Source organism: Hypanus sabinus, chromosome 10, assembly GCF_030144855.1.
Source record: "Hypanus sabinus isolate sHypSab1 chromosome 10, sHypSab1.hap1, whole genome shotgun sequence".
Classification (NCBI taxonomy): domain Eukaryota; kingdom Metazoa; phylum Chordata; class Chondrichthyes; order Myliobatiformes; family Dasyatidae; genus Hypanus; species Hypanus sabinus.
Window position 1 is genome coordinate 88,040,176 of NC_082715.1, and position 144,179 is coordinate 88,184,354.

The following is a 144,179-nucleotide window of genomic DNA, read 5'->3' on the forward strand; positions in this document are numbered from 1 at the left end:
TGCTGCACCTGTAAACCAACCTTTTGTGATCCATGCACAAGCACTCCTAAATCCCTCTGTACAGCAGCAAGCTGCAATTTTTTACCATTTAAATAATAATCTTCTCTTTCATTTTCCTTCCAAGTAGATGACCTTGCATTTACCATCATTGTACTCCATCTGCCAGTCTTTTGCCCACGCACTTAACCTATCTATATCTCTCTGCAGAATCTCGTATCTCCCTCACAATCTGCTTTTCCACTCAATTTAGTATCATAAGCAAACATCTTCCGATCCTATGTCATATCTTTCTAATGATTTGTTGCCATTTTTTCCAACTAAGCCATGCCATCCCCTTTGCCTGGCTTCCTATCTCTCCGATACAATGCGTGACCTTGGACATTCAGCTCCCAACTACAACCATCAATCAACCACGATTCAGTAATGGCCACTACATCATATGGGACAATCTGTGAAAGTGCAACAAGATCATCCACCTGATTTCTAACAATCCATGCATTGAGATATATCACTTAGAGTAATTTATTTGCTACCTTTTTTGATTCTACATCCCTAATGCTCTGATACTGATCCTGCTGGCTGCAGACTTGTCCGATCATCTGCCTGCGTTTCCTGACAGTTTGACTGCATGCTATTTTTGCTTATTAGACTATTCGTCCTATCCTGAGTCCCTTCATTCCAGCTCCCATCCTTCTGTCAAATTAGTATAAATCATCTCCAACAGCTCTAACAAATTTGCGCGAGATAATATTGGTTCCCCTTGGGTTCAGATGCAAACCATCTCTTGTGTACAGGCTATACCACCCCCAGAAGAGATCCCAATGATCTGAGAACCTGAAGCCCTTCTCCCTGCAGCAACTTCTCAGCCACACATTTATTTGCCAAATCATCCTGTTTCTACCTTCACTGGTGCATGGCACAGGTATCAATCCAGAAACTATTACCCTGGAGGTCCTGCTTCTCAGCTTTCTTCCTAGCTCTCTAAATTCTCTCTTCAGGGCTTTTTTGTTTCCTTCCTATGTCCACCTTTCCTACAATATTGTTTGCATTGTAAGATACACAGTTCAGGACACTAGTCACACCATGCTCAACTTTTTGATTCCTAACTTTGTCTACGGTCTTTCCAACACCTACCTCTACTGTCTCCCCCACTAACTGTTCTATCAATCTGGTTCCCATTCCACTACAACTCTCATTTAAACTCTGGTGTGCAGCATTAACAAACCTTTCCACAAGGATATCAGTCCCCCTCAGTTCAGGTGCAAACTGTCCCTTCTGTACAGGTCCCACCTTTCCTAGAAGGCAGCCTTAATAATCTAAAAATCTTACGCTCTCCCTCCTACACCAACTCCTTAGACATATATTAAACTGTACAATCTTCCTAGTTCTGACCTCACTAGCATGTAGCACAAGTAGCAATCCTAAAATCACAATCCTGGAGGTCCTGCCATTTAACTTAGCACCTAACTCCCTGAACTCCCTATGTAGGATCTTGTTACTCATCCTATCCAAGTTATTTATACCTGCATAGACTATGACTTCTGGCTATTCACTCTAACCACTTAAGAATGCTGAGGACTGAATCCAAGATATCTTGGACCCTGGCACCTAGGAGGCAACATACCATCCAGGAATCTTGTTCTTGTCCACAGAAGCTTCTGTCCATTCCCCTAACTAATGAGTCCCCTATCACGCAGGGTGCTCCTTCTCCCCCTTCCATCTGAGTCAGAGGCAGATCTCTGTTCGGACACCCCCTCACCTGACCCCTCCAGTATCCAAAATGATGTGCCTTTTGTTGAGGTGGATGGCCACAGGGGTACTCTGCACTGGCTCCTTAATCCCTTTCCCCTTCTTGACTGTCACCCAGTCTCCTGTGTCCTGCACCTTGGGTGTAACTACCTCTGTATATGTTCTACCTATCACCTTCTCAGCCTTGTGAATGATCTGGAGTTCATCCAGTTCCACCTCTAACTCCTTAACAAGGAGTGTTAGAAGCTGCAGCTGGATGCACTTCTCACAGTTGTAGTCATCTGGACTGGAGGTCTTCCTGCCTTCCCATCTCCTACATTCCTTTGATTTTCTTCCAAAATTAAAAAAAAAGATATGTATTGGGGTGGGGTCAAGCTGGTCATTTCCATAATTTCTCCAGCTCAATCAACCAGGCAGTTGTGGAAGGAATGGGAGAATCCATCAGCAGTCAGGATTCATTCTGAATCTCACCAATGGAACCTACACGTTCATGTTACAACGTTCAGCATTTTCTTTTCAATGCAAAAGTAATTCAGACCATAAGACTCAATTATTCCCAAAGCAGATTGTCCGATCCCTCAGTTATAATTAAACAGCATTCCTCCAGTGCTCCAACCACCTCTGAGCTGTGCAACCAAACAATTAGGTTTTCTAGTCCCTGATATTGAGGTTGAATCTTCTCCTTCTCTCCCATAAATAATGATGGGATCTGACCATGTGAAGGTCCCTAATGGTCAGGATGGCTCAGAAGTTCTGCTTGATAGCTCTGGATTGTCACTGTGAAACAATCCACAGTGACACAGCCTTTGTCATGAGAAAGGAATACCAAGTGGACAAAAGATGAATTAATCATTGATGTGCACTCCTGAAGAAAAGCAACATTAACAAGGTACATTAACTCCAAGGAAGCCCTAGCCCGTGATCAGGCGAAGTTGAAAGGGTCACTTGAGAGGAAATTGAAAAGAAGAGAGCGTGTAACAGAAGCAGACAGATGTGCAACATGAAAGGCAGAAGGAGCATCCTCATTTGCGAAGTGTGCATTCTCCCATCCCATTGGCTACATTCTGTACCATCTCAAAGGTTCAAGGTACATTTGTTATTATCAAAGTCTGTATGCAGTATACAACCCTGAGATTCGTCCTCGTCCTTAGGCAGCCATGAAAGAAGGAAACAACATGAAACCCGTTCAAAGAAAACATCAGACAGCCAACATACAAAAAAAGAACAAATTGTGCAAGTGGCAAAAGGAGAGCAACTAGCACACAGAATATTAAAAATCAAAATGCAGAATTCTCAAAATGGTCTAGGTTTGTCCAACTTAGATCAGTTCATTTTAGTATAGATCTGTGTTGTCTGTTGACTACAGGGCACAGATCAAAGTGTTTGATCAAATTGTACAAAATAACAAAAAAAAAGAGTAACCAGAATCCAGAAGCATATGTGACATGAATTGTAGAATCCTCCAAAATTGGTCCACAACCACAAGCCACACTGAACAAACCTATCAGTGTGAGTTCCAAGATTCCTGCACCTTCCTCCAGCAGCAGTAAGAAAGAGATCAAGACCAGTCAAACGCAGGCAGATGGCACTGACCACCCACTCATCTTCAGCTGTCATCCTCTTTGCTTTCTATCTTGCTTGACACTTTAATCAGCGAGAAGTAATTGAGCTGGTCCTGGGTTCATGTTCTGCCTTTAGACTGCACAATCCACTCTCAACATAGACAAATTTACCCTGGAGACAACAAAATCATCAGATCATACAGTCAGCTCAAAAACACAAAATCAAAATGTAAGTTTGTACATGCTCCAATCACACCCAGTTTCATAGTAGAAGCACTTTTAAAAGAAAATGATTAAGTATTTTTGTGAACATTTTGCAGGACATTGCCATTGGTTGTATTGGTTGCTGGCAACATCATGTCAACATCTGCAGAATACTTTCCATTTTGGTCTTGTCAGAAACACGACAACTCACAAAACTGGAGTGGAAAACATGTCATCCCTGATCCTCAAGGGACATCTAAAAATTGAGGAATGATTTCAATGGGCACAAAGTTGCTATAAGATACCTCAAGCTATCTGAGTAATAGTTCCATATGTTATTGTAAAGAATTCCTTTCCTTTAAAACTCAGATTGGCATTGACCCCATGAACTAAAATGCTATTTTTTTACTATAAACTCATTTCCTACTTTCTAATTAAACTATGCCAAAATGCCACTTAAATTTATCAAATAATATATCACTTAAATGTATTATTTAGTGTTTTGATACAATGCCAAATTACATTTTTATCACAGTCGATTATTCATTTGATAAAATGCACAAGACTTTCAGCATTTTTTTCAATACAGATGTAATCCAGACCATAACACCCAATTATTCTCAAAGCAGATTTTTCGACCCCTCAAATTTTTTGTAAAACGTCACTTGTAGTTGAACAGCATTCCCTCAGTACTCCAAATGTGGGCTGTTCGGAATTAGATGGACATTTTCTTTAAACGTAACTAAAACAGAACCTGCGCACTATTCAGCAGTTTTGATATCAATGTAATCCTTATGCTTGATGGTTTTTAGCAAGAGTTGAAGTATTTAGTTCAAGTTGTGACCGCAAAAGCCTTAAGTCCCCATGCATAACAATGTCCAAGCAGTTTTTGTTTTTCATGAATATGTTGTTCACTGCACTGAAGTCTCTTTCAACAAGTAGGAAGATGGGAATGCAATGAAGATGCAGCTTGGATCTTCTCAAAAGACGTGGAAACTTTGTATGACAGCATAGCCACATCAAACAAAAGCTGACATTTTTGAAAAGCATTTTTGCTTCTTCATCATTCTGAAGTTTGATAATATCATCTTGCAGGCCCTTTTCCTGTTCTTCCACCTTACAAAGAAATAGGTTAGTTACCCAGTCTGGAATTTCCAGATAATTCAAATCCTTTAATCGATTCTGAAAATCCTTCTTCGGTGACTGCAGGTATAAGCAGTACTCTTGCAAATGACCATCTATGAAAGGGAGTGGAATACCTTCCATGAAGGAAAACTGTGAAAAACATTCTTCTCCCAATGATTTGCTTATATAGTTACAATTTTCCAAAAAAAGTGGACACTGCATTTTTCCTGGATTAAATTGAAATTTTCACCCTGCAGTTTCATATTAGAATGTTCAGATTTGCCAGATATGCCACATACCAACATAGAAGTTCAATTTTGTTTCCCAAGCTCTTGCCAACTTGGAGCAAATATTCAGTATTAAAAAAAGATCAATGAAACATTTCAGCAGCAGCCTTTTGACAGCCAATGCACTTCAGCGTGAAGAAGCCAGCATTCAAATTCTCCGTCGTTATCTTGGCATAACTGGCAAAATATTCTGCTATTTAACGGATGAGCTTTAATTTTGTTGATAGCATATATTACAAGAGTTATACTTGAAAAATGTCGCTGGCTGACGTTCTGGCTGCAAGATGTTGATGACGAATTACACAATGAATTGCAAACAGACTTTGAATTTCTTTCTTCATAAATGCCACTAAACCAGCATAGTGACCTGTCATATATTATCAATGATGACCTCCATCTGTTGCATGAGAAATCATGTTCCTTAACCAGAATCCTTTCATCTTCAATGTACATTTTGAGCTCGTTGTAGATTGACTCTCCATTGATATTTATTTTTAACTTTTTACAAAAGGGAGCCTTTTCATAAACTTAGCCATTTTTGATAAAACATACATATGCCATTAGCAATGCCTCATTGTCTCGCACAGTTGACTCATACAGTTGTATCCAAAATTCTGTTTTTTGCTGCTCTGTGCTCATTTTGTCATTCCCCAAGCTACAGAGTTGTTACTCAGAGTAATTGATCTTAAAACACTGATATCCATTTTCAGAACATTGGTGAACATTTCTGAAACAGCAAGCATTGTTAATATTTCACCAATTGTATGAAAATTTCCACACTTTACTATCATGTTGGAAATGTTATAAGATGCAATGAGACTAGGTTGTTTTTAGCTTACTTGGCAAATGATTTGAGTGTGCAACACTTTTCAAATGCTTCTTTCATCTTCTGGAACTGAGTAATACCATAAGTAACCTTTTCGGGGTGTCATTTACAGAAGTGTTCCTGCAATCTTGATGGTTTCAAGCTTCATTAGACAGTACAATATTACAAATAAGACGCATGGGGTGTCGCTGATCTGATGGGAATGGAATAAAACCACACTCCAGCTACATAACATTGTACTGATACACTTTCTCTAGTTTCTGTTTCTTAGCAGGATTAGAATTCAAGGCTTCACCACCTTCAGACTCATAAAAATCATGCTATATGTATTATCCATCATTAACAGGGCTAAATTAAAATCAAAATTTAATACAAACTAGGAATGCCTATCGGATGCTGATGATGGCAGTGAGTCGACACGGGTGGAATGACAGTAGTAGCATGCAAAGGAATGGTGAGGTGAAGGTGAAGATGATCACAACAGCAAAACTTACATTGACAAGGATTCAGGTTGTCATCTGTATGTTTGTCATGATACAGCTGGGGTTCAGCAAGCTGCCTTTATGCTATTCAAGACAGTACGATTGACCAATCATGTGAAGTCTTACAATCCCTAAAGATGGTTCTTGACCACACATATGAAGCCGAGGTCATTTTGAACACTCCAAGAGGAGTCCTTGAGGTCCGCAGGCTCTAACTCTCTGCTTGGTTCTGGCCAGCTTTGTATCACCATGTGACCTCTTTTCCTTAGATCTGTACAGAAAGTTGAGAGGGTGTATTTGACCTACTAATTGTGAAATTGCATGAACTCATTCCATGCTGTGAGTCAAGGGGAACTGCTGGGCACCCCGGTTACTTGTTTATGCATCCCCAATATGCCTGATTGGTACAGTCGGATGAGATTGCGAAGTTTCAGAAAAGTCACGAGGATGAGCACTCACTGCCTGCACAGCTATGGTTCTTTCTGTATTCCAGTGCCTCATGCTTTTTTTTGTAAGTGCCTGCTCTACTAATGGTCAGTCAGGTCTCTTGCCTCAAGTTAGGGTGCTGCTTACTACCACCACCAAGAATCTTGAATGTACCTCCAATGTTTTCTATTTCCCCTAACACTCCTTTCGGACACATAACCACCCCTGTTGGGAATCACTGATTTAAAGATACTGACCATCTCCACCTCTGTTTCCCTCATGAGGAATGGCTCATAGACCTCTAGCTTCTTCCACATTTACTCGGTAATCAGCTCTTTGGTTTTGCTGATGTCGAGTGAGAGATTGTTGCTGTGGCACCACTCAATGAGATATTCAATCTCCTTCCTATACACTGATTCATCACCGCCTTTGATTCAGCCAGGAACCTAAACTATTCAGCAAAATAAAAAAAACTTTGTGTCAGATTCTGAGAGCTTAATACTGCCAGAAGCCTGAAGGAATGCAGAAAATGTAAGACTGAAATGAGAAGTGGACACAACAAAGATACTGGTAAGTAAATCGAAGAAAATACAGGTATGTCTTATTAATACCTATTGAGCAAATGAATAACTATTAAATTGTAAGGCCTGCTAAGGGCTAAGAGAGCACCCTGCATGTAGAGGAAAGATGCTGATAAAGATCTTAATGAAGTTGATAAGTCACTAAGACCAAATAAAATCTATCCCAAACTTAAAAGCAGCAAAGGAGTGTAGAAAGCGTTCATCAACCTTAAACCTACTGGAGTGATGCAGGAGACTTGACCAACAGCCAACATGATTACCAATGTCTAAAGAGGGAAGGAAAGTATTAATCAAGTCATTACAGACCACTTGGTTTAATGACGGCAGCGAGAAGATGACTGGAATCAATTCCAAGGTAAGGAATAAACCTCCATTTAGAAAGGTCCAGATTATTCAAGGACAGATTGTGTAGATTTATATAGACTGATCAATTCCATTGAGTTTTTGTTTTGAGAAGCCAATAGAACATTCAATGAAACAGTGTTCAATGTGTTCTCCAGTGACTTTGTCAAGGTCTTTGGCAAAGTTGCACATGATCATGTATATGTGCTCTCTTCTTATTATAACCATCAGAGGGGAGGTACAGGAGCCTGAAGACACACACTCAATGCATTAAGAACATCTTCAGCTGTCAGATTTCTGAATGGACAATGAAGCAATCCATGAACACTACCTCACTATCTTTGATCTCTTTTTGCACTACTTATTTAATTTAATTTATACACAGTCGGTGCCAACTTTATTAGATATTTTCTGCATGTAATAAAAGGCAATTGAATATATATACAGTTAATTGCAATTTAAAGTATTTTATGTATTGTACTGTACTGTTGCAGCTGCTGCAAAAAAAGACTGATTTCACAATATATAGTATGTCAGTGATATTAAACCTGATTCTGATTCACATGGTAGAGCAGAGCTGAGTGGTGTTTGCTTTCTTTAAGGTATGCCTACTCTGTCTCCCTCATCTATCTCTCTGTGACTCCCTTGTCCACTCATCCCTCCTCACTGATCTCCCACCTGGCACTTATCCCTGCATGCAGGACAAGTGCTACACTTGCCCCTACACCTCTTCTGTCAGCACCATTCAGGGCCCAATAGTCCTCCAGGTGAGGCAACCTCTCACCTGTGAGTCTGTCTGGGTCACCTACTGTAATAGATGCCTCCTTCTCTACTTCGGTGAGACGCAACATATATTTTGGGACCACTTCAGTGAGCACCTTCGCTCAGTCTGCGACAAAAGCTGGGTTTTCCTGGTAGCTACCCATTTTAATTCTTATTCCAACATGGCCACCTCTATACCATTCAGTTTGGGGGAGCAACACCTAATATTCTGTCTGGGTAACCTTCACCATGATGACATTCACATTGATTTCCCTAACCTCCAGTCATCTCTCCCACCTCCCTCTTCACTCTTTTTCATTCCGCATTCTGGCTCTTCTCTTACCGCTTCTTTTCCCCTCACCTGCCTATCTCCTCCCTCTGGTGCCCCTCCTCTTTCCCTTTCTCCCATGGTCCACTCTCCTTCTCTGTCCGATTCCAACTTCTTCAGCTCTTTGTCTTTTCTACCTTTCACCTCCCAGCTTCTCACTTCATTTCACCCCCCCCCCCACCCCCACACAAACACACCTTCTCCTTCACCTGATTTCTCCTATCACCTGCCAGGTTGTACTCTTTCCCCTCCCCCACTTCATCTTCTAATCTCTTCCCTCTTCCATTGCTTTCCTGATAAAGACTGCAGCCTGAAACCTCTCCAACGATGCTGCCTGACTTATTGAGTCCCTCCAACATTTTGTGTGCATTGCGTTAGAGTACCAACATCTGCAGAGTCTCTTGTGTTTACAGTCTATAGATATTGTACAGAAAACATCATTACACAACTGATTATTTGCCAAAGGGCAACGGAAGCAGAATCTTTTGAATTTTATTAAGACAGATGTAGGTAGATTCTGGACAAACAAGGGTATGAAAGTAAATTGAGGTAGGTGAGCTGAAGTTACAAAGTTCAAAATAAACTTATTATTGAAGTAGGTCACAAAGTACATGTACATCACCATACACAACCCTGTGATTTATTTCCCTGCAGGCATTCAAAGTAAATACAAGAAACACAATAGAATCAATGAAAGACCGCAACCAACAGGATAGGCATACAACCTATGTGTAAAAGACTTAACTGTACAATACGAAAAGAATTGAATATGAAAAGAAATAATAATAATAATAATAATAATAATAATAATAATAATAATAACAACAAATATCTGTACTCAGATTGGGCAGCTCTCCTTGAGTGTCTGTTCTCCATGTTAGGGCTGGCTGAAACTAAAACCTGATTCTAGGTATAAAAATTAATATAATACCTTTTCACTTTAGACATGGAGAGATGTCTACAGAACAGAGTGATATGGCCACTACCTGCAGAATGCCAGGGCATGCCTGGAATTTGCACTGGGCATGACAGTAAGTGAACTACTAGTTATGCACTGCTGAATAGGCGGGCAGGCACTGGGAAACCCGAGAAAGAAACAGCCAGCATTCAAAGTTGCCCACCAACATCTCACGCTGTGATTGCTGTAAGTGTTTCTCAGGAGAGCCGTCCACTTACAACTGAGAACACTCAAGTAGTTAAGAGAAGAAAGGCACACATGAAATGGTCATTACAAGTAACCCACATTCTTAATGCATGTATATTTTGAGTAACAGAGCTTGAGACTGACATGGCAGCATCGAGGGACAAACTTCATCAACAGTTTATCACAAATATCCCTCCATGCAGGTCAATGCACAATAAAGAGCAGGTCAACATTGAGTGATAGTAAAAAAAATAACTTAATCCCTTTCCACTGGTTAAACTAAATAACAGGGTATACATTGCCCCAATAGTAATATCTACAACTGGCATTATCCCAAAGGCATTAAACAATTTGGGTTATACAGCAATATCTATGTAAATCTTCAGAAGACTAAACACCACTAGAATAGTCTGAAAGTTCCCAGCAACTGAGAAATGAATGTGCTTGGCTATGCCTGTACTTCAGGTTTTACCAGCTTGAGCTGAGAAAAAAAATAATAACAATAACAGAGCAGCAGGATCCAATGCAACTGATGAATAAATATGAAACATATGTGTACTTGGGATATCAACAAGCAAAGAAAATAGATCACAGTGTGATAAAGGTAAAACTTTTGACAGAATTTACTTGAAGGCTTAAGAAAATCTACCAAACAGAGCTCAAAAGTAAAAATATAACAAAGGCAATGAACATTTTTGCTTTACCCATATTAACATATTCTCTTGGCATAATATTTTGGTCTGAAACTGATCTGAAAAATTTACAAAGAAAAATAAGAACTGAAATGGCAAAATTTGGAAAACACGATGTTCTTACACTTGAATGCATGTAGATTAACACTATCTATGACAGAAAGAGGCAGAGGAATAAAAGACATTAAAAATGTACACAACAATCAGATGAAACTTCTAAGGATGCACTCTCATCAACAAAAACTGGATGCAGCTCTCCATGAGAGCAAATGCAATTCTGATAAGAAGTACGCACCACTAAACTTCAATGAAAGCACACTACAGAAAAATTAAGACGCAATCTCTATAGAAGAAAACTCTATAGAAGAAAAAGTGAAAAAGTTAACCAATGGAAGAGTTGACCCTCCAATGGAAGGCATTCTCTTGACCAGAGCAGAATAGATATCAACAAGGAAGTGTCAAGCATCTGACTCAGGGTTGGAGACCAGTTCCCAGCAACTCAAAGGTTCCTTGAGACACTACAAGACCGGGTGGTTAGTGCAAAAAAAAATCAAAGATATGTAATAAAAACAAAATCAAGATGATAAATGCAGAAAATGCCATGAGCAACCAGAAACAATCCAAAACATTACAAGATCCTGCAGCAGTTTAACTCAATTACACAGGCACAAACAATTGGCAAACAAGACTATGGAACATGAACTGGGTATACATCGTCCCATGGGTAATACCTAGAACTGGTATCATCCCAAAGTCACTGCACAATAACATTAAACAATTCGGCCTATAGAGCAATGCAAATGTAAATCTTCAGAAAGGCACAATACTAAACATAACTAAAATATCTGTGTTTCTAGCAATTGAAAAATGAGTGTGTTTGGCTTTGCTGAATATGTGCTGAGTAATAATAATAATAATAAACAAATAAATAAATACATACTTTTCAAAAACATGAGACAAAGAGTTCTTGGAAGTGAAAACCAAATAAGCCATGATCTTATTACATGACAGGACAAGTTTCAAATGCTGAGTGGCCTACTCCTGGTCCCAGTTCATAGGATTGGTAACTGGTTTTGACTATGTTTCCCAACTCAAGTTCACTGTTAAGGAATTGAAAAACTCTATGTTTATCCTAGTGTTCAAAGCAATTATAGAGTCATAGTCATGGAACACTACTGCACAGAATCAGGCCCTTCAACCCATCTAGTCCATGCCGAACTATTAATCTGCCCAGTTCTATTGACCTACACTCCAATGTTAGACTCCCATATCCCTCCCATTGACGCACCTATCTAAACTTCTCTTAAATGTCAAAATTGAACCTGCAGCACATTCTACACTCTCACATTCCTCTGTGAAGAATTTCCCCCTCATGCCCCCATGTCCAAAGTTACCACCCAATTGAAGTGACTTGATTGTGATATTATAAATAAAATAATATTTAAATAAGCACAGAGATTGTTAAGGTAAATGTTGCTAATTGATTTGTATGAAAGTAATTCTAATGTTGCATTTAACTTTTAATCAGATCAATTATTAAAGTGAACAGGGTAGAATGAGATGTAAGAGCATATATTATTGCATATCATTCACAATATCAGGGCATGGTAAAGTGCTTTGAGCAACTAAGGCATATGGAAGCATGATCATTGTGAACTGCACAAATGGTCCAGCATTCTCAATAGTAGATTTGTGAAATAAATTCTATTTTGAAGATGGGTTCTGGTAGCCTACAAACTAAAAAAACAACGTGGCTGTCAGCAAAGAACCTGAGTCATGTGATTGTGTGTACAACGATCACCTCCAACTCAGATCACAGTGATCTGTTTCTGATTACATTTAAGTTCACTGTCACAGAACGCACAGCTCCCTTGTGTAATGCAGTGCAATGCTCCTTAATCACATAATTAAAGTTGGGATATGTATCATGGGTCACTTGTGAAAACAGTGAAGCTCTGGTGCATAAAGTGAACTGTGCGTGTTGCTTTGATTTGCATTTTAACATGGGATAAACATCACTCTAAAGCTGCACCAGAAGTCTATTGATTTTAAGGAACACTGATGTTATTAAAAGAAGCAAGGCAAGGCAAGGACATTGTACATCCCTGGAAATCAATAGGTAAATTGCTATACAACCAAAGTGACTATTTCTTCAAATTAAACTCAATGTTTGGTGCACTGCACTATACACTCGGTGGGCACTTTATTAAATACAGGAGTGGAACCTTCTCTGGCTTCTGCTGCTATAGTCTATCTACTTCAAGCTTCAACGTGTTATGCATTCAGAGATGACCTTCTGCACAGCACCGTTGTAATGAGTGATCATTTGAGTTACTGTCACCTTCCTGTCAGCTCGAAACATTCTGGCCATTATCCTCTAACCTCTATCATCAACAATGCATTTCTTCCCACAGTACTGCCACTCATTTGATGTTTTGTTTTTGTTTTTCACAACACTCTCTGTAAACTCTGAAGATTGTTATGCATGAAGATCCCAGAAGGACAGCAATCACTGAGATACTCAAACCACCCTATCTAGCACCAACTTTGATTCCACAATCAAAGTCTCTGAGATGACCTTTCTTACCCAGTCTGATGCTTGGTATGAACAACAGCTGAACTCCTTGACCATGTCTGCGTGTTCTTATGCACTGAGTTGCTGCCGTGTGACTGGCTGTTTAGATAGTTGTATGAATGTGCAGATGCACAGGTGTCTCTAATAAAGTGGCCACTGACTGTACGTTTCTACCTTATCATATGCACCATATTTTGATGATTAAGTGTGACATTGTTAGTGCATTAGTTAAGACAAATTCAAAATAAGCATTCACAGAAACATTCAACTGCACAAGAAAAATTTGTTAGGTAATCTTTTAACTGACATGTTCCCATGATAACTGGAGTACTTAAAACTTGCAGTTATTGAAGCAAATGTTATGATCCAGCATGCCATTTGAAGTCTTCACACCTCAGTCCCTAATACATGTTGCTGTAGTACAAGTTCCTCTTGGAAGCACTTAATTGTTCCATATTCCTTGCCGTGCACACCTTGGATGATCCTGCAGGGTTTTTGGGAATCACTGGACAGGGATTCTGGGGGTGCCAGACAGAGGACCATTCCATTCTGGGGAACAGTCAATGAAAGAAATACATCTGCTGCCCAAGGTGCCGAGCTTGAGAACCCCACAAAGAACAGCAGCCACAAGGGAACGTAAATCTGGATAAATAACTTACTGGAGAAACTCAGCAGGTCAAGCAGCATTGGTGGGGGGATTGTCAACATTTCAGGTCAAAACCCTGCATCAGGGCTGGTCATTTATTGCGCAAAGCAGAGGATATGTGTGGCAAAGTTCTTTATAAATTGCAAAGGGATAAGTTGTTTGTAACATTTGATGCTTTATGAGTCGTCAAGATTTGGGTGGTCTCTCAAAGAAAAGATGACATAAAATAGGGGCTTTTAACTTATGAAAGTATGTACAAAAGGGTACAAGAGCTTATGCCAATTCAACGGCAAAGCCAGATACATTATAAAACTCTGATAACTTTGCATCCAATTGACAATCCTGATTTTGCAGCCCACTCATTAGTCCAGAATGTGAGCCAGGGTCCAGACTTTGAAAGGGGTGAGCACCTTCACCTGGTAGTGTGGAGTGGAACAGGATGGGGGTTCTGTCCATGCATCGGCTCTGCGACTGGACTTGGGGTCCAAACTGTTTGTATAATTGACTCAGCAGGTTCACTGGTACTGCTCTGTAAACATGTAATAAAAACCTAAAGTATGCATAGCAGGGTGTCATTAGGAATGACATCTAATAATCTGGAAATCTCCATCTGAGTGAAGAACACATGAATAACTGTGGTGAATAGCATGGATAGATATAAAAGGAAGCTGGAGAAAAGAACAGTTGTGGACAAGCAGTAGACTCGTTGGAAGTAGTGGCACCAATATGGAAGTAATACTCTATTCCTGTGGAATAAATCTATGCACTGAAACCACCTGAACAAAGCCTGCCTAGAAACTATTTTAGCTACTTGTGTTTTATGAGCTATCTTCAACACCCAAGTAACTACATGTTCTGTAAAATTTTTCAATCTGAAAACCACTGCGGAAAAGTTTATAAAAATCTGACAACTTTTCCGATCATAGTAGAATCAAAATCAGAATTGGGTTTATTATCTCCGGCACACAATATGTCCAGGAATTTGCTGTTTAGTGGCAGCAATACAGTGCAATACATAAAATATACTATAAATCATAATAAGAAATACATATAAAATTAAATAAATAGAGCAAAAAGAGCAAAAACAGTGAGGTAGTATTCATGAGTTTATTGGTCATTCAGAAATTTGATGGCAGATGAGATGATTTTATTCCTAAGATGTTGAGTGTGTGTCTTTAGGCTTAAGTAACATTGCTATTGCCAAAAAATTGAGTCCAAATGACATATTATGCTGTTTGCTGTTGAAATTATTCACAACACAGTTGTAGCATAAATTAAGTCAGCAAATGAAAGACTATCTGTTTTAGAATGTGTGCAGACAGTTTAAATCTTAAATCTAGCTTTATAAAGCAAATAAAGTATAATGACCATAATACCTGAAACTTAGTATACAGACACAAGAATAAGGGTTTATCGTTGCCAACAGATTTTGGCAGCTCAGACTCAGTAAGTGTCAGCATCAGAGGCCTAAACTCAGCAAGTAAAGAGAGAGCAGGGACAAGTGGAGTGCCTATTTCCAGAGTGTGCCAGTGATAAAGTGGAAAGGCTTTGGCTTCAATGGGGTCAGGAGGAGGCACAGACGAGAAGACATAAGTGTTCTCTTTTTTATAAGTACAGATTAGTTAGGATGGAGTGCTCCTCTCTTCAGATGTGGGAATTCAGGATACCTGACGGTATCGCTGATGACGACATCTGTGGGAAGAGCACCCGACTTCTGCTCCTGACTGACCAGGTCAAGGAGGCAGAGCTGGAGTTGGAAATACTCAGTATCATTAGGAATCTGAAGACAGGTGAGATATTTGAAAAGGTGATCACACCCAGAGTGCAGGCTTCAGACAGTAGATTAGTGAGGGGAGTAAACAGACAGTGCAGAGTTCCCCTGTGGCCATTGCCCTCAGCAACAAGCATATTGCTCAGGGGGAATAACTCATCAGGCCACAGCCACAGCAGCCAGGCTAGTAGAACTGTGGCCAACTCTGAGGCTCAGCAGTCTGGCAGTCATTTCGTGATTGAGGACTTGATAGATAGGGAGACAAACAGGTGAATCTGAGGCTACACTCAGTTTGGAGGAGCAACACTATATATATTCCTGTTGGGTAACCTCCAACCTCATGGAGGTTTTTTTCCAGTGCTGATGAAGGATCTTGGCCCAAAATGTCAACTGTTCTCTTTTCCATAGATGCTGCCTGACTTGCTGAGTTTCTCCAGCACTCTATGGATGTCGCTTGGAATTCCAGTATCTGAAGATTTTCTCTTGTCCGTGATTGAACTTTGAGCATGGATCAGTACATGGAACTATGATGTTGTGGCCATTACAGAGATTTGAGAGAGATGCAGGAATGGATGACTAATATACCAGAATTTTGAAGTTTTAGAAAAGTCAGAGTAGGAGGTAAAAGGGTTGTGGTGGGGATGGTAGTTGCACAACTGATCAGGAACAATATCACAGCTGTACTCAGGTGAAACGTAATGGAGGCTTTAGACATCAGGTCCATTTGGGTAGAACTCAAGAACATGAAGGGTGAAATCACATTGATGGGATTGTACTATTGCCCCCCAATAGCCACTGGGATATTGAGGAATGGATATATAATCATATTAAGGAAATGTGTAAAAATAATTGGGTTGTTGTCATGGGGTACTCCAACTTCCCTTATAAAATCCAGGACCTCTTAGTGAAAGAGGTTTACATGGGGCAGAATATGTATGCAGGAGGGTTTCTTAAATCAATATGCAAAAGGTCCAATGAGAGGAGTGGCTGTGCTGGACCTGATGTTTGGTAATGAGCCTGGTGAGATGACTGACCTTTCAGTGGATGAGCAGCTAGGGAACAGTGACCACAACTCTTTAATTTTCGGGATAGCTATAGTAGGTACAGAACTATAAACCTGTGAGTCTCATGACAGCTGCAGGGAAATTGTTGGATAAAATTCTTTGGGATAGGATATATGGGCTTTTGGAAACTCATGGCCTAACTGGAAAAAGCCAGCATAGCTTTATGTGGGCAAGTAGTGTCTTGCCAACTTGATTGAGCTTTTCGACAAGGTGTCTAGAGAGACTGATAAAGGTAGAGCAGTGGATGTTGTCTACATAGATTTTAGTAAGGCATTTGACAAAGTCCCTCATGGGAGCACAGTCTAGAAGGTTGATGCATGGTGTCCACAGTGAATCGGCTGTTTGGATTCAGAACTGGCTTGTGCATTGAAGACAGGGAGGTGGGGGGGGGGGTTAGTGTTCAAAGGGACTTATTTGAGCTGGAGTTCTGTAATTGGTGATGTTTCTCGGGAATCTGTTCAGACACTTCTGTCATTAGTGATTAATATAAATAACCAGGATGAAAATGTAGATGTGTGGGTTAGTAAGTTTGAGGATGATGCCAAGACTGATGGAGTTGTGGACACTATAGAAGACTGGCAAAGATGCAGTGCAAAATAGAACAGTTGCAGATATGGGCAGAGAAATGGCAGATGGAGTTTAACCCATATAAATGTTGCACTTTGATAGGGCAAATGCAAGGAGACAGTACACTGTTAAGGCAAGACCGCATCTGGAGTATTGCACACAGTTCTGGTCACCCCACTATAGGAAGGATGTTGAGGCTTTGGAGAGAGTGCAGAAGAGATTTACCAGGATGCTGCCTGGTTTAGAGGACGTGTGCTATCATGAGAGGGTGGACAAACTTGGGTTGTTTATTTGGAGCAGCAGAGGCTGAGCAAAGATCTGATAGATGTTTATAAGATTGCAACAGGCATAGAGTAGACATGGAGTATCTTTTTCCCAGGGTAGAACTATCTAATGCCAGAGGGAATGCACTGAAGGTGAGAGTGGGTAGATTCAAAGAGAATGTGAGAGAGGTATTTTTTCTCAGAGTGGTAGATGTCTGGAATGCCCTGCCTGGTATGGTGGTACAAGCAAATACAATAGAGGCTTTTAAGAGATGTTTAAATAGGCACATGGATATGAGAAAGATGGAGGGATATGGACATTATGTAGGTAAGAGAGATTAGTTTTTGGAGGTTTTATGATTTAGATTTTAGCTGGTTTGGCAGAACATTGTGGGGCAAAGGGCCTGTTCCTGTACTGTACTCTTCGATGTTCTATTTTAGAGGAAACATTTTGTGAATCCAAGCTAACATGTGGCTCAGGTTTCAGGTACAGAAAGGTGAGGATTTCAAAGTGCAAATGTTCAAAGTTCAAGGTAAAGTTCAAAATAAAGTTTAAGATAAATATTTGTTGTACTCAGTAGCATTCTCCTCTAAGGGTCTGCTCCCTCCTGTTGTTCCATTAAACCAGTAAACCAACTGCATCTTGCCAACCGCATTACATCAACTTCTTTATGCTAGTCATCACGTTAGTCCAAAAATGTGATTCCTCTAAGACAACGAAAAAGAATATTGAAGCCAATCTGTACTCCTTGGAGGACTTTTTCCAAAAATCATGCCTGAAACAAATAGCAGCTAAACCAGCTGCTCATAAACACAAGAGATTCTGCAGCTGCTGGAAATCCAAAGTAACACACATATTATGCTGGAGGAGCTCAGCAGGTCATACAGCATCCATGGAGAGGAATAAGCAGTCAACATTTCAGGCCAAGATCCTTCATCAGGACTTAAAGAGACTAATTCAAGTACCTATTTCATTTATTAGTCTTAAAGACTGTCAGGTCAGTAAAGCTGAAGTGGTACACAAAATTCTTCCATGGTATCTTAGAGTCACCCTGAATTACTGTCAGCTCCTCAAAACTACTGTGAAACACACAGTAAAGACAGCAAACATTATGGGGGAAGCTTTCTGGAACATTCTGGGGAAATGATGCTCCAATTTTTCACTAATCCTCATATTCTCTACAACCGTCCTTCATTCTGATGCCAAATAGCTTTCCACCCACCACTTTTATGGGATGCCACCATACAACTGAGAAAAAATGCTTTAAAGTCACATTGCTTCTATGGCTTCTGTGTCTGTAGTGCCATTGCTTATCATTGCCTACACACTGGGAAAGGATCTAGTAACACCTCAGGAGTCCAAGAAAATTGTGGATGTATGAAAGCTAATGGGACCTAATGCAAGGAAACCCATCTGGTCACAAGCACTTGAACTTTCACTAAATCTGATGCCAAAAACCAAAAGTGTGAAATCTGGTCTGTAGTACTAGTAGCCATCAAGCATTTGGTCAAAGATCAGCCTTGGGGTTTCCAAATGTAAATATCAAACAGTGTGAGTTATGTGCATTTGAGACATTCAGGATTTGTCAAGTAATTGAAAAATTGGGCCATTATGGATTTCCTCTATGTGTATATGGTGCAGTGCAACCTGGGGCACATTACAAACTCCTGTCCTGAACTTGCAGGGACTTAACCAATCCACAGAGCGGGTCTTTAAATTTCAACAGGCTTAACGTGTTCTTGCTTCAACCTCAAGATAATAATCAGAATCAGTTTTAATATCACGGATGTATGTCATGAAATGTGTTATTTTGTGGCAATAGCAGAGTGCAATACATAAAAAATTATTCTAAATTACATATTAAGAATAAATAGTACAAAAAGGGAGGAAAATAGTGAGGTACTGTTCATGCTTTAAAGGATCTTGCACACAAAAGCAGAAGATGGAATAAATTCTGGATTTCTACACTTAAGGTATGCCAAAGGCCTTGGAGAGGAGACAGAAGTGATTTACTAGAATGGCACTGGACCAAGAACCTGAGAAACTAGGATGGAGTTCCTCAGTAAATATAGTGGGAAAAAAGCGCAGATGTGGGATTTGTGGTTTATAGTAGATATAAGTCACAAATCAAGATGGCACTGAGCTGTGGTCTGTTGGGATTGTGGCTCAGAGTTAGCATTTTTTTAAATTCATAGTGATGGTTTTGGGCACAGAGAGATGAGGTAAAGGTCAGGTTAGGATTTATGGACAGTGATGTGGGGAGTTAGATTCGGGTTTAGGGACAAGGATGTGGAGGAGTAAGTGGTCGAGTCTTTACTCCACATTTGAAGTTCATTGAAGTGGATGGGTGATGAAGGACATCCAGAGTTGGGCTTCCACTCTGCACTCAAAGTGGACGGATGATGAAGGAAACAGATGAATGTCAATCTATCCCACCTCAGTAGGTCCTGGGATTGGATATCTGTGCAACCATGAGAAAGTGAGAGATAGCAAGAAACTGACAGCAAGTTCTTGATAAACTGTTGTTGTTCATGGAAAGAGAACAACAAACTTTCCACTTCTCCACCCCAAAAAGTCCACAAATCTCTCCCTACATCCTCCCTGCCATCACATGCACAACTCACGCCCTTGACCTCTAACCTTTCTCAGATGTTTGACTTGAAGGTTTAACTGTTTTCCTCTTTCCTCTTTGCTGCCTGACCTGCAGAGTGTTTCCACCACCCTGGCATTATTTCAGATTTATTGTATCTACAACAATTTGCTTTTTCATGCTTTTTCACAAACTTACTTCTGAGCTGAATTGCTAACTTGGTTATTATCTATCCCCCAGCAAACTCTGCCACTAAGAAAGGGAATGGCAGTGATGCCAGAATGAACTCCTTGTAACTGTCACACCATCCCAACATAAACTGCCATTGTCAAATCAACATCCTGGAATTTCCTGAATTGTAATGTTATGTGAGCAATACCAGCACAAAGCCAGAAGCAATTTAATTTAAATTTTGGTATTTTTACCTCCCCATCCCCTCTCTTTCCAAACACCATTCTGGCTTTCCTCTTACCACATGTCTTCTCATCACCTACCTATCAATTCCCTCTGGAACCCCTCCTCCTTCCCTTTCTTCCATGGTTCACTCACCTTTCCTATCACATTCCTTCTTCTTCAGACCTTTATCTTTTCCACCTATCACCTCCCAGCTTCTCACTTTACCCCCCCCCCAACCTACTTACCTCCACCTTCACCTGGCATCACCAATCACATTCCAGTTTGTACTCCTTCCTCTTTCCTCACCCCCCACTTTCTTATTCAAGCTTCTTCTCCCTTCCTTTCTAGTCCTGGTGAAGAAACTTGACCTGGAACATCAACTGCTTATTCCACTCCATAGATGTTGCCTGACCTGATGAGTTCCTCCAGCATTTGATGTGTGTTACTAGCAATTTAATGAGGCCCACCTCAATTTGCTGGGGATGAGTACTAAAACCTGGTTTACATAGTCGGGCTCATGTTACAATCATCCCATGACATTACTATTTCCTCAGATTTTACTTCTGTCAATACATGCTGTTTTCTGTAGTGTCGCTATGGGTCCATGGTAGGAAAATGGAGCTGGAGAGTCAATGTGAGAGACAGGAGAAATCAAAAGGAAGAGGGGAATGATTGGATTACTTTGGGAGCTGATCTAGACTCAATGGACTGACCATAAGACATAGGAGTAGAATTAGACCATCAGGAGCATCAAGTCTGCTCTACCAATCAATCACGGCTGATCTTTTTTTTCTCCTCCTCAATCCCAGATCCCAGCCTTCTCCCCGTAATCTGTGATGCCATGTTCTATCAAGAACCTATCAATCTCTGCCTTAAATACACCCAATGATCAGGCCTCCACAGCTGCATGTGGCAAAAAATTCCACAAATTCACCACCCTTTGGCTAAAGAAATTTCTCCAATCTCTGTTTTGAAAGGGCACTCCTCTATCCTGAGGCTGTGCCCTCTTGTCGTAGACTCTCCCACCATGGGAAACATCCTTTCCATATCCACTCTTTCTAGGCCTTTCAACATTTGAAAGGTTTCAATGAGATACCTCCCCCGCCCCCCCCCCCCCCAATCTTTCTGAATTCCAGTGAGTACTGACCTAGAGCCATTGAATGTTCCATGTATGAAAACCCTTTCATTGCTGGAATTATCCTTATGAACCTCCTCTGGAAACCTCTCCAATGCCAGCTCATCTTTTCCAAGATGAGGGGCCCAACACTGTTCACAATACTCAAGGTGAGGCCTCACTAGTGCCTTATAAAGCCTCAGCATCACATCTTTGCTCTTGTAATCTAGACCTCTTGAAATGAATGCTAACATGGCATTTGCCTTCCTCATCACTGACTCAACCTGCAAGTTAACCTTTACAATGTTCTACACAAAGACTCCCAAGTACTTCTGCATCTCAAATTTTTGGATTTTCTCCCCATTTAAAAAATAGTGCACACATTTATTTCTACTACCAAAGTGCATGACCGTGCATTTTCCAACATTATATTTCATTTGCCACTTTCTCACCCATTCTCCTAATCTATCTAAGTCCTTCTGCATCCTACCTGTTTCCTCAGCACTACCGCCCCTCCACCAATCTTCATACCATCTGCAAACTTGGCACAAAGCCATCTATTCCATCATCTAAATCATTTATATACAGCATAAAAAGAAGTGGTCCCAACACCGACCACTGCGGAACACCACTGGTCACTGGCAGCCAACCAGAAAAGGATCCTTTTATTCCCTCTCACTGCCTCTACCAACCAGCCAATGCTCTAACCACGTTAATAACTTTCCTGTAATAAAATGGGCTATTGGTAAGCAGCCTCATGTGTGGCACCCGTCAAAGGCCTTCTAAAAGTCCAAATATACAACATCAACTGTATCCCTTTTATCTATCCTACTTGTAATCTCCTCATAGAATTCCAACAGGTTCATCAGGCAGGATTTTCCCTGAAGGAAACCATGCTGACTTTGTACTACCATGTCCTGTGTCACCAAGTACTGCATCAATTTTCTAACATCTTCCCAACTACTGAGGTCAGGCTAACTGGTCTATAATTTCCTTTCCTTTCTGCTCCCTTCCTTCTTTCTTAAAGAGTTGAGTGACATTTGCAATTTTCCAGTCTTCTGGCACCATGCCAGAGCCCAAAGCCTATCAGAGGCTGACTGGCCTCCTTCCACGAAAATGGAAAAAATCTGAGAAAATGGGGCTTGCTATTTGATTAGACTGTAGTGTATGGATCAACCTAAAGCATGGTGCTCACGATTGCAATATCTTATAAATGGCATTTGATCCTCCATGTCAATGAAGTAAACTGAGTACACCAAAGGTCCATTATTGCTGAAGATCAGAAATGATGCATCACTTTCTAATTTGAAAATGATCATGGGATGTGAGATTTTTAATGCTATTTTACAAGAAACCTCTGCTTAGAGTTCATTTCCTATATATTCTTGAAAACCCCAAAAGCTTATGGTGAACCAGGAAAACATGTTAACTGCCCCACCAGGGATAGTAACACTCTGGACCACTGTTATACTATCCTAAATAATGCTTACCGTTCTATTCCCCATGCAGCCTTAGGACTCTCTGACCACTGTCTGATCTACCTCATCCCAGTCTATAGGCAGAGACTTAAATCTGCTAAGCCTGTGGTGAGGACAGTGAAGAAGTGGACCAGTGAGGCGAAACAGTAACTTCAGGACTGTTTTGACACCACTGACTGGGGTGTCTTTGAAGCTGCAGCCACCAATATACATGAACTGACAGACACTGTGACATCCTACATCAGTTTTTCTGAGGATGCATGTGTACCCACAAAAACTTTCCAGACTTTCGCCAACAATAAGCCATGGTTTACCCCCATACTCAGGCATCTTCGCCAAGCTAAGGAGGACGCCCACAGGAGTGGGAATAGGGCCCTGTACAGGCTGGCCAGAAATGCATTGACCAGAGAAATCAGAGTGGCCAAGCGGCTCTACTCCAAAAAGTTGAGGAATAACTTCTCAGCTAACGACTCATTGTCGGTGTGGAGAGGCCTGCAGGAGGTCACTGGCTACAGGAGACGCACTGCCCCCCCTGCTGAGGTTAATGAAGCTTTGGCTGACAACCTTAATACCTTTTACTGTAGATTTGAGAGGGCCCATCTTACACCTGTCCCTCCCCCTTCTTCGGTCTCTCTTCCTGCCTTCCCTCGACCATCACTCACTGGTACTCATCCCCCAATCACTGCAATCACCTCCCCACCATCTCTGCCCAGCCCCCCTAGATCACAGCTTAGAATCAGCGAAGGAGGAGTATGTCGACTGTTCCAGCGACTTAAGACCCGAAAATCTCCAGGCCCAGATGGGGTCTCCCCCTCCTGTCTACGAGCCTGTGCTGATCAGCTGGCTCCCATCTTTACTCAGCTCTCTAATAGATCTCTGGAGCCGAGTGAGGTTCCGACTTGCTTCAAGCGCTCTACCATCATCCCGGTCCCCAAGAAACCCACCATCACAGGACTGAACGACTACAGACCTGTCGCACTGACATCTGTGGTCATGAAATCCTTTGAACGCTTGGTGTTGAACCACCTGAAGACCCTCACCAGCAGCCTGCTGGATCCCCTGCAGTTTGCCTACCAGGCAAATAGGTCAGTAGACGATGCAGTCAACCTGGGACTGCACTATATCCTGCAACATCTGGATCATCCTGGGACCTATGCTCGGATGCTGTTTGTGGATTTCAGTTCGGCGTTTAACACCATCGTCCCTCATACCCTCTGCTCAGAATTGTCTCACCTCACTGTGCCACCTGACCTCTGCGATTGGATTTACAGCTTCCTGACCAACAGAAGTCAGCAGGTAAGGATGGGACAGGTCACCTCGGATACTCGAATCACCAACACCGGCGCCCCCCAGGGGTATATCCTCTCTCCACTGCTGTTCTCCCTCTGCACCAATGACTGCACCTCCTCCAACTCCTATGTGAAGCTTTTGAAGTTTGCAGACGACACCACCGTCATCGGACTCATCCAGAACAGTGATGAGTCTGCATATCGACAGCAGGTGGACCAACTGGCGCTCTGGTGCAGTCGGAACAATCTGGAGCTGAACACGCTCAAGACAAAGGAGATGATAGTGGATTTCAGGAGACATCCCCCCGTTATGTCCCCCCCTCACAGTCCTCGGCAGCCCTGTGTCCACCGTGGAGAACTTCAGGTTCCTGGGAACCACCATCTCTCAGGATCTGAAGTGGGAGCAGAACTTCAGCTCCATCCTGAAGAAGGCCCAGCAGCGGATGTACTTCCTGCGGCTCTTGAGGAAATATGGTCTGCCTCAGGAATTGCTGCTGCAGTTCTACACTGCAGTCATTGAGCCTGTCCTGTGCACCTCCATCACTGTGTGGTTTGGAGCCGCCACCAAGCAGGATAGAACCAGACTACAGCGCACAGTGAGGACTGCCGAGCGCATCATTGGAGCCTCCCTTCCCTCTATTGTGGACCTGTACTCTTCCAGGTTGAAGAGGAGGGCAGGGAACATCATAAAGGACTCCTTCCATCCTGCGCACGGACTGTTTGAACTGCTTCCGTCTGGTAGGCGCTTCAGATCCCTCCAGACTAAAACAAATAGGCACTGGAGAAGTTTTTTCCCTACTGCGGTCACTTTGCTGAACAGTTAACTGCCGGTTAACTGTTGGCTAACTATTACTTGGATTGCACTACTTGTATGTATAATCTATATTTTCATTTATATTTATCATTATTATTGTTATGAGCAGAGAGACAACATCTGCCAGAAGTAAATTCCTTGTATGTGTACAGGTACTTGGCGATTAAAGTCTGATTCTGATTCTGAATATAGGAAAAGATGCTTATGATATTCAAAAGCACAATGTCAGCCTGTTGTTGGTAGTCTGAGTTATGTCTCAGGTCTGTGCATTATTCCTGTTATTTTGTGATATGCCATGGTAACAGGTCCAACAGGTCCTGCAGGTCCTACAAGCCTGCACCACCCAATTACACCCATTTGGCCAATTAACACCAATGTCTTTGGAATGTGGGAGGAAACTGGAGAACACAGAGGAAATGCACACAGGCATGAGTAAAGCATACAAACTGCTTACAGATAGAGGCAGAACTGAACTTGAATTGCTGGCACTGTAATATCATTGCACTCACCACTATGCTACCATGCTGTCTAATACTTCAGTATAAACAGTACACACCACAGCACCCATGTCTTTGCTGAAGTAAGATGCCACCTGACCTCTTGATGAAAACAAGATAACCCTGCAAGAATGGCAGACGCTGTTCACAGACTCTTGAATTGACCTCTTGTACTCTGGACCTCACTATCCACCTTGTTATGATGTTGCTCTTTATAGTGTACCTGCACTGCACTTTATTTGGTAGCTTTTACACTTTATTCTGTATTGCTGTTATGTTATCTTATTTCAGCACAATACACTGTGCAATGTGATGATTTGATCTGTGTGAGCAGTACACCGACAAACTTTTCAGTGAGGATTCGTACATGTGAAAATAATAAACCAATACAAATACCAACTGAATTACACAGAGGAAAGGAACAGCATAAAGAGACCATGACACAAGAAGGGGTTCATTCTTGGTTCTGAAAAAAAAAGTATCTTATTGCAGGTAGCTGACATTTGACTAAATGGTAAAACAGCTTCCTTGCATTGAAGAGAATCAGCTTAAAGGTGTAACTGTAGTTAAGGCTGTGGATCAGACAGCTCAAACATCTTCACCTGAGAGCACACCACCTTTGTGATAAGTGAGTGTAAAGTTCTGGAAATGGACAGAAAGTGGATCTGTTCTTAATTGTTCTCTGCCTGTGTGTCACTCTCACAGTCTTCCCACACCCAAGTGTTTTGATGTTGGATTAAAGCATTTCCCATAGAGCTGTGCACAAATGTCAGAGCCAGGTTCTTTAAGTATCCCTTCTGCCATGTCAGGCTGCCAGAGTGCATGACAATGATTATCAAGGACATGCTTCATCAAATTAGCCAAGTGTGAGCTAGCAGACCTCGCTCTCTGGCTTCCCTTGAAATGACAAAGTTAAGTAAAGCTTACACTGAAAGCTGGGGTTGACCTTTAGTTTAATAATAACATTATCCAACTGGTGGTGGAGGATCTTAAGCAAAGTTGCCTTCCACATATACCTGCTGGAGGATAAGATAAAATACTCACAGAGGATATGCATCTGCCCATACCTGCAACAAGGACAAACTGATAGATTTAAGACCCCAAAATAGGCAGCCCTGGGATGAGGGGTATTGAAATATTTTCAGTGAGCAAAGCAACACTAATCTTCGCACTTCTGTTAGAAGAAAGCCAAAAGCAAAGTAGTTTCCACATCCCAAGTGCTCACCAGATAACAGGCAATCCAGCTGTTAAATCAGACTGATTTCCAAGCAGGAATAGCTTCAAAATAAATACAGAATCAGGTTTATTATCACAGACATATGTCATGAAATTTATTCTTTTTAAGGCAGCTGTTCAGTGCAGTATAACCATATAACATATAACCATATAACAATCACAGCACGGAAACAGGCCATCTCGGCCCTCCTAGTCCGTGCCGAACTCTTAATCTCACCTAGTCCCACCTACCCGCACTCAGCCCATAACCCTCCACTCCTTTCCTGTCCATATACCTATCCAATTTTACCTTAAATGACACAACTGAACTGGCCTCTACTGCTTCTACAGGAAGCTCATTCCACACTGCTATCACTCCCTGAGTAAAGAAATACCCCCTCGTGTTTCCCTTAAACTTCTGCCCCCTAACTCTCAAATCATGTCCTCTCGTTTGAATAGTTTCAATAGATATCAAAATTACATTCAATTACATTAGGAATAAATAAATAGTACAAAAAAAGCAATATTGAGGTTGTGTTCATGGGTTCATGGACTGTATAGAATTAGAAATATGATAGAGGAGGGAAAGAAGGTGTTCCTGAATCATTGTGTCTGGGTCTTCTGGCTCCTGTACCTCCTCCATTACGAGAAGAGGGCATGCCCTGGATAGTGAGGGTCATTAATGACGGATGCCTCCTTCTTGAGGTACAACCTTTTGGGTTAAGCAAAATCTTTGATAAGCTCATAGTTAAGATAGATACAGACCCTTATGCTCCTGTCAGCTCCTTAGCTCGAATTGAACCCAATCTGCAGCAGTTTTGCCATGGTCATGTGTTCTTTTTTCTTCTTCGCGTTTTAAATAAAACGTTTAATGCAGCAGAGTAGTGTGCACTGAGAGGCACTGGTTGGATGGTAATTGTCATTGGTATATTGATGCAGTGAAAGGATTTGCTTGCATGGCATCCAGATCATTTGATACATAGGTACATGACTGTAGTACAATGGAATAAAAAAACTGCAGAATACAGAACATAGTGTGACAGGTACAGAGAAAGTGCAGGGCCGGTAGACAAAGTGTAGTGGTCATGATGAGGTCGAGAGGTCAAGAAGTCCATTTATGAGTTTTATATCAGTGGGTTAGAAGGTGTCCTTGAGCATGGTGGTACGTGTCCTCAGGCCTTTGTATCTGGGAAACTCTGCTGCCTTTACCCATCCAGGCAGTGTGACATGTAGTTGTTTGTTTCATAATTCATACAATGTTCTTCATTCCACCATAGCATTGTGGTTGTTTTACGAAAATTGTGTTCAACAAATATTACATCAGCAAGCCAAGATCAGGGGTGCCATGCTAGTGTAATAGTTAACGTGACACCATTACAGCTTGGACCGTTGACGTTCGGAGTTCAATTCCAATGTCCTCGATAAGGAAGTGTGTATATTTGGGGCGGGGCAGGGCGGGGCGGGGCGGGGCGGTGCGTGTGTGTGTGTGTGTGTGTGTGTGTGTGTGTGTGTGTGTGTGTGTGTGTGTTTTTTGCACTTTCACACATGTATCCATGTGCTGTATCTCTAAATAAAATAAACTGATATTCAAAGACAGTCCTGAGCAAGTTGGCAATCAAGATTTAAGTCACCAAGAAACTCTCTGAAGATCATGTGGGAGAAAAGAGAATGCTTCCATCAGGTGCACTCATGCACTAAAACAAAATACATTTGTTACGGGTATTTATCCATTATCACCACAGTGCATTAAATCTTTTGAACATGTTTTTTCGGAAGCTTGATGTCAAGAAAATACTGTTGTTCTCCGGCTAAGTGATCACACACTGTAAAATCAGAAAAAGCTGTAGAGGGTTGCAAACTCAACCAGCTCCATGTGGGCATTAACCTCCACTTCATCAAGGATATCTTCAAAAGGCAATGTCTCCGAAAGGCAGCATCTACCAATAAGCACCCCTATCAGCCAGGAAATGCCCTCTTCTCATTGCTACCATCAGCGAAGAGATGCAGGAGTCTGAAGACACGCACTTGACATTTTAAGAACAGCTTCGTCCTCTCCACCATCAGATTTCTGAATGGACAATGAACCCATGAACACTACTTCACTATTATTTTTGGCTCTCTTTTGCACTACTCAGTTAATTTATGTTTTTTATATATGCTGTATATTTGTTATTGTAATTGATAGGTTTTTATCTTTTGCACTGTACTGCTGCTGCAAGCCAAAAGATTTCATGACATATGCCAGTGATATTAAACCGGATTCTGATGACCACCCAAAGATTTGTTCCATTCATCACATTGGTAATCATGGACACAACGAAAGGAGACATTATGTATAAATCTGACAACCCATTCAGATTATGGGTCTAGCTTTTGGGGAGACTTTAAATGTTAGATTGCCATATCTTTTCCTGAATATTGGCAGCAGAAATATCCAACACATCGATAATCAGGAGCAAGGCATGAAAGACAAATCCTTATAACATTTGAAAAGCCAATGCATTCAGTGAATCTTTCACAGCTCCGGGAAGGTGATACACAAGGCTAAAATACTATGTGGAGAACAATGGGAAGTCTTTCAAGTTCTTGTCTATCTTAAGCACGAAGACAACAAACCCTTTGAAAACAACCAATCAATAGATACACTCGCTTACAACATTTTTACAATGGTTTTGCTGACCTCTGTAAAGATTACAGGTTGAGATGGGGCAGGGCTCTATTTTCTCAATGTGTTTCTAACTCATGTGAGGAACAATATATGGAAGTTTGGAATTACAGAAGCACACAATAGAAATCATCCATTCAATCACTCTGATTCTGCCACCTTACTGAAGAGCAATTTAAGTAGACCCATTCCCTTGTTTTCTGCCTGTTGCCAACACATTCATTTATTTACAGAGTCTTAGAGAGTTACGGTGTGGAAACACACCTTTCAACCCATAGAGTCCATGTCTACCATCAATCACCAATTTACAATAAATCTATAATTATCCTTTTATTTCTGCTCCCAACGTCTCTCAAATTCTACCACTCAGCTGAATGCAAGAGGCAATTTACAGTGGCCAATTATTCTGCAATTCTTTTGAATGCATACACAAAGGAAGCCTGTCTAACTACAGAGAAAAAAAACATAGAAACTCCAAACAGACTGTACCAAGGGTCAGAATTAAACCACGGCCACCAGAACTTAGCTTCAGTGAGCTGTGCCGCTCTGCCACTCAGCACACTCTGTAGGTCAGGCCACAACTTAAGAAGGGAAACTACTTATGCTTTACTTTATTGTCACCAAACAATTGATACTAGAGTGTACAATCATCACAGTGATATTTGTTTCTGCGCTTTGCCCTCCTTGAAGTACAAATCCAAGTAAATATAATAAAAATTTAAATTATAAACTGTAGCGGTGTGCTACACACAGCGCTGAAATAACGACATGCAGTTGCAAAACAGCTTTATTCGAACTTTGCGGCCTCGCTTTAAAGCCTTCCTGATCCCGCCCTCCTCGGGCGGGAATGGATATTCACAGTTCTTTCCCGCATGCGGGCTTTTCCCCTTGCTGGTGAAGCAGGCTTGGCGCCCTCTTTGGGACTGGCCTCAATGCCGGCGCGCGCCACTTTGTGAGCCGGTTCGAGTGCGCTGGGAAGTGGGTCGCCACATAACCCCCCCCCCCCCCCACAGAACTGGTGATAAACCCCGCAATGTTCTCAGGCTGGCCCGGACTCTGTTTGGGAGGTCTGCTTCTGCGCCGCGGTGCTGGAATCTCGACCGGCTGCGCCACGTCCACATGGGCTGATTTGAGTTAGTCCACTGTGAAAACCTCCTCTTTCCCCTCAATGTCCAGCACGAATGTGGACCCGTTGTTTCTGATCACCGTAAACGGCCCCTCGCATGGCTGCCGTAACGGTGCCCGATGTCCGCCCCGTCGTACAAAAATGAACTTACAGTTTAGCAGGTCTTTGGGTACACAGGTCGGGTTCTGCCCATGCTGCGAAGTGGGTATGGGGTCCAGGTTACTAAGCCTCTCGCGTAGTCTGCCCAGGACTGCTGAGGGTTCTTCCTCTTGCCCCCTTGGGGCTGGTATGAACTCTCCTGGGATGACCAGGGGTGCGCCGTACACCAACTCGGCCGACGAGGTGTGCAAATCCTCCTTGGGCGCTGTGCGGATTCCGACCAGGACCCAGGGAAGCTCGTCCACCCAGGCAGGTCCTCTCAGGCGGGCCATGAGAGCCGACTTCAGGTGTCGATGGAAACTCTCCACCAGGCCGTTCGACTGTGGGTGGTAGGCAGTTGTGTGGTGCAGCTGTGTCCCCAAAAGGCTGGCCATAGCTGACCACAGGCTGGAGGTGAACTGGACACCTCTGTCGGAGGTAATGTGGGCCGATACACCAAAGCGAGATACCCAGGCGATCAGTGCCCGGGCGCAAGATTCGGAGGTGGTGTCAGTGAGCGGGACCGCCTCTGGCCATCTTGTGAACCGGTCCACGATAGTCAGGAGGTAACGTGCTCCACGCAACACTGGCAAGGGGCCCATGACATCCACATGAATGTGGTCGAAACGCCAATGGGCGGGGTGGAACTGCTGCAGCAGAGCTTTGGTGTGCCACTGCACCTTGACTGTTTGGTAGTGCATGCACGTTCTGGCCCATTCACTGACCTGCTTGCGGAGTTCGTGCCAAACGAACCTGTTGGAGACCATCCGGACAGTTGTCCTGATGGAGGGGTGAGCTAAGTTATGAATGGAGTCAAAAATGCGCCGCCGCCAATCTGCCGGAACGACGGGGCGGGGTTGGCCGGTGGTGACATCACAGAGTAGGGTCCTCTCACCTGGGCCTACGGGGAGGTCCTGGAGCTGCAAACCGGAGACTGCAGTTCTGTAACTTGGGATCTCCTCGTCTGCCTGCTCTGCCTCCGCCGTGAATGGTATGGCGAGAGAGAGAGTCCACCATGACATTGTCCTTTCCCAAGACATGCCGGACATCCGTCATGTATTCAGAGATGTAGGACAGATGCCGCTGCTGGTGGGACGACCAGGGATCGGACACCTTCGTGAACGCAAAGGTAAGCGGTTTGTGGTCCGTGAACGCGGTGAAGGGCCTACCTTCTACGAAGTACCTGAAATGCCGGATTGCCAGGTATAGCGCCAACAGTTCCCGGTCGAAAGCACTGTACTTGAGCTCGGGGTGGTCGCAGGTGTTTGCTGAAAAAAGCCAGGGGTTGCCAGCGACCCTCGGTGAGTTGTTCCAGCACCCCCCGACTGCTGTGTTACAGGTGTCCACTGTGAGGGCGGTAGGGACGTCCGTTCTGGGGTGCACTAGCATTGCAGCGTTTGCCAAGGCTTCTTTCGTTTTAATGAAGCGGCGGCGGACTCCTCGTCCCAGGTGATGTCCTTGCTCGGACCCGACATCAGGGCGAACAGGGGGCGCATGATCCGGGCAGCTGAAGGGAGTAAGTGGTGGTAGAAATTTACCATACCCACGAATTCCTGAAGGCCTTTGATTGTGTTGGGTCGGGGGAAATGGCGGACTGCGTCTACCTTAGCAGGCAGAGGGGTCGCCCCGTCTTTAGTAATCCCGTGGCCCAGGAAGTCGATGGTATCGAGCCCGAACTGGCATTTGGCCGGGTTGATTGTTAGACCGTACTCACTCAATCGGGCGTAGAGTTGACAGAGGTGGGACAGATGCTCCTGACGACTGCTGCTGGCTATGAGGATGTCGTCCAAATAGATGAAAGCGAAGTCCAGGTCCAGTCCCACTGCGTCCATTAACCACTGAAACGTCTGTGCGGCATTCTTCAGGCCGAACGGCATGCGGAGGAACTCGAAAAGGCCGAACGGGGTGATGAGAGCCGTTTTGGGGACGTCATCCGGAAGCATCGGGATTTGATGGTATTCCCGGACGAGGTCCACCTTGGAGGTTTGCTGCAAAATCCTGTATGTGCGGCACAGGGTAGCGGTCCGGTGTTGTAGCCTCGTTCAGCCTGCGGTGGTCGCCGTATGGTCTCCAGCCCCCTGTTGCTTTGGGCACCATGTGCAGGGGGGAGGCCCATGGGCTGCTGGACCACCGTATGATTCCCAATTCCTCCATCCCCTTGAAATCCTTCGCCAGTTGGAGCTTGTCCGGGGGAAGCCTTCAAGCACGGGCGTGGAGGGGTGGTCCCTGTGTCGGGATGTTGTGCTGTACGCTATGTCTCGGCATGGCTGCCGTGAACTGAGGTGCCAGAACCGATGGGAAATCCGCCAGGACTCTGGTGATGTCATTGTCGGACAGGGTGATGGAGTCTAGGTGTGGGGCTGGCAACTGGGCTTCACCCAGGGAGAACGTTTTAAAGGTCTCAGCGTGGACCAGTCTCTTCCTTGGCATGTAGACCAGTAGGCTGTGAGCCGGCAAAACATCCGCGTCCAGGAGCGGTTGGGCTACGGCAGCCAGTGTGAAGTCCCACGTGAACTGGCTGGAGCCGAACTGTAGCCGCACCGTTCAGGTGCCGTAGACTGTGCTGCCGTTCGCGGCCCTCAGGGTGGGACCCGGTGCCCTGTTGCGGGTGTAGTAACTTGTCGGAGGTAAGATGCTGATCTCGGCTCCAGTGTCAACTAAAAAGTGGCGTCCCGACCACTTGTCCCACATATACAGGAGGCTATCCCAATGGCCAGCCGCCGTAGCCATCAGCGGCGGCTGGCCCTGGCGTTTCCCGGGAACTTGCAGGGCGGGCTACAGCGGTGGGCTTCTGCTCCCCACCGCTGGTGGTAGAAGCACCATTGTTCATTGGCATCCTCACCCCTCCCTCTGGGGTTAGTGGGCTCTGCTGCCGGGCCTGGGCTGGTCTGCTGCTGGGAGTGTGGCCTGGTGATCTGTGCGGCCACTCTCCTTCCTGGTTTTCCACAGCACGTCCGCCCGGGCTGCCAGCTTCCGGGGGTCACTGAAATCCGCGTCGGACAGCAGCAGGTGTATGTCCTCGGGCAGCTGCTCCAGGATTGCCTGCTCAAACATGAGGCAGGGCTTGTGAGCTCCGGCCAGGGACAGCATCTCATTCATCGAAGCCGATGGCGGTCTGTCTCCCAAACCATACAGGTGCAGTAAGCGGGCAGCTCACTCGCGCCGTGAGAGTCCGAAAGTCCTTATGAGCAGGGCTTTGAATTCCGTGTATTTGCCGTCCGCTGGGGGAGACTGTATGAACTCCTCAACGTGGGCCGTTGTTTCCTGGTTGAAGGAGCTCACCACGTAGTAGTAACATGTGGAATCCGAGGTTATCTGCTGAATGTGGAATTGGGCATCTGCTTGCTGGAACCATAGGTGAGGTCGCAGCGTCCAGAAGCTTGGCATTTTTAACGAAACTGCATGGATAGATGCAGCGTCGTTCATCTTTGGCTCAAATATCGTTTGGGCCGTCGGGGTCACCAATTGCAGCGTTGTGCTACACGCAGCGCTGAAATAACGACAAGTAGTCAATGAGCTGCAGTTGCAAAACAGCTTTATTCGAACTTTGCAGCCTCGCTTTAAAGCCTTCCTGATCCCGCCCTCCCCGAGCGGGAATTCATGGTCCTGTCCCGCCCACGGGCTTTCCCCCTTGCTGGTGAAGCAGGCTTGCCGCCCTTTTTGGGACCGGCCTCAATGTCGGCGCGGGCCGATTTCTGAGCCGGTTTGAGTGCGCTGGGAAGTGGGTCGCCGCAAAACCATAATTAGAAAATAGAAAAGGGAAAGTAAGGTAGTGCAAGTCAGGTCCAGATATTTGGAAGGTACGGCCCAGATCCGGGTCAGTATCTGTTCAGCAGTCTTATCACAGTTGGAAAGAAGCTGTTCCCAAATCTGGCCGTACGAATCTTCATGCTCCTGAACCGTCTCCCAGAGGGAAGAGGGACAAAAAGTGTGTTGGCTGGGTGGATCGTGTCCTTGATTATCCTGGCAGCACTGCTCCGACAGCGTGTGATATAAAGTGAGTCCAAGGATGGAAGATTGGTTTGTGTGATGTGCTGGGCTGTGTTCACGATCTTCTGCAGCTTCTTCTGGTCTTGAACAGGACAACTTCCATACCAGGTTGTGATGCACCCCAGAAGAATGCTTTCTATGGTGCATCTATAAAAATTAGTGAGGGTTTTAGGGGACTGGCCAAATTTCTTCAGCTTTCTCAGGAAGTAAGGGCACTGGTGGACCTTCTTGGCAGTGGTTAAACCAAGTTAGCTCATTTGTGATATTCACCCCGAGGAACTTAAAGCTTTTGACCTGTTCCACCTGCGCACCATCGATGTAGATGGGGTTGTGCAGTCCGCTACTCCTTCTGAAGTCAACAACCAATTCCTTCGTCTTGGTGATATTGAGGGATAGATTATTGTCTTCGCACCATGCCACCAGGTTCTTAATTTCCTCTCTGTACTCAGACTCATCATTACCCAAAAAACGGCCTACAATTGTGGTGTCATCAGCAAACTTATATATTGAGTTTGATGGAAACTTGGCTACACAATCATGGGTGTACAGTGAGTACAGCAGGGGGCTTAGTACACAGCCTTGCGGGGCACTGGTACTCAGAGTGATTATAGAGGAGGGCTTATCCCCTATTTTTACAGCCTGGGTCCTGTCTGTGAGGAAGTTGAAGATCCAGGTTCAGGAGCTTAGGTATCAGTTTATTTGGAATGATGCTATTAAAGGCAGAGCTGTAGTCAATGAAAAGGAGACTTACATATTAAGGTTTTGGGTTGGAGACACTTTGAGAAAACTGGGAAGGAAGCAAAAGAAGCTCATTAATCTGCAGAGAAGATGGGGTGGAGGATATCTGTGACAGGGTGACCACGGGGAAAAGACGTAACAGAAAAGTATGCAGGGGATGTGACATGCAGAGCAAGAAGACGTGCTCAGAAGGCTGGGCTAAGCATTTCCTCCACTAACAGAGAAAAAATTAAGAAGGGATTAGATTGGAGGGGGATACTGGCCAGGATGACTGCAAAGGCAGAGATGGCTGAAGTTCTTTAAAACAGTTCACAAGGCGCCCCACAGAGGAAGAAGTTCTCTAATGGCAGAGGTGGGCAAATGTGGCTGACAAAGGAAGTTGGGGACAGCATAAAAGCCAAGGGAAGGACATATAACGTAGCAAAACTGAGTGGGAAGATGGATGATTGGGAAGCTTTTAAAATCCAACAAAAGGCTACTGAAATGCTAAAAGAAGGGAAAGGATGAAATATGAAGATAGACAAACCAATAATATAAAGCAAGATATCAGAAGATTTTTTCACTTAATGGGGCAAAGGAATGGCAGATGACCTTAATGGGTACTTTGCATCTGCCTTCACTGTGGAAGACACTAGCAGTGTACCAGTGGTCTGTGAGTGTCAGGGAGCAGGAGTGAGTGCCACTGCTATTACAAAGGAAAAAGTACTAGGCAACCTCAAAGGTCAGGACCAGATGGGCTATATCCCAGAGTCCTGACAGAGGTTGCTGAAGAGATAACGGATGCATTGGTCATGATCTTTCAAGAATTACTTGATTCTGGTATGGTTCCAGAGGAATGGAAGATTACAAATGTCACCCCACACTTTAAGAAGGGATGAAGGCAAAAGAAAGGAAATTATAGGCCAGTTAGCCTAACCTCAGTGTTTGAGAAAGTGTTGGATGAGGTTTCAAGGTACATGGAGGTTAATGATAAAATAAATCAGAGTCAGCATGGTTTCCATGAAGGGAAATCTTGCCTGACAAATCTGTAAGAGTTCTTCGCAGAAGTAACAAGCAGGATGGTCAAAGGAGAGGCAGTGGATATAATTTACTTGGATTTTCAGAAGGCATTTGATAAGGTGCCGCACAAGTGGCTGCTTGACAAGATAAAATCCTGTAACATCACGGGAAAAATACTGGCAAGGATGGCAGAATGGCTGACAGGCAGGAGACAGTGAATGGAAATAAAAGAGATCTTTTCTGGTTGGATGCCAGTGTTTCTCAGAGGTCAGTATTGAGACCACTGCTTTTCACATTGTTTATCAATAATTTAGATAATGGAATTGATGGCTTTGTGGCAAAGTTTATGGATGATACGAAGATAGGTACAGAGGTAAATACTGCTGAGGAAGCAATGTGATTGCAGCAGGACTTAGACAAATTGGAAGAATAGGCAAAAAAATGGCAGATGGAATACAATGTTGAGAAGTGTATGATAATGTATTTTGGTAAAAGGAATAACAGTGCAAACAAACTATTATCGAGTCCTGATGAGGATCACAGCCTGAAGCATTGGCTCTTTATTCCTCTGCATTGTTCCTGCTTGACCTGCTGAATTCCTCCAGCATTTTATATTGTTGTTAAGATGTAGATAGGGTATGGCGTGGGGTACTAGGATAAAACTGCTGTGACCATATGCTATCCTTTTGTGGGATATGTGGAATAGTTTTCATTTAAATCCTACCTGGCCCACTTTCTAAACTTTTTTCTGGTTTATCACTGACTGCATTGGTACTGCCTCCTGTATAGAACTTGACAATTCATCAGTTTTGCAGCTGATTTCCATCCTACCCTCATTCAGTATCTAATTTTTCCCTTCCTTTCTCAGATCTATCCTTTCTCCATCTCAGGAGATAGGTGAATGATTCCATACATTAGAAACTTACTGATTCCCAGATCTGTTTTGCCTGCTCTTTGCCCCACTTTCCTCTGGTAATGACTATCCAATCCTTCAGTTCATCCATTGAGGACAAGCATTATGAAGAGAGGTTGGGCAAGCTTAATTACCATATTTTCTTTGGAGTGTCAGACACTGAGATATGACATTACAGAGGTGTACAAAATCAGAAGAGGCATAGATCGCATGAATGCACACAGACTTTCTTCCCTAATGTTGGAAAGTCCAGAATTAGAGAGCGCAGGTTTAAAGTGTGAGGGGAAAAAAATTAACTGGAACCCAAGGGCAACATTTTCACACAGAAGGTAACATGCACAAAACATTTGAAGAACTCAGCCCAACAGGCAGCATCGATGGAAAAGAGTAAACAGTGGACATCACCACCCAAACCATTGACTATTTATAATGTATGTTGATTTTCTTTAAATCTTACATCCATTCCACAACGTGAAGCAGTAAAACTCTTTGCGTTATGACCCCATTGCAATGTAGAGACAGGTGAATTTATAAATCTAATGGCTTGTAGAAAGAAGCTGTCCTTTCTATAAAAGCCTGTTGGCCCTGGCTTTTATGCTGTGGCACCATTTGCCAGATGAAAGCAGTTGAAACAGTTTATGGTTGGGGTGACTGGTGTCTCCAATGATCTTCCAGGCCTTCCTTCAGCACCTATCACTCTAAATGTCCTCAATGGAGGGAAAACTCATGTCCACAAATGCTCTGGGCTTCCATACCTTTCTCTGTAGAGCCCAGCGATCAAGGTTAGTGCAGTTCCCATACCAGGTGGTGATACAGCCAGTTAGGATGCTCGCAATAGTGCCCCTGTTGAAGGCCTTGAGGATTTGGGGACTCATGCCAAACTTCTTCATTCACCTGAGGGGGAAGAGACGCTGTTCTGCTTTTTCTGTCACACACTTAGTGTGTACAGTCCAGGAGAGACTTTCAGGGATGTGTATATACTGAGGAATTTGAAACTACACACCCTCTCAACTGCAGACCCATTGATGCTGTTTGGGGTGATCCTGTCTCCATTCCTCTGTAATCTAAAATCAGCTCTTCTGTTTTTTTGAAAATTGAGGGTGAGATTGTTATTTTGGCACCAGTGTGTTAGGGTGTCAACCTCTCCTCTGTAGGCTGCCTCATCACTGCTAGAAATAAGGCCAATCACTGTTGTGTCCTCTGCAAATTTGATCAGCAGATTGGAGCTTTGTGTGGCAGCACAGAGTGGGTGTAAAGGGAGTAGTGCAGGGGACTTAGGACACAACCCTGGGGGGCACGTGTGTTGAGGGTCAGAGGGGCAGAGGTGAGGGAGCCCATCATTATCACCTGTCAGCAATCTGATAAGAAGTCTAGGATCCAGCTGCATAAAGCAGGGTGCAGGCTGAGGTCTCTGAGCTCCCTGTCAAGTCCGGAGGGAATTATTATTTGGAGGGTTTACACTTTTCCATAGATGCTGCCTGACCATTTTGAGTTCTTCCAGCATTGTGCATGTGTTGCTTTGGATTTCCAGCATCTACAGACTTTCTGCATAAGGCCATAAGACATAGGAACAGAGTTAGGCCATTCAGTCCATCAAGATGCTCCACCATTCCACAATGACTGACCCTGGATCCCACTTAACCCCATACACCTGCCTTCTCGTCATATCCTGACCAAGCAGGAAATGATCAACTTCTGCCTTAAATATATGCAAGGACTTGTCTGTCACAGTGCTTTCCACAGATTTCCTACTCTCTGACTAAAAAAATTCCTCCTTACCTCTGTTCTAAAATGTCACCCTCAATTTTGAGGCTGTGCCTTCTCGTTCTGGATACCCCTACAATAGGAAACACCCTCGCCACATCCACCCTGTCTAGTCCTTTCAACATTTGATAGGTTTCAATGAGATCCCCACGCATTTTTCTAAAGTCCAGTCATGATAAAATGTTGCCTTTTCCTTCCCATCCATTGGTCAACAATCTTAAATGTTTATTCCTTCATAGCAAGAGATACTGTTTTGCCCTGCCAATGCCCTTTATAATTTTGAACACCTTTATTAAATCTCTCTTACATTTTCTGCTCTAGACTAAACAATTAGAATTTATTTTGTCTGTCCAGCACACGATCCTTTATTTATGGTACCATTCAATAAATACTCTCTGTACCTTCTCTCGGAATGGACCTCTTGGACGATGTTTATCCAACTATTGCAATGCTTCCCCACAATGTCTGTTAGAGCAGCCCTTTGAGGTGCTGACACAACACATCTAAAGTCTTGGTCATTCTGGAGGAGAGCTGTGATCCTGAGTCATTCTTAAGCAATACCAATAGTTTGGTTAAACCAGACTATTTTCTGCAGAAGAAAATTGCAGCAGAAGAGAGAGAGAGGGGACATCCTATTTATTTCTGGCCAGATTAAGTGTGAATAGCTCATCTGAATACATAGCTAGTAAGAGCTACCTTGGTGTCCCAACCTTTCCCCACTTACCATCACAATGTCTGCTTAGTCATAACAAAATAAGAGCTAATACACCACATTTACCTTAAGCTAGAATTATCGATCAGTGTGCCAAACCGCATCAAAATGCCAAAAAAATGCTCCTTTCACATTCTCTGCATGTCTGACTTCTGAGTTTCTTTATATTTCCCAGTGTTCTGCTGCAATGTGACCTCAGTGATTACAGAATTGCTGATAGAATAAAGTTGAGCTTCAAGAATAGTGACTGCAGATATCATTTGGAGGACAAACATCTATAGCTCTGATTTATGGCTGAATATTCACTTCAGAGGTTGGATTAGCCTGAACTGACCACTTGAATTGAGTATAGTTATTGGAAGAGCCATTCAGCACAGAGAATTATGCCATTCCTTCGGAAGAATAAATATCCTCACTGATGTCACAGACTCAGTGTGGTGAATATTACTGGCCAGAACTGTCAACAAGGTTTTGTTGTGGCAGTATTTACCTTGTCCAGATTTAGCAGAATCATCTTACTGACTTTTTTTAAATCATTAAAAATAAAGTAGATAATAATTTATTTTAATTATGTTTTCAGAAATGAACACAATAATATGTTGTATTGAGATACTTAAACAAATTTAAAATTTAAAAAAAAACTGAAAAGGAACTTACCTTCTCCATTGTTTGATATTCTTGGGCCTACACTTCCCACTCAGGATAACAGAGACCAGGTCAAATACAATGCTGGTTCCAGGAAGAGACACTGAACAGAATGTCAACAGTCTTACCAAAATGAAATTCTTTAGCTGAACACCAGCTTTGAGGTACATTGATGGATGCAGCTTTGTAAATTCACAATTTGTGTCTTTGACAACTCATACATGGAAGATCTGGAATTTACTACCAGTTAATTGTCTGATTAAACCGCACCAGAAGTACATTTTCGAAGGCATTTGATAAGGTGCCACACATGAGGCTGCTTAACAAGATAAAGTCCTATAGTGTTACAAAAAAGCTACTGGCATGGATAGTGGAATGGCTGATGGGCAGGAGGTAGCGAGTGGGAATAAAAGGAGCCTTTTCTGGTTGGCTGCCAGTGACTAATGGTGTTCCTCAGGGGTCAGTATTGGGACCGCTACTTTTCACATTGTTTCTCAATGGTTTGGATAATGGAATTGAAGTCTTTGTGGCCAAGTTTTCAGATGATATGAAGATAGGTGGAGGGGTAGGTCGTGCTGAGGAAGCAATGCGATTGCAACAGGACTTTGACAAATTGGAAGAATGGGCAAGAAGTGGCAGATGGAATACAGCTTTGGGAAATGTATGATAATACATTTTGGTAAATGGGACAATACTGGGAGCTATTATCTAAATGGGGAGAAGGTTCAAACAACAGAGATGCAAAGGGACTTAAGAGTCCTTGTGCAAGACTCCCAGAAGTTTAATTTACAGGTTGAGTCTGGTAAAGAAAGCAAAGGCAGTGTTGGAATTCATTTCAAGGGGAATAGAATAGAAAAGCAAGGAGATAATGCTGAGCCTTTATAAGACACTAGTCAGGATGCACTTGGAATATTGTCAACAGTTTTGGGCCCCATATCTCAGAAAGGATGCGTTATCAATGAAGAGAGTCCAGAAGAGGCACACGAGGATGATTCCAGGAATGAAGGGGTGAAAGTATGAGGAGCTTTTGGCAGATTTGGGCCTGTACTAAATGTAATTTAGAAGAATGCCAGGGGATCTCATTGAAATCTACCAAATCTTGAAAGGACTAGATAGGATGGATGTGGAGAGGATGTTTCCTATGGTGGAGGTATCCAGAACTAAAGGGCACAGCCTCAAAATTGAGCAGTGAACTTTTAGAACAGAGGTTAGGAAGAACTTTTTTAGTCAGAGAGTAGTGAATCTGTGGAATGCTCTGCCACAGACCGCAGTGGAGGCCAAGTCCATGTGTATATTTAAAGTGGAAGTTGATAGTTTCCTGATCAGTCAGGGCATGAAAGGACAGAGTGAGAAGGCAGGTGTATGGGGTTGAGGGGGATCTGGGATCAGCCATGATGCAATGGTGCAGCAGACTCAATGGGCTGAGTGCTCTGATTCTGCTCCTATGTTTTATGGTCTAAGTATTGTGAGCAGTTATGGACACTTATGTCCACAAATAATGTGCAGGAGGTCCAGAAGAGGTTCACCAGAATGATCTCAGGAATAAAAGGGTTAATAAATGAGGAGTGTTTGATGGTTCTGGGCTTTTACTTGCTGGAGTTTCTTCATTTGGAAGAATGAAGGGGGAAATCTTTGAAGCCTATATAATATTGAAAGACCTAAACAGAGTGGATACAGAGATGATGTTCCTGTTGTGTGGGAGTCTCAGACCAGAATAGATGGACATCCCTTTAGAATAGGGATGAGGATGAATTTATTTAGCCAGAATGTGGTGAATCTTCAGAATGCATTGCATCAGATGGCTGTGGAGGCCTGGTCATTCATTATATTTAAAGCCTACGTTGATAGGTTCTTGATTAGTAAGGGTATTAAAGGTTATGGGGAGAAGGCAAGAGAATGTAGTTGACAAGGATAATAAATCAGCCATGATGGAATGGCAGAGTAGACTTGTTGGGCCAAATAGCCTAACTCTGTTCTTATGGTTTAATGGTCTTAAAGGAGTGACTGCCAGTACAACTTGGATCAACCTGCAGGGTCAAGCCCATACATTTCTCTCCTTGAGTATTTATCCAATTCTCTTTTGAATGTGTTATATTTGTGGCACTGTGAAGCGAGGTGGCTGTGAATAGCACACATGAGAGACAGAGAGTTGAAGAGTAAACGTGCAGCGGTTTATTTTGCTTGCAAGTCATCTACCCAGAATGCCCTCTCACTTTACTTTCAGTACATAACACGCAGAGAACCTTGACAGCAACCATAAGGGTCAAAATATACATCAGTACACAACAGAAATGTATGACTGAATCTGCTTTTATCACATTTTTGTACTTTTGAGATCTTACTGCAAGAAATCATTTTCCTTATCTCACCTATGGCATTCTTGCCAATTACTTTAAATCTATGTCCTCTGTCTATTGATTCCTTTGTCAGAGAAAACTATTCCTCTTTATATATTTTGTTGAAACTCTAGTAATGGTTAGGACAGATGCTTTTGTTAAATCCTCGAGAAATCTTCTGTGTTGTAAGGAGAACAGTCCCAGCTACCTCAGGCGCTCTGCCTACCTCAACTACAAGTACAACAGTCCAGTTAATCTCCTCTGTGTTCCCTAGACAACACTGAGATCCTTCAGAACATGTGGTGCATAGAACCAGATATTTAAAAGTGACAGGACCCAAGAAGCTGGACCCTTTGTTGCACTACAGGGGAAATTTTTGGGAACAGTGAAAAATATCGGTAAAGTGACACCATTCTTAAAAATAGAAGAATTCTATCACCAGTGGAGGTGTACAGGTGCATGAAGACCCACAGTCAATGATTCAGAAATAGCTTTCTCCCCTCCACCATCGGATATCTGAAAAGTCCATGAACTCATGAACTCAAGGAACCTCATTCCTTCCAATGCGCTCTCATGCAGGATTTCCTAAAGGTTAATTTGCAGGTTGAGTCAGTGGTGAGGAAGGCAACTGCAATGTTCGGATTCATTTCAGGATGACTAAACTATAAAAACTAGGATGTAATGCTAAAGCTTTATGAAGCACTGGTCAGACCAGACATACAGTACTGTGAGCAGTTTTGGACCCCTTATCTTACAAAAGATATGCTGGCTTGCATTGGAGAGGGTGAGGTGGTTCAGAAGAAAGATTCTGGGAATTAAAGGGTTAACATTTGAGAAGTGTTTCGTGGTTCTAGGCCTGTACTCAATGGAGTTTAGAAGAATGAGTGGGGATCTCATTGAAACTTATCGAATATTGGAAAGCTTAGACAGAGTAGATGTAGAGCGGATGATTCCTATATTATAGGAGTCTGGGCACAGCCTCAACATAGAGAGATGTCTATTTAGAACAGAGATGAGGTGAGATTTCTTTAGCCAAATGGTGGTAACTCTGTGGAATTCATTGCCACAGATGATTATGGAGGCAATATCATTGAGTATATTTAAAGCAGAGGTTGATAGTTTCTTGATTAGAAAGAGCTTGAAAGGTTATGTAGAGAAGGCTGTTGAGAGGAATAATAAATCAGTCATGAAGGAGTGGCGGAGCAGACTCAATGGGTCAAATGGTCTAATTCTCCTACGTCTCATGGTCTTATTTAGTTGTGTAATTTATCGTAATTTTATGTCTTTGCACTACAAAACAGCAAAATTTCATGTCATCTAAATTAATAAGAATAAATCTGATTCTAAGTCTAATAGCATTTCATGTTCAGTTTAATCAGAGTGCTACAGAAAAGATCCACTTACTATATCAGATTGGTGGATTAATACACATCATTACAGTGAAACAGATCAATGAATTATGCCTGCATTTATGCTTTTTCCTAACCCTCTTCAGTAAACCTTAACCCATACGTTTCTATTCCTTTTTGGGTCAGGTAGACGTGGAACTTAAGTCTATGTGCTTGAGAGCGTCACACTATCGGCACTCTCTGGGTTAGGAAGCCCTCCCTGATTCCCTGCTGGGATTAATGGGTAGTCCAACTTCATCTTTAAACACACCGTATCTATGACTTCCTCACAAAACTACTTTACAGTTTTAAAATCCTTTACATTTATTACATCAAGCTTCCCTTTCCTGGAATAATACACCACAAAAGTTTGGTATTTTCTGAGAGATTTAATTTCCAATTCTGGGAGTATCCATTCTGAACTTTATTCATTATTTCTGGATCCTTTTTGTATTAAAGAGACCAGAATTGAGCCCTCCATACCTTCCATCCATGTACCTAAGCACATTTCTTTAAAATGCTGAAATGAAACCCACATCCAGCTCTTGTGCTGGCAGCTCATTCCACACTCTCATGACCTTCTGGTTGAAGCAGTTCCCCCTCATGGTCCCCTTAAATATTTCAGTTTTCACCAATAGCCCATGATATCAGGTTGCAGTCAGGTTGAAGTTCCTCGGCATACACATCACTGAGGACCTCACTTAGTCTGAACCTACCAGATGTGTGGTGAAATAAGCACAACAACACCTCTTACTCCTCAGACATTTGAAAAGGTTTGGCATGAGTCCCCAAATCCTAATGTCTTTTTACAGGAGCACAACTGAGACCATCCTGACTGACAGTGTCACCGCCTGGTTTGGCAACCGTACTTCCCTCAGTCGAGGATTGGGCAGAGAGTGGTGCAAACAGCCCAGCACATCTGTAGTTATGAACTTTCCACTATTCAGGACATTTACAGTGACAAGTACATAAAAAGGACCCAAAGGATCATTGGGGACCCGAGTCACCCCAACCATAAACTGATCCGGCTGCTACCATCTGGGAAATGGTACCGCAGCATAAGAGCCAGGACCAACAGACTCTGGGACAGCTTCATCTGTAAAAATGTTTTCAGGCATTTTAAATCTCTCCCTCTACCAGTGTGGAGTGTCCTCCTGCTTCAAATTATCCACCATTGTTCCTGTACGTAAAAAAAAACAAGGTAACATGTCCGAATGACTGGCGTCCTGTGGCACTCACTTCAATAATAAGCAAATGCTTTGAGAAGCTGATCAAAGACGACATCTGCAGCATGCTACCACCCACACTGGACTCCTACAATTCACCTACCGACACAACCGATCGACAGATAGTCACAGCTCTACACACCATCCTTACACATCTGGAGAAGAAGAATACTTATGTGAGAATGCTGTTCTTGGAATACAGTACAGCATTCAACACCATAATTCCCTCCAAACTTGACAAGAAGTTCAAAGACCTCAGTCATCACCCTGCTTTGTACAGCTGGATCCTGGACTTCCTGTCAGATTGCTAGCTGGTAGTAAGAGTGGGCTCCCTCACCTCTACCCTCTGAGCCCTAACCTCCTCCTTTACTCTCCGTATACCCATGACTGTGTCACCACTCACAGCTCCAATCTGCTAATTAAATTTGCTGACAAAACTACATTGATGTGCCTAATCTCAAATAATAATGAGGCAACTTACAGAGAAGAAGTTATCACACTGACACAGTGTTAAGAAAACAACCTCTCCCTCAATGTCACAAAAACAAAGAAGATAGTTGTGGACTACAGGAGGAATGGAGACAGGCTATCCCCTATTGACATCAAATGATCTGGGGTTGAGAGGGTGAATAGCTTTAAGTTCCTCAACATCCCCATCACCGAGGATTTCACGTGGTCTGTACATACTAGCTGTGTGGAGAAAAAGGCACACAGCACCTCTTTCACCTCAGACAGCTGAAGAAGTTTGGTATGGGCCCCCAAATCCTAAAGACTTTCTACAGGGGAACAACTGAGAGCATCCTGACAGGCTGCAACACTGCCTGGCATGGGAACTATACCTCCCTCGATTGCAGGACTCTGCAGAGTGGTGCTGACTGCCCAGCAACATCTGTAGATGTGAATTTCCCACTATTCAGGACATTTACAAAAGACAGGTGTGTAAAAAGGGCCCGAAGAATCACTGGGGTCCTGAGTCACCCCAACCACAACTACAGTAACTACCATCTGGAAAATGGTAAAGCAGCATAAAAGCCAAAACCAACAGGCTCCGGGACAGCTTCTTCCACCAGGCCATCAGACTGATAAATTCACACTGATACAATTGTATTTCAATGCTATATTGACTATCTTGTTGTACATTCCATTTACTACAAATTACTATAAATTGCACATTGCCCATTTAGATGGAAATGTAACATAAAGATTTTTACTCAAGTATATGAAGGATGTAAGTAATAAAGTCAATTCAATTCAATTCAATTCAATTCAATTCTTCCACCAGGCCATCAGACTGATTAATTCACAATGGTATTTCTAAGCTGTATTGACTGTTCCATTGTATATCTTACTGTACATACTGTTTCTTACAAATTACTATAATTTGCACATTGCACATTCAGACGGAAATGTAACAAAGCTTTTACTCCTCATAACTAAAAAGGAAGTAAGAAATAAAGTCAATTGAATTCACCCAATCTCAGTGGAAAAAGCCTACTTGCAATTACCCTATCTATACCCCTCATCATTTTATATACCTCTATCATATCTCCCTTCAATCTCTGTACTAGGGAATAAAGTCCTAACTTATTCAGCCTTTCCCTATAACTCAGGTTCTCAGATCCTGGCAACATCCTTGTAAATTTTCTCTGCACATTTTTGATCATATTTACATCTTCCCTGTAAGTAGGTGACCAAAACTGGACATAATACTCTAAATTAATCCTCACCAATGTTTTATACTGTACTCGATACATTGATTTATGAAGGCCAATGTACCAAACCTTTCTCTACAACCCTATCTACCTATAACACAATTTTCAAGGAATTGTGGATTTGAATTCCCAGATCCTTCTGTTCTAACACACTCCTTGGTACCCTATGTTGGTTGGCCCTCCCAAAGTGCATTAAATTCCATCTACCGGTTTTCAGTCCATTTTCCCAGCTGGTCTACATCTCCCTGTAAGCTTTAATAGGTTACCTTGCTGTCTACTACACCACCAAACTGGGTGTCATCCATAAATTTGCTGATCCAATTTACCGCTTTATAATCCAGATCATTGACATAGAGGACGAACAACAGTGGACTCAGTACTGATCCCTGTGGCTCACAACTAGTCACAGGCCTCCACTCAGAGAGACAACTATCTACAACCACTCCCTGGTTTCTTCTGTGAAGCCAATGTTTAATCCAATTTACTACTTCATCTTGAATGCCAAGTGATTGAACCTTTGATGCACCATCAATAACTCTTGGAGACAGGAGATGAGTGATACGCTTTTATTAGCAGCAAAAGGAGCACAGCATCTCGGAGACTGAGGGAGGAGCAGTGCCTCCAATCACCTTTATACAGGAGTCTGTGGGAGGAGCCACAGGAGCAGTCAGAGAGGGGCATGTCCAGACAGGTATACATAGTTTACCACAATCTTATTGACCAAGTTCCCATGCAGGACCTTGTCAAATGCCTTGCTAAAGTCCATGTAGACAACATCTACTGCCTTGTGTCACGCAGGTGAGAAACTGCAGGAAAATTCAGCAGTCTAATGAACAAGGAGGCAATTAAAAGAGAGAGAGAACTCTGATTTGGTTTTGATAACACTTTCAATTGTGACCTTCAGAGAGTGAGTACGGCGCCAGCTGAGACACGAGCTGGGAAGTCACCATGGTAACAGCTCAGAGCAGTTGAGATAATGGACGGCTGGTATTTCGAATGGATTATATAAAGTTGAGGCTGTTGGTCTGATAACGACAGAGGAGACACGACAAGGGAGAAGTGCAGAAGCTACCCAAGAAACCATTGGTGGAGTTTAAGACCACCACGAGGGTGGAGGCCACGGACCAATTAATTTCGACCTGTGATTACCAGTGCGGGTAAAAGCTTGCCTGTATATAGTAAACCAGACTCCAGGTGTGTTCCATTTCTGTTGGTCCTTTTCAACTTGTCACAGGATTCATGATACTCGCCCTCATCAACTTTCCTGGTAACTTCCTCAAAAAATTCTATAAATTTGTTTAGATATAACTTGCCACACATAAGGCCATGTTGACTATCCTGGATCAGTCCCTTTTAATCCAAATACTTATATATCTGGTCCCTCAGAATACCTTCCAATAACTTTCCCACTACTGGTGGTAGACTCGCTGGCCTATAACTTCCTGACTTACTCTTAGAGTATTTCTTAAACAACAGAACCATATTAGCTATCTTCCAATCTTCTGGCACCACTGCTGTGGCTGAGGATGTTTTAAAAATCTCTACCCCTTCAATTTCTGCACTGGCCTCCACGGGGCCCAAAGGAACACCATGTCAGGCCCTGGGGATTTTTCCACCTTAACTTGTCTTAAGTCAGCACACACTTTTCCCTCTGTAATCTGTATAGGGTCCATGACCTTGCTGCTGCATTGCCTCACATCTATAGAATCAGCATCTGTCTTCCAAGTAAATATAGATGCAGAAAATCCATTTACGAGCACCGCCATCTTCTCCATGGATAGGTCACCATTCTGATCTTCCAGAGGATCAATTGTCACTTTCTATCCTTCTTAATATATCTGTAGAAGCTCTTAGGATCCTCCTTCGCCTTGTCTGCTAAATTAGTTAATTTAGCCCTCCTCATTTAAAAATGCTATCCCTTTCTCTCAATTCCTCTGCCTCCACCTCATCTGCTCTCAGGATGAGGCCTTTCATTCTAGGACAAAGGAGATGTCTTCCTTTTTTAAAGAAAGGGGCTTCCCTTCGTCTACTATCAACTCTGCCCTCCATCGTATTTCACACACCTCTCCCCTCACCCCATCCCCCCGCTAGCCCACCAGGGTTAGAGTCCCCCTGGCCCTCACATATCATCCTACCAGCCTTACAGATCCAACACATAATCCTCCATAACTTCCGCCACCTTCTATGTGATCCCACCACCAGCCACATCTTCCCCTCCCCCCACTCTCGGCTTTCCGCAGGAATCACTCCCTACGCGACCCTTGTCTAGTCATCCCCCCCATCCCTCCCCATGGACCTCTCTCCGGGCACTCATCCCTGCAAACGGAAGAAGTGCTACACCTGCCCCCACACTTCTTCCCTCACCACCATCCCAGGCCCCAGACAGTCCTTTCAGGTGAGGCACCACTTCACCTGTGAGTCAACTGAGGTGATATACTGTATCCGGTGCTCCTGATGTGGCCATTTATACGTTGGGGAGATCCGCTGCAGACTGGGAGACCATTTTGCCGAACACCGGCGCTCGGTCCTCCAGCAGTGGCGGGATCTCCCTGTGGCCACACACTTCAATTCCACAGACCACTCCCACTCCAACATGTCTGTCTATGGCCTCCTCTACCGTCAAGATGAGGCCACACGCAGGTCGATGGAGCAATAACTTATCTCCCGCCTAGGTAGCCTCCTTCCTGCCGGCATGAACATCCAACTCACTGACCTCTGTTGATACCCCTGCCCCCTACCCTTAACCCCATCCCTATCTATTATTTTAGTCTGGTTCTCTTTCTCTCTCTTTCTCCCCCCTCACTATAATCTCTCCCCCCAGCCCTACCTTTCTTTCTCTTTTATTTCCCATAATTCTCCACCTTCCCCTAGCCCATTTTCCTCCAGCCTATCACTTCCCAGCTCTCTACTTTATCCCTCCCCCACTTCTTATCCCCCCTCGACCATCCCATGTTACTTCACTCTTGATGAATGGTTTCAGCCTGAAACATCGTCACTACCTCCTCCCATAGATGCTGTCTGGCCTGCTGAGTTCTGCCAGCATCTTGTGTTTTTATTTATTTCCAGCATCTGCATATTTACTCCTGTTTCCTTCTTTAGTGTTTTCTTTCATTTCTTATACTCCTGAAGCATTTCTTCTTGCCTAGCATACCTGCTTTTTCTTAACCAAGGCCTCAATATCTCTTGAAAAACAAGGCTCCCTAAACCTGTTATCCTGACAGGATCATACTAACTCTGTACTCTCAAAATTTCACTTTTGAAGTCCTCCCACTTACCAAGTACACCTTTGCCAAATAACAACCTATCCCAATCCACACTTCCTAGATCCTTTCTGATACCATCATATTTGGCGTTTCTCTAATTTAAAATCTCAACCCGAGCACCAGATTGATCCTTTTCCATAATTAGCTTCAAACTAATAGCATTAAGATTACTAGGTTGAAAGTGTTCCCCAACACAAACTTCTGTTACCTCCCCTGTCTTATTCCCTAATATGAGGTCTAGGTTTGCACTTTCTCTAGTTGGGACTTCTATGTACTAATTAAGCAAACTTTTCTGAACACATTTGACAAACTCTTTCCCATCCAGCCCTCTTACAGTGTGGGAATTCCAATCAGTATGTGGAAAGTTAAAATTACCTGCTATCACTGTCCTATGTTTCTTGCAACAGCCTGTAATCTCTCTATAAATTTGTTCCTCTAATTCCCACGGATTGCTGTATTGTCCATGTATAATCCTGGTAAGAGTTATTCCTTAGCTCTCCCCGTAAAAACTCACTAGACAAGCTCTCCATTCTGTCCTGACTGAGTACTGCTGTGACATTTTCCCTGACTAGTAATGTCACCTCTCCCCCATTGTATTCAGTCTAATGGAATATAGATTTTAAACCTGTGACTGATTGGTATTAAGACTGGCTTGATATAACTGCCCAAATATCTGAAGTAATGCTTCTAGAAGTTAAACAAAATTGGAGTTCTCTTAATGTGTTACATAATTATCAGCTGCATGGTGATGTCATAGAAACATAGAAACATAGAAAATAGGTGCAGGTGTAGGCCATTCGGCCCTTCGAGCCTGCACCGCCATTCAGTATGATCATGGCTGATCATCCAACTCAGAACCCTGTACCTGCTTTCTCTCCATACCCCCTGATCCCTTTAGCCACAAGGGCCATATCTAACTTCCTCTTAAATATAGCCAATGAACTGGCCTCAACTATTTCCTGTGGCAGAGAATTCCACAGATTCACCACTCTCTGTGTGAAGACGTTTTTCCTCAACTCTGTCCTAAAAGGCTTCCCCTTTATCCTTTAACTGTGACCCCTCGTTCTGAACTTCCCCAACATCGGAAACAATCTTCCTGCATCTAGCCTGTCCAATCTCTTTAGAATTTTATACGTTTCAATAAGATCCTCCCTCAATCTTCTAAATTCCAGTGAGCTTAAGCCTAGTCGATCCAATCTTTCTTCATATGAAAGTCCTGCCATTTCTGGAATCCATCTGGTGAACCTTCTCTGTACTCCCTCTATGGCAAGAATGTCTTTCCTCAGATTAGGGGACCAAAACTGCACACAATATTCTAGGTGCAGTCTCACCAAGGCCTTGTACAACTGCAGTAGAACCTCCCTGCTCCTGTACTCAAATCCTTTTGCTATGAATGCCAACATACCATTTGCCTTTTTCACCACCTGCTGTACCTGCATGCCCACCTTCAATGACTGGTGTACAATGACAACCAGGTCCCTTTGCACCTCCCCTTTTCCTAATCGGCCACCATTCAGATAATAATCTGTTTTCCTGTTCTTGCAACCAAAGTGGATAACCTCACATTTATCCACATTAAATTGCATCTGCCATGAATTTGCCCACTCACCTAACATATCCAAGTCACCCTGCATCCTTTTGGCATCCTCTTCACAGCTAACACCGCTGCCCAGCTTCATGTCATCCGCAAACTTGGAGATGCTGCATTTAATTCCCTTGTCTAAATGTCAACCGAGAGTCATGGGACACCACCTTCAATCTCACAACAGATCAATATATGTCACTGAAAATGACTTCATTAAAGGAAGATGATAAGTGGGAGAGGAATGAATGAGAAATGGTGCAGCAGTGTCTGTTTGTGCTTAAGTCATGAATTTAGTCCTATAGCTTGAACCAGCATTAAATCTGTGGAATTACTGAGTGATCACAATGTTTTAAATATGTTTTTAAAATATTGAACCAGTTGAATGGGAAGATTAAAAATGGACAGCACTTTTGTCACTAAGTTGGAAACGTTGGGTTCCCTCCAGAGAACCTGAGACCATGATGTCGGAACAGTTCAGAGATAAGGTGGCAGTTTCACATTCATTATGAAGTTTCACTTTGACAAGGTGAAAAATGATATCTGATTGCAGAAGTTAAATTATAACGGGAGGTTACATATGTAATAATCATTCTCCTTTCAATTTAGACTGCTGGGTAATGATTTAATCAAAGTTTTCGAAACCTTAAGGAGAGCAGTTATGAAAAGTAGGCTCCACCACTGGGGTACCTAGAAGTAATGGACAAGACTAAAAAGTGGTGAGGAAACACTTGCACATAAATAGTGGTAGAAATTTCGCACTCTCTTCTGCAAACTATAATTGGTGCTAAAGTTAATAACTAAATTTAAATATAAGATAGATAGATTTTTTTTTCTAAACTAAGGGATTATGGGACACGGGGAAGGGTTGTTGCATGGGATTAGGTAACAGATCATATCAGCCTCAGTTTCAATTCAATTCAAACATTTCATTCTATTCCCAGCTCTAGACCCAACCTCCTGAATACATCCAGATTGAACACAGCAGAGCACATTGACTGCACACAAGGCTTCTAACACTCCCACCCATCAGTCACCTAGTGTTTTTGATTCAAAGGCTGAAGCAGTCTCCCTTGCTCACCCAGTGATAAAAGAGTTCAAACTACATCTCATAGCAAGTTAATACAAACGGAACACACTGAAGAAACTCAACTTTGGAAATAAACACAAAATGCTAGGAATGCTAGGGAGGAAAAGAGAGAAAAGGGAGAGAGAGAGAGAGAGAGAATGGAAGAATTATTATCTGAATGACGTGACTTTGTTAGAACCAGCTGGAAGCTGTGATGTTTGTATTGGATTCTCCATTGGAAGAATAGGCTGAAGACAAAGAGGTGGCTAGGAGAGAACGAAGTTCAAGCTGCAGGCAGCAGGAAGTTCATGATCACACTTGTAAAGTGAATGGAAGCATTCTGCTAAACACTCAAAATCTGCATTTGTCTCTTCATTATGGACAGAACCACATCCTGATTATCCTAAGCCAAATTAAAATGTACTGAAATTGCCATTTACCTGGAAAGGTTTGAATGCTTGGATCCTGGGAGAGTCGGAATAATCTCCTACATCTGAAAGAGGTGCGAAGAGAGAAGGAGGGAGAGAGAGAGGGGAGAAGGGAGGTAAAGGAGGAGAGAGGGGAAGGGAGAATTAGAGGAGAAGGAGAGAGAAGACGAGAGATGGAAAGGAAAGAGGGGAAAGGGGACAAGAGAGGCAGACAGACAGAGGGAATATAGTTTTGAGATAGAGGATAAGACATTGCCTCACAGAAAGGAGAAGCAGTCTCTAAGGGCCAAATGTTCTATTCCTGCTCCTATTCTTCTCTGTTTCACACAAAGCATTTGAATCAAATTCAGAATCCACTTTATTACCTCTGGTATAAGTCACTAAATTTATTGTTTTGTAGCAGCCTCACAGTGCCAGAGATAAATATTACTATAAGTTTCAGAAATAAATAATACAAAATACCATGTAATTTGCGCATATCATGCACAAACTTGATCTAATTAGATTTTGTTTCGGACTTTCCAATTGATGAATTCTACTTTATAGTTGCCCCTAACAAGGAGTGTGACGAGCTTTACAACGCTCTGGTGTGAGGTACGTTAAGGAACACATATCACACAGAGTTAAACTGCAGCATGTGAGGAGCATCAGATGGCAACAATGACTGGACTCTGTTTGCAGAGACCTTTGCACTGCTGCGAGGCTCCAGCAAGCACTGGAGACAGCTGTCTCTTCTGTACTACAAGCTGGCCAACACTGCCCTTTATTGTGTTCTAGCTCTGTGGATCTCCAAGTGGCAGTCTCAGTGAGAAGACATTGAGTAATCCTACATCTGTGCACGAGGCCTGTCTGCTTCAATTGCACTTGATCTTGTACAATGTTTATTGGCAGTGGTTGGAGCAGAAAACGTTTGGTATGAAGCAACGAACTGCAAAGGACAAAATGGGCATTAATAGGTGAGAGGAAAGGATTTTCACAGCTTCAGGGTGTCACAAAATACTTCACAGCCAATGAAATAGCACTCTACACAGCACCTTATTATTTCTGCATGTTTCACTCACTTATTCTCTTATAAATCTAACAAAACTTGTTTTTTTTTGTAATTTATTTTTTTATTGAAGTCAATCAAGCAAACATTTCCATCAGATGTATTTCAGACATTGTACATATATATCATTTAATCATATATATCACAAAATCTCCACAAAGTATTTATCTGGGGTATACACTTATAGAAAAGAGTGGAAAGAAAAATCAAGCAAAAGGAAAGAACTATGTACAAATAGGGAGTGATCATTTTTTTTTACAGCAAATTCATTGATTTGTGAGAATAAAATCAGGCCTATGAGGCATTATGTAGTTAAACCATTTTTCCCAGTATGAATCAAATTGCTCCAGCTTATGATTAACAAATGCTGTTATCTTCTCCATTTTGTAAATGTCCATTGTAATTTCCATCCATGTATTTAAATTTGGGCTCTCCTGTGATAACCATTTCCTAGTAAGAGTCTTTTTATCAGCCACCAACAGTATATTCATTAAATATTTATCTCTTTTCAAGCATTCTTGAGGTATATATCCAAAATATATGGTCTTACTCTCGAAGGGTATTTCACATTTAAAGATGTCTTGTAGGGCATTGTGTATCCCCCTCCAATAGATTTGATAACAGGGCAGTCCCAAAATATATGATAATAATTTGCATTTTGATTTCCACAATTTCTCCAACAAACCGGGAGGTTACCATCATAATGGGATTTCTGAGAGGGTGTAATAAAACATCTTATCAAGTTTTTCCATCCAAACTCCCTCCATTTCTGTGAATTGGTACACTTCCATTGATATCTCCATATTGTTGTCCATTCTTCCTCAGATATAATTATCCCTCCTTCCTTCTCCCATTTTGTTTTAATGTATGAAGTCGAATGTGTTTTAAGATTTGACAACCTCTTATACATGCTTGAAATGATTCTACTACCGTTATCTGAATTATATGCTTTTCTAAAGAGCTCTATCAAGCATGTATTTGCCTTGGTTACATTTTTAAGCGTCTTATTAACATATTGTCACATCTGTAAATACCGATAAAAATCTTGTTTTTCTAATAAGTGTTTCTCTTTAAGCATTTCAAAACTGAACAGTGTTCCTTCTTTCATTATGTTGCAAAGAATTGTTATTCCTTTAGCTGTCCAGTCCTTAAATCTGGCATCCAATTTACTTGGTGTAAAATCAGAGTCATGCGCACACCATTTAAGAATTGTAATATCTCCCTCTAGATTATATTCTTTTATAGTAGTTTTCCATATTTTAAGAGTCAATTTCACCCATGGGTTATCAATAGTATTTATGTACCTTTGCGGGTTGTTATCAGCCAAAATTGCTTGTATGGGGATGGGAAGTACCCGCTCCTCAATGTTTTTCCATTGAGCGTCATATGAAGGGTTACACCAACATATCACAGCTCTCAACTGTGCTGCAAAATAATAATCTCTAAGAGAAGGCAAGCCCCATCCCCCCTTTTCCTTTGCTAATTGCAATGTTTTGAGCCAAACTCTAGGCCTTTTACCCTGCCAAGTATACCTTGATAGCATCTTGTTCCATTCATTGAATTGATTTTGATTAATCTCTATTGGTAGGGTCTGCAAGAGATATAACAGTCTGGGCAGTATATTCATTTTAATAGACTCAATCCTTGAACTGAGACTGAAAAAAGGAATCAGGCTCCATCTTGCCACATCTTCCTTAATTTTTTATACAAAGGCTGATAATTACATTCTGATAATTTTGCCAAATTTTTTGGCATAATGATGCCCAAATATTTGAAAGACTCTGTGTGCCACGGCCAGGGGTATCGATTTTCAACTTCTCATGGTGGGCTATAGTAATATGAAAGTAATTGGGTTTTATCTATGTTGATCTTGTATCCTGATAATTGACCATATTGTTCAAAGTATTGCATCAATTTAGGTAAAGAGTATGTTGGTTGCCCTAGATCGGGGGTCGGCAACCTGCGGCTCCCGAGCCATTTGTGGCTCTTTCACCTCTGTGCTGCGGCTCCCTGTGGCTTTGGGAAATAATTGGTCAGTATTTAATTAAAATGTATTTTATGTTAGTTTGTTAGCTTTTGAAATGTAGTTATGGTGATCTTGTACAACCTAAGTGTAGCGACACATTTCCTGCCACATCCGAAACGGCTCACAATTAGCCAGCATTCCGGCTAAGGGAGATAGCCTACGGGGGTTTGTGAGTACGCGTCTTTTGCAGCATCTGCGTCCATGGGGGCTGGGTTGAGGGAGGCTTAAAAGCAAGGCTGTTTAGTTCGAATAAAGCTATCTTTGACTGCAGTTTACTGACACCGCTACAACGTGTTTTTATCGCTGGCTGTCCAGACGGAAGGTGCTGAAACGCTTTGTCGCGTGTCTGGAAGAAGTGAAAACTTTCCTGGGCAGCAAAGGGCTCACCTTTCCTGAGCTGGAACAGCCAGAGTGGCTGGAAAAGCTACACTTCATGGTAGACTTGACAGCGCACCTGAACACGCTGAACACAGCTCTTCAGGGGAAAGGACGTACAGCCCTGCACATGTTGGAGGAGTTTTGGCATTCGAGCGCAAGTTGACGTTGCTTGCCAGAGATTTACAGAAAGGCACTTTGTCTCACTTCCCCAATTTGAGAGAGTTCAAACAAGGTCACGACATGATAATTTCGGAGTATTTACATTCTGCAATCATCGCAATGCAAACATCGTTTGGGAAACGCTTCTGTGAGTTCAGAGAGGAAAAAAACACATTATCCTTCCCGGTCACTCCCTTAAGCATCGATCCTTCCCTACTGAATACGACTGCATTGGCAGGTGTGAGTCAACCTGATCTTGAGATGGAACTGGCCGACATAGCCGACAAAGACATATGGGTGTCCAAGTTTAGACGCTTGACAGCAGACCTTGAAGATGTTGCCCGTCAGAAGGCCGTTCTTGCTCAGAAACACAAATGGAGTGATATTGAAAACCTCACAGATGACAGCTTGCGATCCTGTGTAAAGATGAAGGTGACATCATACAGCCCTGATGTGCAGACGCTGTGCGCTGAGGTCCAGGAGCAGAAATCCCATTAACCAAGTATGATAAATATTTTAATTGCCTATTATTTTACTTATATTCATATTTTTTCATAGTTCAGTGAAATAGTCCTTTCATTTTTCAGGATGACAGCTGGCTGACGTTATTTTTGGTTTGCTGCTGGCGGAAAATTTAAGTTCGGCGTTTTTCATAAATACAAGAAGGACTCAAATAGACATTGAATATTTTACTTAAAAGTAACTTTCAACCCAACGTCTTTTTTTCAGAGTTCAAAATGTTTTTGTTGCATGCAGAAATGTAATTTCGTTTTCTCTGCAGGAGTTCATCAATTTCATAAATGCAACACATTATAGTTTGTTTATACATAGCATAAAGGCAAAAAAAACGTTGTATGCAGTGTTATTTCATTTTAAATGTCAAACGGGTTTTGCGGCTCCCAGTGTTTTCTTTTCTGTGGGAAACGGGTCCAAGTGGCTCTTTCAGTGGTAAAGGTTGCTGACCCCTGCCCTAGATAGATCAAAATGTCATCCGCATAACAAGCCAATTTATGCTCTGTCCCTTTAATAGTAATTCCCCTGATATCTTCATCTTGTCTGATGTATTGAGCTAATGGTTCCAGATATAACGCGAAGAGTAGTGGTGACCATGCACAACCCTGTCTCGTGCCCCTTTCTAGGGTAAGACTACTTGATAAATATCCATTGATTTTAATCCTAGCAGTAGGATTGTCATATAGAGTCTGTATAGTTTTAATAATTGTGTCTTGGAAACCAAATCTATATAAAACTCTGTAAAGAAAATTCCAATTAACCATATCAAATGCTTTTTCAGTGTCCACGCTTATCACTATTGCTTCAATTTTATTTTTTTGTATATGATCCATAATGTGAAGTGTCCTTTGTATATTGTCTTGAGTCTGGCGTTCTCGTATAAAACCTGTCTGATCATTATGTATCAGTATGGGTAGAAACTCCTCTAATCGTTTGGCCATGATGGAGGTAAATAACCTATAATCTACATTAAGAACGGATATTGGTCTAAATGACCCGCATTCCATTTTATCCTGGCCTTCTTTCGGTATAGCTGAGATTATCGTTTCCTTCCCACTGGGTGGCATTTGTGCCTTTTTTAGAGCCCAGTTCACTGTGGGGAATAAAACAGGAAGTAACTCATTTTTAAATTCTTTGTACCACTCTGCCGTATACCCATCTGATCCTGGTGACTTGCTTAATTTAAGCCTACTAATTGCAGCTTTTAATTCAACTTCAGTTATGTCAGCAGTCATCCTTCTATTTTGTTCTTTGCTTAAAGTGGGTAACTCTAGAGAATTCAAGAAGGTGTCCGTTCGGGTTATGCTTCCCCCTGGAACTTTGGAACATAGCGTTTTGTAAAACACTTCAAATGCTTCTTGAATTTCACTTAGCTTATTTTTTATCATTTTCGTTCTTGGGTCCCTAATTCTATGAATTGTATTTTCTGCTATCTTTTTTTTTCAGTTTCCACACCAGTATTTTCATAGATTTTGATCCGCTTTCATAATGTCTCTGTTTCAGAAACATCAAGTTTTTTCTGATTTCTTGCATAGTCAAATTATTTATTTCATTCCTAATTCTTTTAATTTCCCTTAATGTATCCTGTGCCAAATTCAATTTGTGTTTTTTCTCTAGTTCCTTCAGCCTATTTTGTAATTCCTCTAATGTTTTATTTCTTATATGAAGATATCACCATAATTTTCCCTCTTCAGACCGCCTTCAGAGTATGCCATAAAATGGGAGGTGAAACCTCTCCATTATCATTAAATTCTAAGTGGAGACCAATTTCTTTTTTAATTTGTTCCTTAAAGTACAGATCATTGAGTAGACTTGAATTTAGTTTCAAAATAGTATTCTTTGGTTGAAGGTCAAAATCAACAGATAAGTATATAGGTGCATGGTTACTTACATCTATTGTCCCAATTCCACAGGTGTTTATTTTGTCTTTGTCTTTTCCAAATGTTATGAAATAGTCTATTCGTGTATATACAGAGTGTGGAGCAGAATAATGAGTGTAATCCCTTCTGTCAGGGAAAAGGTCCCCCCATATATCAATTAAACCAACATCCTCAAAAAGTGTATTAACTTTCTTATGTAAAGATTTTGTTTCATAAGTTTTTCTATCGGAAGAGTCTAAGTTTGGTTGTAATTGTAAATTTAAGTCTCCCCCACATATCAGGAGACCTGTTTCTGTTACCATAATATCAGTAATTTTCTGAAAGAAACCAATATTACTTCCCGGGGGTGCGTATATATTCAATAGAGTAACTGAATTGCTGTCTATATTCCTCCTTACCAGAATATATATGCCTCCTTTATCTCCATTTCAAATAGTTTTTCAAAATTTAGCTTATTTGAGATAAGAATAGCAACTCCTATCCTATGTCCTGTTTTATATGAGGAGAAAAACAGATTAGTGAAGCCCATTCTCTTTAGTTTTTTATGCTCATTGTCACTTAAATGAGTTTCCTGTAAATATACTACATGGGCTAGTTCTTTTTTTCATTTTGGATAAAATTCTCTTACATTTGATTGGATTTAATAGCCCATTTACATTAAAAGAAATGAATTTTACCTTGTCCTTAGCCATCTGTATTTATCTGTCAATGTATCATTGAAATTAGAATAAAACTTAATCGATCTACTCCCTGAACAAATAAGAACCAAGAAACTCAAATAATAACAAAAATGGCAATGAATGTGTGATTCCAAAGCTGAGGTCTCTAGTAGATGACCCTGTGTTGAGCTGGAGGAAATGTCTAGCTGTGGGGGATAACCCCTCCTACTTGTGAGTTGAGGGCCCCCATTGCAGTATTCATAAAAGTCAGTGAACAAATCCATTACACAGAAAAGATTTCCCTGTGTACTCCTCATATATATATATACACACACACATTACACACATACACATACACATATATGCACAACCACACATATATATATTATGTATAGGTATATCACCGTGTACTTTTGCTTCTGTTTAGCTTCTCAACATTTTTAAAGTTAGCCAAACCTTATTGCTCTTCTGAAGGGGGTGAGGACAGTCTTTGGGAAACTCCCGGTCTCTTCCTAATATCTTTTACTCGGCCTCTTCCCGTCTCCTGCTTTCTTGTTTCTCACACTATTTCCAAAGCCAAGCGAGTCAATTCCTCAGCCAGGTTTTCTTTCGTTTTGGTCATGCTGATGGGCAACCCTCTGGTTTTCATGTCTGTAGTTGCCTCTTCCACTGTCTGGTACAACTGCGTCCCGTTGTCATAAAACACTCGAAGTTTAGCAGGGTACGGAGTTTGAAATTTAATCTTATTTTGCTTTAATATTTGCTTTACTTCGGAGTATTCTTTGCATTTCTGGAGGACCGCGGTGGGGGAGGGGGGTAATCCTGGTCGAAATATATTAATTTATCCTCTAAAAACACTCTCTTCGTACCCCAGGTCCTTCATAGAATCTCCGCCTTGGTGCTGTACCAAAGGAATTTAATTATAATTGAGTGTGGCTTTCTATCCTGGGTAGGTTTTGGGACTAACGCGCGGTGCACTCTTTTGACTTCCAGCTTCATAGCCGGGAGAAGCTCCAGCGCGTCCTGCAGTAACTTTCCAACAAACTCCATCATAGACGGGCCCTCCACTCCTTAGGGAGCTTTGTAGATTCTGATATTTTTCCGCCTTGATCTTCCCTCCAGGTCAAGCAGTTTACCTTTTTGGTGATGTATTATTATTATTGTCTTGCTCAGTATCCGTTCCACATTTTGAACGTGATCTTCCACCTTCTCGATTCGAGTCTGTGCCACCGCTATTTTTTGATTAACGCTGGCGAGCTCTGCCTTAATATCATGGAGCTGCTGCTTTATATCTTTCCGGACCTCCATTATTTCTTTCAGGATTTCAAAGACATTTGCCGCTTCGACTGAACAAGACCCAGCAGCCACCTCACTAGGACACAGTCGGATCGGAGAGCTGCTCACTGCACTCCTCTCGGATGCAAGCTCCGCAGTGTCACTTTTTAAATTTTCATTTCTTCTCCCCATTCTTGCCCCTCTTTTCATTTCAAATATTTTTCAAAAAATATTATATTTGACGGGTTAACGGGGCTCAATACGCATTTTTCCAGAGGAGCTAGTGACTTAAGCTGCCATTCTCGATGATGACATTACCAGAACTCCCACAAAACTTGTTTTCATATCCAGGTCACTTTCCTGGGCTTCTTCTAAGATTTTCATTCCAATAGGAGGAGGTTATTGAGATGTTCCAGAGCTAAATAAGAACACAGCTGGTCTGATGTTGGTCTCAGCTTTCCTTTCTTACCCATCCTTCAATTTTTGACTTCTGCATGTCAGTCTACACTGTTATGTACCCCGTAACTGGGTTTACAGACCAGCAGAAATAGAAGAATCCGTTGGAGTCTGGTGGTACTGAAAACTAAAGGTGTTTATTAGTAAACTAAGCAATACAATATCAAAAATGCAAATATACATATAAAACAGGTTAGCAATAATAAAAACAGAAGTGTAGGAATAATAATCAACAATAATAAACAAACTATCAATGTCTAGGGGTAAATGAATTGTCATAGGAGTATATAGAGTTCAGTTCAGTTCATGTCTGCTGAGGTAGTTGCAGTTGTTGTATTGTAAGTTGTTGGAGAGAGAGAGAGCGAGCGAGAGATTGAGCAGCTGCAGCCAGCAAACCTTCTGTTGTATTCTGATTCTGTCATACCATTGTGGTCATTCGGTTATGACCTCTCCGTCCTCAGCCAGACCGTTCTTCTGTGGTGGATTCGTCACTCTGGCATGAGTGGACACACACACAAGCCCCCACCGGCCCTGCTGTCACGCTGTGAGCTTTATTGACCGATCTCCTGATTCGGTCCTCGAAGCCCCCACCTTCCTGTGGGTGCACAACACTCGGTTAGTGTCCACTGGTGTGTCTGAGGGTGTCTCCCTACACCTGTCTTTTATCTCCACTGATGGAGTATCAGCCATCCATCAACTCAAAATGACCATGTCCATCAAATCAAGCCACTCCTGCTGTCTCCTTAGGAATGTTACTGAGCAAAGTAATGTCCTTGCAGTGAAAGGTAAAGAATCCAGGAAGAGCCATAATACATAAATCAACTGTGTGTGTCTCTCTCTTCCTCTCTCTTATCTGTAGCAGATGTCTCTGTCTCTGTGCTTCATCTCTCTCTCTCAGTAGCAGCATAGTTCATAGTTCTCAAGGGGGGGGGGGATGGTTAACTCTTCACCCCATTTCCATCAGGTCTGTTCAGCACTCATAACAACACTCAGTGGCCACTGTATTAGGTACACCTGTTCACCTGCTTGTAAATGCAAATATATAATCAGCCAATCAAGTGTCAATGACCCAATGCATAAAAGCATACAGGCATGGTCAAGAGGTTCAGTTGTTGTTGTTCAGACCAAATATCAGAATGGGGAGGAAATGAGATCTAAGTGACTCTGACCATGATTATTAGTGATGGGGAATGTTCAGTAGATCAGGCTGCATCTGTGTGAAGAGAAACTGAGTCAATGTTTCAGGTTGGAGACCCTTCATCAGAATGCTAGGGTTTTCAAGATCCTGCTCTGAGAATGTCCCTCCTCGTTTGAGGTTACTCAAAAAGGGGAGAACTTTCAGCACCCAACTCAGTTTTCTGTGATTCGAGAGATCAGTTCAAATTCTTCTGAGCTCCAATGAATTCAAGTTCAATTGTTCTTTATAAGACACCAAACTTATTCAACCTTCTCTGAACTGACCCCAGTGTATGTACATCACTTCATAAGTAAGGAGACTGAAAATATATAGAATATTCCAGATATAGTGTTACCAACAGTTCTTTAGCAGGACTTTACTACTTTAAATTAATTTTTACTTTCATTTTCAGAAAATGACTCTGCTTGTCTTGCCCTATGTATATCTCCTCTGGACTTACCTTTTGTTTTTTGTTCTGTTATTGCTTTCTTTCATCTACCATATTATGTAATCTTTCCTGCCTTCCTCCTTCTGTTCACTCCTCTTCACTTTTTTCTCTTGTTTCTAACTAATTCAATTCTCATCATTCCCTGTTCTAATGAAAAAGCATTGACCTGAAACATCAATTCAACTAAACTCTCTGGGAGTCATGTCTTTATGTCAGGTATCTGGAGTATTTTATTTTTGCGTGTTTGAATAACTTTAAAATGTTAGTTTAGTGACAAATATTGATCCAAAACAGACATATTCCTCTTCAGAATGTTTCACAGATTTTTTTTTAATATTCAGCTGATGAGGATAGAGAGAACCTTTGTTTATTGGTTCATCCATGCCACAGCAATCTCCAATTGTGCAGCTCTTCCTGGGTACTGTCCTGGAGCATCAGCCTGGATTTTAGGCTTGAAATTCTAAAATGGGCCATGAGCCCAAAGTTGAGAGTGATTATCCACTGAACCAAGGTTTCCAACAGTGTGAAATTTAATTAAATATGAAGCCACAGTATGAAGTCCTTTTATCTGAAGGGATATATCCTATGTCTCATTTCTGTGTGGGAGTATTAAAAGGACAGATGACTTTTTTTTGCACACTTTAGCACTCTGTAGCATTCGTAATCTAAACATGGAATTGGATTTTTCAAATTAGCAATCAGATGTTTGTTTCAACAGACAAAGAGGAACTACACAGCTGCCAACATCATTTAACAATAAGGGAATGATTTTGTTAGCTTGACTGGAGTGGAGCTGTTGGATTAAATCATGCGATATAGACAACAATAAACAAAAAATAAATGTGGTGCATTCTAACAATTAGCTGTCACAAGAGACTGTTTCCTATTCGTATTACGGAATAGATGAACTCAAATTATATCTGAATCAAGGGTAAACTGAACCAAGCAGTAACTGTTACAGAATCATCAAATCTGATGGCGCAGATAGAAGGCACTTGGACCATTATGCATACGTTAACTCCCCTGAAAGAATTTTCTAGTTAGGTCAATGGCCTTGTTCTTTCTCCACAGTCCTGCAAGGACTTACAATGTAATATATATTTTTTCCCTCAAAATCTATTAATTAATCTACTTCCATCATCCTCTTCAGGATATCATACCCAGATCAAAACAACAAGCCTGCAACAGCTTATATCCGCTTTTTTCACAATGTCTTTAAGTCTGTTTCCCTTTAGTTTCTATCTCTGCTGATAATGCAGTGTTGAATCAGTATTTTAAAGTATTGGGTGTTAACTAGTAAGTACATTTAGTTTGACAAATACACCCAGTGGCCAGTTTATTATGTACCTCCTATGTTCAAGGTCTTCTTCTGCTATAGCCCATCCATTTCAAGGTGCAACATGTTATGCATTCAGAGATGCTCTTTTGCACACCATTGCTAAGTAGAATATGGCTATTTGAGTTACTATCACCTTCCTGTCAGCTTGAACCAGTGTGGCCATTCACTTCTGACCTCTTTGATAACAAGGCATTTTTGCCCACAGAACTGCCACTCACTAGATTTTTTTTCTCTATTTTTTCACCACTCTCTATAAACTTTGGAGACTGTTGTATGTGAAGAACCCAAGAGATCAGCGGTTTCTGAGATACTTAAACAACCCCATGTGGCACCGCCAATCATTTCATGGTCAGAGTCACTTAGATCATATTTCTTCTCCATTCTGATATTTAGTCTTACCAACAATTGACCCTCTTAACCATGTTTTTAAGTATTGCGTTCCTGCCACATGGTTGGTTGATTACATATTTGCATTAACGAGCAGGTCTACAGGTGTACCTAATAAAGCGGACACTGAGTGTACAATGAATGGGGAGGCTATATACATGGCAAAGTTTCGCTACTATGAATGGGTGAGAACTTTTTCATGTGAAAGGGGAACATGGGTTTAATGGCAGTCAGCAGCCAGAGCAGTTCATTCATTATGATCATGATGATCTGTATCTCAATTCCTTCTCTTCACTGTACCTCTCAAACATCCATCTATCTCACTTGTAAAAGTTATACAACCCCAGCATCACACTTTCAGGAAGCAGTTCCAGTGATCAGTACTCAGAACTGGTATTTGCATTTATGTGCGCCTTTGCATTCTGTGTCAGAGTTCACTGTATTTATGACTTATTAACTGATGGCATGTTATCCACTTTTCATTATGTAAACTAGCCAATGTGCATGCAAATTGAAATAACCCTAATTGAATAATGGGTGATATCTCCAACATTTGTCAATTCACATTTCCTCACAAAGTCAAGTTTCCAACCACACTAGGTAGCATCTTCACTGGAAATGTTTTATTTTTTATCACATAGAGTACTCAGCATTTCAAAATGACAGGTAGAACATTTGCTATTCCTCTTGTGCAGTTGCATTGATGTGACACAGGTACAGAGATTTCATCTTTCAAAAGGGCTTCTCTGGGCTTTATTCAAGAGTAATTTTCATTACTACTGTGTCAATAAAATAAAACAAAAAAACGTCTGTCTTATTTTCTTCTGTGTACACATAGGAAGAAGAAATTCTCTATCTCTAGAATTATTGCAAAGGACACTTCCCACACAGCTTCAGTGCAGTAGCAAAATCATTCTCCTCTGCAACAGCACCTACCCCCTGATTAATAGTAAGCAGCTTTCAGCAATGCAAGCATCATTTTCTCACCTGTAATGATTCATTACCCTTCCACTCAGCTTTACAATTATATCATCAGCAGAAGCAACTGTCACAACCACGCCAAATATTAGTAATCAAAATGGGGACACAGAACTCAACTACCAGTAAGTTGCTTTCATGGTTGTTTAAAATTCACATCATACCATATTAGGCGAATGCTTTGCCTCATCTTAGGACATTTGCCATGGCAACTGTGGGCAAATATGTGAAGGGTTCAGATAGCAGGAGCAGTTCATCTTCCTCCTATCAGCTGCTGGACTGCAAAGGCAGCTGATGCACTTTAAAGTCATTCTAAGTCAAGAATATGGGCAATTGGTATCCCCCTGTATCATGAAGAAGTATCTGTGTCACCAAAGCATCAGTTTAATACTTCTTGGAGGATTTGTCACATAACCATCCTCCTTCAATCATACCCACCCCAATCTTTCTTTCCTCAGAATTTTTTTTTGGATAATAATTTGAGTAACTAGTAAAGAACCCCACAATAAAGGAAATGGGCTGATGTGCAAATTGATGAAGATGTACAGTAGCAGTGTTACACACAATGGGATGATTTCATTACACTGCTGTTCACATCTACATTTTGCATGTGATTAAGGCACTTGGCAAACAAAATGGCAAAATAAGTAAGAATTGTAGCCAATCGTACGAGCCTCTGTTAATGGAGCAGTAATGAGCATACAATTAATGCAAATGACACATGTGGTGCAGAAAATGAACAAATCTGGCTGTGGTTTCTCTTAATTTAAAACAAACAATACTGATTCTGTCCTCAAAATACAACGAACTTCAGCTTCTGGAAATCTGAAATAACAACAGAAATGCTGGAAATGGCTCGACAGGTCAGGCTACACTTGTATAAAATAAAGCTAATGTTTCAGATTAATGACTTTTCATCAGAAATAAGGACATTTAGAACTAAAATATTTTCTTTATTGCAGGGGGGAGGAGTGGAGAGAACGTAGGGAAGCTTTGTGACTGAGCAGGGATCAAGGGAGACTGAATGGCAAGTGGTAGTGAACGTGGTGAAGGCTTGTTAAGTTCAGGTTTGTTCTCCTTAGAGTGTTGGAGGCTGAGGAAATATGATTGATCTATTCAGAATTTTGACAGGAATAGATAGAGTAGACAGTCAGAAGCTCTTTCTCAGGGTAATGAAGTAAAATCCCAGAGGATATGTTTTAAAGATTAGAAGGAGCAAGACCTTTCAGCTTCCCAATTAATAAGGTATGCACTTCTGCCTATTGGCACTCAAATTTCTGGTGAGTTGCTGCTGTCCTCCACAGTGAAGGCTAATGCAAAATATTTATTTAGTTCACCTGCCACGGTTGTCTCATCCTCCCTTTAGAATTCTTCTTTGGGATGAGCCAATCCTGCATCTTCTGAATTACTCCCAGAAACTCATAAAAATGCTGCTTTACTGTCCTCCCTTTTAGTGTCCCCTTCCAATCAACTTTTGCCAGTTCTTCTCTCTCATACCTGTGTAGTTCCCTTTACTCCAATGTAAATTACAAGTACACCGTATTTTACCTTCTCCTCATAAACTGCAGATTGATTTCTATCGTATTGCTGCCTCTTAAAGTTTGCTTTATCTAAAACTTCCTAATCAAATCTAGTTCACTACATAATATCCAATCCAGAATTGCCTTATTCCTAGTGGACTCAACCACAAGCTGGTCTAAAAAGCCATCTTGTAGACATTCTACAAATTCCTTCTCTAGGGATCTAGCACAAAGCTGCTTTTCCCAATCTACCTGTACATTGCAATCCCAAATGGCCATGGTAACATTTACCTTTTTTGCATGCCTTTCCTAACTCCTATTGTAACTTGTAAAGAAGAGCAGCTTGATTTTATCATCAAGATTTTCAAATGTAGGCTAATATTTTTGGATCTGGTTGTGGGATAAATGTCAAAAGCTCCTACTTGCTGGAGGCAGGCCTGGGGAAGTTCTACTAAAATGTCCTGGGCTGTGAGGTGCAGCTGGTTTTCAGGAAAGTGGCCATGTAAACTTCACTTACAGAACTTCACAGAATTCCAAGAAGTTTCTTCTTAGTAGGTATCCTTCAACATTCCCTGGGCACATTCTGATACTCTGGTCCATCACAAGAATGACTTTATCCCTGGTTACTTTTGTGCCCAAAGATCAGAAAATGCAGCCTAAATTTTGTTCTATAAAGAGGAAAACAGGACAATGTTTTAATGTACAGTACATTGCACTATTGTTTTTGTTTGTTTTTAATTCTGTACAGAGAGAGCTCAGGGAAACCGGCATCAAATTCCCTGTATGTGTCCTCAAACTTGGCGATAATAAAGGATTCTGATTCTGATGAGGCAAACAAAGCTAATCTTTAATTTTTAACAGCAGGACTGTCATACATTCATTGCCACAGTAACATATACAGCTCAGCTACTGCTCATGACTTCACTGGAGAACTGGCCTATGCCCAACTTCCACAGGTGTTGGTTTCCTCACTAAAGTAACAGATTCCTTTTTCTGAGGCATTCTTATCAGATAGGCCCCTGAGGTTTCAAATGCTACTAGTGGAAGAATCCTAACCGCTACCCAAACAATAATAACACAGCAGGTATTAGGCCCGAAGAATCTCAAGTAGACACAAACTTCAATAACCAAAAGCAGGGGGGAAGGTTGTTTGGTTTTAAAATAACATTCCTATGGTGTCGTGATGCTGGAAATCATGAGCAACACACACAAAATTATGGAGAAACTCAGCAGGTCAGGCAACATCTATGGACCAGTCAATGTTTCAGGCTGAAATGCCTCATCAGGGTTGGAAAGGGTGGGGGGGGGGGGAACAGAATAAGAAGGTGGTGGGAGGGTGAGGAATACATGCTGGTTGGTGCTAGGTGAGATCAGGTGGGGAAGTGGGTGGATGGAGCAAAATTTGGGGACATTTGGGTCAGGGCCCTTCATCAGGTTGTGCTATCCTAAGCTGTCACTGTTACTTATCCCCCAACTCCTCACTTCTCCCCTCCCCTTCTACTCCACTTATCAAAAATCCACCCTCATCCCACAGGCTGTTCCAACCCATTTCCAGAATTCTTCTGAGAGACATAAAGACTTCACCCTGACTTTGCACGATAAAGAGTCAACCTCCATCTTGTTTGAAACTTTCTTTCTGCCTACTTCGTACAAAAGCCACCTCTCCTGCTCTTGCAGATAAATGTAAAAAATGCCTGGTATCACCTGGAGAAAATACAGAGAGGTGTCCTGGTCAAGATTTATCCTTGTTTGTAAAACCTATAGTGCATCCACCAGCTGTCAGGTTTCCCTGCATCCTGACAGTGAGAGGACTGAAACTGCTGCCCTGGGATAGGCATGTGAATCTGATTTAGTCAGCTATTAGATCAAGGTTAGAATGTCCACAAGGACACCTCTCTGTCGTTATCTCTAGTCTCTTACATTTACCTGTGAGAGCAGGGGAGAGGCCTTGCTCTGAAATGTAAGTGAAGTTCTTCCTTTTCTTTCTTTCAATTGTAAAGCTAGTTCAACCGTCTTACCAGCACTCATATGCAAACTTGGCTTGATAATTCACTCTGCCAACAGCCGCATGATCCAGCGGTGAGAAGATATCTAAACCATATATATCTCTAGGGTTGGTATGATTTGGGGTTCAACCAAACAGGAAAGTTGGGATGTTTCGATTAGTGGAACTTGGATTGAGCGAATGCTGTGTAAATACTGTCCATGACAATAATCGGTCGACAAGAAATAACAGCTGGTACACCAGCATAAAATTATAAAGAAAGTATATTCACTAATTCCAACTTTAGCAAACAGTTATTAAGAGAAAGAAAAGAAAGAAATAAAAATAAATGGAAGGCTCTATTACATTTAAGCCAGTCTAAACATGCGCATGATCGTTGGAGCTCATCCCTTCCAAAAGCTGGGTATAGCCATTACTCAAGGTGCTGAATTCTCATCACTAATCACCAGTAAAACTTCCCATCTTGGACTCCATCATCTCGCAAAGTACTCCTTGCAATTGCATCTTCCCATCAGATCAAATCCTACGGACATCTCTCCGGATCTCCTCTTTACAACACTTCCCACTAAATGACCACAAACTGGACTATGTCCTTCAGAAAACTCTTCCCCACAGCTTTCTAGAACCTTCTCTCATATACCACAACCATGATTGGCTGCCTCACATTCCTAAGTTAGACAACATAGCTCCTTATCTTTGCCAAAGCCAAAACACATTTTCCAAGATGGCACACTGCTTTTACAGAAAACTGCTGATATAAACAACCTCACAGTATAGCAGTAGAAATCTTAACCAGAGCATTTTAGTCTCTTACACCAAAAATAGTCATGTCATCATGACTTTGAAACTTATTAAATCATTATCAGTAACACAGTATTCAAATTAATTTTGTAATTTCAGGACTCCAACCTATTTGTAAATGTCAGTAACATATCTCACTATTGGGATAGATGCAACACTCTGTTTCCCCAGTGTGTCATATGCTAGCCTATCTGGGGATTTCCAGACCCTCTGAAAACTTTTTGTCTCATCTTCAGCTTCCTCAGCCTCAGGCACTCCTATTGACTGTTCTTGTTTGCTTGGAGATGCCTCCCCGTGTCCCTCGCTCATACCTTCCACAATTCAGGTCCCCCCTCTCAACTTCATCCACAATTACACCAGAGCCCAGTTTCGCCTCATTGTCTATCATCACGTCTCGCTGTTCTCTGGTAGCCCCTCCACACTGCATCCGAGTCAGGGCACGGAGGTTCAGGAGTCTCTTTGTCAATTCTGGGGGAGTTTGCATAAGCTACCTATTCAGTGGTTGGGTTCTCTTTAAGTCTTTCCACTGATTGCCTTTCTGCTCTCCTCCTTCTATGCAGAGTTCTCATACTAGTTGCAGTTCCATGTCTGGCTCTGGGTCAACATATTACTCCTGCCTAAGGGGTAAAAGGTGATTCCACTGGGCCATTCCCATCATCTGGCTTCACCCAGAAAACTGGCACATTTAGCATCTGGCTCCCCACTATGTAAGGTGTAGACACCCAGCAGTCAGCCATGTTATGCTTCCCTGGTAACTCCAAATTTCATATTAAAACTCTGTCCCCAGGCATAAGTTGAGAGAACCTTATCTTTTTATCATACCTCCTCTAGTTTCCTTGAATTTGCTTGGTAGCAGAAATTGCTGCCAGATCATAATCCTTTTGCAGTTTAAGACACATACTTGAGGTATGTCTTCTGTGGCTAGTCTTCACTGCCAGCTCCAAGTCAGAGATTTACAGACATTAAATAGTATGGTGAGTATCTGGTAGCTTTATTCTGTGTACAGAGGTAGCAGTGGACCAAAAGACCAATATGCTGACACCACTTGTTCTTCTTGTTGACATCCAGGGTTCCAAACATGTCGAACAATGCCTGGTTGAACCTTTCAGGCTGAGGATCATGCTAAGGATGATAGGGTGTTCTCCTCAACATTTTGACTCCAAACATATTCAGCAACTTATGTATGAGCTGTCTCTCAAATTCCTTCCCTGATCACTGTGTATTCTTCTTGGGAGGCCAGAATGAACAAAGTACTGCTCCCTTAACACTTTGACATCCATGAATGCCCTCTGACCCTTTGTGGGGAAGGTTTCAGCATATCTGATGTAGAGATCAATGATGACTAAGACATATGCAGCATAGCTGAAATCAGGCTCTAGGGAAAGGAAATTTGTACACACTAAACCAACTGGTCCTGCACTGTGTAGATCAGATAATGGTGCAACTCACATAGGCAGCATCTTCCTCTGAATCCATTGGATGCACGACTTACAGTACTCTTCAACCTCAGATTTCATTCAGGGCCAAAAGAACCGATCTCAGACCATTCCATAGGTCTTGTCAAACCCCAAATGAAGTCACCGCCTCTATCTTTGACAGATCTGTAGCTACTCAAATCTGTGAGACTATGTGCCCAACGTAGTTGACTAATGTCTTACAGAATTAACACTTGTCTATTGTCAGTTTTCACCCTACAGCCTTGGGGGCATCTACCCTCATCTAATGCTCCTCCAGTGTAGACCCGACCACTATGACATCATCCAAGTACACCAGTACCCCAAGCAAATGTCCTGAATCATCATGAAGTGACTTTAACACAATCCTCCAATGCTTCTCAGGGAAAACCAACTTGGAACCCTGAGGCCTGTCTGAAGGAGACGTGATCCTGTATAAAACTTGGTTCCTCATCTCCAGTTTGTCCCATTCTCTTATCAGTAGGGGTATGGTAGGGAGATTCATCATTTCAATTTGGGCTATATTCCCTTTGGCAGCAGATGACCAAATAGCACGTATACAAGGGTTGTGTAACAGTATATTGGTTGGGGACTGCACATCGCGTTCACTTGGAGGAACTTGCACCTTCTCAAAAGCAATCTCTGAACATTGGGTGAATGGACAAAGTTTTAAAAAAGTTCTCTTCATTTCTCTCCTCACATACTGCCATGAGCATTCTCACAATGGGAGTATTGAAATAATGGAAGCTTCACTTTTTTCAACTGAATCCAGACAGACCAACACTAATGTATCAAGGGTCTCTGCTACTCCAACATCTGCTTCTGAACACTCCAGCTTTAATGACAAGTAACCATCAGTCGGGTAGTCATCAGTTCTAAGGCTGCAAATTTCTTGGCCACTGAGTCAATGGTAAATGCATCAAATACCAGTGTAAGAGGATCTGTAGAGTAATGTAACCTGAGAACCTGTATCAAGTATGGCTCAAGCATAATTGAACATGATACATTGAATGTGTTCTCTCTGAGGTGCCAGACCATACCCTTACTAGGTCTCTCTAAAGTTTCCAGACCTTTTTTTTCTGTATAAGCAACTATTGGGTTACTTTCCTAAGGTTTTTTTGTCCTTCACACTCCTGCATAAAATATCTATCATCACAACAGTTGTAACAAAATAAATACTGGTCGCCTCCCTCATCAAGAGACCCCTAACAGCAGCAGCCTTCTGCTTAGCATGTCCTACCAGTGGGTACAGTATCCCATTGAATTTTTCATGCTAGATGGAAGCTCTGGACAATATCAACCGAGCTACCTTAGCTTGTAGGTTTTTCTCTACATCCTTCAACACCCCCACTTCTGTGGTGTCAGAGGTTGCTTCAGCAACAAAGGCTAATTTTGAGGACTTTTCCCTGCTGACTGCGGCCTCCTGCTCCTCCATTGTAATTTCCTCCTCTCTTACTTCTCTGATCAGCTCATCAAACGAGGGGCATTCAAATGCTTAAAGCAACTATGCTACATTACAGCGTGCCTTTCACAACCTGCTCTGTCCTTAATCAATTTATCTCAGCCAGTTGAATGGCCCCTTTACAGCATAAGCAATGCAGCTGTCTCTCTAGCCTGAAAATGTAGGCAAAAAGTTTCCCCACTTACTTCTGAATTGTGTGCCTGAACCTCATCACTTATTCCACTGGGCTGTCCATAGTGGCTAAAACATTTTCTAACGCTGGCATGTAGACCATGGAAGTGACTAATGGGTTTTCTGCCTTTCGAGACCTCTCCAACTCAGCAGCCAAATCTTTTAGACTCTCTACCAGACACTGTCTTTTCATATAATTTGAGCATTCATCCAGACAATTTACATGAGCAACTGAGGTTGAGAGGTGACCTGATAGAGGCATATAAGATGATAAGAGACAATGATCGTATCAATAGACAGAGGCTTTTTCCCATGGCCGAAAAGGCTAACATGAGGGAAAATAGTTTTAAGGTGCTTGGTAGTAGGTACAAACTGCCATGGTCCCTTCTGGCAATCCCCCACCTGGCTATTTACCTCAGGAATTGGGCTTCAATCCCCTTGTTTAGTTTCCAAACATTCCCAGGTGCCATTAACTACACACACCTGTTTTTCATCAGCAAATGCAGGATAAAAACTCTGTGATCACAACAAAGAGCTGCCAATATGTTGGTTGACTCTGGTGTGAGTAATATTGTTTTGTGGTTCTTAGGACTGCCACTTCTAAGTCTAATATTGTTCCTGGATAATGATTCCATGCTTGCTATGTTAGGAATGTCTCCTGACTCTGTCTCCATGCCTGTGTTCTGCACTTGGGTTTGTCTGCCACCTTGCTTGTGTGACACAAGTGGGATGTCAAATGGTAAGTTTTTCACACAAATTGGTGGGTGCATAGAATGGTGGTAGAGGCAGGTACAATAGGTGTCTATTGAGAGACCTTTAGATAATTGTGTGGAGCTTGGAGAAATAGAGGGTTATGTGGTAGGGAAATTCTATGTAGTGTCTAGAGTAGGTTACATGATTGGCACAATATTGTGGGTTAAAGATTCTGTGATGTGCTGTAGGTTTGTGTTCTCTGACTGCTTTACTCTTGAATAAGGTAAGATGGGTATGATGAGTAAGAGATGAATGGTTAAAGTGCCTGGAAAGGAATATCAAATTAAGATTATGGATGCATCTTAAACCTGATTCTGGTTTGGATTCCTTTAGTTAAGACCATGTTGGACTTCGTATGTGATGTGACTAGTGTGAAGTTTCCTCCTGAGTCTGCTGCTGGGTAACAGCCTAGGACTTGACCTGGGTGTCTAAAATATGCTTGTTTGGGTTTTGCTGTTTCTAAAATGCTTCTGACTGCCAGATACAATCTTAGCAGTGGTCATGGGCAGAGGAGACTTTCTTGGGCATAAACATGAGGAATTTCTTTAGCCAGAGGGTGATTATTCTATGAAATTCATTACCACAGACAGCTGTGGAGACCAAGTCATTTGGTAATTTTAAAGCAGGTTGATATGATCTCAATTAGTAAGGGTGTCGAAGGTTATGGGAGGAGATAGAGAAAACATGAAATATGAAGGTAGTCTAGCCAATGAGGTTGCCAAAAAAAATTTGGATTTATAAAGAGTAAAGGAAAGCTGAGATGAGATAGTCGAACACTGCAAAATTATTCTGGAGAAGTAGTAATGGGGGGGATGAAGAAATGGCTGATGAACTTGAGGATTTTGCATCAGTCTTCGCTATAGAAGACACTAGCAGTATTCCAGAAGTTCAAGGATATTGGGGGCAGAAGTGGGCATAATTGCTGTAACTAAGAAGGTGCTTGGGAAGATGAAAGGTCTGAAGCTAGATCAGATGGACTATAGCTGAAGTGTCTGAAGAGATTGTGAAGGAATTAGTGGCATCTTCCAAGAATCAATAGATCTGGAATGGTTCTAGAAAACTGGAAAATTGAAAACTTCACTCCACCCTTTAAGAAGGGAGGGAGGCAAAAGAAAGGAAATTATATGCCAGTTAGCTTGACTTCAGTGGTTGGGATGATGTTGGAATTCATTACTAATGGTGAGTTTTTGGGGTACTTGAGGCGCTGATAAAATAAGCTGTAGTCTGCATGGTTTCCTTATGGGGAAATCTTGCCTGACAAATCTGTTGGAATCATTTGATGAAATAAGTAGAAGAGACAACTAGAGGCAGTGGATGTTTATGTGGATTTTTAGAAGGCCTTTTACAAGGGGCCGAACAGGAAGCTGCTTAACAAGTTGACGGTCCACGGCATTACAGGAAAAATTCTAGCATGGATAGAAGATTTAGTTAACTCCCAGAAGGCAAAAAGTGGGAATAAAGGGGTCCTCTTCTGGTTGGCTGTTGGAGACTAGCAGAGGTTGGTATTGGGACCACTATTTTACACATTATATATCAACAATTTTGATGATGGAAGTGATGGTTTTTGTAGCAGAATTTGTGGAAGAATCAGATAGGTGAGGGGCAGATAGTGTTAAGGAAGCAAGGAGTCTGTAGAAGTCCTTGGATAGATTGGGAGAATGGGGAAAGAAGTGGCAGATGGAATATTGTGTAAAGAAGTGTTTGGTCATGCACTCTGGTAGAAGGAATAAAGGCATCGGCTATTTTCTAAATCGAAAGAAAATTCAAAAATCAGAGATGCCAAGGGTTTTAGGAGCCTTTGTGCAGGATTTCCTAATGTTAATTTTCAGTTTAATTCAGTGGTAAGGCAGGTAAATGCAATGTTAGCATTCATTTCAAGAGGACTAGAATATATGAGCAATGATGCAATGCTGAGGCTTTCAGTCATTGGTCAAATTACAATTGGAGCATTGTAAGCAGTTTTGGGCCACTTATCTTTCAAAGTATGTGCTGGCATTGCAGAGGGTCATGAGTGTAACTCAATGAATGAAAGGGTTAATGTATGAGGAGCATTTTATGATGTTGGGCCTGTACTCACTGAAGTTCAGAAGAATGCAGAGGGATCTCCTTGAAACTTTTCAAATATTGAAAGGTTGAGATTGAATGGATGTGCTGCAGTTGTTTCCTATAGAGGGTGAGTCTAGGGCACATCCTCAAAATGAAGAGAAGTCTACTTGGGTCTGAGGAATTTCTTCAGCTAAAGTGTAGTGAATCTATGGAATTCATTGTCATGGATGTCTGGAGTCCAAGTTATTGGGTATATTTAAAGCAGAGTTTAATAGGTCCTAGATTAGTCAGGATGTCTACATTTACAGGTAGAAGGCAGGGGAATAGGATTGAAAGAAGTAGTAATTCAGCCATGATGTAATGGCAGAGCAGGCTTGAAGGGCCAAATAATCCAATTCTGCTCCTATGTCATCTTGTCTTGCGGTCTTAAATAGACCTTGTGTGATAACATGGACTCTTGGCCTCACAATAACTTTATTGTGTACCTGCAATTTGTTTCCCTTTATTCTTTACCATATTCTAGCTCAATGCAATGTCATGATTCAATCTGTATTAAAAAGTATGCAAGGCAAGCTTTTCTCTGTATATTCAAGGATCAATTGTATTTGCTTTTGCATTTACACATTGGGATTTTGCTGTGGTGTATTGGCATGGCAATCAACAAGAAACAATAGCATTCAACAAAACTAAAGATAAAGAATTATCTAAGAATAAGTTGGAGGTTAATATACAGATATGGAATAAAAAGGTGCATAAGCACATAAAACCAGCATATATATAATTTATAAAGTGTGTAATGCAGTTATATAATAGAGCATGGATTATGTAAATTCATAAATACCTTGTTACATGTGACAACAAGCCAACACCAACAATGTTTCAAAGAAAGATCAGGCTCTTTTATATATATATATTTAATCAGTTTAAAGCAGTCTGGTAGCCAGCAGGGCTCGGAATGGTATTAACAGAAGTGCTAAAAGCTCTGTTGGCATCCTGGACCATTTGATATTCCACATTTCTGATTCCCCAAGCTAAGCAGTGCACTGAACCAAGAACCTTTAAGCCTTAACAAATTAAGGTTTTAATGGAGCGAGTTCATTGTAGTAGTGGGGATAAAATGCACTTATCAGTGTTTGCTCCTTCTTAATAGTTCTCAAAGATATGTTGGGCAAGCCATAATTGTACTTTAGGATAATTATTTGTTCACAATTATGAAAAACTGCATTATTTCCAGGACATCAGTGGCCATTTGTTTTGCTGCTTTCCAAGACCACTAGAAGAATTTCAGTGTTGGTTATTCGCGGGAGACGACTCCTTGAAAGGCAGAGCTTGTGGTCCACATGGTCCCTTCAAGGTACATTCACACTTACTTGCAAAGCAGTTTGCAAATTACTTGCATTCAGTGAATATAATCGCCACTCTTTAAAGGATTGAAGGTCAATGCAGTTGGATGTTGCTTGGAAGCCCTAACTATCAATCAGGAAGAAATTCTGGAGGATTTCAAACCCGTTCACAATAAACACATTTGAAAATGGAAACAAGATCCAGCACATTTACAGCAATCATTAAAATAAAATTTACTGGGAGAGGGATCAATTATGCTAGTTTTTGCACTGACCCAGTGAACCAAAAAGATGGTGTGTCAATGAAATTACCTTAATGGGAGTTGAAAAGCTTATCTTAATTGCAAACCTATTCATAGAATGATAATTTGCTGTATTTTAAAAAGGCAATAATGGTGCAATAACATTATTTGCTCATAATTTGAAAACAAATACTGTACAATATTTGTGCAAATTGTGTGGATATCAGACTTCCAACAAAATATTGCCATGATCTTTGCTATTAAGATGCACTTAGAATTAAGCCTTGCACTCTCAAGCAAGGACTTCCTAAAATATTTTGGTGTGTTTGATTAACTGAGTTCCATTCCTGTTCTTGTTTGGATGGAAAAATTGTGTTCTATGTTTGGTTCCCGTGTGTGGGTGAAGCAGGAGAACCCACATTCATTGGAAGAGACAACAAGAAGTGTTCACCCTAGATATGTAGTGTATTCCAGTCCTATGTTTGAGGGACATATCTCCGAAGGATAGGTTGACTGAGCAAGAGCTTTTGGCTTTGTAGTGAATGGGAGGTGAGTTGGTAGACATGTGCAAGATAAGAGCATAGAGTAGTCAACAACAGACTTTTCTCCAGCAGGGAAATGACTAATATTTCACAGTAGTTGAAGGAAAGTACGGGGGGATATCAGAGCTATGTTTTTAACACACAATGCGTAGAATCCTTCCCCAAGGTGGTGACAGAGGCAGATACATTAGGAATATTTAAGAGGCTCTTAGAAAGTTACATGGATGAAAGGAAAATGAACTATGTAGGAGGGAATGATCAGGTTGATCCTAGAGCAGGTTAAAAGGTCAGCACAACATCATGAGCCAATTTGCCTATATTGTGGTGCACTGAGCTATGTTCCATGTTCTGTTCCCCCTCATAACCAGGCTGAAACTAGGCAGCACCAAGGGAGCTAAGCATTATTATTGATTTTGTTATTTAAGCAACAGATCAAATGATGCAAGAAGTCCCATGATACCATTCAAAGAATAGTAAGATTTATCCCTCTGACATTAAAGAAATAGATTAACTGTTTTAGATTTTTTTCCATTAATCTTTTTATCAGAAGCAAGGTCTGTACTTATTGTTCAGCTTTAATTTCCTTTATGAAGGTGATTGCACCACTTTGATCTGGTGTAGTCCTTCTGGTGAAGATGTTCATAATGACAGATCAAATAATTCTCACAACTATAGAGCAAGGCTGAGAACTGTAGGCTGGGTAGACGGAGCTCTGGGGACCAGGAGCTGAAAAATGACAGTTATTCTTCTCTCCTTGCAAGCACATCTCAACATCAACTGAACCTTTAAACTCCATTGTGGGGTGGCACAGTAGTGTAATGATTCACAGCATCAGCTGCAGGATTGGGGCTTGATTCCCTTCACTGTCTGTAAAGAACTTGTATGTTCTCCCCAAGACTGTACATCTCTGCGGGGTGCTCCAGATTCCTTCCACAATCTAAAGTGCGGTTAGCATTGGTCGGCACTGGGAGAGTGGCTGATTTGACGATGTGCAAGTGACAAATAAAGCTAATTTTTATCTTCATGCGCAAGGCTGAAAATTCAGATCTTTTCCCTTTCCATAGATGTTGCCTGATCTGAAGTCCTCCAGCATTTTGTGTGTTACTCTAATTTTTGTCTTTAATTTGTTTCTCACCTCAACATTCTCCCTGATGTGCTGGTTATTTTGAGCATTATCTGTTTTCTATTTTTCCTCTACTGAGATGTTTTGGCACCTTCTATATTCAGTACCACATTTTTTTAATCTATATTATGGGAAATAAGCCTGAATAATTGTTAAAAGGAGGAAGAGCCATTGTTCACTGTTTTCAAAATAACCTAAAATAAGTTGCCTTTACTCCCTTTGCCAACTCTGCAGATGTTTATTAGCTTCCAGACATTGTCTTCTGTTTCCTCACTTATCTTAATGAGTAGTTATTTATTCAATTATTACAATTTGCTGCTGTCATCAAAACCACTGGATTATCTCTAAGCCACAGCCATTATGCTCAGTAGGAGCCACTTGGCCAGCTATGAAAGATCCCGTGGCAAAAAAAAACTCTACTTCTCAAAAGGAAGTCCCTTTCTTCCAGACACCACTATGCTGCAAATAACAGTGAAATAGTCCATTACACTTCACAGAAACATTGTTGCATGGAATTTGATGCCAGAATTTGTCAAAGGATATACAAGAACTGAGGTATAAGATTATAAGGCAGGTGTTGCAGGGCATCTTGATGAAGAAAAGAGTGGAGATGTTTCAGGAGGGAAGTGCTTTATGTCTAACAAAGGATTTTTTCTAATTTGTGGATAACAATGGATTGCTTTGCTATGCAAACTAAACTTGCAGTTGAAGTCTGCACAAAGTTAGTTGACACAAGAAGAAACAATAAGGACCATCTTTCTATATAAACCAACCTTCCCTCACAATACTGACACAATCAGACCCATAGAACATTAGAGCACAGAAACAGGCCTTTTGGCCCTTCTTGGCTGTGCTGAACCATTTTTCTGCCTTGTCCCACTGACCTGGGCCATATCCCTCCATACCCCTCTCATCCATGTACCTGTCCAAGTTTTTCTTAAATGTTAAAAGTGAGCCCGCATTCACCACTTCATCTGGCAGCTCATTCCACACTTCCACCACTCTGTGTGAAGAAGCCCCCCCCCCCCCCCAATGTTCCCTTTAAACTTTTCACCCTTAACCCATGTCCTCTGGTTTTTCTCTTCCCCAACCTCAGTGGGAAAGAGCTTGCTTGCATTCACTCTATCTATACCCAGCATAATTTTATATACCTCTATCAAATCTCCCCTCATTGTTCTACACTCCAGGGAATAAAGTCCTAACCTATTCAACCTTTCTCTGTAACTCAGTTTCTCAAGTCCCAGCATCATCCTTGTAAACCTTCTCTGCACTCTTACAACCATACTAATATCCTTCCAGTAATTCGGTGACTAAAACTACACACAATACTCCAAATTCGGTCTCACCAATGCCTTGTACAACCTCACCATAACATTCCAACTCTTATACTCAATACTTTGATTTATAAAGGCCAATGTACCAAAAGCTCTCTACTACCCTATCTACCTGTGACCTCTTTTAGGGAATTGTGTATCTGTATTCCCAGATCCCTCTGTTCTACTGTCCTACCATTTACCTTGTATGTTCCACCTTGGTTTGTCCTTCCAAATTGCAATACCTCACACTTGTCTATATTAAACTCCATCTGACATTTTTCAGCCCATTTTTTCCCAGCTGATCTAAATCCCTCTGCAAGCTTTGAAAACCTTCCTCACTGTCCACTACACTTCCAGTCTTTGTATCAACAGCATATTTGCAGATCCAATTTACCACAATCATCCAGATCATTGATATAGATGACAAATAACAATGGACCCAGCACTGATCCCTGTGGCACACCACTAGTCACAGGCTTACACTCAGAAGCAATCCTCCACTACCACTCTCTGGCTTCTCCCATTGAGCCAATGTCTAATCCAATTTACTACCTCACCATGTATACCTAGCGACTGAATCTTCCCAACTAACCTCCCATGCAGGACCTTGTCGAAGGCCTTACTGAAGACCATATAGACAACATCCACTTTCCTGATAACCTCCTTGGAAAAACTCTAATAGATTTGTTAAATATGACCTACCACACACAAAGCTGTATTGGCTCTCCCTAAAGTCCCTGTCTATACAAATACTTGTAGATCCTATCTCTTAGTACTCCTTCCAATAACCTACTACCAATGTCAAATTTACCCCAGTAACATTTGTAGATACCAAAGTGGACAATATTGATTCCCCAGGGTGGTGGAAGAGGGTGACAAAGACAAAGGAGGCAGTGGGGGTGCTTGGTAGTGAGGAGTCAGCTGAGGAATTATTGGCTCAATTTAAGAAGTGAATTAGTTATTATAAGCACTTGATCCTCAGTGCCTCACAGTTGATTCCAATAATCGGAATCAGGTTTATTATCACTGGCATGTGATGTTAAATTTGTTAACATAGCAGCAGCAGTTCAATGCAACACAATATAGAAGAGAAGAAAATAATATAATAAATCAATTACAGTAAATGTATATTGAATAGATTTAAAAGTGCAAAAAACAAATACTGCATGTTTGTCTTTTTTTTTAAAAAAAAGTGATATGTCCAAGGATTCAATGTCGATTTAGGAATTGATGGCAGAAGGGAAGAAGCTTTTCCTGAATTGCTGTGTGTGCCTTCAGGCTTCTGTACCTCCTACCTGATGGTATCTGTGACAAAAAGGCATACCCTGGGTGCTGGAGGTCCTTGATAATGGATGCTGCCTTTTCCTGAAGATGTCCTGGGTACTTTGCAGGCTAGTACCCAAGATGGAGCTGACTAGATTTACAGCCCTCTGCAGCTTTCAGCCCTGTGCAGTAGCCTCCCCGTACCAGACAGTGATGCAGATTGTCAGAATGTTATCCATGGTACATCTCTAGAAGGTTTTGAGTGTATTTGTTAACATGCCAAATCTCTTCAAACTCCTAATAAAGTATAGCTGCTGTCTTGCCTTTATAACTAAATCAATATATTGGGACCAGGTTAGCTGCTCAGATCTTGACACCCAAGAACTTGAAACTGCTCACTCTCTCCACTTTTGATCCCTCTTTGAGGATTGGTATGTGTTTCTTTTTTACTCTTCCTGAAGTCCACAAACAGCTCTCTCATCTTACTGACATTAAGTGCCAGGTTGTTGCTGTAGCACTATTCTGCTAGTTGGCAAATCACACTCTTGTATGCCCTCTCTGCCACCTGAGATTCTACCAACAATGGTTGTATCATCAGCAAATTTATAGATGGTATTTGAGCTATGCCTAGCCACACAGTCATATGTATATAGAGAGGAGAGCAGTGGGCTAAGCACACACCTGAGGTGTGCCAGTGTTGATCGTTAGCAAGGAGGATATGTTATCAATCCATACAGACTGTGATCTTCAGATTAGGAAGTCGAAGATCCAATTGCAGAGGAGGTATAGAGGCCCAAGTTCTGCAACGTCTCAATCAGGATTGTGGGAATGATGGTATTAAATGCTGAGTTATAGTTACTGATTAGTATCCTGACATAGGTGTTTGTGTTGTCCAGGTGGTCTAAAGCTGTGTGGAGAGCTATTGAGGTTGCATCTGCCATTGACCTATTGTGGTGATAGGCAAGTTGTAATGGAACTAAGTCCTTGTTGAGGTAGGAGTTCAGTCTAGTCATGACCAACCTCTCAAAGCATTTAATCACTGGATGTGAGTACTACTGGATGATGGTCATTAAGGCAGCTCACGTTATTCTTAGGCACTGGTATAATTGTTGCCTTTTTTTTTGAAGCAAGTAGGAAATTCTGCCTGTAGCAATGAGTGGAGGAAAATGTTCTTGAATACTCCCACTAGCTGGTTGGCACACGTTTTCAGAGCCTTACCAGGTACTCCATTGGAACCTTCCACCTTGCAAGGTTTCACTCTTTAAGGACAGCTTAATATCAGCCTCTGAGGCAGAGTCACAGGGTCATCAGGTGCAGCAGGGCTCTTCACAGCTGTAGTTGCGTTCTCCCTTTCAAAGCAGGCATAGAAGGTGTTGCATTCATCTGGTAATGAAGCATCGCTGCCATTCATGCAATTGGCTTTTGCTTTGTAGGAAGTAATTTCTTGCAAACCCTGCCAGAGTTGCCGTGCATCTGATGTCACCTCCAAACTCACTTGAAATTGTCTCTTCCCCCTTGAAATAGCCTTCTGCAGATTATAACTGGTTTTTTGGTACAGGCCTGGGTTGCCAGACATGAATGCCACAGATGTAGCCTTCAGCAGACAACGTACCTCCTGGTTCATCCCTGACTTTTGGTTTGTGAATGTATACCCAGTCTTTGTAGGCACACTCATCCACACAAGTTTTAATGAAGTTGGAAACAACTGCAGCATACTCATCCAGATGCAAAGATGAATCCCTGAATATGGTCCAGTCCACCAATTCAAAGCAGTCCTGTAGGTGCTCCTGTGCTTCCTTTGTCTATAGTTTCTTGGTCCTCACTGCTGGTGCTGCAGTCTTCAGTCTCTGCCTATACTCGGAGTAGATGTACAACCAGGTGATCAGACTTCCTGAAGTGAGGGCATGGAATAGCACCGTAGGCATTCTTGAAGGTGGTGTAGCAATGGTCCAGTGTGTTACTTAGTGATTTTTTTTTTCCCAGACTGGCCTGGTTAAAATCTCCAGAAATGATGGTGAAGGTGATAGGGTGCGCTGTTTTGTGCATGTCGTTCCCTTTGCTCAGATCATCTAAAGCCTGCTTGACATTGGCTGAGGTGGAATGTAAACTGCTACCAAAATGACCCTGGAGAACTCCTGTGGTAGGTAAAAAGGATGGCACTTAACTGCTAGATATTCCAGGTCTGGTGAGCAGAATTGGGACAGCACTAATATATCTGTGCACCAAGAAGAGTTGATCATGAGGCGTACTCCTCCACCTCTGCTTTTGAGAGACTCTACAGATCTATCCTGACGGTGAATAATAACCCGTTGAACTGAATTGCACCATCTGGTATGGACGGGGTTAACCAAGATTCCATATAACAAAGGACACACCATCCTAACATCCTTCTGAATCAGCACCCTCACTCTAAGATCATCGATTTTATTCACCAGAGACTGCACATTTGCCAGCAAGATCATTGGTATAGGGAGTTTAAAAGCCCGTTTCCTTAAATGCACTTGTAACCCCGCTCTGCAACTGCGCTTCCTCCGAGGTTGTCCTTGGGCACTTCTGACCACAATCGGTGTTGTTTCCATCAGTTTTAAGCAGCAATAGTTTGCTTCAATGCATTAAGACATCGTTGTTGTCTGTACTGACCTTGGAAGCAGTTGTGCTTTTTAGCTGTATCAGGCTGAAACGAGAATATTTAATCCTATCCATTGAGTGTACTGCTGCTACTTGAGTTTCGCCTAGGCTCCCCGGAAGTACTCACATACTTGCCTCATCTCTTGCTCACACACACTTTCTTAGATTTTACTCAAAGCACTTTATAGTTGTTGAACGCAATGTGACACTTCTGTATTTAGCATATCATGAGGAATATAGACTGAAGAAATACAGGCAGTCCTGCTGAAGGGTTCGACCTGAAATGTTGACTCTACTTTTTTCCAAAGATGCTGCCTGGCCTGTTGAGTTCCTGCAGCATTTTGTGTGTTGATTGAAGAAATTGTGTAGCCTGCACATTGCCCTTCACTACAGTGTTAGCTAGTTCAAAATTCAAGTTCAATATTCAAAAGTTCATAGCAAATTTATTATTGAAGTTCATATAGATTGCATTATACAACTCGGATTTATTTTCTTCTGGACATACTCAATAAATCAAGTAACCATAATAGAATGAGTGGAAGACCACACCAACGGGGTGAACATCTGTGTACAAAAGAAAATGAACTGCAATTACAAAAGTTAAAAAAAAGCAGAAATAATAAAAGTGAAAGTGAGTCCATAGGTGGTGGGAATAGTTCAGTAATGGGGCAAGTGATGTTGAGTGAAGTTATCCCCTTTGGTTCAAGAGCCTAATGGTTGAGGAGGAACCTGGTAGTTTGAGGCCTAAGGTTCCTGAGATACATTCTTCCTGATGGCAGCAGTGACCTGAGTAGTGGGGGTCCTGATGATGAATGGCGACACCACTCTGTGTACATGTGCTCAATGGTGGAGAGGGCTTCGCCTGTAAACTGGGCCATAACCACTGATTTTTGTACAATTATCAGGCATGACATTGCTGACTTGTCAGAATTATTCATGAAGTATAATGACATCAGTCTTCAAATGCAAGGGGATAATGTGAATCAAATCAACCTTTCCACGTTTCTGTCCATTACCCTATTTAAATGCAATACTGGTGGCTGTGACCTCTTCCAGTTTCTGAGCGCCTCTGAATTGGAAGAGAAAGAATACCAGATGATCTTCAAATATACTATGTCTACCTAGCTGAGCTGCATCAGCACAAGCCAGGGAGATCTCTATCTTCTCTCGATCCAAATTCCAGATTAGTAATAAATCATTCGTAATGAGGTAACAGGAAGGTTGGATCTTGCTACAGAATGACTTTGAGCTGAAGCCACAGTTCAAAAAATATCAAGATTATCAGTTGCTGAAAGAAATCTCTGAATGTTATCCTACACTGTGGAAAAAGTTGAAGGTGCTCTTTTTTGCCTTTCCAACATCATATCTAGTACAGCTCAGTCATCCAACTTTCAAAGCCATGAAACAAACTGCAAATTACTGAACGTGGGGATCTGAGACTCCAACTGAGTGCCATTCAGCCTGATCTTGAGGAGCATCAAGCTCATCCATTTCATTGAAACATGAAAAAACAATGAGGTAGTGAGTTGTTGGACTACTAATGTACACTCTAAAATTGTATTGCCATTTACAATTAGATTGTATTTAAATGAAATCATTTTATTTGTAGCTTTAAATAGATTTGAATAATTTTTGCAATTATTTATCACTGCTCTGAATTTGCAGTTTGTGGCAGCTCGCCCATGTGGCAAGCGAACCAGCTCCAGCAGTCACAGGGAAGTCTGTACCCAGCAGCAACCAAGAAGGTTCTGAGTGAGGGGCAGACCTCGGCCTGGAAGCCGACATCACTTCCGCCCTGCAAAGAGCGGGGGATGCTGGGAGTGGGCACATAAGTGCGCGTGGATTGAAACAGTAAACAGTTCAACCGTACCCTGTTCGACTCAGTGTGCTGCTTTCACTCATTGCATGTCAACGCGACTACAAGTTCCTATTTTCTTTCACTGTGCATCATAAATCAGAATTCTTCGTAGTTTTAATGTAATGGCTGGAAAGGGAGAGGAGTTAACTGGGATGTGATCTGGAAAACAAGGGATTGGTAATCCAAGAGAGTTGGGATACCACTGCTCTAGAAGTTCTAAAGTCATTCAATGTTTCTCTCTCCAATGCATCTTGTCCTGATCCTAAAAAACAGTTCTGGTGTTCCTGTCACTGGTTTGAATGTCAATGAGAACAATATTATTTGACTTTCAAGATTGGAAAGGTAAAATTAGATAGTAAGTGTAAAGTACTTATCCATATTTCAGATTTAACTTGCAGTGATAAACATTAGAAATATTGTAACATGGCACAGATCCCTTCAGTAGGGCATGGACTAAATGGGTCTGATATGCGTTGGTGGACAACCAAGTGAATATTCCATGTCTGTAACTTTCATTTAGCACTAGTTGTGTCCTGGTTGAATTAAATTATTAATGTATATTTCTGCACAGCAATTCAATTTTTACAAAAAGCAATGTATTTCAAATTATCATAAGACCAACCAAGCTACAGTCAGCACAAGAATACAAGTAGAGCCAGCTGCTCTACTCAAATATTTAAAAAAAACATGACTGAATGGCTAGGGACATCTTAAACGCCATCTATAAATTTTACTATGACTCAATGGTTGTTGAGAGAATCTCAGATGTTGATGAGAAGGCAGACAGGAATGAGATGGATCTGCTGATTGAATGGAGTCACAGCTATAACCTTGCACTCAATGTCAGTAAGACTAAGGAATTGATTGGGACTTCAGGAATGGAAAGCCAAAGGAACACACACCAGTCCTTATCAAAGTTCAAAGTAAATTACTTATCAAAGTAATCAAACAACCCTGAAATTCATTTCCTTTCAAATTGCAGTAATTACAAAGAAACACGATTGAATCAATGAAAGACCACAAGTTACAAGATGGACAAAGTGTCACACCATTGGACTTTGCCGCAGGATCCACATGGTCCCGCTACATAGCAGGTTCAGCAACTGTGCCTGTGAATGTTCACAAGCCAGCTAATTACTGTTTCATCATGCTGGTATTTAACTCCCTTTTTTTTAAATATCATGTCAAGACTTGACCAAAAACACAGCATTGTTACTCTCCCTGCTTACCGTTGTACTGGTCAGGGAAAAAGGACTACCACTTCAATTGACACTGGAAAGGAGAGTAGTTAGATGTTGCTTTCACTGAGGATTTGGCATTTCACTTTCAGTTTGAGAGTTTTGGTTAACAGAGCTGTTGGCTTAGCATTTATCGTTTTCCTTTTCCATTAAGTTCAGCAATAATTTTCATTGAAGTCAATGAACTGTCAACCCATTTCAGTGTCTTTCTCCACGCCAGGGGCCATATCTGAATATTCTGCTACAAACAGACAACATGCAGAAGACTACAAATAGTGCAAATATAAAAAGAAAATGATCATCATAAATAAACAATAAATATCAAGATCTGACTGAGTCCATAGGTTGTAGGAACAGTTCAGTGTTGGTGAGTCAAGTTATCCCATCTGGCTCAAGAACCTGATGGTTGACTGATAATAACTGTTCCTGAACCTAATGTGAGTCCTGAGGCTCCTGTGCCACCTCCTTGATGGCAGCATCAAGAGGAGAGCATAGCCTAGGTGGTCAAAGTAAAATCTATTAGAGGCCATACATGTCACCACATAGACCCCTAAGATTATTTTTACTGCCAGCAGACTTGGCACATCTATAGAGGTTTAACTGAACAGGATTAAAGAACAACAAAATAACGAGAGCATGAAATAACAGGATAAAAGAATTATTAAAGTGAGACCACCAGAAATAGAGGGAATGCAGTTGTCCCCTTTTGCTCAAGAGCCTGAGGGTTGATGGGTGGTACCTATTGATCCTGGCGCTGGTCCTTGATGATGGACGCTGCTTTAGTATGACAGCACTTTTGTAAAGGTGCTGAATAGTGTGGAGGGCTTTCCTGTTGATGGACTAGCTATATTCATTTCTCTTTGTAGTTTTTTTCCTCTATTCAAGGGCATTGGTGTTTCCACACTAGGCCATAACGCAACCAGTTAATATACCCTCCACTGCACATCTATAGAAGTTTGTCAAAGTTTTAGATATGGTATGTCAAACTCTTACAAACTTCTAAGAAAGTAGAGGTACTACTGTGCTTTATCTAATGGCGCTGACGTGCTGGACCCAGGACAAATCCTCCGAAGTGATTAACATGGGGATTCAAAGTTGCTGACCTGCTCCACCTCTGATGCCACAATGAGGAGTGGCTCAGGACCTCCAGCTTCCTCCTCCTGTAGTCAATAATCACCCCCTGGTCTTACTAGCATGGAGTGAAAGATTGTTGTGGCACCACTCAGCCTTATTTTCAATCTCTCTCCTATATGCTGAATTGTCACCACCTTTGGTTTGGCCAGTGACAGTGGTGTCATCATCAAACTTAAATATGGCATTAGAGCTGTGCTTAGCTTCACAGTCACAAGTTTAAAGTGACTAGAGCAGGGGATAATCACACAGCCTTCTGAATGGGTCGGCAGTAGAAAGGGTGAACGGTTTCAGGTTCCTGGGTGTCAATGTCTCTGAAGATCTATCCTGGGACCAATATATTGATGTAATTATAAAGAAGGCACACCAGCAGATATATTTCATTCGAAGTTTAAATGGATTTGGTATGTCAACAAAGGCTCTCGCAAATGTCTGGAGCTGTACAGTGGAGAGCACTGACTGGTTGCATAACAGTCAAGCATAGAGGTGCCAATGCATAGGATCAGAAAAAGTTGTAGACTTGCTCATCTCCATTGAGGACATCTTTAAAAGCCGATGTATCAAGAAGGCAGCATCCATTATTAAGGAGCCTCCAACTTCCAGGACATATCCTTTTCTCGTTACTACAACTAGGAAGGAGCTACAGGAGCCTGAAGACACACACTTAGTACTTCAGGAAGAGTTTCATGCCCGCTTCATGAAGCCATGACTTCAGTACTTTGTACAATTTATTTTTAAACTATTTTTGTTGTAATTTTTAATGTTTTGCATTGTACTGTTGCCACAAGACAATATGCATGATGTATATGAACTGTTTCCACAACTTGCGGACTAACTTTCCAGGGCTCTTCATCTCGTTCTCAATATTTAATGGGTTTTTTTGTCTTTTGTATTGTCTTTTGCCCATTTGTTGTTTTCCATCCTGTTGCAAGAAAAGAAATTTATCAGCTTTGATAATAAATTTACTTTGAACTTTGAAAATATTGGTGGTGATAATCTAATTTTGATTGACATGGAGGGGCAGCCCCTTGAACAGTGAAAGAGATATCACCTCCTAGAACCACAAAAGCAATGGTGTGATGTTCATCGTGTGTGTGTGTTTTCCTCTTTACAAGTTAAACTTGTTGAAGGCAAGACCATGAATGTCCAAAGTTTTTAGACTGTTTCCTCTTTTGTTTATATATTTAATTGTGAATAAAGTCTATTTATGAAATAAGCAAATAAAGATGTTAAAGATATTTAATTTCAATCCAGAGAGGAGAGAGAAGATGAGATGAACAATTGTCTAGCTCCTTGAGGTGAGAGAAGTGCAAGTGGTCCAACAAACTCAATATGAGTGGTTCACCTTGAGTCAGTCTGAAACTGGCTCTCCCTGTGGCTGTTGTTGATTTTGAGTTGTTTCCTGTTGGGAACATTTATCTGAACTGGGAAAAAGAGAAAGCTATTTATGTTCAATTTGCAGGGAGCTGCAGGAAGTTTGGACAGAACAGAGTGAGTATCTCTGATAGGATGAGTACAGGTCTCTGATAGTTTGCACAATTCTCTGCTTCATTATTAAGGATCCTATCCATACAAGGCATGCCCTCTTTACTGTTGTTAGTGTGGAATTGTTGGAGCTTGAAGACTCTATGTTTTAGGAACAGCATCTTCTCCACTGTGATCAGATTTATGAACAGACCATGAACACTATCTCACTTTTCCCTGTCTTTTTGAACTACATTTATTTTTATTAAATATATTTCTCATTGTAGCTTTTGGTAATGTTTTATGTATGCATTTTACTACTGCCACTAATCAATATATTTCACAACATTTGCCGGGAATAATAAACCTGATTCTGATTCATTGACAAATAATGGCAGTTATTAAAAACAAAATTAAAAACAAATTTTTATCAATCTAAACTGTTTTCACCTATTGAATGGTGAAAGGCTTTGATAGAGTGAATGTGGAGAGGATGCTCCCTGTGATGGGAGTGTCTAAGACCAGAGGACACAGCCTCAGAATAGAGGGGCATCCTTTTAGAATGGAGGTGAAGAGGGATTTCTTTAGCCAGAGAGAGGTAAATCTGTGGAATTCATTGCCATGGGCAGCTGTGGAGGCCAAGTCTTCATGTATACTTAGGGCAGAGGTTGACAGATTCTTGATTGGTCAAGGCATAAAGGAATATGGGAAGAAGACAGGAGATTAGGGCTGAGAGAAAAATTGGATCAGCCAAGGTGAAATGGCAGAGCAGACTCGATAGGCCAAATGGCCTAATTCTGTGTCCATATTTTACAGTATCGTGGTCTTGTGTTTTCCTTTCTTTCAATGTTTCCTAACCTGCTGAGTGTTATGATGGTTATCTGTCATGTACAAAGATGAGTTATTCTTGTGCATTTCTTCTGTTATGGATCTGAAAGGGACTGTTGAATCCATTTCTGGAGTGGCAAACTTGTTGCTAGTGAGGGCAAGGGAATTGTCCTGAGACATGAGAACTTTTATTAAAGTTGTCATGGGCAAGTCTTACCAAGGCATGCCATTCTGTCCAGTCTTGTGCATACAGTTCCAGCGACTTTGGAGTAAGGTCAGCATATGCAATGTTAGCTTTCACACAATTTTTGAATCTCTTGCAAGTCCTAACTTGGTTGCTGTAGTACAGAGACAGCATGCCATATGTTTGGGAATTCTGGAGTCTTCTATGTGTATGACATTTCCTGTCCATCAAAGCTGGACTTTCAGCATCATAGCTTCAATGCTCATGGTCTCCACTCTGAGGACTTCTAGGTTTGTGACCGTCTTGCCGATGGATGCCTTGGATCAATCTCAGGCTATGATGTGGAATCGCTCTAGCTGTTTGAGAAGTCTTCTGTAAGCAGTCAATATTTCACAGCCATAAAGGAGACTACAAATGACAATAGTGTTAACATCTTGAGCTTTGTCGATAGACGGGTGTGCTGTTTCAACACACATGAACACTGGCAGCTAAGGTTCTGGCTTTACAGATCTTGATATTGATTTCCTTGTCTCTAGTGAGCCATCACTACAGGTGATGTTGCCAAGGTACCTGATCTCATCTACTGGATTCAGTTTTGTTCCCTCGATGGTAATGCAAGGAGGGGCAATATCAAATCCAAGAGAAGAGTGAAATAGGACTTCCATCTTTACAAGGCTGATGCTGAGACCAAAAAGACAAGAGACTTCTGCAAAGCTGTGGACAATGAGTTGGACCTCAGACTCAGTGTGGGCCATCAGGGCACAGTCATCAGAATACAGCACTTCGCCTACCTAACACTCAATTCTTTAGATATCTCCAAATTAGATATTTAATCAACCCTTTAATACCGAACTTTCCTGAGGTACCCATTAAAATGCCAAGGATTTGTTTCTTCGTATGAATCCATTGGGTAAAGGTTTAATTTCTACTATTCCAGATATGTTAATGATGTTGAAGTGAGCCCCCTTCAACAAAATTAGAATTGCCTGGGAGCATGATTTAAATTTTTCTTTGTCTGATGAGGTTTAGGGTTCAATTCTCAAGTCAGTTAATTCAACTTCTCTGTGTTTGCCCCTGCCTTTTACAGTTCAAGGTGGTACACAGGGCTCACACATCTAAGACTAAGTTGTCACGATTCTATCCTGATATTAGTCCCTGTTGTGATAAGTGTAAAGAGGGCAAGGCCTCTCCTGTTCATATGTAATGGGCTTGTCCTAGCTTGGAGAAATTCTGGAGAGTTTTTTTTAAACTTTATCTCAAATACTTAATTGCTATTTGGAATCTAACCCTCTGATTGCTTTTCTCGGTACTTCCGGAGAAGCTGACATGCATTTTACACTGACTAAGCGGCGTACATTTTCTTTCGCCTCATTTTTAGCCAGATATGCAGTCCTTAGGTGGAGAGATGTTGCCCCACCCACTCATGCTCAATGGCTCAAAGACATTATGTCCTGCTTAGACTTGAAAATTCATTATTCACTTCTTAATTCAGACAAAGTTCCAAAAGATCTGGGGACCTTTTATTGAATATTTCCATAATTCCTGTTTAGATTAAGGGTGCATCTCTCCCTTTTTTCTTTTGCATTTAAATCCCTTACTTCCAGCTTCTTACAGTTGAGATTTATGTTTTTTTATTAGTAAACTTATAAACATTATAGATTAGGTAGTAGGCAATATAAATACCTTTTTATTAATACAGCTCTGCGGTGATAAAGTTCTGATTATTTTTTATATATATCGTAAGGTTGGCTTGGAGTTTGATAGTGGGATGGTGGGGTGGTAACTAACTTTATACAATTCTTCTATGGATGCTTTTCTGGGTATGAACTGTACTTATATGGTTGTTCTGCACTGTATAAACCTTTTTTATTTTGTTGCATTGTAAAAACTCAAAAATTAATTTAAAAAAATACAGCACTTCACGGATGAGCTTTTCTTATCATCTTCAATTTGGCATTCAGACGAGGCAGGTCAAAGAGTGATCCATCAAGCCTGTACTTCAGATACACATCCTGCTCCAAGTCCCTTATGGCATGGTTCAGCAGGCATGTCAAGTATAGGTTAAAAGACACAGGGGCCAACATAGACACTTGTTTCACACCATTTGAAATGCTGAATAGCTGTGAAGCTTCTCCGTTTTTGACAGGACAAGGTCAATCATGATGTTATGAAAGAGGCAAATAAGACTGACGAAATTGCAAGAGCATCGCAGTTTCAACAATACTGTCCCCAGCGCTTCTCTATTGTCTACATCAAACATTTTGGTTAGATCTATGAAAATGGCATATAAATTCAAGTGTTATTCTCTGCAATTCAGTGATGAATCAACATACAAGAGGGAGATTGAAAATCTGACTGAGTGATGTCATAATAACAATATCTTACTGAATGTTAGCAAGGCCAAGGATCTGAATATTCACTTCAAGAAGAAGAAAGCAGAAATCCACACATCAGTCCTCATCAGAGAAAGAAAGGATCAGCACTTTAAATTCCTCAGTGCTATTATTTCAAAGGACCTGTCCAGGGTCTGGCTCATGTGCAGCTATGAAGAAAGCAGGGCAGCACCTTCACTTCCTTAGGAGTTGGGCAAAGATTTGGTGTAACATCTAAAACTTTGACAAACTTCTATAGATGTGTGGTGGGAGGTATATTGACTGGCTGCATCACAGCCTGATGTGGAAACATCAATGAAATTGAACAGAAAATCTTACAAAAATAGTGGATACAGCCCAGTCCATTACAGGTATAGCACTCCCCACCACTAAGCATATCTACACAAAGCGTTGTTGCAGGAAAACGGCATCCATTTTCAAGGACCACCGCCACACTGGACATGCTCTCTTTTCTCTGCTGCTAGCAGAAAGAAGGTACAGGCGCCTTAGGACTCATACCATCAGGTTCAGAAACACTTAGTATGCCTCAAACATCAGGCTCTTGAACCAAAGGGGATAACTTCACTTCCCCATCATTAAAATGTTCCCCACAATCTATGGACCCGCATTCAAGGAATCTTCAACTCGTGTTCTCAATATTAATTTGATTTTTTTTTATTGCTTCTTTCCTTTTGTATGCCCAGGTTGGTGCAGTCTTTCACCAACAGCGGCTATACCTCATTAGGAATTTGAACAGATTTGGTATGTCAACAAATACACTCTAAGAACTTGTATAGATGTACCATGGAGAGCATTCTGACAAGCTGCATCACTGTCTGGTAATGGGCGGGGGGGGGGTGGGGAGGGCTACTGCACAGGACTGAAAGAAGCTGCAGAGGGTTGTAAATTTAGTCAGCTCCATCTTGGGTTCTAGCTTACAAAGTACTCAGGACATCTTCAAGGAGTGGTGTCTCAGAAGGCAGCGTCCATTACTAAGGACCTTTAGCACTCAGGACATGTCCTTTTCTCACTGTTACCATCAGGTAGGAGGTACAGAAGCTTGAAGGCACACAACGATTCAGGAACAGTTTCTTCCATCCAATTCCCAAATGGACTTTGAACCCTTGAATGCTACCTCACATTTTTTAATACATTGAATTTCTGTTTTTGCACGATTTTTAATCTATTCAATATTCAGATATTGTAATTGATTTTCTTTTTTATTTATTGTAATTATTATTTTGTAATGCTTTTTTTTCTTCTATATTATGTATATCATTGAGCTGCTGCTGCTAATTTAACAAATTTCATGTCACATGCTGATGATGATAAACCTGATTCTGATTCATTGATTCTTTCATGGTTATTATTCTATTATGGAATGATTAAGTATGTCTGCAAGAAAATGAATTTCATAGTTGTATATGGGACATATATGTACTTTGATAAGAAACTTACTTTGAACTTTTCCTGAACCCAGCAAACAGCAAAAACCACATCGATAGTGCTGCACCCAAGCGAAAACCACACCGCTTTTTGGGAAGGTTGTCTCTAATATGTTGGTTACTTCTCTAATATTTTTCTAATAGGCATTTGAGAATTTTACAGGGCAGAACCCTCCAAACAATAGACAAGAGGGAGATACTTCATTTGTTACCACAGTCAGCTTTGCTTTGCATCCCTTGATTTTGAAAATCCGGATGATTGTGGCATCCTTGAAGACTTTAGACATGTCTTCTTCTTCCAAGATGCTCATAAGAATGCTGTGGACAGTTTTGATTACAACTGGACCTGCTGACCTGAAGATCTCAGTGGGTACTCTGTCCTGCTTGGAGGGTGGGGGGGGGGGGGATGTTTCCAGTGCTTGTTTGAGCAATGGATTTTTTACCTTATCCAATGTACTGTAGGGGGAAGGTCAAAGGTGTCAGCAAATGGTTTCTGCAGGATGTGGTCAAGTGCAGCCTGGTCTACAGTAAAGGGCCTGTTGAGCAGGTTCACAAGGATGATTCTGGAAATGAAAGGTTATCATATGAAGAACATTTGATGGCTCTGGGTCTGTACTTGCTGGAACTTAGAAGGATGGGGTGATTATCTCACTGAAACCTTTCGAACGTTGTAAGGCCTAGACAACGTATGTGTGGAAAGGATTTTTCCCATGTTTGGGGATTCTAGGCCAAGAGGGCACAGCCTCAGGATAGAGGAACATCTATTTATAACAGATGTGGAGAAATTTCTTGGTGAATTTGTGGGATTTGCTACCACAGGCAGCTGTGGATGCTTAATTATTGGGTTTATTTAAGGCAGAGATTGATAGGTTCTTGATTGGCCATGGCATTGAATGTTATGGGGAGAAGGCTTGGGAGTGGGGCTGAGGAGGGAAAAAAGATCAGTCATAAATTGAATAGCGGAGCAGACTTGATGGGCTAAATAGTCTAATTCTGCTCCTATGTCTTGCGGTGTTATGGCCATATACGGTCCATAGATTGCCTTAATAGCATTGAATTCTTGGTGTTGGCATAGCGCTGGACCTCTTCTACTTTCATCCCCCCCCCCCACTCATCCTATGTTCTGTGTTGGACTGCCTATGTCTGACTCTGGAGATGTTTGAAGCAAACTCATTTTAATTTGGAGGGAATGGTGTTCTGCCATGTGATACAAGCCTTTTGCTTCTCTGCCAGAACTTTGGCGATGTTCTCATTTTCGTCAAACCAGTCTTGGTGTTGCCTCTTTTTTGATCCAACAACAAACATTGCTGTTTTCATCACCAAAGTCTTAAATGAATCCCATTTTTGTCTTGTGTTTCCAGTGAGGGGTCCATGGGACAGCAGTTTGTTAGCAAGGCTGGCTTCGGTTTCTCATTGTTTTTTAAAAAAACTGTCTGACTTTTGGCTTCTTCCTCTGCAATGGATCAATGTGTAGTGTGAGGATGGATCCAGACAGTTGATGATCAGTCCAGCACTCCATACTGTGCATAGCCCAAGTGACCTTCTGCTAAGATGATAGCACACCCAGATGCAACAGCCTCTTGGGGCCAATTAAAGGTGTTTTTGTCTTTAAAAACAAAAGATATTTAATAAAACTTGCAAGGCAATGCTGGGCTTTAAGAACTTTGATACTGAAGGTCTACCCTATCATTGAGCTGCTTTTTGGTAAAGAAGTGTGACTTGGTGCGGGCCATGTTGTTGTCTGCTACAGGAAGGCATTACAGGCATTGGAGTTGGTGCACACAGGTGGTGTGCAGTGAAACAGCAGGTGATTGTCTTGGACATTTTGCTTGCGATCACAAGACCTTGTTGGACATTGATAATGTAAGATGTTGCAGGCTTGTTTCCCTTGTTGGTTGGCATGACAGATAGTGAGAGGTCTGTCTGGCCTCTATTGACTAGCCTTCAAGCCTTGTGCTTGCCTGCTGTTGCAGTCCAGGAGAGGAGATGCCAGAGGTGGTATAGCACAGCATCTTTATTCGGTTGGAGCTAGCATCTCCCATCAGTAACTGCCCTCCGGTCTCTGATTGGCGGAATGACAAGCTGGATTACATGCGTGTGTTGTCTGCCGTCTGCCAGGATCTGCACCATCAATTTGCAGGAATTGTTACTCGGGCTGGGGCTACATCTGTATTTTCTGTTTGATTGACTGTATGTTTGCTTGCTATCTTGAATGCACTGTGTGCTGGGCACAGAACCTAGTACTGAGTTCAGCTGTGTATATTTCGCATCTTGGCCCCCTATTTCATTCAGCTGCATTCATGTATGGTTGAATAATAATTAAACTTGAACTTGAACTTCAATGTCCCGCTTGTGACTGATGATAATGTTGATCTTGTGTCACTGTTTTGACATAGTGTGCATCTATGTTGTATACTATTTGTCAGCTTGCCTGAAAAATGTGCTTGTGATGAACAGGCCGTTTTCAGCACAAAAACTTAGTAACAGCATCCGTTGGTGTTCACCTTATCAATGCCATGATGTCCCTGTACCCTGTTACAATCTTGGAAGTTGTTTCCAACTCTGGCATTAGAGCCACCTATGAGGAGAAGTTTGTCACCAGGAGGTATTGCTTTAATGATGCATCCAAGATTGCTGGAGAAATTTTCTTTGGCTTCATTGCTACAGGTCATAATCAATTCATAAGCACTGTTGACTGTTATGTGGCAAGGAGGATTAAGAGGAAAACGGAGCTTAATTAACCGTTCATTAATGCAGGTTGGAAGGTTGAACTCCACTGTTGTTGCAGGGTCAGCGTGGATGACTAATGTCCACAGGCCACCTATGTGCAGGATCGGAGCTGCGATTGCCAGAGATTACTTCTAACTGTTGTTCCACCTCTAGCCCACCACCGCAGGACTTGAGGAAATTAGGTGATGGCTACAGAAGAACACCTTCTAAGATAGAAATACCTTTTCAGTGGGGCAGTCCTACTGTCTTGACCTCAGAAGTGATGATCCAGTTGTACGAAGAGTCACCACAACTGGGGACTTCCTTTATTGTAGTGGAAGGCCACAACGCTATGTGCGCTTTGTCAAGCCATAAGCTTTCCTCAAGTTGTTGTAAAACTACCTTTTTGGCTGCTGGATCACACTATTGATGTCCTCCACCCAGTCTGCCAGAGCTGACTTTGCATTGCTGGGCTATCACAGTCATGAGACTCCAGCTGCGTGACTGGTCATTATTGTTTGAGGAGACACCTCAAGCCTTTGCACAACCAAATGTGATGTTCAAGCAGATAGAATGCACAAGCTGATTGCAGCAGCTGAGTGCAAATCCTATGCCACTGACAGACAAGCTGTTCTTCTGCCCTTTGGGATGCTCATTTTCCCCAGATTTTTTTGTTTTTTTTTAATTTCAGACTTCCAGCATCTGCACTTTTTAACATTTTTGAACTGTTAAATTGCAAGTCATAGCTGTTACTGAAAGCAAAAACCAAAAAGGAGAATGCTGGAACTGCCCAGGTGATCAGGCAGCATCTATTTAGTAGAATCTAGGTGAATGGATAAGGTCTACATTTTGATATGATCATCTACACAGCCTTCTGAACACAAATAACGTTGCAAAAAATCTGTAATGTAGCGAGTACTCCCCATTATGACCAAATTGTTCCCATCAGAAATCAAAAGCAACTTATTGATTATGACTATCTTTTACAACATATCTTTGCCTGGATCCTCTGTGGGATGCTGTTGAGAATTTTGATTCCAGGCTACCAACCTATTTCTGGCAGTTTTACTTCAGCACTTATAAAATGTGTTACAAATTCATTAAGACGGAAAAAGAGAGCAAAAGCTGCACAAGAGCTCAGTTACAAAATGTGCTTCTCCCCCAATTTTAAGAAAAGGACAGTGAAAATCAATTTTTCACCCAGTGACACCATTAGGTTGCCTTTATTTTTAGACATCCTGGAGAAACCACATAGCCATGAATGTTGTAAGGGGCCTGACCAATATTTGTGCATCTGCCAGTTTGATTTAGATTATGGCTGACAAAGGGCAGGCATCACAGGACTGCAGGTGGCACTTTTTAATCTTCTGCCCTCTGTTTTACACTGCATTCTGAAGAATTATGGACCTGTTCAGATCACATTGCATCGTGATGGTAATCATTTCTAATGGACTACACTTACAAGATGCCACAGAAATATAGACACCATGCTGTTTAGGTAATATATCTTCGTGTCTTGTAATAGTACCCTATTTAACTAGAATGTTCATATCCATCTAGATCTAGTTGACACTTCATATATCACTTAGGTGTGTTACTGCTGCACCATTAGAATGTGGCAGATCAGTAGAAAATCAATTGAAAAGAAAAATAATTGTGTTCTTGCATATGCAGGATATAGGTAATAGAAACTGATTCAATCACTTCCAAAAGGGCAGAGGATAAAAACAAAACGTGCTGGAAGAATTTAGCTAGACAAGCAGTACCTGGAAAGAGAAACCAACTAATGTTTTGAGAAGACATTCTTCAGCAATAATTCCTCAAAACTAAGACAATTGAGAGAACATTTTTCAAAGCAGAGAAATACAATGAATTACAATACAGTGATTAGCTGATGAGGGATCTCAGCCCAAACTTCAACTGCTCATTTCTCTCCATAGATGCTGCCTGACCTGATGAGTTCCTCCAGCATTTTTGCAAGGAAAGGTTACAAGTACAAAGATGGGAAAGGTTGGGAGAATTGGATAAGAATGCTGTGATTGTGATCTAAGGCACAGGAGAGATACTGAAGCTGCTGATAGAGAAATTTTTATTCATGGTTACAAACAAGCATTATTTTGGAGACCTTCTTGGTAGAGCCTCTCAAACATAAAGTATATCCCATTTTTATACTTTGAAAATCAAAAGTAACATAGATAGAACAGAAATTTACAGCACACATTACAGGACTTTCAGCCCACAATGCTGTGCTGACTATGTAGCCTACTCTGGAGACTGCCTGGAATTTCCCTAGCACATAGCCCTCTATTCTTCTGAGCTCCAAATACCTATCTAAGAGGCTCTTAAAAGACCCAATTGTATCAGCTTCCAATACAGCTGCTGGCAGCACATTCCATGCACCCAACACTCCCTGTATGGAAAAACTTGCCCTTCACATCCCCTCAGTACCTATTTCCAAGCACCTTAAAACTATGCTCCCTCTTGTTAGCCATATGAGCCCTGGGAAAAAACCTTTGTCTATCCACATGATCAGTACCTCATCATTTTGTACACCTCGATCAGTTCATCTCTCATCCTCTGCCACTCCAAGCAAAAATGACAAAGTTCATTCAACCTATTCTCATAAGGTACACCCTCCAATTCAGGGAACATCCTTGTAAATCTCCTCTGCATCTTCTCTACAGTATCCACATCCTTCCTGTAGTGAAATGACCAGAGCTGACCACAATACCCCAAGTGGGCTCTGACCAAGGTCTTATATAGTATAGCTGTAACACTACCTCACAGCTCTTGAACTCAACCCCATGGTTGATGAATGCCAACACATCATATGCCTTCTTAACAACACTGTCAACCTGCTCAGCAGCTTTGAGTGTCCTATCGACATGGACTCCAAGATCTCTCAGATTCTCGATACTGCCAAGAGTCTTATCATTTACATTAGATTCTGTTTTCAAATTGGACCTATCACCAAAATGAACCACTTCACACTTATCTGGGTTGAAGTCCATCTGGCACTTCTCAGCCCAGTTCTGCATCCTATCAATGTCCCGCTATAACCTCTGACAGTCTGCCACCCTATCCACATCACCTCCAACCTTTGTGTCATCAGGAAACTTATTAATTCACCCTTTTTACTTCTTCATCCAAATCATTTATAAAAATCACAAAGAGGAGGGGTTCCGGAACTGATCCATGCAGAACACCACTGGTCACTGACCTCCATGCAGAACACAAACCAGCTCCAACCACCCTTTGCAAACCAATTCTGGATTAACAAACAAAGTCTCCTTGGATCTCATGCCTCCTTACTTTCTCAGCAAGTCTTGCATGGGGAACCTGAACAAATGCCTTATGGAAATCCATATACACTATATCCATTGCTCTATCTTCATCAATATGTTTTGTTACATCCTCAAAGAATTCAATCAGGCTCATAAGGCATGACCTGCCCTTGACAAAGCCATGCAGCCTATTCCTAATCAGATTATGTCTCTCCACATGCTCATAAACCGTGCCTCTCAGGATCTTCTCCAACAACTTGCCCACCATTGAAGTCAGATTCACTAGTCTATAATTTTCTGGGTTATCTCTTTTCCCTTTCTTGAACAAGGGGACAACATTTGCAATCCTCCAATCCTCCGGTACATCTCCCATCCCTATTGATGATGTAAAGATAATCGCAAGAGGCTCAGCAATCTCCTCCCTCACTTCCCACAGTAGCCTGGGGTATATCTCACCCAGCCCCAGTGACTTATCTAATTTAATGCTTTTCAAAAGCTCCAGCACATCCTCTTTCTTAATCTCTCTATGCTCAAGTGTTTCAGTCTGCTGTAAGTCATCCCCACAATTGCCAAGGTAATTTTCCCTGGTGAATACTGAAGCAAAGTATTCATTAAGTACCTCTGCCACCTCCTCTGACTCTATCCACACATTTTCACTATCACACCTGATTGGTCCTATTCCTATTCCACACAGCTCATCCTCTTGCTCTTCACATACTTGTAGAAAGCCTTGGGCTTTTCCTTAAACCTGCTCACCAAGGCCTTCTCATGGCCTCTTCTGGCTCTCCTAATTAATTCATAAGAATTTCCTAGTAACCTTGTAATTTTCCAGAGCTCTAACAGTACCTAGTTTCTTGCACATTTTGTAAGCTTTTCTTCTTAGCTAGATTTTCTACATACTTTGTACAGCATGGGTCTTTTATTCTGCCATCCTGTCCCTGCCTTAATGGAACATACATTAATGGAATGTTACCTGAACATTTGCCACATTTCTGCCATGCATTTCCCTGAGTATATCTGCTCCCAAATTCCTGCCTAAAAGCATCATATTTCCCCCTATCCCAATTAAATATTTTCCCAAATTGCCTGCTCCTATCCCCCTCCAGCGCTGTGGTGAAGGAGATAGATTTGTGGTCACCATCTCCAAAATGCTCTCCCACTGAGAGATCTGACACCTGACCAGGTTCATTTCCCAATACCAGATCAAGTAGAGCCTCTCCTCTTGTAGGCTTATTGACATATTGTGTCAGGAAACCTTCCTGAACACACCTAACAAACTCCACCCCATCTGAACCCCTTGCTCTGGGGAGATGCCAATCAATATTGGGGATATTAAAATCTCCCATCACAACAACCCTGTTATTATTGCACCATTCCAGAGTTTGTCTCCCTATCTGCTTCTTGATGTCCCTGTTACTATTGGGTGGTCAATAAAAAAACACCCAGTAGAATTATTGATCCCTTTCTGTTTCTAACTTCCACACAAAGACTCCGTAGACAATCCCTCCATGACTTCCTCCTTTTCTGCAGCCATGACACTACCTCTGATCAACAGTGCCACACCCCCACATCTTTTGCCTTCCCCTCTGTTCTTTTTGAACCATCTAAAGCCATTCCTGCTCCTGAGACACCCAAGTCTCCATAATGGCCACAACGTCACAGTTCCACATATTTCACGCTCTAATTTCATCCGTTTTTTAATGATATTTCTTGCATTAAAATAGACATACCCAAACCATAAGGCTGAGTGCACCTTTGCTCAAACATCACAAATTCCCTACAAGCTGTCTCTATGTGCTCCAAACTCCCCTTCCTCTGCCTCTTCACTTCGGTTCCCACCCCCTACAAATCTAGTCTAAACCCTGCCCAACAGCATTAGCAAACCTCCCCACCAGGATATTGGTCCCCCTCAGATTCAAGTGCAACCCATCCTTTTTGTAAAGGTCACACCTGCCCCAGAAGTGGTCCCAATGATTCAAAACTTTGAATCCCTGCCCCCGCTCCAATCCTCAGCCACGCATTTATTTTCCATCTCATTCTATTCCTATACTGATTGTTGTGTGGCACAGACAGCAATCCCAAGATTACTACCTTTGAGGTCCTGCTTTTCGGCTTCCTTCCTAATTCCCTGTATTCTGCTTTTAGGACCTCCACCCTTTTTCAACCAATGTCGCTGGTACCAAGATGTACCATGACCACTCTTCCAATTCAGGACATTGTGCACGTGCTCAGAATCATCACAAACCCTGGCATCTAGGAGGCAAACTACCATCCTTGTTTCTTTTTGCGCCCACAGAATTGCCTATCCATCTGTCTCCCTAACTATAGAGTCCCCTATTACCGCTGCCCGCTTCCATTCCCTACCCTTCTGAGTCACAGGGCCAGACTCTGTGCCAGAAGCATGCCATTGTTGTTTCTCCCCAAATAGGTCATTTCCCCCCCCCCACTCCACTCAAAATGGAGTACTTATTGTTAAATGGTCATCCACATGGGTGCAGTCCAATACTGGATGCCCTCCTTTCCCCCTCCTGATGGTCACCCACTTACCTGTCTTCTGTGGCCCTGGGATGACTACCTGCCTATAGTTCCTGTCTGTCTCCTCCTCACTCTCTCTAAGAAGCTGAAGGTCATCAGTCTGCAGCTTCAGTTCCCTAACTCAGTCTCTAAGGAGCTACATCTCAATGCACCTGGTGCAGATGTGGCCATCAGGGAAGCTGGAAGTCTCCCAGATACCCCACATCTGGCACCCAGAAAAGAAAACTGGTCTCACAGTCATACCCACTGTTCTAATGCACCAAGCCCTGACAATAGATAATTGAATACAATTTCAATAGTAACAATGATTTACTTCAATATTTTGGGTTGACATTGCTTCCTTTGAATTACAGTACATATCTACAGTGGCAGGCATCTCTGAATGTTCAAACACCTCTGCTGGGACAAAGTAATTCACACAGATGGCCAAAAAGCATCTGGGGACAGGGATCCCAGACACCCAAAATGAATGTTACAGCTGACTCTGAGTACACAACTAACCTATTGATTGATTAAAATACCTGTGACCATGCTTAATATGTTAAATGACATCAGTTTGTTCTGGCAGCTTAAATCCAATCATAATGGTGCAAATTACTTAGCTGGTGTTGCCTGGTTTGTTGTGGCCCAATTAACAAACCCCCCCCCCCCCCATTGTTTTCCATTTGGCTGATGCATACAAGAATGTCTCATGGTCATTTTGCAAACCATATCTCTTAGCAGCCAGACCACACTGTGGGCCAGCAGTCTGTGCTCTGCGAACAATGGTGTTTGCAAAGCTATACTTTGCAACTGATTACTGCTTGTACTTTGCAATTAAGAGCTGAAGAATGAACCTCACTTGAATTAACATCTGCTATATTCACAACATTTCATAACTCCAGAATAATCCCTTACAAAATATGTCAAGGGATGGCGACACAAGAGATTCTGCAGATGCTGAAAAACTGGAGCAACACACACAAAATACTGGAGGAACTCAGGTCAGTCACCATCTATGGAGAGAAACCTGGTTCAAAACATTAACTGTTTACTTCCCTCCATTGATGCTGTCCGACCTGCTGAGTTCTTCTGCCATTTTCTGTGTGTTACTGCAATAGATCTTACTGAATTGCCCTTTCATAGATGGTGGGCACAACAACTGGGTGAATTGCCCTGTTCTATATCATATGATTCAATGGATATCATAATTTGTATTTCTGGGTATACCACAGACTAGCTTTTGGCTCTTGAAATATAATTGTTGTAGAGGATTTATATTGTGCTGAGACATGGATGTAACCACTAGGCACAGACTTTTATGATTAACTCAAACATCATCAGGCTGCTCAGTGCTATCAAATTGCAGTCAATGAATTTAATATCAATTTATAAAGCAGACACTTTGGATTTGCTTTCATTGATTCAACTAAGTCTTGAAAGGGCTGCTTATGAGAGGATACTTTCAGAAATAATTACCCCAATATCTGAATGAAGACATCATATTGGAGAGTTGAGTAATCTTCCAGAATAAAATTGTAATTCAGAGCATCAAAGTACATTCTGCAGCTCCACTTGTTCATCTGACATTGGTGGGCAAACTGCATTCTCGATTTTTTCCTTTGTCTGTTATTGAAATTGGTGGAACTCAGTTTAAAAAAAGGATTGAATTATGGAAAACACCACATAATGCCAGTATCACATCTGGAGTTGTGTAATTACTTTGTGCCATGCAGGTGAATACATCTGCAGGGAATCACCCATGACAAAGGAATCATTATCACCATTCAAACCAAATAAGATAACCTGCACAGCACAGGATTTGGAGCACTTCACTATTTAATCTTTGGAACCTCATTATTCTTCAAATATTTGTATTCCCAGGAATTTAGTTTGTCTCTACATGTTTAATTCAAGACTTTCAGAAACAGGTTGATTATCAATGACTTATGTTGTGAAATTTGTTGTTTTGTGGCAGCAGTAGAGTGCAAGACATAAAATAAGATTACTACAATTTATAATAAAAAACAAACAGTATAAAAGAGGAATAGCGAAGTACTGTTCTCAAATGCATGCATTCTTCAGATATCTGATGGTAAAGAGGAAAAAGCTGTTCCTAAAACAAGTTCAGGCTTCTGTACTTCTTCCCTGATGGTAGTAATGAGAAAAGGACATGTCCTGCATAGTGAGAGTTCTCAATGAATGATGCCTCTTTCTTGAGGAACTGCCTTTTGAAAATGTCCTCAGAGGTTAGGAGATGTGCTGATGATGGAGCTGGCTGAGTCTACAGACGCTCTGCAGCCTCTTTCGATCTAGTGCATTGGAGCTTCCATACCAGGTGGTGATGTAACAAGTCAGAATCTTCTACAGAGTGCATCTAAGGAAATATAACTCCCAGTGAAGTATAGTCACCTGTGTTCATTCTTCATAATGGTGAATCTTTCTATCTTTGTTGGCATTAGACACATATCCAAAATATATCTGTTGATAATACAGGGGCACCAGAATAAGTTTAAAATAGTCTAAAATAGTTCCACTCTGACAATGCAGAGTAGACATGACAGCTAAACAGTGGATATTAAGATATCACCATAAAGTTGCCTTGTAAACCAATATACTTTGTGACATAGAATTAATATCCAATTAGTGAAAGATCTGAAGAGGTCAATTCGTTGTCACTTAAAGGTGTAATTTATCCCTTTTCTAATTATCTTTGACTGCTGTGATGAAAGAAGTATGTTTCCAGAAGGATTAGATGTCAAGGATCTTAGTTTCAAGGAGATTAGTTACAATGCTGTTAAGATTAGAGCTTCAGCAAGTGGTCAGAAAAGACAATATACTCAGGGTTAAGAAGTAAGCAGTAACATAATATTGAATCCTACCGAGAGTTGTTTAATAATATTGTGATTTATATGGAAAATTAGATTATTTGGATATAGACGGTACTAGCTAGAAAATTTGAGGATTACATTCTTAGAATGAAGATATTTTCATGTTCAGTGAGATTAAAGGAATGATTTTGAAAGGGAGGGGAATTTATGTCACAATGGCACCAGTCAACCACAGCAACGTTCTGTGGGTTGCGGCCAATACTTCTAAATATACCCTAAATACACATCTTTCGAATCACTCTCACTGTGATCTGTAGCATGTAGTTTCCCTCAGACCAATGTACTTTTAAATCATCTTAATGATCAGCAGATTTCATGATCATCTGAAGGTCTTGGTGGATTGGTCAGTTATGGCATCTTTAAGCGGATGAAGGTTTACTGCCATTGCTGGAAGCGAGTCAGGAGATGGAGGAATTCCAAGCCAGGCTGTAATGCGGAGGGATGAGGCCCCTTCTATCCAGTATCTTGTTAGCAGATGTGCAGTCGCTGCAGAGAAATGCTGAGGGCGAGGCTGCTGTATCAGAGGGAAATGTAGTATTCTATGCATGATCAAGACTTGGCAGTCTTCCAGCAGTGGTCTAGTCAAGTCAAGTCACTTTATATTGTCATTTTGACCATAACTGCTGGTACAGTACAAAGTAAAAATAAGACAATATTTTATTCAGTACTTAAAATGGACTGAACCATGTAAAAAACAACACAGACCTACAGACCTACCGAGGAACTTCTCAATTTTCCATATGGACCACACTGCTGATTCAAAAAGGGCAAAGAGAGGGGTGTGTGTTTCATGATAAACTCTCAAGGGTGCTCTGATGTGGCAGTTTATGTTGAACTCATATTCCCCAAACCCAATGTTCAAATGCCTCGGGAGTTCTCCTCCATGATCCAGACCACAGTTTACATACCACTAGTGGCTGACTATAATCATGTGCTTGACATAATGCATGATGCAGTCTACAAACAAGAAACAGTCCATCCTGAGGCATTTCAAATCATAGTTGGGGACTTCAACCAGGCTTGTTTGAAGAAAACCCTGTACAATTACCATCAGCATATAACCTGTAGCATGATAGGTCCCCAACACACTAGACCACTGTTATACTCCGATAAGGAATGTCAACTATTCCATGCCCATACTGCATTTCAGTAAATTGGATCACTTGACTGTCCTTCTACCTGCATACAGGTAGAGGCTAAAGAGCAAAGCTCCATTGATTAGGACAACAAAGAGGTGGTTGCAGGAGGCAGAGGTGTGGTTACAAAATTGCTTCAAGTCAGTAGATTCGGCTGTGTTCAAGGATTTAAGGACTCATCTGTGGATCTGAATGAATACACCTTTGATGTCACGGACTTTATTAAAGCAGTTGTGGATGAGTATGTCCCCACAGAATAATTCCAAATCTTCCCCAATCAGAAGCCCTGGATGAACCATAAGATCCCACAATCTGCCGAGAGCCACATCAGTGGTATTCTAGTCTAGTGACCAAGAAAGTTATGAGAGGTCCAGGTATGATATCCGGAAAGCTATCTTGCGAGCAAAGTGGCAATTCCAGACTAAATCTGAATCAACGAAGGATGCTCAATAGTTGTGGCAGGGCTTGAATACTATCAATTCTTATAAAGTTACTGTAAATCAAGTGACATAGGAGACAGTAGGGCTTCAGTTCCAGATGAGCTCAATGCCTTCCATATACACTTGAGCTATCAAAACATGGAGGAACCATCATGAAATTCCCACAACCCCTGATCATCATATGATTTCAGCCTCTGAGGCCAATGCATGAGCAGCTTTTAGGAGTGTGAACCCATGGAAAGCATCTTGCCCAGACAGGATACCTGACTAAGAACTAAAGGTATGCTGATCAAATGGCTGGAATGTTCACTGACATTTTCTAACCTCTCACTTGGGCAGTCTGAAGTACCCTCCTGCTTCAAGCAGGCTTCAATTATACTGGTGCCCAAGAAGAATGTAATGACCTTCCTCAAAGACAATCATCCACTAGCACTTACACCAATTGTGTTTTGAGAGGCTGGTGATGAAACATATCAACTCCTGCCTGAGAAGCAAATTAAATTGTCTGCTGGAGCACAGGTCCACATCAGGTGACATCTCATTGGCTTTTTACTCAACCCTGGAGCTGCACAGCAAAGATGCATACAGTCGGCCCTCCTTATCCACAGGTTCCGCATGCGCAGATTCAACCAACCACGGATCAGGAAAACCCGGTTCTCTCTCCAGCATTCATTGCTTGAGCATGTACAGACTTTTTTCTTGTCATTATTCCCTAAACAATACAGTACAACAACTTTTTACATAGCATTTGCATTGTATTAGGTATTATAAGTAATCCAGAGATGATTTTAAAGTACAGGCAGTCCCCGGGTTATGAATGACTTCCGTTCCTGAGTCCATCTTTAAGTCGGATTTGAAGTTGGAACAGGTACATCCGGTATTAGTTAGTGTCGGTTAGTCAAACGTTTGTCTTAGTATATAGTATACATTTTACCTTTCCGTGCATGTAAAACACTTAAGAAACGCATGTATTTCAATAATTAAACCACTGCATTGCATAGTAATAATTGTAGCTTTCATCAGGGCAGGGCCTTTCACATGCTCCATTAAAATTGTTTCGATCGTTGACCGACTGTAACCTAACATTTTTCCAATGACCGATGGCGTTTCACCTCTTTCCAATTGCTTTATTACTTCCACTTTATTTTCAATCGTGATTGTGATTATTTTCGTGAACAGAAAGACTGCAGATTCAGAGCTGTGCTGGGTCCTAATGTCCACCGCACTGAGACAGGTAAAATAAGGTCCGGGGTTCCACTGGGTCCTAAAGACCGCCGCACTGAACAGGTTAAATAAGGGACTTGAGCATCCGCATTTTTTGGTATCCGCGGGGGGGTCCTGGAACCAACCCCCCGCAAATAAGGAGGGCCAACTGTACATCAGGATGTTTTTCATACACAACAGCTTAGCATTCAATATTATCATCCCTGAAAACCAATCAATAAGTTCCAAGACCTTGGCCTCCAATTGCACAAGGATGTAGATCTTCGATTTCATCACTTGCAGACCCCGATCAGATCAGATTGGCAACAACATCTCCTCCACAACTTCCATCAGCACAGGTGCACCACAAGGCTGTGTGCTTTGCCCCCTGCTCTACTCGCATTACACTTACGACTCTGTGTCTGAGCACAGCTCCACTGCCATATTGAACACCATTGTCATTGGCCGAATCAAATGTGGTGACAAATCAGTGTATAGGAGATAGAGATTGAAAATCTGACTGAGTTGTACCACGACAATGAAGTGTTACTCGATGTCAGCAAGACCACGGAGCTGATTATTGACTTCAGAGGGAAGGAAACAGAGGTCTATGAGCCAGTCCTCCTTGTCAAAAGGTCAGAGGTGGAGAAGGTCAGCATCTCCACACACACACACACACACACACTTTGTGCACAAGAACACAATCTGTGCAAATACTACTTACCCAGGTGCACAGGAAGGACAGTGAAGCAGCTGAAAATCAAGAGATGTCCCTGCATAAAAAGTTTCCGAGTACTCATTTGAAAGCAGGACCACCTAGCAAGATATTCAAAAGATTTTCCTAGCACAGGCAGAGGTACATTGGGGATAATTAATCAGAGAGCCACCAGAATTGATTTCATACAGGGAGCATCTGCTTCTTCATACTCCTTAAGTAGATGTCGGCAGAGGCACCATCCCTACGTGGAAAATATAAATCTCTCAATGATAAGCACTGGTAGTAAATCAGACTGAACAGATACAACAACACACTGAAAGCTTTGACATACTTAGACATGACATTACATGGAGGCAATAAAAAGCACACCTTTTTCACTTTGAACTATTTCCAGACCAAAATTAGAAATACAGCAACCTGTTAATTTTCAAATGCCCCTATGATACTCCACAGAATCAGATAAACTTTGCAGCAAAAGACCATTTGTTCTACAGTTTGAGTTCCACATGAATCTTCTCCCATTCCAGCCGTTCATTGCCATCTATTTGGAATTCTCTTCACAAAAGGAAGCAAGAGTTAGATAATGAGATAGAACCTGTCCTTGAGTACAGCAACTACTCTGCCTTGGACAGCAAGAAATTCAGAGTTATAGTCACAGTTGAACACATCACAGGAACCAGCCTCCCTTTTGTGGACTCTGTCTACAGTAGTAAAGCAGCCAGCATAATCAAACACACCACACGCACTGGACATTGTCTATTCTCCAGTCCCATCCGGCAGAACATACAAAAGCCGAAAGGCGGACACCACCAGATTCAAGGATAGGTTTTATCTCACTGTTATAAGACTATTGAATGGTCCCCTACTACATTAAGATGAACATTTGACCTCATAATCTACCCCATTATGGTTTTACACCTTATTGTCTGTTTACATTGTACTGTCCCTGTAACTGTAACAAACATATTGTTTCCCCTTGTCCTACTTTAATGCACTGTGTAATGAATTGAACCGCATAGATGATATACAAAACATTTTTTCACAGTACATGTGACAATAATAAACCAATTTACCTCTCAAACACTAAAGATGAATGACTGATATCCCACTTCACCTCATTGTCATCTTTGAACTTGATTTATTTTCTTGTGTTGCACTTTCTCTGTTGCTATAACATATTCTGCATCCTATTCTCTTTTTGCTACCTTAGTGTACTGATCTAACTGTCTGATCTGGTTGAATAGCATGCATACAAAAGCTTTTCAAAGTATTTAGGTGAAATGTTTAAGGGGAATATGAGGGGGGAAGTTCTTCAGTCAGAGGCTGGTGAGAGTACAGAACAAGCTGCCAGTGGAAATGGGGGAATTCAGATTCGATTTCAATATTTCAGAGAAATTTTAAGAACATGGTAGTCAGTCTCAATGTCCATCGCCCAGTGGCACTTAATGTCCAGAGTGATGAAGTGTATTGAGAGGCCAGTGTTGAAACATATCAGCTCCTGTCTGAATGGCGATTTGGATCAATTCCATTTTGCCTACCGATGCAACAGGTGCCATCTCATTGGCTCTTCACATAACCCTGGAACATCTGGACAGCAAAGGTGCATACATCAAGCTGTTCTTTATCAATTACTTCTCAGCATTTAGTACCATCATCCCCTCAAAACTTATCAGTAATTACCAAGACCTGGGCCTCAATAGCCCCAGTGGATCCTCGATTTCTTCACTGTAGACCCCAGTCAGTTTGGATTAGCAAAACCATATCCTCCACAATCTCCATCAGCACAGGCACACCACAGGACTGTGCTCAGCCCCCTGCTCTACTCACTTTACCCCTATGACTGTGTGGCTAAGAACAGCTCCAACACCATAGACAAGTTTGTTGTTGTGGGCTGTATCAAAGGTTACAGGATGGAGATTGAAAATTCGGCTGAGTGGAGTCACAACAACAACCTCTCACTCAGTGTGAGCAAGACCAAGGAACTGATTGCAGACTTCAGGAGAGGGAAACCAGAGGCTATGAGCCAGTACTCATTGGAGGAACAGAGGTGTAGAGGGTCAGTAACTTCAAATTCCTGGGTGTCTCTACCTCAGACCTGGACTTATCATATAAATGTAATTGCAAAGAAAGCACTAGTGCACCTTTACTTCCTTTGGAGTCCATGGAGATTTGGTATGACATCAAAAACCTTGACAAACTTCTATAGATGTGTGGTGGAAAGTGTATTGACTGGTGGCCTTACAGACTGGTATTAGAACACCAATGCCTCCTAGTGAAAAATCCTACCAAAGCTAATGGATTTGGCCCAGTACATAACAGGTAAAGACCTCGCAACCATTGAGCACATCTGCACGATGTTGCCGTAGAAAAGCAGCATTCAGCATGAAAGATCCTCACCACCCAGGCCATACTGTTTTCTTGGTGCTACCATTAAGCAGAAGGTACAGGTGCCTCGGTACTCACACCACCAGGCTCAAGAACAGTTACTACCCATCAACCATCAGGCTCTTGAACAAATGAGGATAACTACACTCATTTATTGAGATGTTCCCACAACCAATGATCTCACTTTAAGGACTCTTTATCTTGTTATTTCATGCTGTTATTATTTCTTGCTATTTATTTATACTTCTATTTGCAGTTTATTGTTCATTGATCCTACTTACAGTGTTACTGTTCTATAGATTTACTGAATATGCTCGCAGTGAAAAAGAATCTCAGAGCTATATGTGGTGACATGTATGTACTCTAATAACAAATTTGAAACTTGAAAACTTAATAACAAATTGAACTTTGAAACTTGGGTAGGTACGTGGATGAAAGGGGTATGGACAGCTATTGTCCAAGGTGCAGGTTGATAGTCCAGCACAGACGATATGGGCTGAAGGGCCTCTTTCCTTGCTGTAGTTTTCTATGGAGATGGCAAGGTGGTGATACGTCTCTCCCAGGGGAGGGATAAGGTGCTCCTGCCCTCTGCTAGCTTGCAGATCATCCTTGGGCGAGGTGTAGCATCCACTTAGCTCTCTGTTCAAGCTCACATTAAGCAATGAGTGCATGTGGTGAATGGTTGTACAAGCAGATGGTGCATAGCACACGTTCTGGTTATATGACCACTGTCTCCAGGCAGGCAATCTCTGCAGAGTATTGATAATGGCTGGGGTCACCCGTCTGGTAAAGGGAATGGCAAATCTCTTCTATAGAAAAAGTTGCCAAGAATAATCATGGTCACAGAAAGACCATGATTGCTAATGTCATATGACATGGCACATAATGAATGAACAAGAGTTCTATGACTGTATGACATGTGACAACAATAAACCAATGCCAATTGCAAGCACCACCCTCTAAATCAGGGAGTGATGCATTTACCCTCACCATGCAGAGTCATATTGAGGAGCTTTCAATAAATGATAGCCAAATTCACATTCTGCAGTGAATTGTTTTAATTTTAGGTCAGTAAATTAAAGCATCCTTAAAGTTAGTACTGATAGAAAGAGCTTTATTTTCTCTCCCTCTTGCAGTTAAATCCTGTATTACACTCACAACTGCTCCAGTAGTCACTTTACTAATGTTCCCAGAAAAAATACTTCTTGAGAATGATCATTTCCTCTCACCTGACACTTTGAACATAGAACAGTATAGCACAGGAACAGATCCTTTGGCCCAAGATGTCTGTGCAGATGCTGAAGCCAAACTCAGCAAAATCTCTTCTGCCTTCATGTGATCCATATCTTTCCATTCTCTGCATAATCAAGTATCTACCCAAAAGCCTCTTAAATACCATTTTCAGGGGCATAGATAGGGTAAAGGTAAGCAGGCTTTTCCCACTGAGAATTTGTGAGACTAGAACTAGATGTCATAGGTTAAAGGTGAAAGGTGAGAGGATTTTTGAGGATTACCTGGGAGTTTCTTCACCAGAGGGTGGTGAGAGTAGAACAAGCTGCCTGTGGAAGGAATGGATGTTTGATTGCAACATTTAAGAGAAGTGTGAATAGGTGCATGGATGGGAGGGGTACGTAGGACAATGGTTCAGGGGCTGGTCAATGGGAATAAGCAGAATAATAGTTTGGCATGGACTAGATGGGCCGAAGAACCTGTTTCAGTACTGTAGTACTTTTTGACTCTTTCATATTTGATTCCACCACAACCCCTGACTGATCATTTCTGGCAACTAGCACTCTCTGTGTAAAAAAAAAAACTTGCCCCAGGTACATTTAAAATTTCTCTCTCTGGCCTAATTTTTTCATTTCTACTCCAGGAAGTAAGTTCCTAAAGTCTCCTCTGTGTGTACCTCTGATAATATTGATGAATAACTCTCAGCCTCTGATGCTACAAAATAAACAACCCTAGTTTGTCTTACTTTTCCTTCTACTACCCATACCCTTATACCCTCTAAAACATGCAGCATCCTCATAAGCCTCTTCTGCATTATTTTCAAGGCCTCCATATCCTTCCTGTACACAATATCCCAAGAGTGACCTAAGCAAAGTTTTAAATAGCTACTAGAACCTTTCTCATACTCTAATTCCCAACCAATGAAGGCAAGCATGCCATATGCCACCTTGAAAACCCAATCTACTTCCATGGCTGCTTTCAGAAAATTATCATTTGGATCCCAAGATCTCTCTGTATCATTGCTGTTAAGGGTCCTGCATTAACTGTATATTTTCCCTACAAAGTGCAACATCTCATACTTGCCTAGATTAAACTCCATCTGCTATTTCTCCAACCATATCTGTAAGATTCAAGACACAAGATTGTTTGATGTGATTTCCAGTATGCAAGTATAAAGGAGAACAAAATAATCACCACACCTTTCTGAGTGTAACTGACCTGTATCCCACTGTACTGACAACTTTCTTCACTGTCCACAAACTCCACCAATCTTTGCATCACTTGCAAACTCACTAACTCAGCCATCTATATTTCCATCTGATTTATTCTATATTGAAAACAAACAACAGAGGTCATAGAACCAAATCCATTTGGAACACCAACGGTCACAGACCTCCAGCCAGAATAACACGTTTCCACTGCTACCCTCTTTCTTCTCTGAGGAAGCAATTCTGAATCGAAACTACCAAATCACTGTAGATCCCCTGCATCAAAATCTTCTGATTCAGTCCCTTCTCATTGCCTTTTCTTAGAAAGTGGATTACTTCTTTCCTTATTGTAGTAACAAGCTGACCTGTCTAACTGTATATCTAACACAAAACACCTCTGTCATTAACAATAGAACCTGACATTTCCCTTTCTTTTAACACAGCTTTCCCTCTTACCCTTTCCTCTTAGCCTAACCCTACAGTCCTTTCCCTTTTCTGTCTCAGCTCTTACTACTATTTAAACATGAGTATGCCATAATTTTAATTTACATTTCAGGTAACAAGTACATTTTCAAAAGGTACTAAAGAATTAATTCCAAATAAGGAAACAAAATCTTTTAAACTTATACCACCTGCTCTGTTGTTGATCCAAACTAATCCCATATCATAGTTACATAAACAAATACTGTGTCAGCATTTCAAAGAACTCAGAAATAAAGAACAAATAATTGAAGATAAATAAATATATTTGGAAGTCTGTGGACTTCTGGGACACCTGACTCCACCTGCTTCCTCTCTTTATGTCACCTGTCTTTGTTGTCTTTTAAAACTGGCAGCCCTGCATTCAAATTCAGTTTGTGTTTTCCAAAACCATTGTGCAAAGGATAAACACAATTTTCCAGTCAGTTACTGGAATTTGTCACAGTCAGATCTCCAGGCATGTTAAGATCAATTAAATCAATCACTTTTCCTATCACCACACTTCATTGATATCACCAATCACTTGCCCAATCTTACTGCGACCCTTTCCATCATCTCTTTCCCTCTGAATTTCTGTCCAGATGAAGAGTCTCCACCCAAAACAACACCCGCCCATTGCCTTCCACAGTTGCTGCCTTACCCTTACCCAACAAGCTTCCCCAGCAGTTTTCTTTTCTCTACACATTCCAGCATCTGCAGTCTCTTGTGTAATGACTTTTGCCTGCAGGTAATCTACATCACAGAAAAACATACAAAATGATCTGGGAACTCTGTGGGTTGAGCAGCTTCTGGGGGAGGAAAGGAACTGTCAACCTTTCAGGTCGAAAATCTGGATCAGAACTAAGAGTGAAGAGGAGAGAGAATGAAAAAAATATATACAGAGAGGCATCTGTCTCCTTCTTTGACAGCTTCCACCTGTCATTTACCTGCCAATGTCTCCCAACTTTACCCCTACCTGGCAGAAACTGCTTGTCATCTTACTGTACCCTTTTCCCACGTTCACTAATCATTTTGTCTCTCCACTCCCCTTCCCGTCCTTATAATGGCCATCTCCCTTCTACACTCTTAATCCTGATGCAGGATTTCAACCAGAAGCGTAAACAATTTCTTTCTTCCCACAGATGCTCCAGTGGCCATCATTTTGCAGGCATATGAGAGGAGTTCAAACCTCAATGCTGAAAGGATTAAATAGGGTGAGAGCCAGTCTGCACTTCCCGAACTATGCAAGCCTAAAGACAAAGTCATTGGGACATTGGGAATGACTTTGCTCTCAGGTCAATGCTTACTAAGGCAATGACACCAGTTTCAGGGAGAGTAAGGGAGTTAGCTTTCCTGTCTGGTTGAACATTTATCCCATAATCAACAAAACTAATACAGATTATTTGATCGGTATCACAATCCTGCTTGCAGGAACTTATTGAGTGTAAATTGGTTCTTTGTTTCCTTCACTTCAGCTGTGAGCATATTTCACATGGGACGTAATTGGCTTTTTGTGACGTGCCCAGCTTGTAACACTTCCTGCATGGGATTTGTGGAATGTATCATCAGGGAAATGAGGGATGTCTGAAAAGGGCCAAGATCCACCAAGTAATGCAACTAAGTGACCAATGAGGTTACTGTCAGATCAGCCATAATTTTATAATTATGGAAGAGCTCGAGGCCTGGTACCAGGCAAATAACCTCGTCCTCAATGTCATAGAGTCATAGAGAAGTACAGCACAGAAGCTGGTCTTCAGCCTGTCTAGTCCAGGCTGAAACCATTTATGCACTGGGACCATAGCCGTACATATCCCTACTATCCAAACAGCTCTTAAACAGCTCACATGGACTACTTCTGCTGGCAGTTCATTCCACACTCTCACAACACTCTGAGTAAATAAGTTTCCCCTCATGTCCCCTTAAACATTCACCTTTCGCCCTTAGCCCATGACCTCTGGTTGTAGTTCCACCAAACCCTAGTGAAGAAAGCCTGCAATCTTGGTGTCATCCACAAATTTGCTGATCCATTTAACCACATTATCATCCAGATCAGTGGTATAGATGCAAACAACAAAGACCCCAGCACCCTTTCCTGTGGCTTTCCATTAGTCACAGGCCTCCAATCAGAGAGGCAACCTTCTAGTACCACTCTCTGGCTACTCTCACAAAGCCAAAGACTAATCCAGTTTACTACCTCATCCTGAATGCTGAGCAACTGAACCTTCTTCACCAGACTCCAATGCGGGACCTCTAGTACCTCTCCTACCACAAAGGTTGGTTTAAGTAACTTTGCTAGGACACTGGCAATCTCTGCAATGGTCCGAGGGAACACCTTGTCAGCCCCAGTGATTTATCCACCTCGATTTGCCTCAGGGTAGCAAACACCTCCTCCTCTATAATCTGTACAGGGTCCATGAAGTTGATGCCACTTTGCCTCACTTCAACAGACACTGCATCCATCTCCCGAGTAAATAGACATGCAAAAAATGTATTTAAGATTCATTCCCCCCCCCCCCCATCATCTGCTTTGGCTCCACACATGGATTACCATTCTGGTTTCCCAGAGGACCAATTTTGTCCTGAGCAATCCTTTTGGTTTTAACATACTTGTGGAATCTCTTTGGATTCTCCTTCAGCTTGTCGTCTAGAGCAACGTTGTGCCTTCTTTTAGCTTTCCAGATTTCTTTTTTTCAGTGTTCTCTTGCATTTATTGTACTCTATAAGCACCTCATTTGTTCCTATTTACCTATACCTATTATGCTCCTACTTTTGTCTCTTAACCAGGATCTCAATATCTCTTGAAAACCAAGGTTCCCTATCCTTTACCTTTGTTTACCTTGTTATCTTTACCTTTTCTTTTGACAGGCACATATAAGCTTTGTACTCTCAAAATTTTGTTTTTGAAGGCCTCCCACTTTCCAGCTGCACCTTCATCAGAAAACAGCCAGTCCCAATCCACACTTGCCAGATCATTCTGATACCATCAAAATTGACCTTTCTCCAATTTATGTTCTCAAACCCATAGACTAGACCTATCTCTGCATATATACTTTGAAATTAATGGCATTGTGGTCACTGGATGCAAAGTTTTCCCCTACGCAAACTTCTGTCACCTCCCCTGTCTCATTCCCTAGTAGCCAATCAAGTATTGCACACTCTCTCATTGGGACATCTACGTCCAGATTAAGGAAACTTTTCTGAAGATATTTGACAAACTCTATCCTAACTAGTCCTTTTACTGTATGTGATTCCCAGTCAGTATATGGAAAGTTAAAATCACCTACTATAACAGATTTGTTGCTTGCAATAATGTCGACAAGACAAAGAAGATGTTATCAACTTCAGGAACACCTGCGCAACTCATACCCCTCTTCACAACGGCAGCACAGCTTCGGAAACTGCAAGCGGTTTCAAATGTGTGGCAGTACACATCTTACACAAACTCTCATGGTTCCAAAACACGCCCTCCACAATCAAAAAAGCTCACCAGTGCCTCTACTTTCTTTGGGGCCTGAAGAGGATTGATTTATGTACACCAATACTCACCGTCTTCTCTGGATGTGCAGTGGAGAGAATCCTAAGATGCTTCATCACTGTGTGGTACAGAAACTGCATTATGGTGGACAGGAGAGCTTTACAATGGGTAGTTAAAACTGCCCAATACATCATCAGCACCAGCTTACCCACCATCAAGGACATATACGTACAGAAAGGTGCTGGGAAAAGACCAGAAATATCACAAACGATCCCACCAACCCTATTTATGGACTATTTGCCCCACACCCAAGGAAGAGGCTATGCAGTATCCACAACAGGACCATTAGACTCAAAAACAATTACATCCCACAAGTGCTCAGATTAATCAATACCTCCACACTTTAACCCACCACTACCTACTGTGTACATCATCTAGCCTCACTTCATGTACATACAGTCACTCTGTGAATATAGCAGTTACTTGTACACTGTGGATACTTGTATACTTAATTGTTTATTTTATTTTCTTTGTGCTTGTTATCTTTTTTATGCTGCATTACTATCATTTCACTTTCCTTTACACTTGTTTACTGAAGAATTACAATAAACAATTTTGAATATTGAATAAAGTTTCAAGAAGACAATTCCTTCTCCTGGATGACTGTCTGATTCTCATTTAGTTCAAGCTCTGTTAAATTATTTAAGCAACACTTAAGAGACTCTTAGGAAGGCACAAGAATGAAAGCGAAATGGAGGGTTTGGACTATGTTCAAAGGAAGGGTTAGATTGATCATGAAGAAGGTTTAAAGGTCAGCAGAATATCATAGTCCGAAAGACACATTCTGTGCTTTTCCATGTTCCATGTATTAAATGCTTATCTTCAATAGAGATAAGGCAGCTGTGTCTGAGTTGCTGGCACAATGCTGAACTTCCTTTGCACTCATCTCTTCCATCTGCTCCTCCATAATCCAATAGCTCACATTGGCACTGCACTCAGTTCGTGCCATTACCAACTGTATGCAGTGCAAAATTAAATTTAAAAGAATTCAGATTGATGTCATCATTTGCACAGCTTGTCCTTCTGTTCACGAACTGATCTTAAGTTGGTTGAAGAAGGGGAGGGGAAGAGGATGGAGAAAGCTTCTCAAGGTAACGAGGATCACAATGTTGAGTGTAAATCTACAAATGCAATCAGTAATCCTCATCAGTCACTCAGCTACTGTTGTTCTGTAAGCAGATGATACCTCTGAGCATTGTTAGTGTGCACAGACTACTTACTGCAAGTCAAGTAATTTTTTTCATTAAGAAGGCCAGCTCTGAATGCAGGTTACAGGTCTAATCCACTAACGTGCATATAAAGGCACAAGGTAAAAAGAATGTCTCCTGACATTTCAAACCAAATACATTGTCTCCTTGGGAAATACAAAAAAGGAAACACCATGCACTACTACTTTCCTTATGACATTATAAATTCATTCACCAATAATGAATCATTTTATCATGAGAGGCAGTTGAAATATCAGTAAAGACAGCCATTTCACACACACTATTCTATGATGTAACATCTGTTTAAAAATGGAGTGAAAGGCAAAGGGTACCTAGACTGGGAAGTCCCAGGGTTCAATCATCATTATATGGCAAATGGCAAGGTCCTTAGGAGCCTTGATGTCGGAGTGCAAGTCCTTACCTCCCTGAATGTAGCAGCTCAAGTAGATGGGGAAGTAAAAAAGATGTAAAGCATGCTCACCTTTATTAGCTGGGACACTGAGTGAGTATTGAAGTTGGGAAGTTATGTTGCACCTGAATGAAGTTTTGGTTAGGCGACGTTTGGAATATTGTGTGCAGTTCTGCTCTCTGCATCACAGCTACAATGTAGAGGTTTTGGAGAGGGTGCAGAAGAGGTTTGTTGTATTGTCAAGATCAGAGAGTATTTGCTATTGGAAGAGCTTGGATAAACGTGGATTGTTATCTCTGGAATACAGGAATCTGAAGGAAACAAGAGAAAGATTGAAAAAATTAAGAGAAGCGTTATAGGGTAGAAAGTCAAAGTCTTTTTCCCAGGCTAGAAATGTCATCAATTAGAGACCATAGCTTTAAGGTGAGTAGGTGGAAGTTTAAAGGAGATGCGTGAGGTTTTTACAGCAAAAGCAGAGGGTCCTGGATCACACTGCCAGAGGAGGTAATGGAAGTCAATATAATAGCAATATTTTATAGACAATAGGCGATAGGTGCAGAAGTAGACCATTCGGCCCTTCAAACCTGCACCGCCATTTTGAGATCATGGCTGATCATCTACTATCAATACCCGGCTCCTGCCTTGTCCCCATATCCCTTGATTCCCTTATCCATAAGATACTTATTTAGCTCCTTCTTGAAAGCGTCCAGAGAATTGGCCTCCACTACCTTCCGAGGCAGTGCATTCCAGACCCCCACAACTCCCTGGGAGAAGAATTTTTTCCTTAACTCTGTCCTAAATGACCTACCCCTTATTCTCAAACCATGCCCTCTGGTACTGGGCTCTCCCAGCATCTGGAACATATTTCCTGCCTCTATCTTGTCCAATCCCTTAATAATCTTATATGTTTCAATCAGATCCCCTCTCAATCTCCTTAATTCCAGCATGTACAAGCCCAGTCTCTCTAACCTCTCTGCGTAAGACAGTCCGGACATCCCAGGAATTAACCTCGTGAATCTATGCTGCACTTCCTCTACAGCCAGGATGTCCTTCCTTAACCCTGGAGACCAAAACTGTACACAATACTCCAGGTGTGGTCTCACCAGGCCCCTGTACAAATGCAAGAGGATTTCCTTGCTCTTGTACTCAATTCCCTTTTTAATAAAGGCCAACATTCCATTAGCCTTCTTCACTGCCTGCTGCACTTGCTCATTCACCTTCAGTGACTGATGAACAAGGACTCCTAGATCTCTTTGTATTTCTCCCTTACCTAACTCTACACCGTTCAGATAATAATCTGCCTTCCTGTTCTTACTCCCAAACTGGATAACCTCACACTTATTCACATTAAACGTCATCTGCCAAGTATCTGCCCACTCACCCAGCCTATCCAAGTCACCCTGAATTCTCCAAGCACCCTCATCACATATCACACTGCCACCCAGTTTAGTATCATCAACAAATTTGCTGATGTTATTCTCAATGCCTTCATCTACATCATTGACTTAAATCGTAAACAGCTGTGCTCCCAATACTGAGCCCTGTGGCACCCCACTAGTCACCACCTGCCATTCCGAGAAACACTCATTCACCGCTATCCTTTGCTTTCTATCTGCCAACCAGTTTTCTATCCATGTCAATGTCTTCCTGCTAATGCCCTGAGCTTCGATTTTACCCACCAATCTCCTATGTGGGACCTTATCAAATGCCTTCTGAAAATCGAGGTACACTACATCCACTGGATCTCCCCCATCTACCTTCCTGGTTACATCCTCAAAAAACTCCAACAGATTAGTCAAGCATGATTTACCCTTGGTTGATCCATGCTGGCTTGCCCCAATCCTATCACTGCTATCTACATATGCCACTATTTCATCCTTAATAACGGACTCTAGCATCTTCCCCACCACCGATGTCAGGCTGACAGGTCAATAGTTCTCTGTTTTCTCCTTCCCTCCTTTCTTAAAAAGTGGGATAACATTAGCCATTCTCCAATCCTCAGGAACTGATCCTGAATCTAAGGAACATTGGAAAATGATTACCAATGCATCCACAATTTCCAGGGCCACCTCCTTTAGTACCCTAGGATGCAGACCATCTGGACCTGGGGGCATTTACACAGACATGTGAACATGCAGGGGACAGACCATATGCAGGCAGATAGGATTAGTTTAAATTGGCATCACAGTGAGCACAGGTATTGTGGTATGAAAGACCTGTTCTTGCATTGTTCTATGTTTGATCTGCATGGTCCTTCCCCTAAGAGAGCAAAGGACAATCTAAAATAAATACTACAGATGTGGGAAATCTGGAATGAATTAGAAAATGAGACAAACACTCTGCGAGTCAGGCAGCAACTGTGGAAAGAGAAACTGAGTTAATGTTGTAGATTCATGACCTGTCACTGATTATCAACTTGAAATGTTAACTTACTTCCCCTTACTTTCTGTTTGGTCCCCCAGTCATCACACCCATACTGTGTGACCTCAGAAACTGTACACAAAGATCCGAGCTGTCCTGAGCATAGATGCATTAAATAGCTAATTTAAAAACTCTCCAGATCTGATGGGGTGCCACTCAATTTCCAGGAAGCTAATATAAAAAAATAAAAGGGAAACTCTTCCTTCTGTGTGTAAATTAAGTAAAAAGTTCAAAGTAAATTTATTTTGAAAGAATGTTTATGTCACCGGTGATCCATTTTCTTGTAGGCATTCATGATAGAACAAAGAAATACAACAGAATCAATGAAAAACTACACACTAAGACAAACAACCAATGAAGACCTATTGCACAAAAATATAAATAAAAGGACAAACAGATGAACAAATAACTGAGAACATGAGTTGTAGCATTCTTGAAAACGACTCCATAAGCTCAGGGCGTTGGACTTCGGAATTCAATGCTCACTAAGAAGTTTATATATCCTTCTCATGAGCGCGTGGGTTTCTCTTATTGTAATTTCTTCCTGTTGAAAATATACCAGTGACTAAACCAACTGCTGGAAATGCTGAGAAGCATGCACAAAATATGCAATGAAGGTGGTTGCTGGGCAAGAATTATGGTGAAGTTCCATACCTTTAACCCATGGACTACAAAGAGAGATGTAGACCATGAGGACCCAAGTGCAAAGAAGACCAGAGCGGAGGATGGAGATGAACTAAGAACCACTAGTTGCGGATTGGTTTGTAGAAGACAAAGGCTAGGACTTGAGAATCTCTACTCTCCGGATAGGTAAACACAAGTCTGAGCAAAGACAAACAAAGCAGAGGGTCCTTAAGTTGAAAATCAAAACAAGGTGCACGCACTGATAACTAAAATAAGATACATGTGAAAATAATCAACTAATAATCAGGAGCAGAGGAGCGTCAGAAGATGGAGGACTCTGTTGCCCCCTAGTAATCAGACCAAAACATAACAGAACCTCCCCTCCCATTGCGGTGGTGGCACCTTATGGCCCAGGGCAATACAGGTGGCAATAGAGGAAGTTTCTGATCAGGTCTGAGCCCAGGATGTCATGGGAAGGAATCCACAACCTCTCCTTTAGGTCATAACCCTTGCAGCCCACCAACTACTGGAGCCAGCCATAAACCTGATGAGAGTCCAGAGGCCAATGGACAATATATGCCAACTGACCATCAATGATAGGAGAGACAGGTATCAAGACTGGCACCAGAGGACTGCACAAAAGGAATTTTAGACAGGTGGTGTTGAAGGTGGAGTTGAAACACATGCTGTATGACAACTAGGGACGTTAACTGATTGGGTTAATCCAATGGAGAAACTTGAAAGGTCTGGTGTTGTATGGCACTAGTCTACAAGACTCATCCCCCTAGTGGAGGAAAGTCTTTGGTGGAGAAGTGGAATTCACTCTTCAATAGTTTAACAGATACTTGGTTCTGGAGCAAATATTGAAGCCAACATGTTGGACATGTTCGTGGCAAAGAAGATATAATCCAGGGACACAAAAACGAAGTGATGTAGCATCTCTTGGAGAATGCAGCTGATAAAGGCCTGGAAGACCACTGAGGTGTTGACTGAACCAAATGGCCTAACAATGTATTCACAATAGCCAGTGGGGGTGTTAATGGTAATCTTCCACTCATCACCCTCCTGAATGTAGACCATTTGTATGCATTTTGGAGATTCAATTTAGTAAAGATTGTTGCCCCTTGCAGCAACTCAAATGCAGTGTTGATCAATGACAATGGGGAGCAGTTCTTCCCTATGATCTTATTGAGCCCTCATGGCTCAAAGTCCACATGGTCAAAGTCCACCATCCTTTTTTTGCCATGAGGAAGAAGCTTGCACCAGCAGGGTATGTGGAGGGGCAGATGAAACCAGACACTAGGCACCATGCATACACTTCTCCGCTGCCACCCTTTCTGGAGCTGACAGTGAGTAGAGTCTTCCTCGGGGCGAACAGGTTCCAAGCAGCAATTCAATTATGCAGTCATAGATTCAATGAGGCGGGACCCTTTTCATACTAAAATCCTGCATACTCGGAGGAAGCCGAGACAGCATGGCTGAGGCAGGAGGCAGCTGGGGAGAGGTGAATAAGCAAGCAGCGTGGCAGCGAGAAGACCATCCTTGGAGTGCAACAGTGGACCAGTCAATTTGTGGGTTGTGCAGGACCAACCAGGACTACCCTAAGATCAACGGGAACTCAGGAGAATGAAAAAGGTAAAACTGGATAGTCCTTGTATGCCATTCAGTATGCAGAGAGTTGGGAGCAGTGAGGTGGCAGATCTTCCCAGAGCCCAGAGGTCATCCGTCACAGTGGTGACCATGATCAGTCGGTCGAGACAGGTCAGGGCAATACGGAAATGTCTTGTAAACTGGAAGTCCATGAAACTGCCTGTTGTATGGGAATCCACAAAGGCTCCAAGAGCATATTGTTGTTCATCCCAAAAGATTGACAACACGGATGGATGGAAATGGGACTCCAGCTCCCAATTCATCTTTAATTTCACCCGATAGCAAATGGTGGAACAAACCCACCCTGTGTTCTCATCAGATCACTCAAGTGCCAGCAGGTCCAGAGATTTTGGAGTTAGGGTGGCTACAGGGGGTTTGCTAGCTCAACCAGGTGATCTCAGTGAGTATCTGCATGGTAGTCAAGATCTGCTGGAACACATAATCATTGCTTCCTGGCTGACCAGCAACGATCAGCAATACACATATTCTGCTGGGTTCATGTTGTGGCTTAGTCTTGTTGTAAAAAAGGTGGCTGCATTGAACCGGGTTTTTATAGCATCTTTAAATTGCGGACTACCAGAAGAGACATAGACCAGATAGACCCAAGTACAGAGGAAACCAGAGACAAGGATGACATTGAAAAAAAAAGAATCTTTACTTGAGAATTGGTCCATAGACAACACCAGCTAGGATTCAAGAATCATTACACACAAGGTAGACAAACTTATGCCTGCGCAACAGCAAACAAAACACAGGGAACTTAAATAGAGAAACGAAACAAGGCACAGGTTCACTGATAACTAATGCAGGACATGGGTGAAAATAGTCAACTAATAATCAGGTGAGTAGATGCATCAGAACCGGGAGATCTCTAGCACCCCGTGGAAATCAGACTGACGCATGACAAAATGCTGAAGAAGCTCAATGGATCAGGGAGCAGCTTTGGAGGAAAGTGAACAGTTGATGTTTCAGGCTCGTTATCCAGATTGGAAAAGAAAGGAGTGGAAGACAGAATAAGATGGTGGTGGGAGGGGGAGGAGTACAAACCAGCAGGTGATAGACAAGACCAGGTAAAAAGGGGGAGGGACTGATGTGAGAAGCTGGGAGGTGATTGGTGGAAGAGTTAATGGGCTGAAGGAGAAGGAATCTGATAGGAGGAGAAATGGGAAGGAGGTGTGGGACCAGAGAAAGGAGATAGGGAAGTCATGAGGGCAGGGCAGGGCAGGGCAGGGCAGGGCAGGGCAGGGCGAGGCGAGGCAGAGGAAAATAATAAAAGATTTGTGGGAGGATAAACAGAGGATGTGATAACCAGACATTAGGGAAATCAATGTACATGCTGTCAGCTTGGAGATTACCCAGGCAAAATATAAGGTGTTGTTCCTTCAACTTGCATTTGGCCTCAACATGGCAGTAGCAGAGAATCTGGTGTTGGACTTGGAAGCTGAATTGAAATGGGTGTGATCAGAACTGTTGTACTAGCTCTATTTCTCAGTTCTGGACAAAAGGGAGAATGACTGATTGCAGGCAATGCAAAAATGTTCACTAGTTAAATTTAGAGAATATCAGGTTGTCCAAACCTGACTTAAAACATTAGTCTGTTTTTCTCTCCTCAGAATTTGCCAAGCTTGATGAGTAAGACCATAAAACATAGGAGCAGAATTAGGCCATTCAGCCTATCAACTGCTCTGCCATTCCATCGTGGAATGACTTATTATCCTTCTCTCAATGACCTTTGAGACCCTGATTAATCAAGAACCTATCAGGGAATATTTCCAGCATCTTTTTTAGTTTTAAATTTCCAGCACTGTTTTCTTTTGATTATTGACCCACACAGTGGGAACAATTTTCCCTGCAGCAGAATTTAGAAAAAAAAGGGCACTGTTTCAAAGAAAGGGATTAGGCTTGTTAGTACTAATGTAATGAACTATTTTGTTCCTTAAAGGTTAAGAATCTTTGATAGTTTCTCCTCAGATGGGCTATAGATACTCATTATAATTCAAAGTTGGACTCGTAAAATCATTAAGTGATCATGGATATGGATCAGCAATGGTGCTATAGAGCAAGAGAATAAAATTCAGGGCTTTTAAAGCTCCAATGCTCATATTCCTTTACTTTCTTGTCTCCCCAGTTCCTTTGCCTTTCACTGAAATATGTGTTATCCAGTTATCAAGACTCTTGCCATTGGAAACAATCTTTACTTTTGCTATAAAAACAAATCATTATTTTGCATTCCTTTATCAAATGCTTCCTGTCTCTGTGCTGTAAAGAACAAACCCAGCTTCTCTAAGTACCTCATTCTTGGAACCACTCCAGTTTATGTCTTGCACTCTCTCCAAAGCCTTGACATCCTTTAATAGCAATGCCCAGAATAGATATAAAATACCAGATGAGGCCTAAGCAGTATTTTCTAAAGTTTTAGCACATCTTCCTTTCATGCTACTCTTTTCTACAGATAACAAAAGGAAAACAACATTTTTGCTGAAAAAATGCTTACCATATTGTTCTGCCAAGTTTAAACGTCAACTTGTATGCCCTTCTTTGTTCTTGCACCTCTATGTATTAAAATATGGCATGGAACAGGCCCTTTCAGCTCTCCAAGCCTTACCACCCAATAATCCTGCCACTTAATCCTAGCCTAATCACAAGACAATTTACAATGACCAATTCACCTACCAACCAGTACAAATTTGAACTGTGGGAGGGAATCAGTACCTAGAGGAAACCCACATGGTCACAGGGAGAGCTTACAGTCAGCAGACTCTATAGAACATATCATTCAGGGCATAAACACACAAGATTCCTGGGATCTCTGAGGATCTAACCTAGGCGCAAAATATTGATGCAGCTATAAAGAAGGCAAGACAGCAGCTATATTTCATCAAGAGTTTGAGGAGAAATGGTTTGTCATCTAACACACTTGTGAACTTCTACAGATCTATCGTGGAGAACATTCTGACTGGTTGCATCACTGTCTGGTAATGGGAGGGGGAAACTACTGCAGAGGATCAAAAGAAGCTTCAGAAAGTTGTAAAGTTAGACAGCTTCATCATGTTGCTAACCTTTGTAGTATTCAAGACATCTTCAAGGAGCGATGCCTCGGAAAGGTGGTGTCCATTATTAAGGACCCCATCACCTTGAACATGCCCTCTTCTCATTGCTTGCTTCAGGGAGGAGGCACACACTCAACGATTCAGGAACAGATTCTTCCTCCCATCTCCCCACCAATTCTGATTTTGATTCTGTGATCAGAAAACTAGGAAATACTCCCCTACATACTTGCTACATACTTCATCACCACTCTCAACTTTACCCAACTTTGCTTCAAGACTAATATTATCCATAAAACCTGAAATAGCTTATTTTGATTAACTGTCTTCCAAGTAGACAACACAACGATCTTTCTAGAATCAGTTAATTCCAGCATGGTTCCAGAGGAATGGAAAATTGCAAATGTCACTCCACTCTTCGAGAGAGGAGAGAGGCAGAAGAAAGGAAAATTATAGGCCTCAATTCTGATTCTAAATCAGAATCCTGCAATCATTTTTCTGAACCTCCTCTAAACCCTCTCCAATGTCAGCACATTCTTTCTAAGATAAGGGCCCAAAACTGCTTGCAATACTTCAAGTGAAGCCCCACCAGTGCTACTTGATGTCATATTCAATCAAATGTCACCTTTATATCAAAGGCAGTTACTCCTAATTCACCTCTGGACCAAAGTGGTAATGACGTCAGGCAATGAGTGACGTTGGTGAAATCCAAACAGAGCTTCTGGGAACCTGCTGTTGCTGAGCAAATGCTACTTGGTAGAACAACCAATTTTCCCTTCCATCATTTTGGTGATGATCATGAGCAGACTAATGGGGCAGTAGTTAGACAGGTTCTCCCTGCTTCTTGTGATAGGTTATACCTGGGCAATTTTCCTAATTGTTATATTGATGCCAGGTTTCTAGCCATATTGTCACAGCTAAGTCAAGGGTGTGGCAGGATCTGGAGCACACCTTCAATAAAATTGTCCATATGTTGTCAGAATTTATAGCTTTTGCTGTATTCAGTATCTTTTACTACATGGAGTGAAATAACTTGACCGAAGACTGAGGACTATGGTAGTACCATTGGAGGAGGCCAAAGTGGATCATCCTCTCGGTACATGAAGATTCTTGCAAATGCTGCCGCTTTCTCTTAAATCTGCACTGATAGACGTGAATGAAAATTCATTGATTCTTGATTCTGTCATTCAACAAAACCATCCCCAATGCTTGATGAAAAAAGACTTAAACACTGGGGCAAACATGTTTCATTTTCACTCGCTCTGTTTTAACTTTCAACATAATAAACTGTTTTGAATGCCATTTATTTTGACCTCTATTATTATCCCTAAAAGCTCCTCTACAACTAACATTAGTAGGTTCAGATATCTCCTTCTGCCTTAATAAGAAGGGGGTAACACCACTATCAGATATCTGATCAGAATATCTGATTTGCATCTGAAAATCCTCGTTCAATATTTTTATTAGTTTCTGCATAAAGAAATAGAGTACAAGGAGATATATCAGTAAAAAAAGTACCAAATACATTGTATTAAAAATACAGTTACAATTACAAAGCCCTGTCCATAAAAATTAAATTACATCATAATATTGAAATATAATAATTTTATTATACAGAAAAAAAATCTAAACCCATTACCAAAGGCAGAGCTGTTAGGAAAAGCAAGAAAAAAGGGAGTGAAAATCCTAGACTTCCTTCCTTCCTGCAGGTTAGGGTAAATACTATCTGTACTGCTGAACTTTTCAGTAGATCTGTTGACTCGTATTCATCAAAAGCAATAATAGTTTTATGTTCCTGCACTGGTACATTGGCAACAACTTTATTTGCACTGAAAACAAATGTGAGTTACTCATTCAGGCTTCTATCTCTAATATTTTATCAGTCTATTGTCAGCCCAACATTTGTTTATTACCTTTTTTATTGACAGTGTATGTTTATAACAGTCTTCTATTTGCTTCTTACTAACCTATTCTTATATGTTCTCTTTGTCCTACTTATTCTCTGTTAGATCTCTGCAGTTTCTTTATTCAGTGCAGTTCTCTGCTTTATTATGCACCTTACATTTGTCACAAGCCTCCTTTCCCTGTCTGATTCATCCTCTGCACGTTAAATGCCCAGGGAGTTCCAGTTTTGGACGACCTTCCTGTCCTCCCCATGGGATTATGCCTAGTTCGCACCTGAACCATCCCTTGTTTAAAAGACTCCACCTTGCTCATTTACTGCTTTGATTACCAAATTTCGATTCTAGTTCATTCAGGCCAGTTCCTTTTCTCAGCTCACTAACCACACTCCAAATGCCACACCTCGTTGTTGCACCTGTCAGTGAAACTTCAGTAAAGGGATAAAGAACATGGTATAGTTTTTACAAGCACCAGTGTTTCCTCCCTTTCATTCCTTATTTCTAAATCAAAAATATCAATAGCCAAATTTAATTTCTGATCAGATATCTCTCATTATTAAAATAACCGAACTAAATGAAGAGAAATTCTCTAAATAGAAGGATTTTCTTTTATTTGAAACAAATAAGAAAGTCACAAAAGCAATATGTAGTAATTAAGGAATAACTCAGGCAGATAGCTCTCAAGTGTTGCTGAGGTCAAGAAATGTCATGAGAATGCAATGAATAGAAAATGGAGATGGTGATACTGAGTGGAAGAGAGCTTGATGCCAAAAGGAATTATTGTTTAAAAGGTTTTCTTGGTAGGTGGTCCCATCCTATTATTTTAAATTGAGAATGGAAAGTTCAAATAGTAAATGTCACTTGTACCCCTGCAATGATGCATGGAGACATCTAATTGCATCAGATATGGTTCATTTGTGTCAATTCTGTTCCTGTGTCAGTTGACTTGAGTTTGGAATCAAGGCTGACACTTAGTAGCAAAATAGTACTGTAACCATTATGTTTTATCGCATGGAATCAGGCACCCAAGTCCACACAGACCACAAGGCACTCATTTACAATAATCCCATTTTATTCTCCCCACATTTTCAGCAACCTTCTTTTTCCCTACAGCAGACAATTAACCTATTTTGCCAATTACTGGAAGAAAGAGCAAATATCACAAGAAAAAAGCATTGTTCAGGATTAAATGGGGGGTGAATTATCAGCTCTATGAGCTGAGCCTCTGCTGTACGGAAATGGATCAGACAGCCATGAGGTGTTCTCCAACATTTATTAATATATCTACTGGTGGTCTGGATGTCAATAAGCTACACAAATTGACCAACGTGCCTAGAGAACAGAAGGATTGCAAGAATATCTGCAACCATTTTTATCATGAGAAGGTCAGCAGGAAAAATTCTGGATTCAACTATTGTACAAAGAGAGTGGCAGGAGGAAGAGCAGGCAGAGAAAGAGAAGTCACCAACCTAGGAGATGCTGGTAGTTAGCTTTAGCAAAGACTCCCAATGCTTTGCTCAATTGTGCTGACAATATAACAAATGGAAATGTTTCCAAGGGTAAATAGAATAAACCTATTTCCTCTGGTGAGGGTATCAAGAACAAGGGATTTGAACTGGATTGGCTGTGGTTGCAGCCTAGAAGGACAATGGCTCTCTGCAACCTTCCCTCTCAGAAAGTTGCCAAGACCTAGCATAGGTAGCATATTGGCTGACTGACAGGAGGCAAAGAGTGGAAATAAGCTTGGTTGCCGGTAACTAGAGCTGTTCCTAGGGGTCATTGAAGACACCGTTTCTTTGCATATTATATGTAAATGATTTGGATGACAGAATTGATGGCTTTGTGGCCAAGTCTGTGGGTGATACAAAGCTAGGTGGAGGGGCAGGTAGTGTTGAAGAAGCAGGGAGTCTGCAGAAGGACTTGGACAGACTGAGAGAATGGACAAAGATGTGGCAGATGGAATATAATATAAGGAAGTGGTTGATCATGCACTTTGGTGGAAAGGATAAAGGCATAGACTATTTTCTAAATGGGGAGAAAATTCAAAAAGCAGATGTGCTAAGGGATTTGGGAATCCTTGTGCAGAATTGTGCTGGTTGAGTTGGTGGTAAAATAAAAAGGCAAATGCAATGTTAGCATTAATTTCAAGAGGGCTGGAGAATATGAGCAAAGATGTGAAGCTGAGTCTTTATAAGGCATTGGTCAGACTGCACTTGGAGTATTTTGAACAATTTTGAGCACATAAAAGATGTGCTAGCATTTGAAAAGATCTAGAGAAGGTTCATGAGAATGATTCTGGAAATGAAAGAGTTAGCATATGATGAGCATTTGACAGCTCTGGACCTGTACTTGCTGGACTTAAAAGAAAAATGGGGTGGGGGGAGGCAGAATCTCATTGAAACTTATTGAATATTGTTATATTTGGATAGAGTGGATGTAGGGAGGCTGATTCCTATAGTGTGTGAGTCTGTGTCCAGATAGCATAGCCTCAGACAAAAAGGATGTTCATTTAGAACAGAAATGAGGAGAAATTTCAGAGTGTAGTGAATCTGTGGAATTCATCACCACATATGGCTGCGGAGGCCAGATCATTGAATGTGTTTACAGCATTGGCTGATTGGTTGTTGATTAGTTGGGCATCAAATGTTACAGGGAGAAGGCACGAGAATGGGGTTGAGAGGGATAATAAATCAGCTATTATGCAATGTGCAGCACACTCAATGGGCCAAACGGCCTATAGCTGTTCCTATGTCTCACGGTTTTTGGTCTAAAACTATTGAATTAAAAACATCATTGCTAATCTTCTCAACAGCTCCCTGCAGTAGTGACTTAATACATCCTTATTACTTTCTGGGTGAAGAAGTTGAATGGAAACACCACAGCAAACTCTAGAGAAGTACTCTGCACTAACTTTGAGAATAACAATATCAGTATAGTAAATTGAACTATACTCAAGTATTCTTTTGTGACAAGGTGCATCATGTATGTGTGGGGAAATATCTTTGTACTTGCATTCCTGCATCGCTAGGGTCAATCTTGTGATGATACCATCTATGTTCTCTTCGGGGGTCTGCCTTTGCTGTGAAAACCTGAAGCATGCCAAAAAGACATTCCCCTCAAACATGCCTTTCAATTCAGATTTGTTGTGTAGGTACAGAGCATCAAAATATTTCTGGCCAAGTTCTCCCAAGTGCATAAGGATCAGCTGGAGTCTTATTGCTTCTTCCAGCCTTTCCACTGGTATGATTTCTGAATGGACACTGAACCCATGAATACTACCTCACTACTTTTTTATTTCTGTTTTTGCACTGCTTATTTAAGTACTTACTTTGCACACATGGGGCAAAGCAGAGTCATCTGCTTGCCCACTGTGTTCCAAGCGAGGAACCCTGGAGCACATCCTCAGTGTCTGCACAAGGGCACTTGGTGAGGGACGGTACCGATGGAGGCATGATCAGGTCCTGAAGACCATCGCTGAAGCCATCAGAGCAGGAGTTGAGTGGGCAAAACGGTCACGACCCTCCAAGCAGGCCATTGCCTTTGTCAGAGCTAGGGAGCAGCCAATACCCACCAAGAGAACATCTGCAGACATCCTGACCTCTGTAAGGGACTGGCAGCTGCTGCTGGACCTCAAAAGGTAGCTGAAGTTCCCCAACCATATTGCAGCCACCACCCTGTGACCAGACATTGTCCTTGTGTCTGAGTCTACCAAGCAACTGGTGCTGCTGGAGCTGACAGTCCCATGGGAAGATCACTTGGAAGAGGGCTTTGAAAGGAAGCCCTGCATGTATGCAGGACTGGTCAGCAACTGCCAGCAGGCTGGATGGAGAGCGAGGTGTCTCCCAGTGGAGGTTGAATGTAGGGGATTCGCAGCCCGTTCCTTAGCCAGAGCCTACGGCAATTTGGGCATCGAGGGAGAGAGGGAGGAGAGCCATCTGCAGTACCTCCAATGTGGCAGAGAGGGCCTCAAGATGGCTGTGGCTCAAAAGAGGGGAGCCATGGAGTCATAAGTAGCTAGCCATCCGGACACAAGCTGGGGTCAGATCAGCCCCGGCTGGGTCACCTGGAGGAGGGTGTATGATGTTGAAAGACCTGAAACACTTGATGATTCCAGGATCATCATTGAAGATGTGTCCAGAGGCATCAGTAGATGTATGTACACAGCAATTAAACTATTTAATACACACACACAGATATATCTCACTGTAGTTCAGTTTTTTCCCTCTATATTTATCATGTATTGTACTGCAGCTGCAAAGGTAAGAAATTTCATGACATATGCCAGTGATATTAAACATGATTCTGATATAGTCCAGGAAGGCCATCTTTCAGCCAAGTTCCAGGGGATTGATTGGACCATTCTTGTTTTGATCCTCAGTGCCTAATGAATGGAGTAAGAATTACAATAGGCTAGTATGATTGAAATCTTACTGACATGTTAGCAACAGTGCATGCTGGACAACTTACAGTGTTATGAGTGACAAACCAGGCCTGTCAAGTCAAAAGACATGCATACTTGAAAGCCAGTGCGCACGATTTTCTACAGAACAACAAAAGCAAGAAAAACAAAAAAAAAGAGCAACAAAACAACAGCAGCAAAATAAGTTGCTTTCCTCCCTCCCACCCCCAGTCACAAATAGTCCTCCAGCCCTGATAAAAGGCCTGCAGGCTCCAGTGGGTATTGTGGGCTCACTGACACCGGCTTCCAACTTCCCTAGTGGGCTTGCAGAACATAGGGCCTCAATTTCCAAATTTCCTACGGACCTTCGGGTTTCAGTATGGACTACTCTGTGCAAAAAGCATTCCCCTCATATCCTGCTCTGAAATCCTTTCTTTCACTTTAAACCGAACCCCTCCTGTTTTTGAAGGAAAAAATATTCTGATTATCTACCTTAAACATGCCTTTCATAATCTTATATACATCTGTCAGATCGGCCTTCAACTTCCCTCTCTCCGAGAAAAAGAAGCAGCACCAATCTAATCTCTCCCCGTAAGTAAAGGGCTCCATAGAGGCATCACAGTGAATCTCCTCTGCATTCTTTCCTGCACAACTATATTGTATGTTAGTAACCAAAGTTATGCAGAAGATGTTTCATCAGTTAGTTGAACTGCAGAAAAATGATGCTGGGGAATTGAGATTTCACTGTTCTGCATAATTGGAGGCCTCAGTGAGCTTTGACTATCTGAAAGACTGAGACCAAAGCTTGACAGTCCTGCCAGCTTCAGAATGAAAGGAGAAGGCTCCAGAGGCATCCCAACTTTAACGATGGGGGAGCCAAGCAAGTGAAGCTGAAACATTTTCAACAATCTTTAGCCAGAAGCGCAGAGTGGATGATCCATGGCAGCTTCCTCCTGAGATCTCCTTCATCACAGAAGATCACCCTCAGCTAGTGCAATTCATGTAATGACAAGACACAGCCATGAGCTGTGCCAACAGCAAAGGCTCATGACCAAAGAGACTCCCCAATGTAATCCTGAAAACATTTGCTCCTGAAACAGCCTTATCTCAATCCACCACAAGCAAATCCCTCCCCACCTTTGAGTATATTTACATGGAGCGCTACCACAAGAAAGCAGGATGCTGCTTTCTCATCAAAGACCCCCCTCATGCCCTCTTCTCATTCCTACCATTGGACAATAAGTACAGAAGCCTGGTTCAGGAACAGTTATTACTTTACAACCATCAGGTTTCAGAACCAGCATGGATAACTTCAATCACCGTTATGAAGCACTGATTCTACGACCTACAGACTCACTTTCAAGGGCACTTTATGACTCGTGTTCTCAATATTTTTTTTGTTTGCACAGATTGACGACTTTTGCGCATTGGTTGTATGTCAGTCTTTGTTCACATAAGGTCTTTTGTAAACTCTATTATGTTTTTTTTTCCTACAAATACTTGCAAGAAAATGAATCTCAAGGTAGTACCTGGTAACTTATATGTATATGTACTTAGACAATAAATTTATTTTGAACTTTGAGCTTAAAATTTGTATCTTGACCAATTTTTCTTCACCTCTGCGACTCAGCTATTTAGTCCGCTCTAAGGCTGAGATGAGGTCTGGAAATTAATGCTACTATTAAGACTCAGACGAAACATGGGTAAACAAGTTCTCTCTTTTGTACTGTTGATAATAAGTTCCATCACTCTGGAAGCTGATGATTGAGACTTAGAATCTGGATCTGCTTTGTTCTAATATTTGTTATCAAGGAATATCTGAGCAATTTTCCACATGTGTCAGGTGCAGAATGACTACCCTTGGCAACATTTGACTGGATATCCCTCTCAGGGCAGCAGACGTCAATGCTAAATTGTCTGAGTTTCCAAATGAGGCAGTGTTCATGACCGGCACTATTGGGGCTAACCAGGAGAATTCTGACATTCCAGGTCCCAAACATATGATGAAGTGGAAGTTGCCTTTATTAGGTAACCACTACATTTAGTTCCCACAGAAAGCTGGCAGTGACTTTGATTGATTGGCAAGAGGGTCTTCAACAATTGGAGACCAGCCTCTGGACATGGACTGAGCATACATGCACATGGATGGGCACATTTGTGGGTGCTTGTCAGCTTCTGTACCCTCAGGCACATGGATACATGTGTGAAAGTGCAAAAAAAACACACACACACACACTTCCATGCCCACATAAACACATATCTACACATAGATGCACACACACAAATCATACTGCACAGACATGCATAGACACAAACACAAAAATAGACACAAATTCATTCTCAAGTGAGTTCAGACACAAAGACCCTTGTCTATTCCCTTCTCATTGCACTCCACCCAGATTCTACATCTACTCAATACCCCCCCCCAACAATTCCTAACATCCTAAAACTTCTCTTAATATTTCCTTCATGTCTTCCTCACCCACAAATTCCTCATACCTTATCTCAGAACCCTTAACACAGCTGCAAGGGGCTCTTCCTCTCTCTTGCATCCTGTTGTCTGGCCGCCTCCATCTTCCCCACACCAGGAGCCCCTCTCCCCTCACTTTGCTCTCATACCCAGGCCTCACTCATCACTGAGCAGCCTACCACATTGGTGGCTGTTGGTGGAAGAGCCTTGAGCTACAGGAGAGCGTATCAGAAACCACATGACAAAACACAAGCTCTCTGAGAGAGGACCCCAGCCTGGAGCAAACCCTCATATTCCATTTCTCTCACATTACAAATTTTTCTCCTTGTTGAACATTTCTGCCTTCCCATCCCCTTAGTTCCCTGAACCCCCTCTCCCACTGTCCTACACTCTCCATCTGCCAAATGTTCAGCCCAAGACCGAATCTGGCATCTTATATCAACCTGAGCTGGTGCAAGGAGAATGCATAGTTGTTTAGACATTATGTTTTATAGGATTGCTTTCATACTTTTTTTTTTGTGTTGCATCAGATCTGGAGTGACAATCATTTCATCCTCTTCTACTCTGCTCTATTCACTGTATACACATAACTGTGTGGCTAGGCATAGCTCAAATACCATCTACAAATTTGCTGAAGATACAGCCATTATTGGTGGAATCTCAAGTGGTGACAAGAGGGTGTACAGGAGTGAGATATGCCAACTTATGGAATGGTGCTGCAGCAACAACCTGGCACTCAACATCAGTAAGAAAAGAGTTGATTGTGGATTTCAAGAAGGTTAATATGAAGGAACACATACCAATCCTCATAGAGGGATCAGAAGTGGAGAGAGTGAGCAGCTTCAAGTTCATAGGTGTCAAGATCTCTGTGGATCTAACCTGGTTCCAACATAACAATGTAGTCATTAAGAAGGCAAGACAGTGGCTATACGTTATAAGGAGTTTGAAGCGATTTGGCATGTCAACAAATACACTCAAAAACTTCTATAATCATACCGTGGAGAGCATTCTGACAGACTGCATCACTGTCTGGTATGGAGGGGCTACTGCACAATACTGAATGAAGCTGCAGAGGGTTGTAAATCTAGTCACCTCCATCTTGGGCACTAGCCTACAAGGTACCCAGGACATCTCAGGGAGTGGTGTCTCAGAAAGGCAGTGTCCATTGCTAAGGGCCTCCAGCACCCAGGGCATGCCCTTTCCTCACTGTTACCATCAGGTAGGAGATACAGAAACCTGAAAGCACACACTCAGTGATTCAGGAACAGATTCTTCCCCTCTACCATACAATTCCTAAATGGACTTTGAAGCTTTGGACACCTCCTCACTTTTTTTAACATACAGTATTTCTGTTTTTGCACAGTTTTTAATAATCTATTCAATATATGTAATTGATTTACTTGTTTATTTATTATGTTTTATTTTATTTATTATTAGTTTTTTCTCTCTCTGCTAGATTATGTATTGCGTTGAACTGCTGCTGCTAAGTTAACAAATTTCACGTCACATGCCAGTGATAATAAACCTGATTCAGATTCTGGTTCTGATTCTTTACATTCAGAAGAATTTACAGAAGAATGACAACAAACAATCTTGAATCATTCCCAGTGCCACTTCTACAAGCCTTCTTGTTGCCCTCCCCCTCTATTCCCCACTTCCTACGTCTAGTTCTGCCGCAGCCATACATCTGTCCTCAGTCATGAGCCTGTTCCTTCCCCCATCCCATCTATTGCATGTCCTTAGTCTCTGCTCCATTCCTGCCCCTCCTTCCAGTCCCACTCCTACTCCTACACCGGTCTCACTCCTGACCTCATAACTTGTTTCCCCCCCCCCCATTCCTAACTCGCACTCTTTCCTTTCAGCCACACCCACTTCCAGCTTCACAAAATTGATCAGAAAATTAGCTTTCAGTGATGTTGGTCAAGGGATAAATACATGTGGAGGTGTGGGGAGGAACTCCTTGTCTCTATTAATGATTGTATGGTACTTTGACATCTGCCTTAGATAGTAGACAAGGTCAGGTAAATGTGCCACATTCAACACCTATCAATATCCCAAAGGAAGGCAAGCAGGAAGTAATGACAATTTACAATGATATTGCTGAGAAGTCGTTCATCTAATTGAAGAGGTCAGTCTCAGGGAAGTTGAAGGCTTTTCAACATATGTGAGTGAATGTGTGCGTGCCCAAGTGAGCACAATACTAGGCTCAATTTGTAGTCACCTGTTCTGTCCCAATTTTTTATAACTCAATGCTTCATGATTTTATTCATAGATAAAATAGCTTACAGCAGTTTGTGGAGAAGTATAGGCATTTGGAGCAGGAGCATTTCTCCACAGTGTTGCCAAAAAATGACCAGCAGTAATTACAGTATGAGAACTTTTCAGCAGTAAGCCTCCTGTTATAAATATCAACCCAGAAAGGTGAAAAAAAAAGTGAAATTTTCAATTTTAATAAAAAAGGAAGTTATCTTTTTAGAAAGATACATTAGACATAAATTAAATTTAAATAAATTGAAATTAAATAGCCAATTTAATAAGAATAAAAGTAGAAAATGCTTGAAAAGTGAACAAAGGTCAATGAGAAAAGTAATTAAAGAGTTTGAATGTCAACGATGAAACAGCATTTTAAAATTTCTTGAAGATAAGATTTATAAAGATTAGCTTTATTTGTCACAAGTACATACATCAAAACAAGCAGTGAATTGCATCATTTTGCATCAAGTCAAATCAGCGAGCATTGTGCTGGGCTGCCCACAAGTGTTGCCAGGCTTCCGGTGCCAGTATAGTATGCCCACAACTCACTGATCCTAACTGTACATCTTTGGAATGTGGGCGGAAACTGGAGCACCCAGAGAAAATCCACACAGTCACAGGGAAAATGTACAAACTCCTTACAGACAGAACCCCGATCTTACAGCTGGCTGCTGGGAAGTGTTGCGCTAACCGCTATTCTACTGTGCTGCCCCTAGGAGTTATATTTCTTACAGTAATCAGGAGAAAAAAAGTACAAATAGGAGCAATCTGCAATGAAAGCAGAAAGTGCTGAAAATAGTTGGTTTGGCTGCATGTGTGGAGAGAGAAAACGATCAGCTGAATCTTGGATGGGTTCTCACTGCAAAGATGTTGCACAGCCTGATGCGGATTTCTAGCACTCCCCATTTTTGTTTAATGTTTCTCACATTTTGCCTGCTGTAGAGCTGTCCAAAGCTCAGTCACATAAACATAACTTCTTTTTGCAGCTGTGCTCCAAAACAAAATATCACATAACACTGGATGGGGACATTTATACAAACTATAGCCATGCAACAAAATCTCTGCAAACAGCCCTTGGTCACAAAATTGAACATAAGAAAACAGCTTGGCAGATCAGCAGGTAATATGCCATTTTTTAATGTTGTACAGACTTTTTGGAGCATGACTTAACGTGCCTCGAGTTTTGTCATCAAGCAGCTGAGATCTGACCTGTGGATAGTTCTATAGTGACCTATCATGAAACTGCGTCCAGAAGCGGTAGAAAGCAATTGGCAGCCAGCTTACTAAATCCAATTGTGCCTGTCCCAAAAGATGCTGAGTGATTTTACAAAATCAAAACAGCAAACGTCCTTTTAAATTAAACACTTCAAACTCTGCAAATTATAAAAGTGAGTGCGTCTTTCAGTTCTGGCTCTACCATGCTCTGGGAAATGAGAGGTGGGCTTCCCAGCTACAGACAAGGGTTTAGTGAAAGCTGAGCCCCTTGCTGTGTGCTCGCACAAAGCTAAAAGCTAACCTTTCTACATTTCGCCCTTCATGGACAGATTACAATAAGGTCACAAAAGAAAGCAGAAGCTCCCTCTCTGCAGCTGCTGCCAGTCCAACATTCCAAGTTCAAAATTCAAAGTAAATTTATTATTGAAGTATGTATATGTCACCATGTATGGCCCTGAGATTTATTTTCTTGCAGGCTTTCACAGTAGAACAAAGTACAACAGAATCAATGAGAAACTACACACAAAGACTGACAAACAACCAACGTGCAGAAGAAGACAAAGTGCAAATAAAAAAGATAATAAATAAATACATACATACATACATACATACATAAATCATATTGAGAATATGAGCTTGTAGAGTCCTTGAAAGTGAGTCCATAGGTTATGGAATCACTTCAGTGTCAAGATGAGTGTAGTCCTATTGAATAGTCCCAACATTTTCTGTTTTTATTTCATCTACACTTTCTTAACTTTTACAATCCAGTAAGATTACTCTTGGTTCATGAGTCACTCAAAAATTCCCAGCAGAAGCCATCCATAAAATTATTGAACAGTGTATCTGCAGTGAACAGGGACACTTATTGATGTCCAAACTAATGACATAATCCTTCCTGGTGGGAAAATATACAGGAAATACCTGGGGATACAAGATATATTGTCCAATATAATGGCAAACATTGACTCAGCTGGAGCATAAATCATAATGATTCACTTTCATATACCCCAGGGAATACAGGTAAAAGAATGACCAACCATCAGTGATTTGTCTCCAACCATTGAGATAGGTCTTCCATTACAAGACACATTTCTGAATAATTACTGTATTTCCTGATTCCAATTGTATCATAAAATCATTTTAATTGAAGTATCATCAACAGCTGATGATTCACCATCTTCTTGGAAAGGATTCCTAAGGTTCAAAACCTGTTGAAAAATATTTTTTTATGAGATCCGTTCTAAATAAGCTCCAACTTGCCCTAAGACTAACCTCTTCAATTAAATGAAACAGCAGCTCAGCAGTTACATTGCCTTACACTGGTGAACCTCAATTTTTCATAAGACCATAAGACACGGGAGCAGAATTAGGCCATTCAGTCCATTGTGTTTTCTCTGCAATTCCATCACAGCTGCTTTATTATCTCTATCAGCCCATTCACCTGCCTTCTCTCCATGATCTTTGATGCTCCTGAATCTACCCAATAATTTGGCCTGCACAATGATCTGTGGCAATGGATTCCACAGAGTCACCATCCACTCCTAAAGAAATTTTTTCCTCATCTCTGTTCTAAATGGACATCCCTTAGTTCTGAGGTTATGCCCTCTGGTCCTTGACTCACCCACTATAGAAAATATTATCTCCACATCCACTTTATCTAGGCCTTCGATATTCAAAAGGTTTCAATGAAATCCTCCCTCATTCTTCTAAACTCCAGTGAGTACAGACCCACAGCCATCGAACACTTCTCATATGTTAACCCTTTCAATCCTGAGATAATTTTCACGAACCTCTCTGGACCCACTACAATGCCAGTACATCTTTTCTTAGATAAGATGCCCAAAACTGCTCCCAATATCCCAAGTGTGGTCTGATCCATGTCTTATAGAGACTCAGCATTACATCCTTGTATTCATATTCTAGTCCTCTCGGAATGAATAGTAACATTGTATTTGACTTGCTTACTATCAACTCAACCTGCAAGTTAACTTTAGGTCATCCTGCATCAGGACTCCCAGGTTCATTTGTACCTCTGATTTTGAATTTCCTCCCTGTTTAGAAAATAGTCCACATCTTTATTCCTTCTTCCAAAGTGCATGACCATGAACTTTTCCACACTATATTCCATCTGCCACTTCTTTGCCCATTCCCCCTACTCTATCCAAGGCTTAGACTCTAAGCCCTTCTGCACAACTTCCTCAACACTACCTGCCACTCCACCTATCTTCGTATTGTCTGCAAACTTGGCCATAAAGTCATGAGTTCTTTTGTCTAAATTATTGACATATAATATGAAAGGAAGCATTCCCAACACAGAGCTCAGCAACACACTACCTGTCACCAGCAGCCAACCAGAAAAGGCCCCCTGTAAACCCATTCTTTGCCTCCTGCCAGTTAGCTAATTCTTTATCCATGCTAGTAACTTTCCTGTAATACCATGGGCTCTTATCTTGTTAAGCAACCTCAAGTATGACACCTTGACAAAGATCATCTGAAAATCCAAATGAACAACAACCACTGACTCTCCTTTGTCTATTCTGCCTGTTATTTCCACTAAGAAGTCCAACAGATTTGTTAGGGAAGAGATCCCCTTTAGAAAACAATGTTGACTTTGGCTTATTTTATCATGTGCCTTCAAATATCCTGAAACTTCATCTTTAATAATGGACTCCAACATCTTTCCAAACAGTGAAGTCAAACCAATTGGCCTATAATTACCTTTCTTCTGCCTCCCTCTCTTCTTATAGAGACTTGCATTTTTCTAGTCCTCAGGAACCATTCCAGAATCTGGTGATTCTTGAAAGATCATTATTAATGCCTCCACAATCTCTTCAGCTACCTCTTTCAAAATCCTGGGGTATAGTCCATCTATTTTAGGTGACTTATCTTAGCTTCTCAAGCAGCTTCTCCTTAGTAATAGCAATGACACACACTTCTGCCCCCTTATACTATTGTATTTCTGGCATTCTGCTAATATTCTGCTCAGTGAAGACTGAGGCAAAATACTTGTTAAGTTCCTCTGCCATTCCTTTGACCCCATTACTACTTTGTTGGTGTCTCTCTTGTCTCTCTTTTGTTTTTTATATATCTGTACCTTTTATATTAATGGTTAACTTCCCTTCATAGTTCATTATTTCTCTCTTTATGGCTTTTTTAGATTCCTTCTGTTGATTTTTAAAAGCTTCCCAATCCTCTAACTTCCCACTAATTTTTACAGTATTATATGCCCTCTCTTTTGATTTTATGCTGTCCTTGAGTTCCCTTCTCAGACACTGTTGTCTCATCCTCCCTTTGGAGTACTTCTTCATCATTGTGATGTATACCTTTTCTGCACCTTCCAAATGTCCCCCCAGAAACACCAGGAAATGCTCTTCTGCATCATCCTTGCTAGTATCCACTTCCAATCAACTTCAGCCAGCTCCTCCCTCATACCTCTGTAATTCCCTTTACTCAACTGTAATCCTGATACAACTG